This window comes from Apodemus sylvaticus, chromosome 4, assembly GCF_947179515.1.
Source record: "Apodemus sylvaticus chromosome 4, mApoSyl1.1, whole genome shotgun sequence".
NCBI lineage: Eukaryota > Metazoa > Chordata > Mammalia > Rodentia > Muridae > Apodemus > Apodemus sylvaticus.
Window position 1 is genome coordinate 52,200,603 of NC_067475.1, and position 144,179 is coordinate 52,344,781.

Sequence of the window (144,179 nt, forward strand, 5' to 3'; positions counted from 1 at the left end):
TGGAAATTCCTCCAGCAATGGAGGAGTGTTCCCCTTTTTCCACATCCCTGCCAAAATGTATGGTCACCCGAGGTTTTGATCTTAGCCATTCTTATTGGTGTAAGGTAGAATCTCGGGGTCATTTTGATTTTCATTTCTCTGATCATTAAGGACTTAGGAAACTTCTTTAGGTGCTTTTCAGCCTTTTGAGTTTCCTCTGTTCTGAATTCACAGTTGAGTTCTATAACCCATTTTTTTGATTGGGTTGTTTGATTTTGTTTTGAGGTTAGCTTCTTGAGTTCTTTATATATTTTAGATTTTAGCCCTCAATCTGATGTGAGGTTAATGAGCAGTTTTTCCCAACCTGTAGGTTGCTGATTTGTCTTATTGATTATGTCCTTAGTATTACAGATGTTTTCCAGTTTCATGAGGTCCCATTTATTAATTTTTGATCTTTGAGTGTGAGCCACTGTAATTCTGTTTAGGAAATTTCTCCCCTTGCAAATGAGTTCAAATCCCTTTCCCTATTTCTCTTCTATTAGGTCCAGTGTATCTGGTTTTATGATGAGGTCTTTGATCCATTTATACTTGAGCATTGTGCAAGGTGACAAATATGGATCTGTTTTAAATTTCTACATACAGACAGTTAGATCATCACCATGTACTGAAGATGTTTTTTTTCCATTGTTTATGTTTGGCTTCTTTGTCAAATATCAAGTGTGTGGTTTTATTTCTGGGTCTTCAGTTCTATTCCTTTGATAGATGTCTCTGTCTCTGTATCAATATCATGCAGTGTTTATCACTATTTTTCTGTAGTAGAGCTGGAAGTCAGGCATGGTGATTCCCCCAGATGTTCTTTTATTGTTAAGAATTGTTTTTGCTATTCCGGGATTTTTGACTTTCCAGGTAAATTTGAGAATTGCACTTTCCATATCTTTAAAGAACTGTTTTGGGAGTTTGATGGGTCTTGCATTGAATCTGTAGATTGCTTTTGGTAGGATAGTCATTTTTCCTATATTAATTCTGCCAGTCCATGAGCGTGGGAGATGTCCCCATTTTCTTAGATCTTCAATTTCTTCCTTGTGAGAATTGAAGTTATTGTATAGATCTAGAAATGCTTATAACTCTTAGAGGATTGTTGTGATTAAAATGCAATGTTTTTAAACATATATATATATATATATATATATATATATATATAATACATATATTACATACATTTATATAAATGAAAATAATGCTTAAATATCACAGATAACATTAAAAGTGGAGAAAATGGATATTTCTGCATTACCCCCCAAATCACAAAAATAATTAGTACAAATAATTAATAATAATAGAAAATAAAGTTTCAAATCAAGGTCAAAAATGTTTCAATTATTTTAGATATAAAAAAATTAAAGAAGTCTTCACAAAATTCTTTATATTCAACTTTAAGTCTATATTTCCGTATTTCAAATGGGATTCTAAAATCTCCTCATAATGTTGGACAAAGGAATAAGAAATTCCTGAGAGTGTTGCAAACATGCTAACAGATTATTATGAGTATGCCAACATTACACTTTCCTAGAAATTAAAAAAACATTCAACTTTAGGCTAGCACTACTTATTGGAGATTCTAAGGAAAGTTGGTCCTGTCCATGGTATAGCATCTGGCTTTAGATTATCTCCGGTTATGACAGAATAAAAACAAATATCCCAAACTAACATGGTACTTGTCATTCACATTACACTCATACAAAATAGCTCCAGATTTTCTGTGAGTACATAGTATTGAAAATACTCTTACAGGCAGCAAGATATTGATGGTTGAAGCCAACATAATCTGGAGAAAGGAAGGAAGGGAGGAAGGAAAGAAGGAAGAAAGGAAGGAAGGAAGAAAGCAAGGGAGGGAGGAAGGAAAGAAAGAATAGATAAGAGGAAGAGAGGGAGAAAGAGATAAAGAAAAAATGAAACAAAGCAAAAGAAAGAAAGAAGAAACAAAGAAAAAGAAAGAAAGAAAGAAAGAAAGAAAGAAAGAAAGAAAGAAAGAAAGAAAGAAGGAAGGAAGGAAGGAAGGAAGGAAGGAAGAAAGGAAGGAAGGAAGGAAGGAAGGAAGGAAGGAAGGAAGGAAGGAAGGAAAGAAGGGAGGGAGGGAGGGAGGGAGGGAGGGAGGGAGGGAGGGAGAAAGGAAAGAAGAATGGATGAGAGAAAGAGGGAAAAAGAAAGAAAGAAAGAAAAGGTGAAAGAGAATCAAAAAGGAAGGAAGGAAGGAAAGAAGAATAGATGAGAGGAAGAGAGGGAGAAAGAGAGAGTGTGATAGAGAAAATATTAACAAATATTTAAAAAGAGAGAGGAGCAAATATTTTTTTTACAAACCCTTCAATAGCTTGTCGTGAAAAGAAGAAATTCAAATGGTATTATCTTTTATTCTCAAACAGCTGATTATAAGAAACAGTACAGATGAGGAGAATGTAGAAATATGAGTCTCTATCTTCAAAGATGCAAGTACAATTTAGATTATATACTGATTTTTGAAGTTCTAAATTGAAGCAAATGTAAAATATTTCTGAGGAATAGCAGAGGCACATTAGAAAGACAAATCTCTTATCATAGGGATAAGAGGAACAGATTTCTTTTCCTGTTGGTAGCCAACTAATAATCACAGAAAATTAATCTTAATTTATTGTTCAATTCCAAATGAATAGTCATAATATCCACTACTATTTAGTTAAAATGAATAGCATTTTAATATACCTTGCATATTCCCTTTACTATATGCTTATTCATTAATTACTATTTTTATTTGATTATATTTATTTTTAAGTATCACAGACCAGACACAGATACATGGCCAGCATAGTCCAACACTATTACTGAACAGTATCACTACTCTCTTCTATAAAGGCTAAATATATTCTAGATTACTTACAATGCATAATGAAATAAATGTGTAAATCATTTTATGATAATGATAAAATGAATATATTCACACATTGAGTATAGTACATTGTTTTATGTTAGAAGTTTCAATGTATCGTTGAGGGAAGCCATAAATGTGGAAACAGTGATTTAGGGCCAAATGCATATAATATATTTTAAAGATCAGTAATGCTAAGCAATTTAAAAATTCAGACATAAAAATATGAAGTGTATTTCTTGGAATACCTCAAAAATACATTCTGCAATAGACAGTAGTTCATTATTATGTTTGTCAGGGCATCCATTATGTGACTTCAGCTTATCTCTAGTGAATCAATACAATCCATGGTGCTATTCTTCAGTCTTATTGAATGTTTTCCCTTCCTTGACAAAAATATTTCGCTTTTGAGACTTTTACATGTCATTTTATTTACCTGCATTATTCTCTGGAACAATTTTCCAAATCATTATCATATTAAGTGGATTTTATAGGAGTGTGGGGACTTTAAAAGAAAAGAGATACACCCACCCTATTTTCCATAATGTACAATTAAGAGCTACAGAGATTTTGGCTTGTGATTCCACATTGGAAATAAATGTGTAAATAATCTGTCAGTAGCCCCAACAACTTTATCAATAAATTGTGACCTCAGTATTTTCTTCAATATCTGCCATGTTTGTTTTTCCCAGCTGAAATTTCTGTTGTTGTCATTTCCTTCAAGGAGTCACTTTTAAAAAGTTCCTCTTATGCTTATTTACTGATGACTCCTATATAACACCAATGTTTTTGCTGTGTGGTTATCATATATTTTTATCTTTTAAATTTATTTTTATTATTTTTTTTTACTTCTTAATTCTTTTTTTATTTGATATATTCTTTATTTACATTTCAAATGATTTCTCCTTTTCTGGCTCCCCACTCCCCAAAAGTCCCATAAGCCCTCTTCCCTCCCTTTGTTCCTCCATCTACCCCTTCCCACTTCCCTGTTCTGGTATTCCCCTATACTGCTGCACTGAGTCTTTATACAACCAAGGGCCACACCTCCGTTCTTCTTGGACATCACTTAATATGTGGATTATGTCTTGGGTATTCAAAGTTTCTAGGCCAATATCCACTTATCAGTGAGTGCATACTATGATTGATCTTTTGAGACTGGGTTACCTCACTTAGTATGATGTTCTCCAGCCCGATCCATTTGTCTAAGAATTTCATGAATTCGTTGTTTCTAATGGCTGAATAGTACTTCATTGTGTAAATATTTTTATATTTTATGATTGTTTCAAGTATGCATTCATAGATTATAATTTGACAGAAAACAAAGAATTCTAGACAAATTAATTATATAAACACTAAACAAATATTTATTATGTAAAATAGCAAATACATCCAAGATATAATTTGAAAAATATATAAAATGAAAAAAATCATCTCATTTAAAATATAGCTTTTAAATAATACTAAATAAAGTGGGAGAAAATTAAGAATAACAGGATAAAAACATCAATATGTCTAAATGACTCTCCTGAAGCCATAATAGAAGCCTGTTAGATAAAATGTTTCAGTCCATGTTAATAAAGTTTAGAGGTTATTTTGTTTGTACCAAGTGGTCCTTCAGAAGCCTGGGATATTTGCCAACAATGTTATTGATAAACTCATTTATATACACCACACAATTATAATTTTCAATAAAATTTACTGTGATTAAGAGATGGCTCAGAGATGCAGAACAGTGGCTACTTCTCCACTGGACACAGGAATACAAGGTAGCTAACAACCATCTGTAACATTAGTCTCTTGTATCTGATGCCCTCTTTTGGACTCCATGGGCAAGGCTCACATGTGATTCATAAACATTCAGGTATACACTCAAGCACATTAAATAAAATATCACAATGTCTATGCTATTTCTCCTTTTCAGTGAGATTTATGTATACAAACCCTTCCTCGAACTCGATTTCTTGCTTAGCACCTTTGGGTCTTTGTATTGTAGCATAATTATTCTTTACTTAAAGACTAATACCTACTTATAAAGGAGGACATACTATACTTGTCTTTCTCGGTCTGGGTTACTTCACTCAGGTTGATCTTTTATAATTCTATCCATTTGCCTGCCTGAAAATTTCATGTCATCATTGTATTTCATGCCTCCATTGGTTAAATATACATTTTCTTTTGGTTGAAAGATATCAATATCATTTCCAGCTTCTGGTTTGTTTGAGTCAGGGTGCTGTGAACAGATACCATGACTAAGTCAACTCTTATAAGGAAAACATTTCATTTTGACTGGCTTACAGGTTCAGCAGTTCAGTCCAGTATCATCAAGGCAGAAGCATGCCAGACCACAAGCAGGCATGGTGCAGGAGGAGATGAGCGTTCTACATTCCATCTGAAGGCTGCTAGGAAAAGACTGAATTCTAGGAAGCTAGGACTAGGATATTAAAGCCCACACCCATTTGACACAATTACTCCAAGACCAAACCTACTCCAACAAGTCCACATCTCCAAATAGTGCCACTCCCTGGGATAAGCATATACAAACTATCACATGGTTATTATAAATTATGATGAGTACATAATTTGAAAAAAAACTCGAAAAATTTAAAAAATATTTTGACTTCCAAAATTAAATAGCATAAAGATTGCATTTTACATTCATGCATTTATTTCTGGTTTCCAGAGATATTTAATGTTTAAGTACTAATGTTTATGAATGTGTTTAATGTCAGAAAAAGGTTAAACAGTTAATGACACCATAGAGAACATATTTAAATACTCATGTCTTCTTAGTAAATGTAGATAAAATTCAAATGGCAAATTGTAAAGAAGTTGAAAACCCTTACAATGCACTTAAAATCATCTGCATTAGATCACTATGGAGTAAAAGTGGTTTTCAATAGCAACAAAAACAACAGAAAACCCACATACACGTGGAAACTGAACAATATTCTACTCAAAGATACCTTGGTCAAGGAAGAAATAAAGAAAGAAATTAAAGACTTTTTAGAACTTAATAAAAATGAAGAAACAACATACCCAAATCTATGTGACACAATGAAAGCAGTGCTTAAGAGGAAAACTCATAGCCCTGAGTGCCTCCAAAAAGAAAATGGAGAGAGCATACACTAACAGCTTAATGACACACCTGAAAGCCCTGGAACAAAAAGAAGCTATGTCACCCAGGAGGAGTAGAAGGCAGGAAATCATCAAACTCAGGGCCGAAATCAATGAAGTAGAAACAAAGAGAACCATACAAAGAATCAACAAAACCAGGAGCTGGTTCTTTGAGAAAATCAACAAGATAGATAGACCCTTAGCCAGACTGACCAAAGGGCACAGAGACAGTATCCAGATTAACAAACTTAGAAATGAAAAGGGAGATACAACAACAGAAACTGAGGAAATTCAAAAAATCATTAGATCCTACAACAAAAGCCTATACTCAACACAATTGAAGAATCTAGAGGAAATGGACAGTTTCCTAGACAAATATCCAACACCAAAACTAAATCAGGATTGAATAGATCAACTAAACAGTCCCTTACCTCCTGAAGAAATAAAAAGGGTCATATAAAGTATCTTGGGGTGACTCTTACCAAACATGCGAAAGATCTGTATGACAAGAACTTCAAGACTCTGAAGAAGGAAATGGAAGAAGACCTCAAAAAATGGGAAAACCTCCCATGCTCATGGATCGGTAGAATCAATATAGTTAAAATGGCCATTTTGCCTAAAGCACTATACAGATTCAATGCAATACCCATCAAAATCCCAACTCAATTCTTCACAGAGTTAGAAAGAGCAATTATCAAATTCATCTGGAACAACAAAAAACCCAGGATAGCTAAAACTATTCTCAACAACAAAAGAAAATCTGGGGGAATCAGTATCCCTGACCTCAAGCAATACTACAGAGCAATAGTGTTAAAAACTGCATGGTATTGGTACAGTGACAGGCAGGAGGATCAATGGAACAGGATTGAAGATCCAGAAATGAACCCACACACCTATGGCCACTTGATCCTCGACAAAGAGGCTGAAAACATCCAATGGAAAAAAGATAGCCTTTTCAACAAATGGTGCTGGTTCAACTGGAGGTCAGCATGCAGAAGAATGCGAATTGATCCATCCTTGTCTCCTTGTACTAAGCTCAAATCCAAATGGATCAAGGACCTCCACATAAAGCCAGACACTCTGAAGCTAATAGAAAAGAAACTGGGGAAGACCCTTGAGGACATCGGTACAGGGAGAAAGTTTCTGAACAGAACACCAATAGCGTATGCTCTAAGAGCAAGAATTGACAAATGGGACCTCATAAGGTTACAGAGTTTCTGTAAGGCAAAGGACACCATCAAGAGGACAGATCGGCAACCAACAAATTGGGAAAAGATCTTCACCAATCCTACATCAGATAGAGGGCTAATATCCAATATATATAAAGAACTCAAGAAGTTAGACTCCAGAAAACCGAACAACCCTATTAAAAAATGGGGTACAGAGTTAAACAAAGAATTCTCACCTGAAGAACTTCGGATGGCGGAGAAGCATCTTAAAAAATGCTCAACTTCATTAGTCATTAGGGAAATGCAAATCAAAACAACCCTAAGATTTCATCTTACAGCAGTCAGAATGGCTAAGATTAAAAATTCAGGAGACAGCAGGTGTTGGAGAGGGTGCGGAGAAAGAGGAACACTCCTCCACTGCTGGTGGGGTTGCAAATTGGTACAACCACTCTGGAAAGCAGTCTGGCGGTTCCTCTGAAAACTGGGCACCTCACTTCCAGAAGATCCTGCTATACCACTCCTGGGCATATACCCAGAGGATTCCCCACCATGTAATAAGGATACATGCTCTACTATGTTCATAGCAGCCCTATTTATAATTGCCAGATGCTGGAAAGAACCCAGGTATCCCTCAACAGAAGAGTGGATACAAAAAATGTGGTATATCTACACAATGGAGTACTATTCAGCCATTAGAAACAATGAATTCATGAAATTCTTAGGCAAATGGATGGAGCTAGAGAACATCATACTAAGTGAGGTAACCCAGACTCAAAAGGTGAATCATGGTATGCACTCACTAATAAGTGGTTATTAACCTAGAAAACTGGAATACCCAAAACATAATCCACACATCAAATGAGATACAAGAAGAAAGCAGGAGTGGTCCCTGGTTCTGGAAAGACTCAGTGAAACAGTATTTGGCAAAACCAGAACGGGGAACTGGGAAGGGGTGGGAGGGAGGACAGGGGAAGAGAAGGGGGCTTACGGGACTTTCGGGGAGTGGGGGGGGGGCTAGAAAAGGGGAAATCATTTGAAATGTAAATAAATTATATCGAATAAAAAAAAGAATGAAAAAAAAAAAGATAATGACTCCAACATGTGAAACTTGCAGCTACAGCTCAATACATGTGGGAATAACTTTTACAAAAATTAGTATCATTGCTTTGCAGTGATTTTGAATTGATTTGCATATAAAAGGTGTGATATCCTACTTATGTGGCAAGACAAACAAGAGAGAGTCCCACTAATAGGAGACCTGGAACAGCCAGGCAGTTCACAAAGGAGACTACATGTGTGCCATTAAACTTTATCTTCTAAGAAAAAAAAAAAAAGGAAAATGCAGATAAAACAACCCTGAGATTTCACCTTACACCAGTCAGAATGGCTAACGTCAAATACTCAGGAGACAGCAGGTGTTGGCGAGGATGTGGAGAAAGAGGAATACTCCTCCACCTCTGGTGGGGCTGTAAGATGGTACAACCACTTTGGAAATCAGTCTGGCGGTTCCTCAGAAAACTGGACATGACACTTCCGGAGGACCCTGCTATACCCCTCCTGAGCATATACCCAAAGGATTCCCCGGCATGCAATAAAGACACATGCTCCTTTATGTTCATAACAGCCTTATTTATAATAACCAGAAGCTGGAAAGAACCCAGATGCCCTTCAAAGGAGGAATGGATATAGAAAATGTGGTATATTTACATAATGGAATACTACTCAACAATTAGAAACAATGAATTCACAAAAGTTTTAGGCAAATGGTTTGATCTGGAAAATATCATCCTAAGTGAGGTAACCCAATCACAAAAGAATACACATGAAATACAATCTCTGATAAGTGGATATTAATTAGCCCAGAAGCCCTGAATACCCAAGGCACAAATCGCATAACAAAAGACACCCATGAAGAAGTATGGAGAGGGTCCTGATCCTGTAAAGGATTGATCTACCATTGGAGGGGAATATAAGGACAGAGAAAAAGGATGGAGGTTATTGGCAAAGGGATGGAGAGAAGAAGGTTTATGTGACATATGGGGAGGGGGGACCCAGGAAAGGGGAAATCATTTGGAATATAAACAAAGAATATAGAAAATAAAAATATTAAAAAAATCCTCTGCTTTATATTTTTTATACCTATCCAATATAAGCTGCCACATGACTTCTGTTTGTAGTCATGATTACATCCCTTCCATAAAGCTGTATTAGTAAGAATTCTACAGCATATTTAGAACAGAAAATCATTAAATATTATTGTCCACAGAGCACAAAGTGTGACATTAATCACAAGGATCATAGCGTCATTGTAATCTGGCATAAGTCAATCATAACTTCCTAAGCCAAAGAACAAGAAAACATATATAGATTACATTCATAAACACAGAAAGGTGAAGATATATATGAAGTCCCTAAGATTCTCTATACCCATTCTTCTAACAAGCCCATATTTGAAAGTGGAGGAGTTAATTTTATGAGAAGATATTTGCAAACAAATCAGGCATTCATAGAGACCAGGGCCTAGATGTGGGAATACAGCTGCTAGAAATATCCCTGAAATTTAGAATTAAATATTTAAAGACAAAGAACAATGAAATATGTACTTGAGGAAAAAAATCTAAAAAGCCCTGAGAATACAAGCGGTGTCTAAATAAGATGGATTATAGTATTTCAAGAAACAAAAGATTTAAGTTTAAATCTATTTTTGTTTCTACTAACAAAATGAAAAACATTACCCTAAGGATTATACAATGACACTCAGGAGTGAAACTTGATGCAGGTGAAGAATAAGCAAAAGTAACCTAAAATAAGCCAATTTATGAAAAATAAATCTAGTGGATGTTTATTACTTTCCTTCCAAATCCATGTTATCTATTCAATATAGTGCAATTAAGTACATATGACAATATTAAACATATATTACATAATAAGTGTGTATATTTATTTATTACATATTATTTATTTATTTATACTTTTTGGACATATTACCTACATGAGATACAAAGAACATGAAAATTAGTGTTTGGAACATGAATAAGACAGACATTAGTGAGTTACTGAATTAAAATTTCATGAATATTTGCTAAGGAATGACTACATCTTTTGTGGCACAAGAATGCAGTCAATATGTTGTTGATAACATCATTATTAAGATGCTTATTAAGAAAGACAGAATTCAATATTTTCAAATATGTAGATTATACTTTCCTAAACCAAAGAACATGAAAACATTTAGATTATATTCACAAACACAGGAATGTAAAGATGTATGTGAAGTCCCTAAGAATCTTTAGAGCCATTCTCTTAACAAGTCAATATTTTTTTATAAAATTTTTATGGGACAAATAATTACAATTAAGTACATTTTATTGTTCAGAACTAGATATAAAGAGGGTCTCATCATAGGGAAGAAGAGATATGTTAAATTCTCTATTCTTTTGAATCCAAGTGTATGGACTTTAATCTGAATTGTAAGCCAAATAAGCTTTTGCTCCCTCAAAGTTTTATTTTTATTGCTGTTAGAATGAACTATTTCATAAACTGAAATAAAACTAGAATACTAAACTTAGGTTTCATTTTAATATGTCAAGCATTGTATAAATGATACTTTATTGGGGAAAAGGTAATCTATAAACATCCCTAGAGTATTAATCATAGGTATCACTGATTTGACTCAGAGCCACTACAATTTGACATTTACTCAAACCATTTTAAGAAGACTGAAACATGAAAAGTCATTTTGCTTTACAAATGCAGATTAGAAAACAATAATATGAATTACCCTTGCTAAAGAATTCCCAACTTGAGTGTCTCATGGTTTTAAATTTGAGAAAACATACTTATTCTGGATTCTATTCGAAGATCATTGTATACTATGATTTCTAAACTATCTTTCACTTGCCCATTAATAATTCCTTTACCCAATAAGTTGATATTTATTATACATCTGTGATATTTATTGTACATCTTAGTCAAGGTTCAAGTGTTTTATTCCTTGGTAAATCAGTCTCTGTCCTGTACAAGTGTATGATAAATGGAGAGTAGGTGGATATAGATGTGTAAAATTCTTCCACTGAAAAGTTGTTGTCTTCCAATGTACAAAATGAGAAGAACAAAGGATACATTATAAGTTCCCCTTGTGCATATGCTACTTGATTTAGTGAAGGACAACAAACTACAAAAGAATCATTAAATCAGAAGATGCTAGATAGTAGTAGTATGTGATCAAGATTATTTTTGACAAGGACTTGAAACCTGAATCTTAGAGCACGATGGTGTGAGAAAACACAGGGAGAGAAAAATAAAAAGAATGTTTGTGCATACAGCATCTGAATGTCAGGATCTCAAAAGTGGGCAGGGAGTTGAACGTTTTTGACAGCAAGTCTCTGTAGAGACACATGAAGGGAAAAGTGGAAATAAATCAATGTCTTAATTTGGAGATGAACATTATGTGGTTTCTGGATGTTGGTAAAGTAGAATATTTCAGTGCCTATAGCTCTGATTTGCAACTGACTGTGTAATTCTCTTTTCTTAGGAGGTGGCTTTGTTGTGTTTTGATATTACATTTCAAATACAGTATATTGTTTCCTTCTTTCCTCCTTCCAATCTCTCCCATTAATCCCTTCCTAGTCTCTTCCAATTCATTAATTGTTATTGCACGCATATATTTATATACACACAAATAGCATACATTTAATATATCCTATATATAAGCTGTTGAGTCCATATACTATTACTTGTATGTATAATTTTTGCTATAGTTTTGGCAGTGAACAACTGATCAGTGTGCTTCTCCCTGGGGAGAGCGACCTCTATTGCTCCCAGCTTTACAAATATCCTTGTAATTCTTTGTATTACTTTGGAGCCTTCAGAGATTTTCTCATAAAGTTTGGCATGTTTGTTGGTATCCTCGTTATTCAGTTCACATTCCTGTAATGATGTTCTTGAGAATTAACAGATAGCAGTTTTGGGGATACTAGGAGACACAGGTTCACAGCAAACTCCCTGATCCCCTGGCTCTTCCTACGCTTTCATCATGTTCCCTGTGCCTAGGTGTACGGACGTATTGTAAATATATGACACTGAGATACATTTCCTGTATGCAGCAAAATGTTTGGTCCTGATTACATATCCAGTCTGTCATCTATGTCTTTTTATTGGGGAATTGAGTCCATTTATAATAAGAGATATTAAGGAATAGTGATTGTTGCTTCCTGCTAGATTTTTTTTTAATTTTATTTCATATATTTTTTATTTATATTTCAAATGATTTCCCCTTTTCTGGTCCCCCACTCCCCGAAAATCACATAACCCCCTTTCCTCCCACTGTTGTCCCACCCATCCTTTCCCACTTCCCTGTTCTGGTTTTGTCTTATACTGCTACACTGAGCCTTTCCAGAACCAGGGGCCACTCCTCCCTTCTTCTTGTACCTCATTTGATGTGTGGATTATGTTTTGGGTATTCCAGTTTTCCAGGCTAATATCCACTTATTAGTGAGTGCATACCATGATTAATCTTTTGAGACTGGGTTACCTCACTTAGTATGATGTTCTCCAGCTCCATCCATTTGCCTAAGAATTTCATGAATTCATTGTTTCTAATGGCTAAATAGTACTCCATTGTGTATATATATCACATTTTTTGCATCCATTCTTCTGTTGAGGGATATCTGGGTTCTTTCCAACTTCTGGCTATTGTAAATAGGGCTGCTATGAACATAGTGGAACATATATCCTTATTACATGCTAGGGAATCCTCTGGGTATATGCCCAGGAGTGGTATAGCAGGATCTTTTGGAAGTGACATGCCGTTTTCTGAGGAACCACCAGACTGATTTCCAGAGTGGTTGTACTAATTTGCAACCCCACCAGCAGTGGAGGAGTGTTCCTCTTTCTCCACATCCTCACCAACACATGCTGTCTCCTGAGTTTTTAATCTTAGCCATTCTGACTGGTGTAAGATGAAATCTCAGGGTTGTTTTGATTTGCATTTCCCTGATGACTAGTGAAGTTGAGCATTTTTAAAGATGTTTCTCTGCCATCCAAAGTTCTTCAGGTGAAAATTATTTGTTGAACTCTGTACCCCATTTTTAATAGGGTTATTTGGTTTTCTGGGGTCTAACTTCTTGAGTTCTTTGTATACATTGAATATTAGCCCTCTATCTGATGTAGGGTTGGTGAATATCTTTTCCCAATTTGTTGGTTGCCAATTTGTCCATTTGATGGTGTCCTTTGCTTTACAGAAACTTTGTAGTTTTATGAGGTCCCATTTGTCAATTCTTGATCTTAGAGCATAAGCTATTGGTGCTCTGTTAAGGAACTTTCCCCCTGTCCCGATGTCCTCAAGGGTCTTCCCGAGTTACATTTTTATTAGCTTCAGAGTGTCGGGTTTATGTGGAGGTCCATGATCCATTTGGAGTTGAGCTTAGTACAAGGAGACAAGGATGGATCAATTCGCATTCTTCTGCATGCTTACCTCCAGGAGAACCGGCACCATTTGTTGAAAAGGCCATCTTTTTTCCATTGGAAGTTTTTAGCCCCTTTGTCAAAGATCAAGTGGTCATAGGTGTGTGGGTTCATTTCTGGGTCTTCAATCCTGTTCCATTGATCCTCCTGCCTGTCACTGTACCAATACCATGCAGTTTTTAACACTATTGCTCAGTAATATTCCCTGAGGTCAGTGATATTGATTCCCCCAGAATTTCTTTTGTTGTTGAGAATAGTTTTAGCTATTCTGGTTTTTTTGTTATTCCAGATGAATTTGAGAATTGCTCTTTCTAACTCTATGAAGAATTGGGTTGGGATTTTGATGGGTATTGTGTTGAATCTGTATATTGCTTTTGGCAAAATGGCCATTTTAACTATATTAATCCTGCTGATCCATGAGCATGGGAGATTTTTTCCAATTTTGAAGTCTTCCTCTTTTTCCTTCTTCAGAGTCTTGAAGTTCTTGTCATACAGATCTTTCACATGTTTGGTAAGAGTCACCCCAAGATACTTTATACTGTTTATGGCTACTGTGAAGGGTGTCATTTCCCTAATTTCTTTCTCAGCCTGCTTATCCTTTGAGTATAGGAAGGCTACTGATTTGCTTGAGTTGATTTTATAACCTGCCACTTTGCTGAAGTTGTTTATCAACTGTAGGAGTTCTCTAGTGGAGTTTTTGGGTCACTTAGATAGACTATCATATCATCTGCAAATATGATAGTTTGACTTCTTCCATTCCAATTTGTATCCCTTTGACCTCCTTATGTTGTCTACTTGCCCGAGCTAGTACCTCAAGTACAATATAGAAAAGATGAGGAGAAAGTGGGCAGCCCTGTCTAGTCCCTGATTTTAGTGGGATTGCTTCAAGTTTCTCTCCATTAATTTGATGCTGGCTACCAGTTTTCTGTATATTGCTTTTACTATGTTTAGGTATGGGCCTTGAATTCCTGTACTTTCCAAGACTTTAAGCATGAAAGGATGCTGAATTTTGTCAAATGCTTTTTCAGCATCCAATGAAATGACCATGTGGTTTTTTTCTTTGAGTTTGTTTGTGTAATGGATTGCATTGATAGATTTCCGTATATTAAACCAATCCTGCATCCCTGGAATAAAGCCTACTTGATCATGGTGGATGATCATTTTGATGTGTTCTTGGATTCAGTTGGCAAGAATTTTATTGAGTATTTTTGCATCGATATTCATAAGAGAAATTGGTCTGAAGTTCTCTTTCTTTGTTGGATCTTTGTGTGGTTTTGGTATCAGCGTAATTGTGGCTTCGTAGAAGGAATTGGGTAGTGTTCCTTCTGTTTCTATTTTGCGGAATAGTTTGAAGAGTATTGGTGTTAGGTCTTCTTTGAAGGTCTGATAGAATTCTGCACTGAAGCCATCTGGTCCTGTGCTTTTTTTGGTTGGAAAACTTTCTATGACCACTTCTATTTCTTTAGGGGTTATGGGACTGTTTGGATGATCTATTTGGTCCTGATTTAATTTTCGTATTTGGTATCTCTCTACGAAATTGTTCATTTCCTCCAGATTCTCCAGTTGTGTTGAGTATAGGCTTTTGTAATAAGATCTGATGATTTTTTTTTAATTTCCTCAGTTTCTGTTGTTATATCCCCCTTTTCTTTTCTAATTTTGTTAATTTGGATACTTTCTCTCTGCCCTTTGGTCAGTCTGGCTAAGGGTCTATCTATCTTGTTGATTTTCTCAAAAAAAAAAAAAAACAGCTTCTGGATTCATTGATTCTTTGTATGGTTCTCTTGGTTTCTACTTGATTGATTTCAGCCATGAGTTTGACGATTTCCTGTCTTCTACTCCTCCTGGGTGAATTGGCTTCTTTTAGTTCCAGGGCTTTCAGGTGTGTTGTTAAGCTGCTAGTTTGCACTCTTCATTTTCTTTTTGGAGGCACTCAAGGCTATGAGTTTTCCTCTTAGCACTGCTTTCATTGTGTCCCAAAGATTTGGGTATGTTGTGCCTTCATTTTCATTAAATTCTAAAAAGTCTCTGATATCTTTCTTTTTTTTTCCTTTGGCCAAGGTTTCATTGAGCAGAGTATTTTTCAGCCTCCATGTGTATGTGGGCTTTCTGTTGTTTTTGTTGCTATTGAAAACCACTCTTACTCCATAGTGATCTGAGAGAAGGCATGGGATTAGTTTGAACTTTTTATATTTGTTGAGGTCTATCTTGTGACCAATTATATGGTCAATTTTGGAGAAGGTACCATGAGGTGCTGAGAAAAAGGTATATTGTTTTGCTTTAGGGTGAAATGTTCCTGGGACCCCCTGCAGGGCACATGTCTCCTGACAGAGTAGTTGCACAGACAGCTGTGGTACTGCCAGCTCCTGGGTGCAGGTGGATCCCTGGCAGACTGAGTCACAAGCAATCTTACACTTGGGTGATCACCGTTTACAAATCTACCCCTGGTTGCTCAGTCACAGAAACAAAGATCCTTTTTACACTTTCAAGAGAGATGCATACTTCCCTCGTTCCCATAGCCTCATTGTTAATTAGCCTGTCTGGATCTATGGATTACTTAACAGCTAATATCCACTTATAATTGAATATATATCATCTTGCTATTTCTGAGCCTGGATTTCTCAGATGATTTTTTTTTCTAGTTCTATCAATTTTTTTCTAAAAATTCCATGATGTCATTTTGTTTTCTAACAGCCACGTGATACCCCATTGTATAAATGTATCAGTCCATTTATCTGTTGGGGGAGGGATTCCCTAATAGCTTCCGTTTTCTGGCTATTAAGAAGAAAGTTACTGCTCACATAGTTGAACCACAGTTCTTGAATTTCGATAGGGTGTCTTTTGAGTATATGTCCAAAAGTGGTGCAGCTTGTTCTTGAGGTAGATCAATTTCTAATTTTCTGAGAAACTTCCATATTCATTTCATAGTGGCTGTTCACATTTGCACTTCCACCAGAAACAGAGGAATCTTTCTATTGCTCCACATCCTTGCCATCGAGATCTGTAAATTTTGTTATTCATCTTAGCAACTATGAAAGGTAATTTTTAGAAGGATTCTCAATATAGTCTGATTTGCATTTCTTGGTAGCTAAGAATAGTGAACAGTTCTTTAAGCATTTTTCAGCCATTTCAGATTCCTTTATTGAGAATTCTCTGTTTAAGTTTGTACTCTATTTTAATTGTATTGTCTGATGTCTTATTTCTTGATATTTTCTGATAATATCCTTCTTCTAACTGATGCAATTTTTCTTATTCTGTAGGTCTCCATTGTGTCCAATTGATGGTGTCCTCTGCCTTACATAAGCTTATACTGTCATTGATTTGTAATTTTTCTTTATTTTTCTTTTTGTTTTTGCTAGCAATGTTTTTTCTACTCTAGGTCTCTGGGATAACCAGTCTCCAGTTCTGCCCATCCAAGCAATGTCAGGTATGGACTTTGTCTCCTGGCATGGGCTTTAAATTAAACCAAACATGATATGCTTACTCCAACTTGTCCTGGATCCCAGTACAGCTTGCAGGCAGGAACAGCTGTAGGTGGAGGGTTTTGTGGCTGTGTTGGTGTTTAGTTTTCCCTTTTAATACCCTGCAGAATACTTTTATCTGTCCAAATAGAGTAGAATATATGGGAAAAGCCTACAAACTCACACTAGCTTCTGGATTTTCAATGAACTGAGTAGAAGTTGTCCTTCACAATAGAACCCAGCTGTCAGTATTCAGCAAGCAACCTTCTATCCTTGCATCAGCATGGGTGGTTTGGGGAATCTACAGGAATTCTTTGAGCAATAACATAACCAAATATAACAGAGTTCCACCACCAGAATTCTTACATGGCTACAAAAGGTGAGCAGTTCATATTCTGTGTCCTCCATTGGTAAGATTCATCAGTACAACAATTCTTATATATTTCAAGAATTTTCTATTATACTATTATTCATGGGGACATATACTTTTATTGATGATTTTGTTAGTGTTTTGTATTAAAACCTTTAAAAGTTTTGTATTAAAACCTTCAATAATGAGGTTTTAATACAAAAAAGAAACAAGGCAAAAGAGGGACAGTCTACTTTTGAGAGAGAGTAGAGTACAAATGAAGAACAGGTAATTTTTAGTACATAGCTTTACAGTGTATGTTATGGTGTGAATAACAATTCTACTAAATCACAAATTCCATAACAATTGCATAAAGCTTTACATAGAAAGTACCATGATGCATAAGGGAAGTGAGTATTTATCTGCTGAATTTACCATTATTTTTCTAATTTACCCTGGATTTAGAAATATAACATGAAGTGGAAATGAGCAACAGCAACATAAAACTTTGATAAACTATTTATACTTCATAAACTGTCATTTCAATATAAACATTTTTAAAAGTTAATTAAAAAGGAAATGATGTGAAATACTGCCATCATATGTCTTAGATGGGATTTAAGTGACTTGCAGGTATTTCTTGAGAAAATAACAATATAGGCATGACTGATCTTTCCCAATACAAATTAAATATTTTTTTACATATTATAGCTTTCAAATTTTGATGAAATCATAATTATTTCAAAATAGATTAATCCCACATATCAATATGAACATCAACATTTCAGATCAAATTCCCTTAGATTATACTGACAATGTTAAAAATATCAAGATATTTTGAAAAGATTTGTATGTCTAAAATAATGACAAAAAGGCAACTGTGTAGTGGTTAGAGTTGAATAACCACTACTTCTTTGGATGATCATTCCTGCAATTAGAGCTTGAAGAACTCCCTTACTCAGATAGTTTTGCATATAGCTTCTTCATGTAAACTAGTTTTCTCTTATCTGATGGCATGATGTAGAAAGAAGTGTATAAATCTCTGTCACCTGTTTATACTGTGAAAATACTTGAAATACTCAGTCTCCTTTAGTGATGTTCTAGCTATTTGTTTTGTGATATGATGAGATGGATCCACTGGTACAATAATGATTAACTGTATTTTTACTGGATTTGAGGTCTACTTATTGCACAAGAAAAAATGTATGACTGGTACTGTAAATCCTGTATCTAAGATCCATGGATGGAGAGGTCAGAAGCTTTATGGGGGACCTATTATATTTAGTTTGCTAAATAAATTTCCTCTACTGTTGACCTTAGGTAACATAACCTTATTTCACAAAAGGCACTGGTTGAAGCCGAAAGCATAACTGATCAAAGTGCAGAGAAGAAGTGGCTGAGAGTAACCAGTTATAGAGAGGTTTTTATATCCATCTCTTCCAACTTCAGTTTCAGGGAGCATTGTTCATGCAACTTCAGAAACTGTGTAAATGACAGAGATAAAGAAATATGCTGTAAAAAGCAGTCTTCTGACCATGACATGGGTTTGGGTACATAAATTGAAGCATCTTCAGTTACATACATAGGAGCTATGAAAGATAGAGTCAAATACAATTGAGATATTCACAAGGTGATCTTGAAGGCCTTGTGATGGAGGAATCTTTGTATCTTCAAGGCTGCTGGTAAGACAAAATTATTTCCACTGGTATGGTGATAAATGCAGTTGGCCCACACTTAGGAACATAAAAGGAACTCTAATTGGACTTTAGTGGCTTATATAATGAAATAAAGAAATATAAGACAAGAAATTTGTAGGGAAGTGTGTAGGACAACAACTATAGAAAGTTGGATAGGTTAGATATAATCAGGATACATTGAATTCAAATATAAGATTACACAAAAAAATAAAAAAATTAAATAATTTTTACTGTTTTTCTACATATTGAGTTATTCCATAGTTACATGTTTATTATGTATATTCTTTGTATTGTCTTCAGTGTTATGTGACCCTTTCATCAGAGACCAAGAGTTATCCAGCTTCGGGATTTTCATACTACAAACATATGGTTAGAGTAGTTGACTTTCTAATTAGAAGTACATCATTTCTGTTAAGTTTAATTTATTCTTGATTATTTAATTCTCAAGAATTTACTACAAAATATAAGCAATAATTCCCTTGATCTAAACTTAAAAGTCATTTTCAGAGTAGAAAATAAATAGATTAACAACTAATAAAAAGAATAAAACAAAAACAAAAACAAAAAACAAAACAAACAAAACCCTGGGATATGGACAATAGCTCTTATTTCCTAAAGAGAACTGAGCACAACATTTTCAAGTCCTATTTTCTTACTTGTACAGTCTTCAACCAAGTTCTGCAGTTACATTTGATCACACCAATATTTCACTGGATCATCTTTCTTACCAGTTTATAAACTTCTAAAAACATTAGAACTTTGACTCTCACTATATTTGACAGCAGTGAAGCTTGGCAATCAGAGCAATGTTTATTTTTGTTGCAAGCAAATAGAAATGAAAGTTTTAAGATTTGCTATATATATGTAAAGATGACCATTATGATGATAATGACAATGATAATATAACAATAATAATAATATGTATACTTACTGATGGTATCTGTCACATAGAGATCATTCAACTTCACAGACCTCTTTCTTACCATCATATTGACAGCCTTCACAATGCCAGCTGGCTAAGGTCAAGAATATAGATTTTGGAGACAATGTATAATTTGTTTTGTGCTAAACACTCAGAACTTAATATAAAATAAATAATATTTAGGAGCTGTTATGGTTTAAGAAGTCCAATGTACTCTACCCAAAGCTTTGTTCCTTTGTTTAAATTGTTCTAAGATATACTAGTAAAAATCATCTTCAGGTTTGAACACCTATTCCTTTCACAAGGTTCCTTCAGCTATTTCTAAGGAGAATTTATGATTATATACAAGAATTTGTGAAGACATTTAAAACAATATTATAAGTGTGCCTTTCCAGGAAACTAAATATTTGTCTAAATTGGGCATGCCTGTCTGAACAAAGATTGTTCTGCAATCAAAGACAACTTTTTGTTGTATTTTATTTTGTGTTGTGATTGAAGCATTACTTAAACTTTCCATTCCAATAAAATCTATTTCACTGAATGTATAAATTGCAACCACAGGTCTATATATGGTTATAAATAAGAGATTACTAAACTAAGATCTTATAGATACCAAGAATATCCAATATATATAAAGAACTCAAGAAATTAGACTCCAGAAAAACAAATAACCCTATGAAAAAATGGAGTACAGAGTTAAACAAAGAATTTTCACTTGAAGAACTTCGGATGGCGGAGAAGCATCATAAAAAATGCTCAACTTCATTAGTCATTAGGGAAATGCAAATCAAAACAACCCTGAGATTTCACCTTACACCAGTCAGAATGGCTAAGATTAAAAATTCAGGAGACAGCAGGTGTTGGAGAGGATGTGGAGAAAGAGGAACACTCCTCCACTGCTGGTGGGGTTGCAAATTGGTACAACCACTCTGGAAATCAGTCTGGTGGTTCCTCCGAAAACTAGGCACCTCACTTCCAGAAGATCCTGCTATATCACTCCTGGGCATATACCCAGAAGATTCCCCAGCATGTAATAAGGATACATGTTCCACTATGTTCATAGCAGCCCTATTTATAATTGCCAGATGCTGGAAAGAACCCAGGTATCCCTCAACAGAAGAGTGGATGCAAAAAATTTGGTATATATACACAATGGAGTACTATTCAGCCATTAGAAACAATGAATTCATGAAATTCTTAGGCAAATGGATGGAGCTGGAGAACATCATACTAAGTGAGGTAACCCAGACCCAAAAGATAAATCATGGTATGCACTCACTAACAAGTGGGTGTTAACCTAGAAAACTGGAGTACCCAAAACATAATCCACACATCAAATGAGTTACAAGAAGAATGGAGGAGTGGCCCCTTGTTCTGGAAAGACTCAGTGAAGCAGTATAGGGCAAAACCAGAACAGAGAAGTGGGAAGGGTTGGGTGGGAAAACAGGGGGAGGGAAGGGGGCTGATGGGACTTTCGGGTAGTGGGGGTACAGAAAAGGGGAAATCATTTGAAATGTAAATAAAAAATATATCAATAAATTAAAAACAAAGAAACAGTTTCTAGTTTTGTATCACTGCTATTTGGTAAAATTGCATTATGATACATATGTTGCATGACTTAAGAGTCATTTTCTTCATTTCAAAGATTAATGATTACCATGAAGTCTAGATGTGGGGGCAGTGAGCACACTTATAATCCTATTATGTAGGATACACAGGAAGATGCATCTTTGTGAATTTGAACCATTCTGTATTATATAGAAAATTTCAAGCCAATTATAGGACTCTGTCTTTTAAAAAGGTATTTCAACAGCTTGGCAAAAGTGTGAGCATACCAAATGACACTCCTTTTCAAGAAAAAGGTAAATTAGAAACAACTCTGAATTTGAATCTTTATAACAAAATTTATAAGGCATTTAAGGCTCATTATACTGTAGTTGTAGCTTGAGTATATATGGAGATGCTGGACCATATTTCTTTTTTAAGCTATTTGGCTCTGGGCTCTGTTCTCTGGAGGTTTACACCATCTCTACAAAGAAAAAATATATATCCTGATAAGCAACTGTGAAGACTGTCATTAACCATTGAGTTTGAACTTAGTCTCAGTGAAAATAAGATACTATCAAAAGGACAAAACATGAACCAACAGATTGGGAAAGGATTTTCACCAACCCTAAATCCAACAGAGGGCTAATATCTAATATATACAAAGAGCTCAAGAAGGTAGAACCCAGAGAACCAAATAACCCCATTAAAAAGTGGGGTATAGAGTTAAACAAAGAATTTTCACATGAAGAACTTCGGAGAGCTGAGAAACACCTTAAGAAATGTTCAACATCATTAATCATTAGGGAAATGCAAATCAAAACAACTCTGAGATTTCACCTCACACCAGTCAGAACGGCTAAGGTTAAAAACTCAGGAGACAGCAAGTATTGGTGAGGATGTGGAGAAAGAGGAACACTCCTCCACTGCTGGTGGGATTGCAAGATGATGCAACCACATTGGAAATCAGTCTGGCAGTTCCTCAGAAAACTGGGCATGACACTTCCTGAGGACCCTGTTGTACCACTCCTGGGCATATATCCAGAGGATTCTTCAGCATGCAATAAGGACACATGCTCCACTATGTTCATAGCAGCCCTATTTGTAGTAGCCAGAAGCTGGAAAGAACCTAGGTGTCCTTCAACAGAGGAATGGATACAAAAAATGCGGTATATTTATACAATGGAGTCCAAATCAGCCATTAGAAACAATGAATTCATAAAATTCTCAGACAAATGGATGGAGCTGGAGAACACCATACTAAGTGAGGTAACCCAGTCTCAAAAGATCAATCATGGTATGCACTCACTGATAAGTGGATATCAGCCTAGAAACTTTGAATACCCAAGACATAATCCGCATATGAAATGATGTCCAAAAAGAATGGAGGAGTGGCCCCTGGTTCTGGAAAGACTCAGTACAAGAGTATAGGGGAATTCCAGAACAGGAAGCAGAAAGGGGCAGATGGAGGAACAGGGGGAGGGAAGAGGGCTTATGGGACTTGCGGGGAGTGGGAACCCAGAAAAGGGGAAATCACTTGAAATGTAAATAAAAATATACCAATAAAAATAAAATAAAAAAAGATACCTACCTTCAGTTTTGCTCTTGTTTTTAAGAACATTTTGTGAAGTTGTTTTTTCTACTATATGTACTTTAATTTTAAAATATGTCCCACAATGAGAATAGTGAATTTCACTTTTGAAATTAAAGTTTTCTGGAAGTTATTGCAAAAAATACACATAATTGATTTTTTAAGATATAATAATCAAAATACAAATAGGGTATTACAGGAAATAAACTGAGCAAATATGATTTATTGATTGTACTACCTATATAGAAATTCTAGAATTTTATACATTTATATAAATATGAATATGTGAGCATAAATGACAACTTATTTTAATCAAAATCAAGTTTTGAACTCAAATATTAAACAAATATTTTGTTATATTAGTAAATGTAATTTTGAAGGCAAAGAAATTAGTATAAATTCATGTGACCCTACCATTTCCAGAAGACATTTTTTTGGCAGTCATCTTCCCTAACATCTTACTTTTCTAAGCCTTCTAGCCACTATGAAGAAATAGTTACTGAGCGGTGTGGCGATGGAGCTTGTTATATTTGTCTCATTTAATATAAGGAAATCCATAGTTAGTCACCTTCTATAAGTTATCCAGCTGGGGTTTTCAGTATTATGCCACAGACCAGCACCAGCTTGGAAGGGATTCTCAAGAAGGGGTGTTTGGCAGCCTTGAAAAGAACTACTGTAAGTCAATTGTTGGGTACAAGCTAACAGCCTTGTATTCTGCTTCTGCTGGCTCTCTAAACAGCTCTACAGATAGTTCAGCTCTCCCAGAGGGAAGCACAATCTTTTATTTATATATCAATTCAGTCATTTACTCCAGGTTCCCTTCTGATTATTCCATGAATTAGCATTTTATAACCTTAGTTCCTTGATTATTAGGAAAGGACAGCAAGTACATTTTTTTTTATCCCAGTAAATGAGTTCATAGATCTCCCTACCTTTGTAAGCACAAATAATAAGTTGGCTGGGTAGAATCGAACTCTAAGATCACCATTTCCACCATGCCTGAACCAAATTTTCATCTCTTCCAAGCTGACTTGAACTCAGGAATCTTCCTACCTTTGTAAGCACAAACAATGAGCTTAGGTGGGTGGGATCTAGCTCATGATCACTACTCCCCAAATCTCTTCTTCTCTTTTCTTAATATCTTTCTTCTATGCTGGCTTATAGTGCTGCTGCCTCTGTAATTTTAGGACCATTAATTCCCTTTTATTATTCATATTGTATCATTATATTTCCATAGTTGAGAAATCATCTACAATTACATATGTATGTAATTTGTACAAATTACATATACATACACACACATATATTTGAACTCGTTTTTAGTGATCTTTCCCATAGACTTAAGGGCTATTCTAAAGGTCTCAGTGAGACACACCCTCACCTCATGAATTCATGCTGCTTCTAATTATCATAGTCATTAACCTTGGCAGGGAGGACATTTCCCAACAGCCTTATCTAGGAAAATATTTCCTGCAGGAGAATCATTAAGCAAATTGTTTACATTACTATACAAACAAGCACTATGCCCACAGCAACTGTCAACACTTGTGGAGGCCCACATATTGCTGGTTCTGTTCCAGTGTCAGGAATGATGTTATACTGTCCCTTCCATGGCTGTGTATGACTGGGCAGTATTCACTGTCAGTTTTTGCAGCTTGTAGCTTCTTGATGAGTGTTCATAGATTTACTAACTTATGGATACAATGACAAGTATTAAGAAAGTAGTTTTATATTATGTCAATTTGCATTAATGATGATAATAATAGGAGGAGGAAAAAGAAGAGGAGGAGGACAGAGAAGAAGAAAGAAGAAGAAAAAGAAGAACAAGAAGAACAAGAAGAAGAAGAAGAGAGAGAGAGAGAAAGAAAGAAAGAAAGAAAGAAAGAAAAAGAAAGAAAGAAAGAAAGAAAGAAAGAAAGAAAGAAAGAAAGAAAGAAAGAAAGAAAGAAGGAAAGAAAGGGGAAGAAGAAGGAGAAGGAGAAGAATGAGAAGAACAAGAAGAAGAAGGAGGAGGAGGAAGAGGACAAGGAGGTGGTGGTGTTTTTTTCCTGTGGAATAAGATCTTCCCAGTCACAAATCTTGGATAGGTTTACAGCTCAAATACTTGTTTAGACTTATAGCAAAAGATCTATATAAGAGCAAGAGAGTTAAAATTCCAGAACAGATAAAAGAGGGAATAACAAAGATACACCCTTATAGGATTAAATTTGGCAGTTGAATGCTGCTTGGGTAAGGAGAGCTAGCTTGCTTCAGATAAGTAGAATGTATTAGAATGTCCATACACCAACAACTAGCCCTATATCCATGCACTTAAGAATATATTTCCTCAAGAAGAAGGAAGGAGAGGGCCCTGGTCTGTTGTAGGGGAGTACCAGAACAGAGAAATGGGAGGGGGATGATTGGGGAATGGGTGGAGGAAAGAGAGCTTATGAGACTTATAGAAAGGGGGGAATCAGGAAAGGGGAAAGCATTTTTGAATGTAAACAAAGAATATAGAAAATTAAAAAAAAAAAAAAACAAGAATAGTATTTCGGATGTTGAACAGTTTGTCTTCAAAATTAAAGAGTTCCACATGTCTCTGACTCCAGAGTACTAGGATTAGAGGCATTTGCTTTCATAACTCCCAAATCCATACTTCTTGTGAGAGTTGTGTGGTGATGTGTCTCAGTAATAAGAAGAAGGGAAGTGACTCAAATGTTGCTTCCTACTGCCAGGCTTCTTTTGACCTTCTTATTGAAACTCAGAAGTGGAATTGTCTATTTTCAGTGATATTTGATATAGAAGATAGAACATCAGGTTTGACTGAAATGAGAAAAAGCAAATCTCAGTTGAAGGGCTCTGTTGTCCTTGCTGCAGCTCTATTAAAAATATTGCAATTAACTTACTAAAATTCATTTTGAATTTTGAAACTATTAAATTTCTCTCTATATAAAAATGAACCTATCATAATGATTATATACATATATATTTATATAGCTTATGTAAATTTATATATTACCTATCATCTGATAATGAATTATTAATAAATTCATGTAGTATTAACTATATTTAGTAATGATTGCCATAAGAAAATATTTTAAGAAAAGTATTAAAAATATTTTAACTAAAGAGAGAACAATACCAGGATACAAATTTGTAGATCAAAATAAGAATTTGTTATAAACATAAACTGATACAAAAAAATATGTCCTTGTTAGTTGTACTTTACCCAGAAATTATATTGTATTTAGTATAAAAATTAAAATGAAACAGCTGATACAGCCAATAATAGTTGAGATTACCTGAAGTGGGAGTAGAATCTATTTATAAAAACTCCCTGGCATAAAATTTGAATAAAAAGGTGTTCATAAAGAGATTCAGTATTTCTCCACTTCCTTTGATTAGAATTTAAGCTAAGATACTAAAAATAATGTATATTGACAAAAATATTTCCTTTATTATAATGAACTAGTAATTATAAAAATAATGAAAAGTAGATATCTAACCATTAAAGATTTTGTTTTTTTTACATTTCAAATCATTTCCCCTTTTCTGGCCCCTTACTCCCCGAAAGTCCCATAAGCAACCTTCCCTCCCCCTGTTCTCCTACCCACCCCTTCCCACTTTCCTGGTTTTGCCCTATACTGCTACACTGAGTCTTTCCAGAACAAGGTTAAGAAGCATCTATAAATGGAGGAATGATTGCTTTATTTATTGACCTATAAACTAATAAAATGCTTCCTCAGGATTAGTAGATTTTCTGTTATAGTATCAGTGAAGACTCTTGAAAGGGTTATCCAACACCTCTGTGTTGATTCTTTTTAACTCATACTTAGATAAAAATGGATCTTGCATTTTAGTCTTCAATTATCTACGAGGAATGATAGAAAGTAGAGACAAACCTATGGTCACTTGATCTTCGACAAAGGAGCCAAAAACATCTAGTGGAAAAAAGATAGCCTTTTCAACAAATGGTGCTGGTTCAATTGGAGGTCAGCATGCAGAAGAATGCGAATTGAACCATTCTTATCTCCATGTACTAAACTTCACTCCAAGTGGATCAAGGACCTCCATGTAAAACCAGACACACTGAAACTAATACAAAAGAAACTGGGGAAGACCCTTGAGGACATGGGCACAGGGGAAAAGTTCCTGAACAGATCACCAATAGCTTATGCTCTAAGATCAAGAATTGATGGGCTGGTGAGATGGCTCAGCAGTTAAGAACACTGACTGTTCTTCCAAAGGTCCTGAGTTCAAATCCCAGCAACCACATGGTGGCTCACAACCATCTGTAATGAGATCTGACACCCTCTTCTGGTGTGTCTGAAGATAGCGACAGTGTGTTTACATATAATAATAAATAAATCTAAAAAAAAAGAATTGACAAATGGGACCTCATAAAATTACAAAGTTTCTGTAAGGCAAAGGACACTGTTAAAAGGACAAAACAGCAACCATCAGATTGGGAAAGGATATTTACCAATGCTACATCTGATAGAGGGCTAATATCCAACATATACAAAGAACTCAAGAACTTAGACCCCAGGGAACCAAATAACCCTATTAAAAATGGGGTACAGATCTAAACAAAGAATTTTCACCTGAAGAAATTCGGATGGCCAAGAGGCACCTTAAGAAGTGCTCAACATCATTAGTGATTAGGAAAATGCAAATCAAAACAACCCTGAGATTTCACCTTACACCAGTCAGAATGGCTAAGGTCAAAAACTCAGGAGACAGCAGGTGTTGGCGAGAATGTGGAGAAAGGGGAACTCCTCCACTGCTGGTGGGGCTCTAAGATGGTACAACCACTTTGGAAATCAGTCTGGCAGTTCCTCAGAAAACTGGACATGGCACTTCTGGAGGACCCTGCTATACCTCTCCTGGGCATATACCCAAAGGATTCCCCGGCATGCAATAAAGACACATGCTCCATTATGTTCGTAGCAGCCTTATTTATAATAGCCAGAAGCTGGAAAGAACCCAGATGCCCCTCAAGGGTGGAATGGATACAGAAAATGTGGTATATTTACACAATGGAATACTACTCAGCAATTAGAAACAATGAATTCACAAAATTTTTAGGCAAATGGTTTGATCTGGAAAATATCATCCTAAGTGAAGTAAACCAATCACAAAAGAATACACATGGAATACAATCTCTGATAAGTGGATATTAATTAGCCCAGAAGCCCTGAATACCCAAGGCACAAATCACATAACAAATGACTCCCATGAAGAAGTATGGAGAAGGTCCTGATCCTGGAAAGGATTGATATAGCATTGGAAGGGAATATAAAGACAGAGAATAAAAGGAGGGAGGTGATTGGCGAATGGATGGAGAGAAGAAGGTTTATGGGACATATGGGAAGGGGGGGAATCTGGGAAAGGGGAAATCATTTGGAATATAAACAAAGAATATAGAAAATGAAAATATTAAAAAAAGAAGAAGTAGCAGAAAGACCAAGTGAGGATGCTGACATCCTAATTAGTACAGGGAAGAAAATGATTATGATAGGCAGAAGAAGGGAAGAATTTGGGTATTAGGTAGGATGGGGAGAAAAAGAGAGAACAGGATCAGATATAGGAGGAAATAAGAGAGAAGCCCAGAGGGCCAGCAGAATTAATGAAAATCTGCAGCCTCAGAAGTTGGGAGGTGGGGTGATCCTCTAGGAAGTACCAGAGCACTTGGGAGACTCAGGACTCAATGGGAGTGACCGTAAATGAAGTGACCAACAGTGGGGAGAGGGAATTCAAAGAGTCCTCGTCTACGAGATAGACAAGGTCTCAAAAGGATGAATGGTGTTACCAACCCACAGTACAAATTTCCAACCCAGAAGTGTCATTGTCTATAAAGAACTGCAGGGAGAAAATGGAGAAGAGACTGAGGGAAAGGTGGTCTAGTGACCAACCCAACTGGGAATCTACCTCACGGGGAGACACCAAGGCCTGACACTATTACTGATGCTAAAATGTGCTTACAGACAGGAGCATGGCTATCCTCAGAGGGTCCCAACCAGCAACTGACTGAGACAAATGCAGATACTTACTCCCAACAATTAGACTGAAGTCAGAGATTCCTGTTTGAATTATGGAAAAGGTAGAAGTAGGGGAAGTTGAGACAACTCCACAGGAAGACCAACAGTCTTAATGAACCTGGACACTGGGGATCTCTCAGAATCTGAGACACCAACAAGACAACAATAAGAAATGAGTCTGAGCACACACACACCAAACACACTTATATAGCTTAGGACTGACTGGTCTGGTCTCAGTGAAAGAAGATGTACTTAACGGTAGAGAGTCTTGAGGCCCTCAGGAGATGGATGGTGATGAAGCATCCTCTTAGAGATAGAAGGAAGGAGGAATGGGATGAGGAACTATGGCAAGGAGAACAGAAGGTGTGCAATGGCTGAACTATAAATGACAATAAACAAACAAACAAATAAATAAATAAATAAAGCAGAAAACAGTACAATGATTTACATATATGTGTAACAATGTATAAAATCTACTTTAGTAAACAGTAAAGTTTTAACATTGACTCAAGAGGAAAATTTGGGGAAACCATACTGGATAACAATCAAGGACATGCCCCATCCCAAGATATTTTTGTTGGAAAATAATAAATGACTAAGTCTTATCAATAATCATCTTAATGTGTTCACCAGAGAAAGATGAGCACTGCAATTAAGATTCCCAAGTTTTCGTTTTCTAATAGAAAGACGTTGATAGTGTTTTAGTTATGGAAAAAATGTTCAAAGTAACAAGTAACATACTTTTGAATAATATGATATTAAAGTATTCACTAAAAGCATTCCAGATGAAATAAGCTATAAAATATGAGAACTATACTTTATGAATATTAACAATATATAAAAATAAATTGACTTGATTATTGGCTATGGATTATTTTCTGGTGAAAGAAATGTATAGATACAATAATAATAACATTTCTAATTTTCTCACTTAAATTATATCTTATGTTTTTCATTCATTTTCTCATATTTCAAATATTGCAATTTCAAAAAGATTATTGTGAACACCCTACTGAACTATTGAAGAAAATATATTCAAAATATCTTTAAAAGGATAATAGGTTGGTTTGTTTAAGCAACCTATTGTGTAAGCATTTATTCAGGTCATTCTGAATCAAATAGTATAACAAAAGTGTCAAAACATTAAAAAATACCCACAGTTTTTGGTTATGTGAGAAAAATCATATAAGATGTAAGAATTCAAAGAATACACTTTTATATTGTTTGAAAGTTTTATCTAGAATTCCAAGACATTATATATAAATAGAAATGATATAGAAAACAAAAATATACAATTCTGCTTTGCCATGTTTCATTCGTTACTTTTGTCAGGGCTGTGACCAAGTATCCAACAGAAATAACTTAAAGAATAAAACAGTTATTTTGGATTGTGGTTTGAAGGTACCTGTCTCCTACAGCCAAGAGCTAGTTCTGTAAAAGTCCAGGTTACTGCATAGTGCTCAGAAAACTTCACCAGGCTAAAGGAAGATATTGCTCACCATGTACAAGCCTCTAGTGACCTGCTACCTTCAAATGCTAACATCTCCTAATTTCACAACTTCCCATGAGTGTTACCATCTTATAAATCATTCAAAGAGTTCAATAATTATGTCTTAGTTCTCAAATTATAAACACTTTTTAAGAACCCCATCAGCTGCCACCCAGGCCACAAAGCCTGGAACTTCTCATGTCCAATAATTAGCACTGAAAAGGAGATGTATTTATAGTGTTAGTGAACAGTCCATTATTGACATTTAATGTAGAAAGTGAACAAGAACTACACAGAAAGTTCAAGGGCTAATGAGTTTTGTTCTGACTCTGATTTGTAAGATGCAGGACAAAGTAGTGAAGAAAAAATAACATAAGAACAGTGGGCAATAGTTTAACTAGCATTTAATTTTGAAACAAAAGTTCAGGAATATAGGAAATGAAACAGTTGGAAAGTGTTCAGATTTGCTCTTCCATTGTGTCTCTACATAGTACTTTATTTCACTTGTAGACATATTTTCCTCATATGTCACCTCCTCTTAGAGTTGATTCCAGGTATTGGGTGCTGTGACTAGAGCAGTGATAAACAGAAGGGTCACTTTGTATTACAAAAGTCAATTTCATTTATGCTGAAATATGCCTAGTACACTGTGGGTGAATCACATGGTAACATTACTTTTAAGTTTGATGAACCCCTATATTTTAATTAACCATTTACTCATTTACATTCTTAACAATATAGCATTTAACTCATAAAATGCTCCCTGAGCTGTATATCTTTAATAATATTATCTTCTGTCTTTTTCATCAAAGCAACTCTAAAAGTTGTGAGCTGATATTTACTGTGGATTTGATATGCTTTTTTAAAATTAGTAGTAATGCTGACTCTTCATAAATTCTTGTTTAGTTGAACATCTTTTCCAGACAGTTATCTACTTGTTGTTTTTTTTTTATTCTTTCCTCTCTTACCCCAGATGTTATATTTGTTTTCAGCCTTTGAGCTTCAAATGTACTTATAAGATTTGGTTATTAACATCATACCAGATGTTTAGATAATTACAGTTTTTATGTATTTTTGCTGGTCTCTTCACATTGTTAATTAATTCCTCAGATGTAATAATGCCTTTTTGTTTGTGGTAATAACAATTAATGTTTATTCTAAAAAGTGTATGTGAGTGTATGTCTGCGTGTTTGTGTATGTGTGTGTGTGTTTATGATCATATCAAAAGACCGCTTAAGCATTTGTATATTTTTCTCTTCACCTTCTCTTATAAAAATTTTAGTTTCTGGTCTTAGCGTTTAAGGCTTCAAAACATTTTAACAGCTTTGCATAGGTCAGATATAACATCTAATTAGATCTAAAAATGTGTACATATCTATCTTTTCCAATAAAACTTGTTACAGAGAACTTCCTTTTCCAGTACAGTTTTATAATCTTTGTCAAAGTCAGGTATCTCTAAGTGCACGGAGAGCATTATTTTCTGGGTTTTTCTTCTTGTTCCATTGTTCTAAATTTCTTTTTTTCATGCTGTTCATCTTACTTTATCATTATGGTAAAGTTTGAGGAAGTCAGTATAATGTTTTGAACTCTATGACTTTACTCCTAATTTTCTGTGCTTATTAATTCATTAGTAATTCAATATTAATTTTCAGATTATTATAATTTATGTTTATTTGAATAATTTCATGGACATTCAGAAACAAAGAATTAACACTGTGTGCCACTTAGAATATTATTAGGCCCCCTTTTGCCATCCCCCTCACATCTTACTCCCATGTCCCTCCTACCTTCTGCTTCGCATGATTATTTGCTTCCCCCCTTTTATTTTATTCAATTTTGTTTCCCCCCTTCTAAGTGAGATTGAAGCATCCTCATTTGGGCTTTCCTATTTCTTAAATTTCTTATGGTCTCTGTATTGTATCATCACTTTCTATACTTTTGTTTAATTTCATCTTATTCCCTCACTAGGATAATATTTTCTAATTCTATCCATTTGCCTGAAAAACTTCAGTGTCCTTGTTTTCAATAGCTGAATAGTATTTCCACAGTTTCTATATCCATTCTTTGTTTGAGAGACAACTGTATTGTTGCCAACTTCTGGCTACTACAAATAGAACAAGTCTGCTATGTACATAGAGGACCATGTGACTTTGTGATATGGTGGAGCATCTTTTGGGTATATGCCCAGGAGTAGTATAGCTGGGTTGTCAGGTAGAACTATTTTTTAATTTCTGAAAAATGGCCATAACTATTTTTCGACTTCCAGAGTTATTGAATCAGTGTCTAATCTTACTAGCAATGCAGGAATGTTTCTCTTTCACCACATCCTTTGCAGCATGTGCTGTAACTTTAATTTTTGGTCTTAGCCATTCTGGTTGGTATAATGTGAAATCTCACAGTTGTTGTGACTTTCATTTCCCTGATGATTAAGAATATTGAACATTTGTTTAAGTGCTGCTCTGTCATTCAAGAGTTCTCTGTTGAGAATAGTCTGTTTATGACTGTATCCCATTTTTAAATTGGGATAATTGGATTGTTTTGATCTAATATCTTTAGTTCTTTATATATTTTGTATATTAGCCCTCTGATTAGGTATGGGTGGAGAAAGAAGAGAAACCCAGAGGGACAGGAGAATGAAGGAAAATATGCTGGGTGGGAGCAGGCAGACCTTTAGAAAATACCAGAGACCTGGGATGTTAGAGGATCATAGAACACAATTGGGATGACTTTGTTTAAAATGCCCAATGCTGGGTAGATGGAACCTGAGGAGCCTACCTCCAGTAGCCAGATACGGTCCTGAATGGAGGGGATAAAGTCAGCAATCTATCTTCAAAACATTTCACACAGTTATTTCTGTCTAAAAGAAATACAGTCTCAGAGACACACTGAAGCTAATAGAAAAGAAACTGGGGAAGAATCTTGAGGACATTGGTACAGGGGGAAAGTTCCTGAACAGAACACCAATAGCTTATGCTCTAAGAACAAGAATTGACAAATGGGACCTCATAAAATTACAAAGTTTCTGTAAGGCAAAGGACACCATCAAAAGGACAAATCAGCAACCAACAAATTGGGAAAAGATCTTCACCAACCCTACATCAGATAGAGGGCTAATATCCAATATATGCAAAGAACTCAAGAAGTTAGACCCAAGAAAACCAAATAACCCTATTAAAAATGGGGTACAGAGCTAAACAAAGAATTTTCACCCGAAGAACTTCGGATGGCTGAGAAGCATCTTAAAAGATGCTCAACTTCATTAGTCATTAGGGAAATGCAAATCAAAACAACCCTGAGAGTTCACCTTACACCAGTCAGAATCCTTAAGATTAAACATTCAGGAGACAGCAGGTGTTGGCTAGGATGTGGAGAAAGAGGAACACTTCTCCACTGCTGGTGGGATTGCAAATTGGTACAACCACTCTGGAAATCAGTCTGGCGTTTCCTCAGACAACTGGGCACATCACTTCCAGAGGATCCTGCTATACCACTCCTGGGCATATACCCAGAGGATTCCCCAGCAGGTAATAAGGATACGTGCTCCACTATGTTCACAACAGCCCTATTCATAATACCCAGAAGCTGGAAAGAACCCAGGTATCCCTCAACAGAAGAATGGATGCAAAAAATGTGGTATATATACACAATGGAGTACTATTCAGCCATTAGAAACAATGAATTCATGAAATTCTTAGACAAATGGGTGGAGCTAGAGAAAATCATACTAAGTGAGGTAACCCAGTCTCAAAAGATCAATCATGGTATGCACTCACTAATAAGTGGATGTTAGCCTAGAAAATTGGAAAACCCAAAATATTATCCACACATCAAATGAAGTACAAGAAAAACGGAAGAGTTGCCCCTAGTTCTGGAAAGACTCAGTGTAGCAGTATAGGGCAAAACCAGAACAGGGAAGTAGGAAGGGGTAGATGGGAGAAAAGGGGGAAGGGAAGAGGGCTTATGGGACTTTCAGGGAGTGGGGGACTAGAAAAAGGGAAATCATTTGAAACGTTAAAAAAAAAACTACATTAAAAAAATTAATTACTTCAAAAAGAAATCAATTACTTCAAAAAGAAAAAAAAAGAAAGAAAGAAATGCACTCTCTCTGCCATCTTGGCTCCCAGATGCCACACAGGTCTGACAGACAGTGCCAGGTACACAGACATAGCCTGAGTCTAACATGGCTTGGTTCTCAGCCCTTCAGGCTTCTCTCTGCACCCAGGGCCTGGGACCCACCCAGCTCTGTGGGCCTTCTGTGGGCCAGCCCTGTCAGGGGAAGTTGCCCTGTAGAGTGATCAGCACTTGGAAAAGTTCCCGCAACATCTGTCATTTTCACTCCCTGACATAGCAGATGGGCAGCATCAGGTTCACAGAGACAACCCAAGTATAACGTTGCTTGGGGCAAGACACAGCAGGGCTCCAATGGCACCCAAGAGGAGGGCAGCACATCAGCAGTCTGTGCCAGGGGAAAACTAGTCATCCAGTGGTGCGGAAATAGTATTACAGGATCACAGGAGGATCAAGCACCAGGCAGTGACAACAAGACCAACTAAGGACAGAAATAACCAGATGGCAAAAGGCAAAGGTAAGAATGTTACTAACAGAAATCAAGGCAATGTGGCAGCATCTGAACCCAATTCTTCAACAACAGCATATCCTGGATACCCCAACTCACCAGAAAAACAAGATTTAGATTTGTAAATTTGTTTTGTAATTTTTACAAATTGTAAATTTTACTTGTAAGGGTAGAAGCCCTTACAAGGGAAACATAAAAATCATTTAAAGAAATCTAGGGGAATATGGTTCAAAAGATAGAAACCAATAAAGATTAAATGCAAATGTCACTTAAAGAAGTACAGGACAACTTGGGTCAACAGGCAGAAGTCATGAAAGAAGAAACCCAAAAACTCTTAAAGAATTACAGGAAAACACAAAAAAACAAGTGAAGGAACTGAGAAAAACCATCCAGGATCTAAAAACAGAAGTAGAAACAACTAAGAAATCGCAAAGGGAAACAACTTTGGAGTTCAAAAACCTTGGGAAGAAATCAGGGGCCATAGATGCAAATATCAACAACAGAATACAAGAGATAGAAGAAAGAATCTAAGATCCTGAAGATACCATAGAAACCATGGACTAAACAGTCAAACAAAATGCAAAACGCAAAAAGCGTGTAACCAAAAACATCCAGGAAATCGAGGACACAATGCGAAGACCAAACCTAAGGATTATAGGTATAGATGAGAGTGAAGATTTACAACTTAAAAGGTCAGCAAATATCTTCAACAAAATTATGGAAGAAAACTTCCCTAACCAAGAGAGAGAGATGCCCATGAATACACAAGAAGCTTACAGAACTTTAAACAGACTGGACCAGAACAGAAATAACTCCCATCACATCATAATCAAAACCCCAAATATAATAAACAAAGAGAGAATATTAAAGACAGTAAGAGAAAAAGGCCAAGTAACATATAAAGGAAGACGTATCAGAATTAGGTCACACTTCTCATCAGAGACCATGAAAGCTAGAAGATCCTGGATTACATGCAGACTCTAAGAGAAGACAAATGCCAGCCAAGACTAGTATATCCAGCAAAACTCTCAATCACCATAGATGGAGAAAGCAAGATATTCCATGGAACAACCAAATTTGTACAATATCTTTCCACAAACCTAGCCCTATAAAGGATAATAGGTGGAAAATGCCAATACAAGGAGGGAAACTACACTCTGGAAAAAGCAAGATAGTAACTTTCTTTCATCAAACCAAAAGAAGAAGGGTCTTATAAATATAAATATATTTAAATATTAATAAAATATACAAAATACAAAAATATAAAATATATTTAGAACATCACAAAATAACATAAAATATATAAATATAAATATAACACAAAATTACAGGAAGTAATAATCACTATTCCTTAATAACTAATAACATTAATGGACTCAATTCCCAAATAAAATGACAAAGACTAACAGACTGGATACATGAACAAGACCCTTCATTTTTCTGCATACAGGAAACATACCTCAGTGTCAAAGACAAACAATACTTTAGAGTAAAAGGCTGGAAGGTAATTTTACAAACAAATGGTCTCAGGAAACAAGTCGGAGTAGCCATTCTAATATCAGATAAAATGGATTTTTAACCTAAAGTCATCAAAAGAGACACAGAAGGACACTTCTTGCTGGTCAAAGGAAAAAATCCACCTAGAAGAACTATTAGTTATGAACATCTATGCTCCAAATGCAAGGGCACCATCATTTGTAAAAGAAACTTTACTAAAGCTCAAAGCACAAATTGCACCTAATACAATAATTGTGGGTGATTTCAACACTCCACTCTCCTCAATAGACTAATCAGGAAAACAGAAACTAAACGGGGACACAGTGAAACTAATTGAAGCTTTGGACCAATTAGATTTAACAGATATATATAGAACATTTCATCCTAAAGCAAAAGAATATACCTTTTTCTCAGCACCTCATGGTACCTTTTCCAAAATCGACAATATAATTGGTCACAAGACAGACCTCAACAAATACAAGAAGATCGAATTAATCCTGTGCCTCGTATCAGATCACTATGGAGTAAGAGTGGTCTTCAATAGCAACAAAAACAACAGAAAGTCCACATACACATGGAGTCTGAACAATACTCTACTCAATGATACCTTGGCCAAAGAAGAAATAAAGAAAGAAATCAAAGACCTTTTAGAATTTAATGAAAATGAAGTCACAACAAACCCAAATCTATGGGACACAATGAAAGCAGTGCTAAGAGAAAAACTCATAGCCTTGGCTGCCTCCAAAAAGAAACAGGAGAGAGCATAAACTAGCAGCTTAATAGCACACCTGAAAGCCCTGGAGCAAAAAGAAGCTAATTCACCCAGGAGGAGTAGAAGATGGGAAATCATCAAACTCAGGGCTAAATCAATCAAGTACAAACAAAGAGAACCTTACAAAGAATCACCAAAACAAGGAGCTGATTCTTTGAGAAAATCAACAAAATTGATAAACCCTTAGCCAGACTAACTAAAGGGCACAGAGACAGTATCCAAATTAACAAAATTGGAAATGAAAGGGTGATATAACAACAGAAACTGAGGAAATTAAAAAAAATCAACAGATCCTACTACAAAAGCCAATACTCAATGCAACTGGAGAATAGAGAGGAAATGGACAATTTCCTAGACAGATACCAAATACCAAAATTAAATCAGGATCAAATAGATTATCTAAACAGTCCCATAACCCCTAAATAAATAGAAGGGATCAGAAAGTTTTCCAACCAAAAACAGCACAGGACCAGATGGCTTTAGTGCAGAATTTTATCAGACCTTCAAAGAAGACCTAACACCAATACTCTTCAAACTATTCCACAAAATAGAAACAGAAGGAACACTACCCAACTCATTCTACGAAGCCACAATTACACTGATACCAAAACCAACAAAGAAAGAGAACTTCAGACCAATTTCCCGTATGAATATCGATGTAAAAATACTCAAGAAAATTCTTGCCAACCAAATCTAAGAACACATCAAAATGATCATTCGCTGTGATCAAGTAGGCTTCATCCCAGGGATGCATGGATGGTTCAATATATAGAAATCCACCAATGCAACCCAATACATAAACAAACTCAAAGAAAAACAACACATGGCAATTTCATTAGATGCTGAAAAATCATTTGGCAAAATTCAGCATCTTTTCATGCTAAAATTCTTGGAAAGAACAGGAATTCAAGGCCCATACATAAACATAGTAAAAACAATATACAGCAAACCAGTAGCCAACATCAAACTAAAGGGAGAGAAACTTGAAGCAATCCCACTAAAATCAGGGACTAGACAAGGTTGCCAACTCTTTTCCACAATATAGTGATATAGGTACTAGCTAGAGCAATTAGACAACATAAGGAGTTCAAAGGGTTACAAATTGGAAAGGAAGAAGTCAAACTATCACTATTTGCAGATGATATGATAGTATACTTAAGTGACCCAAAAACTCCAGCAGAGAACTTCTACAGCTGATAAGCAACTTCAGCAAAGTGGCTGGTTATAAAATCAACTCAAGCAAATCAGTAGCCTTCCTATACTCAAAGGATAAGCAGACTGAGAAAGAAATTAAGGAAATGACACCCTTCACAATAGCCACAAACAATATAAAGTATCTTGGTGTGACTCTAACCAAACAAGTGAAAGATCTGTATGACAAGAATTGCAAGTCTCTGAAGAACGAAAATGAAGAAGACCTCTGAAAATGGAAAAATCTTACATGCTCGTGGATCAGCAGGATTAATATGTTTAAAATGGCCATCTTGCCAAAAGCAATATACACATTCCATGCAATACTCATCAAAATCCCAGCTCAGTTCTTTATAGAGTTATAAAGAGCAATTCTCAAATACATCTGGAATAACAAAAAACCCTGAATAGCTAAAACTATTCTCAACAGTAATAGAATTTCTGGGGCAATCAGTATCCTGGACCACAAACAGTACTACAGAACAATAGTGTTAAAACCCGCATAGTATTGGTACAATGACAGGCAATTGAATCAATGGAATAGAATTGAGGACCCAGAAATATAACCACAGACCTATGGTCACTTGATCTTCAACAACGGAGCTGAAAACATGCAGTGGAGAAAAGATAGCCTTTTTAACAAATGGTGCTGGTTCAGGTGGAGGTCAGCATGCAGAAGAATGCAAATTGATCCATTCTTATCTCCTTGTACTAAGCTCATCTCCATTCTTATCTCCTTGCACTAAGCTCAACTCTCAAATCCAGACACACTGAAATTAATAGAAAAGAAACTGGGAAAACCCCTTGAGGACATGGGCACAGGGAGAACGTTCCTTAACAGAACACCAATAGCTTATGCTCTAAGAACAAGAATTGACAAATGGGACCTCATAAAATTACAAAGTTTCTGTAAGGCAAAGGACACAGTCAAAAGAACAAAACAGCAACCAACAAATTGGGAAAAGATCTTTACCAACCCTACATCTGACAGAAGGCTAATATCCAATATTTTCAAAGAACTCAAGAAGTTAGACCCCAGAAAACCAAGTAACACTATTAAAAATGGGGTACAGATCCAAACAAAGAATTTTCACCTGAAGAACTTTGGATGGCGGAGAAGCATCTCAAAAAATGCTCAACTTCATTAGTCATCAGGGAACTGCAAATCAAAACAATTCTGAGATTTCACCTCACACCAGTCAAAATGGCTCAGATTGAAACTCAGGAGACATCAGGTATTAGCTGCTGAGGATGTTTAGAAAGAGGAACACTCCTCTACTACTGGTGGGATTGCAAGATGGTACAACAACTCTCGAAATCAGTCTGGCAATTCTTCAGAAAACTGGGCACCACACTTCCGGAGGACCCTGCTATACCACTCCTGGGCATATACCCATAGGATTCCCTGGCATGCAATAAGGACACATGCTCCACTATGTTCATAGCCTTATTTATAATATTCAGAAGCTGGAAAGAACCCAGATGTCCCTCAGTGGAGAAATGGATACAGAAAATGTGGTATATTTACACAATGGAATACTACTCCAAAATTAAAAACAATGAATTCATGAAATTCTTAGGCAAATGGTTGGAATGGGAAAATATCATCCTAAGTGAGGTAACTCATTCACAAAAGAAAGCACATGGAATGCAATCATTGATAAGTGGATATTAGCCCAGAAGCTCTGAATACCCAAGACACAACTCACATATCAAATCATCCCCAAGAAGAAGGAAGGAGAGGTCCCTGGTCCTGGAAAGGATTGATGCAGCATTGTAGGGGATTGTCAGGACACAGAATTGGGAGCAGTTTGATTGGGGAATGGGCAGAGCGAAGAGGGCTTATGCGACTTATGGGAAGGGGAAACCAGGAAAGGGAAATCATTTGGAATGTAAACAAAGAATATAGAAAATAATAAATAATAATAAAAAGACAAAAACAATGAAAGAAATTCAGAGACTATAATGGAGCAGAGATTGAAGGAAAGGCCATTCAGTGACCGACTTGTCTTGTGTTCCATCCCATGGGCAGACAACAAACCCTGAGACTATTACTAATTCCATGTCATGCTTACAGAAATGAGCCTAGCATGGCTATCCTTTGAATGGGTCTACCAGCAATTGGCTGAGACAGATACAGATCCTGAAGAGCCAGCTATTGGACTGAACTCTGAGACCACTATGGAAGAGTTAGGAGGAGTGAAGGACCTGAAGGGAATGGTAATACAATAGGAATACCAACAGTATTAATTAACCTGAACCCCTGTAAGCTCCCAGAGACTAAGCTACTATCAAAGAACATACATGTGGCATTGACACATATGCAACAGAGGACTGCCTTGTCTGGCCTCAGTTGGAGAGGATACACCTAATCCTATAGAGACTTGATGTTCTAGAGATGAGGGTTGCAGGGGGAGAGTGAGATGAGGGTGGGTGGTTGTATTGGGAGGTGAGTGGGGTGTTGTGCTAGTGGGTATGGGTGGGTGAAAAAGTACCCACTCACAGGAAAATGGGTGGGGAATAGGTGAAGAACTCTTGAAGGGGAGGACTGTGAATAGAGGAATCATTTGGAATGTAAATAACTAAAGAAATTTAAAAATAAATAAAAAATATTAATAAGATTTTATCAATATTTGTAATATCAACTACAAGTCTGAGACATCCCAATTAGTTTTGATGTATTCAATTTACTTCTTATAGACTTTAGAAATACTATATAGTTTGGTATGTCTATTTTATTTTCTATATATACTTAATAATCCAAACTGTTTTGTGGACTCTTTATGATTTTTTATGTGCGATCATATTAATTTAATTGTTTCAATGTCTTTCTTTTGAATATTCATCTTTATTTTTCTCTTCTTGCTCAGTTGCTCTGACCTGGTCTTATAATTGTATCTTTCGTAGAAATGAAAATGGTAAGTTGAGCCTCTGCTTTCCTCAGGTAAAATTTAAAGGAACATCTTTGAAATGTTCTGAATTTGTTACATAACTTGCTGCGGACTTACCACATGCACCCTATATTACAGTGTATTGATTTACTTATCAAACTCATTAAGTGATGAAATCTGTTTTAAATATTTATTTTTCCTTCTTCAAGTTAAATTGTGTATGTGTGTATGTGCGTGTGCGTGTGCGTGTGCGTGTGTGTGTGTGTGTGTGTGTGTGTGTGTGTGTGTGTTTGTGTGTGAATATGTGAGTGCATATGAGTATAGATTCCTCTATAACTGGAGTTACAGGTGGGTATGACACACCTGATATAGATGCTGGCAATTATGTTCCTGCCTACACTTCAATGAAATGTGTACATCTGCAGTAAGCTATCTTTCCAGTAATGGTAGGGAATGCTGGCTGTGAAGAATGGTTATTATTTCCAAGGACTTTTCTTATATCTAGCGAAACTAATATTTAGCATAATTTTAGTATCTACCTGTGATACCAGTAAATAAATTAATCAGAGCATATATGATACTGAAAGTGAAAAATGCTTATATTCCTTTTGATAAATGATGTTTATTGCAGTTTTATTCATAATGGCTAGAAACTGAAAACAACCTTAATGTTTCTCAACAGAAGAATTCATAAACGAAATGTGGTTCATTCACAATATGAAGTAATTCTCAGCTTTAAGACATGGAAAGATACATATGATATGTATTTACTTTTAATAGATATTAGTCATTAAGTATATGATAACAAAGCTACAGTCTCTAGAGACAAAGACATTACATAAATAAAAGGTGTTTCAGTGAGGAGAGGATGAGTTTCTCTGAGAATGGGAAATAGAAGAGATTTTAAGATCAGACAGGGAGCCTGCAGTTAGGAGATGGAATTAGGAGGTTTGGGGGACATCTTATGAAAACCTAGTTTTCATGTAGAGGAAAACTGCCTGGAATTTATAGAAGTGTTGTAAATGAGGTCTCATAGTAAAGGGATACATACAGAGTCTCAATTAGCTATCTAGGTGAGGTTCCCAGTGGCAGGACCAGGGTGCATTCATTTGATTTGTTGGAAAACGTGGTCCCATGAAAATCCTCAAAAACACTAGGGTGTTGCTAAGACAAATGTTTGCATTCAACAAAGTGGCAGAGTTGAGGATACAAGTCATTGAACATGGGCAGGTCAAGTTGATGCCTACTTAGAGCTATCACCTTCACCTTCCGGTGTCTTAGGTATGGATAGTTACACTGCATGCTACCAAAACAGAAACATAATCATCAAACCAGCCACAAAACCTTTGACCTACAATCTGTCATCCTGAAAAATATGCTAAGGCAATTATGTCAAAGAATTTATAGGGGTGACCAAAGAACTGGTGTATTTACCCTAAGGCCCACTCCATGAGGAAGAAACCTTAACAGAATGTGCTAGAGTAAGACATAAGCAGACATACATGGTAAAACCAAACAACCAAACACTGCTTGTAATAGTAATTTTAATTTTAATTTAAAAGTATAAAGTTAATTAAAACTGTGACTGTTTTTCTTTATCCTAGTTAGTTCTTCAATAATGACATATATAAACCAAGACAGGTTTAATCAAGCTTTACGGTTACAAATGGGCAGTCACTGATCTATGTTAATATTGATAATGTTAATGCTCTAAGCTAATCTAGCTACCTACCATCCAACATACCCCAGATACTTGCATTTTAGTATTAATGTGGCTCTCTGAACTTCAGATATATTTTCCCATGATCTCTCTTTGGGAAAACTTTCTAGTAAAAAAAAGTTCCAATACTCTTAACTGTCCCCTCCTCCCCTGGCTGATGGAAGTTCTGCCTTATTGCCTCTTATGTCCAGCCATTGGCTGATAAGGGGATGGGACAGGAGATTTTTGACATAAGCATTACAATGCTGTGCCTATATTGAAACAAGATATTAGAAATCAACATTTGAATAGCACAAGGTTAATTTTTTTAAATGCACAAAGCATGCCTACAACTACTGCTTAAAAATATAGTATCGATAAAATGATTCCTACTGATATTTCCTGTACACATAAGTTGCTCTTATCCTGTCAACAGCAAAGAGGTTTCCTCTGGCAGCAAATGGGAGCAGAAGCACAGACCCACAGCCAGACATTACATGCAGAAAGAATCTAAATAGGAGGTATCCATCAAATCTCTCCCTTCCAGCTTAGGGAATCCCATCAAAGAAAAGGCAGAATGATGATAAGAACCAGAGGGGATATAGAAAACTGAAAGAACAAGGCTATCTGAATCAACTAAGAAAGGTGCTTGAGAGCTCCCAGAGACTGGAGGATTGAGCACAGGAATAGCATGGGATTCTACCATGTCATATATATATATATATATATATATATATATATATATATATATATATATATATATATATATATGACTCCTGTGCCAGCCCTTGGGAGTTTTTTCCCTCCTGTCCTATTGCTGTGTACAAATTTGATATAATAGTTTTCCTTCCAGGTTATTATATTTTATCTTGACATATTTCATTGCATCTATTTGAAGCCTATTCTTTGCAAGTAAGAGACGAAAAGTGAGTGGAGTAACTAGAAGTAGAGCACAGTAGAATCCTATATAGTGCATGAGAAAGTAATCTGTTTTCAATAAAAAGAAGAAAAGAGAAAATGTCCATAATAACAAAAGAGAGTTGAAAATGTTTGTGAAGATTAAAATGTCTTCCGCTGCTAATGTCTTGAAACATATGAGAAACCACATCTTAGTCCATTTGTAGAAATATGATAAAAATAAACATAATGGCAAAATACATTTTGACTCATACAAATATAGTCATAATACTATATTTTTCATAAAATACTTTACAAGGAGGGGCTGTTCTGATGCTTAAGTAAATTTTAGTCTAATATCCTTACTGGCTTGAGAATTACTAGCTTGTACTTATTCTTCATTCTCTCAGGCTGTGTTATAAACTGAACCCTAACCTACGATATGATTGTGTTGAAGAATGGATCCAGGAAAGTAATCAATGGGAATATGAAAAGACAGACAAAATTCAAAATACAAGAATGTAAAATGATTGCTTGCGTTTAATTATATAAAATATATTTGTAAAGAAAATCAGAGCTTGATCATTTCAGAACACTTCTGTTCATTCAACAAATATATAAAGTAAGTGCTATGTGGCAGGCATGCAGAGAAGACTAAACAACTAGAGTTGGTTTCAAATTTATAAAAAATTATCACATTTATTCTCACCTTCTTTTGATTTTACTTTAAAAGTTGAAATGCAGCCACGCTTTAAAAACAACCATGCTGAAGGTCTCCTGAGGATGGGCCAGCTGCAGAGGCATCTTTGTCCACAAAGGACTATTAGAACCAAAGCATGCTGAGGCTTTTGTGTCCCTATTATTTTGAGAATGTCCTCAGAGAAATGGAAGAAGACAAGTCATCCAAGGATGATACAGATCTAAATATAAAGCAGTTCTATTATAAAAATGCTCTTTTGGAGACGTGCTAAATATGAAACTGCATATGCTTGAGTTCTAGGATCTATTATATAATTTGTAGCACTGCTCTTATTTTCCCCACAGTGTCATGAACATGCTCCTAACTAACCTTACCTGAAAGTATCTTATTTTTGGGTGATGGGAACCTGTGGCTTGTCAATGACCCAAATTAGTTTTGCATAAAGAAGGATCTGAATAGTCTTAAATGTTGACTCCAAAAGAAGTATAGAGATAACGAGAAAAGGAAGTTGTTGTTTCATCTGGTAAGAATGAAGATTAAAAATTCCCTGACAAACATTGCTTTAAGAAACTTGATTTCTTTGTTTTATTATACATATTTGCTTTATTTACATTTCAAATGTTAACCCCTTTCCATGTTACCCCAACAAAAACCCCTTATCCCATCTCCTCTCTCCCTGATAACCACCCCCCATTTTCCTGATTTGCATTCCCCTATTCTGGGAAATCAAGCTTTCACAAGACCAATGGCCTCTCCTCTCATTGATGTCTGAAATGGTCATCTTCTGCTACATATGTAGCTGGAGCCATGGATCCCTCCATGTGTACTCTTTGGTTGTTGGTTTAGTTCCTGTGTGTTCTGGGGGTACTTGCTGGTACATTTTATTGTTCCTCCTGCAGAGCTGCAAAACTCTTCAGCTCCTTGGGTCCTCTCCCTAGCTGCTCCATTGGGGACCCTATCCTCATTCTATTGGTTGACTTTGAGCCATGGGTGTTTTGATCCACTTTCTAATAAGGATCAAAGTATCCATATTTTGGTCTTCATCTTGAGTGATGTAACACAATTACAAAAAATACACACAGTATGCAATCGCTGATAAATGGATATTAGCCCAAAAGCTAGGAATGCCTAAGATACTACTCACAGACCACATGAAGCTCAAGAAACTTGATTTCTTACTAAAGATTATTAAGCTCTAATAACTTTACTTTCTACATTTAAAAATTTTCAGTCTATACAACAAATTTTTAAATGAGTAATGGTTTTGCACAGAACAAATTTCAAGAGTGGTCCTCTGCAGTATTCACATATTCTCTTATTTCATATGGAGACTTGTTTTAAGATGTTTTGCAAATATGACTCTTACTTGGATGATAAAGCAGTATTCATATGACTACCTAAAAGGATTTGCATTGAAAACATGTAAAAAACATTCAGAATTCAGTATCTGTTTTATATTTTTAGTTAACTTTATATTTTTGAGACTGAAATTATAACATTTCACTTTCCCTTTCCTCCTCCAAGCTCTCCCTTACTCTCTCTCTTCCTTGCCTTCTTTCAAATTTATGACTTCCTTTTTCATTAATTTTTACATGTACATATGTATATATGCATATGTTCCTATATATATCTAGATAGATAAATAGATAGATAGATAGATAGATAGATAGATAGATAGATAGGTAGGTAGGTAGGTAGGTAGATAGATAGATAGATAGATAGATAGATAGATAGATAGATAGATAGATAGATAGATGGATGGATGGACGGATGGACGGACAGACGGACGGACGGAAGGATGGATGGATGGATGGATGGATGGATGGAAGGAAGGATGGATGGATGGATGGATGGATGGATGGATGGATGGATGGATGGATAGATAGGCAGATAGATAGATAGCTGGATAGATCTGTGTGTGTGTATGTGTATAATGTGTTTATGTGTTTGTGTATTAAATTTTCAGAGCAGACCATTTCAATATTTCTTAGTTCTTTGTGTAGGGTGAGGTAGATTCAGGAGTTGTTTTACAGATATAACCATTGGGACTGAGCTCTACAATTCTACATCTTGAATGGTTGTAGTTTTCTCTAAAGATCTCTGTCTGATGCAAATAGAAGTTCCCTTGATGAGAGGTGAGGATCAAATTTATTTTGACTACCTGCTTTTATATGATTATAATTATTTTTGTTTAGAATCATTACTTTTCTTTTCTTCCTACCCTTCGGATTAAAGAGTGAAACTGTAAAACAATTCATGTTTCAAGAGAGAACAGCAAGAACATGGACATGGAAAATGATGAGCTTTCTGTGGCTTCTGAGTTCCTATCATTACCAAGTTTCTTCTTCTCACACATCATCTTTCTCCTCCAGCATTTTACTTCAGGGAATGTGGAAATATGAAGTCAAACATTTCAGATATATTCAAACCACTTTTTAGTAATAAATATATCTCTGTAAACCATGTCTCTCTGTGTTTTGTGACAACAGATATAAATAAGAAATAAGTCAAGACACTTTAGATAATATTTTACATAAAGTAATATGAGAACTTCAGTTGTAGTCATGGACTGCAGTTTTGCAGTAAAATCTGAATTAAAACAAGAAGCCAGGCAGTGATGGCACACACCCTTATTCTCAGCACTTGGGAGGCAGAGGCAGAGGCAGGCAGATTTCTGAGTTCGAGGCCAGCCTGATCTACAAAGTGCGTTCTAGGACAGCCAGGGCTACATAGAGAAATCCTGTCTTGAAAAAGCCAAAAAACAAACAAACAAACAAAACAAAACAAAAAACAAAAAAAGTCAACCAGAGTGGGGAGCATAACATTAAATATATGTATCATTTCCTGGATGGAAATAAACCTATATATATATATATATATAGTATGCGGATTTAAGAAATAGTATTAAATCCTTTTGTAAACAATAGCAAAAATAAATGACATATCTTCTTTTTCTAAATTAATACTTAGTTTGACAGCTTTAGCATCATATTTTAGATAATAAAAAAATTACCGCTAGGTAAGTTGTTAATTGTTTATTGCAAAATTTAGGTATTAAAGAAAAATCAGTAGGAGGGGACAAGTACGGAAAATACTCTACAGGAAATATTTTCTTTTTAGTGAAATGCTATGTTAAATCTAGTCATCTAGTCTTCCACTCAGTTAAGCTAGAAAAATAAATTTTCTGTAATTAGATGGATAGAAATTGTTTAAAGAAATCAGTTGGGCTCCCTTCTTTACAGGAAAAGTATACCATGAATGATTGGTAGTCATTGAAAAGGTAGCTGACCCAGAGTGCTGCCTGACATAACTGGCTTGTGAATGTCATGAGGTACTTTTATGAGGATGAAGGATGAGATCATACTTAAAGACTGGCAAGCTGTTGTATAGGTAAAGTGAGAAACTGAAAGTTTGCAATGTGAACAAGAAATGCTGGTAAAACAGCAAGGCCCTTAAAAAATGCATCTTATGCGTTTAGCTTATGGAGGCACTGCATATTGATCTGCATATATAGCAGTAACTTTTAGGAAATCCAATGTGCAAAGTGTGGTTTCTGCCACAGATCTTGTTGAAAAGAATGAATGAACATTGTAAATCATAAAGTTTAAATCCTCTAGAGTCTAATATTGTCAAAATTGACTTTAAATTATGATAAACCATCACTGTTGGTTCATTTTGTTCCTTTTATTGAACATTTAATATGATCCTTAAATTTCTAGTCCTACTGATAACTCGCTCTCAGAATTGATCCTGCTCTTCAGATCTTAAATGCTAAGCCAATGATTGTCCATATGATGTGTAACAGACAGTGAAAAACCTAAGGGCCATTACCAAGTCTAACACATGCTATAGTCCACATTTTAGAAAGAGGAACTAGAAAATGGAGAGCATTATTTTATCTGATGACCCAGAAGCATGGTGTAAAATGTTGAAGGTATACTTTGGGAATGAGATAAAAAAAAAATGATTCCTCACAACTTCCATGAATTTTCACTTGTCACACAGACCAAGAACAATATTGAGATGTCTGATGACAGAAATAGTAATTGAGATACACATACTCATTAAGGCATTAGAGGACTGTCATTTTCATTTGAAATATAATATGTAACAGATGGGTAAAATAAAGTTGTGATGTGTGTTTGATAAAGTGAAAATTAAAATAAGGTTATAAACTAGATTACACATCTGTATTAACATAAGGCTTTCAGGAGAACATTTTCAGAGTATATGGGTAATAATACATAATAGAAGAAGGAAGAAAAGACAAACTTGCAGGCACTCTTGTTCCCCTTGCTCAGAAGTTCCAGGATGTTCTTTGTATTCACTGGTTTTGTTTGCTTGTGTGCTTCTTTTCTTTTCTTTTCTTTTCTTTTCTTTTCTTTTCTCACCACCTTGAAAATATTAATCTTTTAGCTTTTGTGTTTATGGTTTGAAGTGAGGTCCAATAAGGCAATAGATTATTGCCAAAGGAATAAAGCTTCAATTGACGTGAACTCTTCCCTCCTTTTCTCTTCATGCCTTACGAGGAAATACTTACAACTACCTGCTCTTGCTCCCTATTGTTAACTAGAATCTTCCCAGATATGGAGTCCTCCTCTCTTTCCATGGGTTTCTGCAGCTCAGATTGGTATCTAACTAGCTGTATTCATGGACCCTTTACAACAAACTATATCTGGCAGTGTACTGGACAAGGCTGTAAGGGAGATCAATTAGCAGAGAAAGCTTCATGACATGTCTGGGTGAAGTCGTAGTATAGTCATCTCTCCTATGGCCTGGCAACACCCTACCATGATTGTTACTTGGTAGGGACAGGTCTGTAGTCAAACATAATGAAAATAACAGGAAGAACAGGGTAACATGAGCAGGCAAGCAGTTCCAAGTTTTCCTTCTCTCTCTGCCTTCTCCTTACAAACAAGGATATAAGCCCCCAGCTACTACTTCAGAATTAAACCTTGCCTGCCTTCAGCTGCTATGCTCTCCCACATGATGGATGATGGTTATGCGCCCTCTAAAACTGGAAGCTCTGTGGGGAAAATATGCTAATTAAGGTCAAAGTCTACCATTGACCCCATAACCTTTCCGGGATCCACATGTAATGAAGGACTCCCATCATTGCCAGGACTTCTCCTCTGACCTTGTCTGGGGATTTCTAAGGTCCTATACCTCTACCTGAGCAATGTAACATAACAAAAGTTAGATTAGAGGAAAAAATTCCTTTCTCCTGCTCCTGATAAGAACCTGTTCACCCAAGTATCTGAGAATCATGAAATGCTTCTCCATGCTAACAAGGCATTTCAGGTATCCTAAGCTCACAGTCAATAACTTTACCCATCCTGAATGTTCCTACTGTCATTTCCACCAATCTTTCTAAGTATAGAATCACCCTAAGGAAAGTTGATATCCTGATATCTGGTTCCATTGTTGTCATACCCCATACGTAGTAACATGACTTCAGAACTCCATCCACACTTGACATTTCTGCTTCTACTGCCCTCAGAACCACAAGAGCAGAGAGACCCACAAAACCAAAATAAACTCATTATTTTATCAGTTTCATTGGTCTTGGTGTCTTCAACTTTATCAAAAAGTAAATAAAACCTGAAGCCTTCGTCTAAGCTGTATTATGGTTTACAAAAAAAGAAGAAAAAGCTACTTGCAGATTGATAAACATGACAAACATATTCTCCATTCATTGTTCACACTTGTAGATAATAAAAATATGTGTACTGAATCATTGTCTATGTTAAAAATAATCAATAAAGATTTACTAGAAATTGGCACAAAGGAAAGAACATTTAGGGTTAGTTTAAAGGGTCCATTCTATGTCTGTTGATGATGGTGGTTATTTGACTTTATATTACTAATTATCACATAGTTACACCCTCAACATTAGAAGTCTGGTTTTCTGTAATTTAGAGAATGATTAAATTAATCATGAAATAGCCTCTTGTTTTACAATTTAACTTAATAAAAAATGCCACTATTGACGTTTGTTCCTTCAAATGTGACCATGTTTGTTTTCTTACCTTTCCTAGTTTCAGCCTCAGATGGTCTGCTTTGTTTTTCTGTCACATCATCTCCTGACACTTTTGTTCTCTCTCTTTTCTTTTCTTAGTACCTGTGCTGGCTGCTTATAGCCTATCTCTTTGGTCCTGTCTGGCCTATGTGTCATGATTACTACCCACATGATCACATTTGATCTTCCACTTAATTATTGTTGCTCTTTCAAATCAACCCTGAGAAATGAGACATAATTTTGAAATTCCCATCCCCCCACCCACTTTCACACAAATGACCTGTTGAGGATCCTAACCTCAAATAGTGGTGGGGAGAAATTTGAGTAACAGACTTCTTTTAGAAAAGAGATGCAATGGGAATATTTAAACTATCATGAGGTCCTAAATGTCCATCCAAAGTGACTAAACCTCTCACTATAAACTCTTAACATCATTCTGGATGTTTTATTTCTTAGCCTCCTATGAAACATTTAAATGAAAACCATTCAGACTTAATCTGCTATTATTTCACTGCCCCATAACATTGTTCAATATTAACGTTACTCACATTAACTCAGAGGCATTCTATGTACTAGAATTGAAGGTACACTACTCAAGGGCTTGAGGTACCACAGTAGATATTGGAGTTTTCTTAATAAAGCAAGAAAACACACTGTGTTTCCATGACTTTAACTTTGAGATATAGGCTTGGAACACAGTGTTGTAATCTCAGTTCAGTCCTCAGTAAAATCCCGTAAGAAATGTTCTCTACTAAGTACAGTCAGGCATTCTCTGGAGACAATCCAGTTAGAAAGAAAGAACTGTTATAGAAAAACAGCCATGACAAGACAGAATTTGATTTTTCTTAGGTATCAGATGAAGCACAGTACAGACAGACATTAATAAATCTAGTTGGGAATTGAGAACAGTGATCAGATATGATCAATGTAAATATTTTATCTGTAGACTGCATTTTTCTTCCAAAGCATATTATCACCATTATCCCTTTATTACTACCTCAGTCTCATGGAATTTGCTTGACAGTACCTTTAAATATGTGACTTGGTAACCACAGATAAGGAATTTATCAAGGATTTACTATGCTGTGGCAAGAAATTTTCTAGTATATCTAAAAGTGAGTATATTGTTACTTCATATAAATTACTCAGTGGTTACATAATAGATAATTATAATGTAAATTACTGTAATTGTGTTTTACATTTTAATATAAATTGAAAAGGTAAAATAGTGCCATTGCAAACACAAAAGAATGTATGTTTCCTTCAATAAAGTGGCCTTGAGTATCTCAGAAAACATTAAAAAATAACTTTTTCAGTATTATTTCTTTACTGCTTAAAATTTTTGCTTTACAATAATAAGTATTATATTTTTTTGTTAATTTAAAATTAATGTAAAAGTCACATATTGCTCAGGTGTGGTGATGCATACCTTGAACCTGAGGTCTTGGAAGGCAAAGACTGGCATAGCTTTGTGATATCAAGACTGCAATGTTCAAATAGTTCAAGTTGCAGGCCATCCAAAAGACTCTGAGAACCTTTATTAAATACATCATAGAATCGAGTTTTATAGAAAAATTTTAAACTTCAATAATATTTAGTATTTTTCTCTTAAAATACATATTTATTAGAAAGTTTAATAAATGTACGTCAATATTGATGTTTTAGAAAAACAAAATGTAATTTTTGATAAGTAAAGGCAGAGCATTAAATCATACCAAACTATGTTTGTCACATTCTATGCTAAAATTATTCTTTGGTGTCCCACAAGTATTTAAATTTGCTTTCATGCTATGTAAACATTATAGAGTAAGTAAGGAATATGAGAGATGGAGTTACTAATTTTTTATTAAAAAGAGTTTGCCCAATGTAACAAAAGCATTAATAGAGCTTTGACTGATTGACATTTTACTGACTTTCCAAAGCAGTCTTCCATTGTCTGCCTTGTTGGTCATGAATGGATTATAATGTAATATAATTTAATGTTTAAAATTTATGCACATAGACATACTAGAGTACATACATCAAACATCTATATGGTCATTTTACTTATGTAGATAGTTTCTGTCTGTTTTTGCAAACTTATGTAAGAGTTAATCCTTTCAGCCCAATAACCCAAATAAGAATTCCTTTTTATTTTATTTTATTTTATTTTATTTTATTTTTTTATTTTTTCGAGACAGGGTTTCTCTGTATAGCCCTGGCTGTCCTGGAACTCACTCTGTAGAGCAGGCTGGCCTCGAACTCAGAAATCTGCCTGCCTCTGCCTCCCAGAGTGCTGGGATTACAGGCGTGCGCCACCACCACCCGGCTCCTTTTTATTTTATAGCACATAAATACACAAAATCATATTAACAAGCACATAACACATGTTTGTTCAGTTTGGTACATGGTCCCAATTTTTATTACAATAAAATTATTAATACACGTCAGTTCCTAAGGGATCAGGGAACTTTACCACACACACACACAAAGTCAGATTAAATTCATGAAGTACACTGCATCTCTTGGGGGTCACAGATAGTCATAAATCCTGCTTGTCTTCTTTAATAGTCAATATCTTGGTTCCTGTTATGTGTCCCCTATTTAATCTTAGAACTAAAAGAGATGAAACACATCTGAATACTCAACTGCAATGCAATTCAATTTGCTATATATATTTAGTCATTAAACTGAAAATATACCTTCCACTTATATAAAACACATTCACTTGCATCAGCTACATGCTTTTACTTTGTCATCAAACCAAATTCTAAGGATATTTAGCCAAATATTTAATAGTAAATTTCAAATTTAAGATGCTTTTTAATAAAAATGGCATGTTATAAATTGCTATTGTCTGTTTTGAGTTACAGTGAAAAAATCTGCATTTTGAAGCTTCATTCTTATAGAATTTTGGCATTCATAAACATGGGCATTAAAAAAGTTTCTAAACAGTATATGTGTGTTTATATAGTGTATTCTTTTTTTAATATTTTTATTTTCTATATTCTTTGTTTACATTCTAAATGATTTCCCCTTTCCCGGATCTCCCCTCCCCATATGTCCCATAAACCTTCTTCTCTCCATCCATTCTCCAATCACCTCCCTCCTTTTTCTCTGTACTTATATTCCCCTCCAATGCTAGATCAATCCTTTCCAGGATCGGGACCCTCTCCATACTTCTTCATGGGAGTCATTTGTTATGCAATTTGTGCCTTGGGTATTCAGGGCTTCTGGGCTAATTAATATCCACTTATCAGAGATTACATTCCATGTATATTGTTTTGTGATTGGGTTACCGCACTTAGGATGATATTTTCCAGATCAAACCATTTGCCTAAAAATTTTTTGAGTTCATTGTTTTTAATTGCTGAGTAGTATTCCATTGTGTAAATATACCACATTTTCTGTATCCATTCCTCCTTTGAGGGGCATCTGGGTTCTTTCCAGCTTCTGGCTATTATAAATAAGGCTGCTATGAACATAATGGAGCATGTTTCTTCATTGCATGCTGGGGAATCCTTTGGGTATATGCCCAGGAGGGGTATAGCAGGGTCCTCTGGATGTCTCATGTCCAGTTTTCTGAGGAACCTCCAGACTGATTTTCAAAGTGGTTGTACCATCTTACAGCCCAACCAGCAGTGGAAGAGTGTTCCTCTTTCTCCACATCCTTGCCAACACCTGCTGTCTCCTGAGTTTTTGACCTTAGCCATTCTGACTGGTGTAAGGTGAAATCTCAGGGTTGTTTTGATCTGCATTTCCCTAATGACTAATGATGTCGAGCACTTCTTAAGGTGCCTCTTTGCCATCCGAATTTCTTCAGTTGAAAATTCTTTGTTTAGATCTGTACCCCATTTTTAATAGGGTTATTTGGTTCCCTGGGGACTAACTTCTTGAGTTCTTTGTATATATTGGATATTAGCCCTCTGTCAGATGTGGCGTTGGTGAATATCCTTTCCCAATTTGATGGTTGCCATTTTGTCCTTTTAACAGTGTCCTTTGCCTTACAGAAACTTTGTAATTTTATGAGGTCTTATTTGTCAATTCTTGATCTTAGAGCATAAGCTATTGGTGATCTGTTCAGGAACTTTTCCCCTGTGCCCATGTCCTCAAGGGTCTTCCCCAGTTTCTTTTCTATTAGTTTCAGTGTGTCTGGTTTTACATGGAGGTCCTTGTTCCACTTGGAGTGAAGTTTAGTACATGAAGATAGGAATGGATCAATTCTCATTCTTCTGCATGCTTACCTCCAATTGATATAGCACCATTTGTTGAAAAGGCTATCTTTTTTCCACTGGATGTTTTTGGCTCCTTTGTCGAAGATCAAGTGACCATAGGTGTGTAGATTCATTTTTGGATCTTCAAATCTATTCCATTGGTCCACTTGTTTGTCACTGTGCCAATAGTATGCAGTTTTTAACACTATTGCTCTGTAGTATTGCTTGAAGTCAGGGATACTGATTCCCTCAGAATTTATTTTGTTGTTGAGAATAGATTTAGCTATGCTGTGTTTCTTGTTATTCCAGATGAATTTGAGAATTGAGTTTTCTAACTCTGTGAAGAACTGAGCTGGGATTTTGATGGGGATTGCATTGAATCTGTAGATCGCTTTTGGCAAGATGGCCATTTTAACTATATTAATCCTGCCAATACAAGAGCATGGCAGATTTTTCCATTTTCTGAGGTCTTCTTCGATTGCCTTCTTCAGAGACCTGAAGTTCTTGTCATATAGATCTTTCACTTGTTTAGTTAGAGTCACACCAAGATACTTTATATTGTTTGTGGATATTTTGAAAGGTGTCATTTCCCTAACTTCTTTCTCATCCTGCTTATCCTTTGAGTATAGGAAGGCAACTGATTTGCTTGAGTTGGTTTTATAACCAGCCACTTTGCTGAAGTTGTTTATCAGCTGTAGGAGTTCTCTGGTGGAGGTTTTCAGGTCACTTAAGTAGACTATCATGTCATCTGCAAATAGTGATAATTTGACTTCTTCCTTTCCAATTTGTATCCCCTTGACCTCCGTATGTTGTCTTATTATTCTAGCTAGAACTTCAAGTACTATATTGAAAAGATATGGAGAGAGAGGACAGCCTTGTCTAGTCCCTGATTTTAGTGGGTTTGCTTCAAGTTTCTCTCCATTTAGTTTGATGTTGGCTACCAGTTTGCTGTATATTGCTTTAATGATGTTAAGGTATGGGCCTTGAATTCCTGTTCTTTCCAATATTTTTAGCATGAAAGGATGCTGGATTTTGTCAAATGCTTTTTCTGCATCTAATGAGATGATCATATGGTTTTTTTCTTTGAGTTTGTTTATGTACTGGATAGCATTGATGGATTTCCTTATATTGAACCATCCCACCATCCCTGGGATGAAGCCTACTTGATCATGGTGGATGATCGTTTTGATGTGTTCTTGGATTCGGTTGGCAAGAATTTTATTAAGTATTTTTGCAACAATATTCATAAGAGAAATTGGCCTGAAGTTCTCTTTCTTTGTTGGATCTTTGTGTGGTTTTGGTATCAGCATAATTGTGGCTTCATAGAATGAGTTGGGTAAAGTTCCTTCTGTTTCTATTTTGAGGAATAGTTTGAAGATTATTGGTGTTAGGTCCTCTATGAAGGTCTGATAGAACTCAGCACTGAAGCCATTTGGTCCCTTGCTTTTTTTGGTTGGGAGACTTTCTATGACCCTTTTTATTTCTTCAGGCGTTATGGGACTGTTTAGTTGATTTATTTGATCATGATTTATTTGATCCTTAAGTTTTGGTGTTGAATATCTGTCTAGGAAACTGTCCATTTCCTCCAGATTCTCCAGTTGTGTTGAGTATAGGTTTTTGTAGTAGGATCTAATAATTTTTTGAATTTCCTCAGTTTCTGTTTTTATATCACCCTTTTCTTTTTTTTTCGTTTTTTTTATTCGATATAATTTATTTACATTTCAAATGATTTCCCCTTTTCTAGCCCCCGACTCCCCAAAAGTCCTGTAAGTCCCCTTCTCTTCCCCTGTCCTCCAACCCACCCCTTCCCACTTCCCCGTTCTGGTTTTGCCAAATACCGTTTCACTGAGTCTTTCCAGAACCAGGGGCCACTCCTCCTTTCTTCTTGTATCTCATTTGATGTGTGGATTATGTTTTGGGTATTCCAGTTTTCTAGGTTAATAACCACTTATTAGTGAGTGCATACCATGATTCACCTTTTGAGTCTGGGTTACCTCACTTACTATGATGTTCTCTAGCTCCATCCATTTGCCTAAGAATTTCATGAATTCATTATTTCTAATGGCTGAATAGTACTCCATTGTGTAGATATACCACATTTTTTGCATCCACTCTTCTGTTGAGGGATACCTGGGTTCTTTCCAGCATCTCGCAATTATAAATAGGGCTGCTATGAACATAGTAGAGCATGTATCCTTATTACATGGTAGGGAATCCTCTGTGTATATGCCCAGGAGTGGTATAGCAGGATCTTCTGGAAGTGAGGTGCCCAGTTTTTGGAGGAACCGCCAGACTGATTTCCAGAGTGGTTGTACCAATTTGCAACCCCACCAGCAGTGGAGGAGTGTTCCTCTTTCTCCACACCCTCTCCAACACCTGCTGTCTCCTGAATTTTTAATCTTAGCCATTCTGACTGGTATAAGATGAAATCTTAGGGCTGTTTTGATTTGCATTTCCCTAATGATTAATGAAGTTGAGCATTTTTTAAGATGCTTCTCCGCCATCTGAATTTCTTCAGGTGAGAATTCCTTGTTTAACTCTGTACCCCATTTTTTAATAGGGTTGTTCGGTTTTCTGGAGTCTAACTTCTTGAGTTCTTTATATATATTGGATATTAGCCCTCTATCTGATGTAGGATTTGTGAAGATTTTTTCCCAATTTGTTGGTTGCCGATCTATCCTCTTGATGGTGTCCTTTGCCTTACAGAAACTTTGTAATTTTATGAGGTCCCATTTGTCAATTCTTGCTCTTAAAGCATACGCTATTGGTGTTCTGTCCAGAAACTTTCTCCCTGTACCGATGTCCTCAAGGGTCTTCCCAGGTTTCTTTTCTATTAGCTTCAGAGTGTCTGGCTTTATGTGGAGGTCCTTGATCCATTTGGATTTGAGCTTAGTACAAGGAGACAAGGATGGATCAATTCACATTCTTCTGCATGCTGACCTCCAGTTGAACCAGCACCATTTGTTGAAAAGGCTATCTTTTTTCCATTGGATGTTTTCAGCCTCTTTGTCAAGGATCAAGTGGCCATAGGTGTGTGGGTTCATTTCTGGATCTTCAATCCTGTTCCATTGATCCTCCTGCCTGTCACTGTACAAATACCATGCAGTTTTTAACACTATTGCTCTGTAGTATTGCTTGAGGTCAGGGATACTGATTCCCCCAGATTTTCTTTTGTTGCTGAGAATAGTTTTAGCTATCCTGGGTTTTTTGTTGTTCCAGATGAATTTGATAATTGCTCTTTCTAACTCTGTGAAGAATTGAGTTGGGATTTTGATGGGTATTGCATTGAATCTGTACATTGCTTTTGGCAAAATGGCCATTTTAACTATATTGATTCTACCGATCCATGAGCATGGGAGGTTTTCCCATTTTTTGAGGTCTTCTTCCATTTCCTTCTTCAGAGTCTTGAAGTTCTTGTCATACAGATCTTTCACATGTTTGGTAAGAGTCACCCCAAGATACTTTATACTGTTTGTGGCTATTGTGAAGGGGGTCATTTCCCTAATTTCTTTCTCAGCCTGCTTATCCTTTGAGTATAGGAAGGCCACTGATTTGCTTGAGTTGATTTTTTAACCTGCCACTTTGCTGAAGTTGTTTATCAGCTGTAGGAGCTCTCTAGTGGAGTTTTTTGGGTCACTTAGGTAGACTATCATGTCGTCTGCAAATAATGATAGTTTGACTTCTTTCTTTCCAATTTGTATCCCTTTGACCTCCTTATGTTGTCGAATTGCCCGAGCTAGTACCTCAAGTACAATATTGAAAAGATAAGGAGAAAGGGGGCAGCCTTGTCTGGTCCCTGTATATCTCCCTTTTCATTTCTAAGTTTGTTAATCTGGATACTGTCTCTGTGTCCTTTGGTTAGTCTAGCTAAGGGTTTATCTATCTTGTTGATTTTCTCAAAGGACTAGCTCCTGGTTTTGTTGATTCTTTGTATGGTTCTCTTTATTTCTACTAGATTGATTTCGGTCCTGAGTTTGATGATTTCCAGCCTTCTACTCCTCCTGGGTGAAATAGCTTCTTTTTGGTCCAGGGCTTTCAGGTGTGTCATTAAGCTGTTAGTATATGCTCTCTCCATTTTCTTTTTGGAGGCACTCAGGGCTATGAGTTTTTCTCTTAGTACTGCTTTCATTGTGTCCCATAGATTTGGGTATGTTGTGTCTTCACTTTCATTATGTTCTAAAAAGTCTTTAATTTCTTTCTTTATTTCTTCCTTGACCAAGGTATCATTGAGTAGAATATTGTTCAGTTTCCACGTGTATGTGGGTTTTCTGTTGTTTTTGTTGCTATTGAAGACCACTTTTACCCCATAGTGATCTGATAGGAGGCATGGGATTAGTTCGATCTTATTATATTTGTTGAGGTCTGTCTTGTGAACAATTATATGGTTGATTTTGGAGAAGGCACCATGAGGTGCTGAGAAAAAGGTATATTCTTTTGCTTTAGGATAGAATGTTTTATATATATCTGTTAAATCCAATTGGTCCAAAGCTTCAATTAGTTTTATTGTGTCCCTGTTCTGTTTCTGTTTTCCTGATCGTTCCATTGAGGAAAGTGCAGTGTTGAAGTCAACCACAATTACTGTGTTAGGTGCAATGTGTGCTTTGAGCTTTAATAAAGTTTCTTTTATGAATGAGGGTACCTTTGCATTTGGAGCATAGATGTTCAGGATTGAGAGTTCTTCTTGTTGTATTTTTCTTTGACCAGCAAGAAGTGTCCCTTAGAGCCTCTTTTGATGACTTTGGGTTGAAAGTCAATTTTATCTGATATTAAAATGCCTACTCCAGCTTGTTTCCTGAGACCATTTGCTTGTAAACTTGTCTTCCAGCCTTTTACTCTAAGGTAGTATTTGTCTTTGACTCTGAGGTGTGTTTCCTGTAAGCAGCAAAATGTAGGGTCCTGTTTATATATCCAGTCGGTTAGTCTATGTCTTTTTATTGGGGCATTGAGTCCACTGATGTGAAGAGATATTAAGGAATAGTGATTGTTACTTCAGTCATTTTTGATGTTATTTTTTAAATTTGATTGGTTAACTTCTTTTAAGTTTGATGAAAGGTTACTATCTTGCCTTTTCCAGGTTTCCCTCCTCGTATTGGTGTTTTCCTCCTATTATCCTTTGTAGGGCTGGGTTTGTGGATAGATATTGGGTAAACTTGGTTTTGTCATGGAATATCTCAGTTTCTCCATCTATGGTGATTGAGAGTTTTGCTGGGTATAATAGTTTTGGCTGGTATTTGTGCTCTCTTAGAGTCTGCATGAGATCTGCCCAGGATCTTCTAGCCTTCATAGTCTCAGATAAAAAGTCTGCTGTGATTCTGATAGGTCTTCCTTTATATGTTACTTGGCCTTTTTTCTTGCAACTTTAATATTATTTCTTTGTTTAGTACATTTGGTGTTTTGATTTATTTCTGTTCTTGTCCAGACTGTTTGGTGTTCTGTAGGCTTCTTGTATATTCATGGGCATCTCTCTCGTTAGGTTAAGGAAGTTATCTTCCATAATTTTGTTGAAGATATTTGCTGGCCCTTTAAGTTGTAAATCTTCACTCTCATCTATGCCTATAATTCTTAGGTTTGGTCTTCTAATAATTGTGTTCTGGATTTCCTGGATATTTTGGGTTATAAGCTTTTTGCATTTTGCATTCTCTTTAACTGTTGTGTCCATGGTTTCTATGGTATCTTTAGCATCTGAGATTCTTTCTTCTATCTCTTGTATTCTGTTGTTGATATTTGCATCTCTGTCCCCTGATTTCTTCCCAAGGCTTTCTATCTCCAAAGTTGTCTCCCTTTGAGTTTTCTTAGTTATTTCTACTTCTGATTTTAGATCCTGGATTGTTTTTCTTAGCTCCTTCACTTGCTTGTTTGTGCTTTCCTGTAATTCTTTAAGAGATTTTTGTGTTTCCTCTTTCATGACCTCAGCCTGTTGACCAAAGTTCTCCTGTATTTCTTTAAGTGTTTTTTGCGTTTTCTCCTTATTGGCTTTTGTATTCTCCAGAATTTTTTTCAATGATTTTTGTGTTTCCTTTGTAAGGGCTTCTAACTTTGATCCATTTTTCTCCTGAATGTCTTCAAGTATGTCCTTCGTTTGTTCCTGTACCAGCATCATGACCAGTGATTTTTAAATCCAAATCTTGTTTTTCTGGTGTGATCGGGTATCCAGGACTTGCTGTTAAAGGAGAATTGGGTTCAGATGGTGCCATATTGCCTTGATTTCTGTTAGTGACATTCCTACTTTTGCCTTTTGCCATCTAGTTCTCACTGGTGTTAGTTGGTCTTGTCAATGCTGGACTCACCAGTGCAAGCTGCCTCTTCCCAGGTGGCCTCTGGTGTACAGCTTACCTCCTGCACTGCCTGGAGACAGGGTGCTGTTGCCCAGGCTGTTCAGATCCCAAAGCAGACACCTGAAGGTTCCCGCTGGGGCCTGCTGGATTCACCAGAGCACACTGACTCTTCCCATCCCGCCTCCCGGAAGCCCTTCTTGCCTCTTGCAGGACCTGGAGATGTGGCATTGCCGCCCAGGCTCATCTGGATCCAGAAGCTGAGAGATCTGAGGGCTCCCACCAGAGGCCTCAGGACTGGAACCTAAGCTTCGTGCCACAGGAGCAAGCTGTGGGCTCCCAGTCTGCCTCAGGGTGCACACCAGGTCTCCCGCACTTCCTGGAGACCGAGTGCTGTTGCCCAGGCTGTTCAGATCTGGAAGCAGACACCTGAAGGCTCCTGCTGGGGGCCCGCTGGATTCACCAAAGCACACTGACTCCTCCCAGCCGACCTCCCGGAAACCCCTCTTGCCTCTTGCAGGACCTGGAGATGTGGCATTGCCACCCAGGCTGTTCTGAATCCGGAAGCAAAGAGATCTGAGGACTCCCAACAGAGGCCTCAGGACTGTAACCTAAGCTCTGTCTATATAGTGTATTCTTTACTATACACAATAGAATAATTTCTGAGTCTACTATGATAGCACAGAAAGAAGAAACAGTTTGTTTATTGAGGCCTTTATTATTTAAAAAAAATTATTATACCAGACATTCTCAGGAAAATAAAAAAAAATACCAAAGAAACAAAGAAAAAAGAGAAAAAAAAAGGCAAATGCTTATTTAAATGAATATGTAGAGTTTGAAAAATATTAGCAATTAGTAGTTCTTCAATATACAGCAATTTTTTATTTGAGTTTACTATGATACAAAGAATACAGTGAATTCCCCTTTAAAGTACTGAGTATAACAAGTTCTAAGAAATAGGAATGCAAATTTGATCAGAACCAGGAAAGAGGAGAAGTTTGAGAGGGGAAAATATTTGATCTATAAATCATAGGATACATACATTACATAGTCATTTAAATTGTCAATTGGCCTAAAAATTTTGATATTGCCTAAAAATTTAATTCAATTTAATGGTCATTCAGTAAGTATGCATTTTATCAATGCAATAATTTTGTATTCTAATTGAAAAATAACATAATAGGAAACATCCTTTAGATGAGAATAATCACTCCAGAATTTTCCTCTCTTTGTGATTTCTTTCGTAAAGTAAAGGAGAAAAAATAAGGAAGGCAATAATCATAAACCTTACATGCAATGAGTTCATGAGTGAAGCAGCTATGTCACTATCAGAATGTATTTCAGTGTTATTGACATACAATGAAACCATTTTTAATATTGTAGAAATATAACTTTTACATGCATATATATGAAGATATTGAAGTGTTACAAATCCCCTAAGCTATTTCACAACTTCTTAGTAATCCATTTCTCAACAGTACATCCACAGTCACCAATTATGATTTTTATCACCTGTTTAACATTTTCTCTACATTATGTGTGTGTGTGTGTGTGTGTGTGTGTGTGTGTTATTTTACTGTATATTTTATTCAATCTAGCCACCAAGTTTTCTTTTGCTGCTGTTATTTTGAATCAGGATCTCATATCGGTATGTTAATTTTCAACATATTTCATAATCTACTTTAGCCTTGAACTTCTGACCTTCCAGCAGCCAGTCCCCAAGTGGAGACATTATAGGCATGTATCCAATGCCTAGTTTATACTACATTTTTCATAGGACTGTTATTTTGTACTACAGATTGTGTGAGTTTATATGTCAACCTGACAGGTTGCTGATATAGCTGACAAAATATTGCTCTCAAATAAGAAATATATTTAAAATTTTTCTTTGGTTTAGAATATCTAAAATTTGCCTCTTCATTTATTGAAGATACTCCATGCTAATGAAGTGCTTCTGCATTTTAGTTGAAAATTTATTCAACATATACATCCCTGGGGCTGATGTTATAGAACTTCTGCACCATAATTGGCTATTGCTACTATTATAATTTTGATGACAAATTAAAAGGAAAAAATAATTTGAAGAATGATCATTTAAATACAGCATATTACTTTTAAACTATCATTGATATTATGATAATCTGAATAACTCAGGAGTGTAGTAAGTCACAGTTAATAAAAATGCCCTATATGCAAAATCTATGTATATATGTACATATATATGACAATAAAAACAAAATAGACTCTACACTTAAATGTCTAATGTCTAATTTAATGATAGCTTGCACAGTCTAATCATTGATTTGCAGTTTTTACAGAAGAGAAATAGTTATGCTTTCACTTCTAGGAATACACAGGCTCTGTTGCACTTAAGAGATTTGACCATTTAAGCATGATAACAGCCATAGACATACAAACAATTACATTTTCATTATACTATTTGTTAAGGGAATTTTTAAAGCTCTTGAAATAAAGCATCCTAATTCAAAGGCAGTGGTTGGCAGATCAAATTTTAAAATGAATGAAAGTGTTCTCTACCCTAACTCCAAGAATAATATTTAAAATAGGAAAGATAATAGGTTAAAAGTAATAGCACCAAGAGTCATAATATGAAAAGCATAAGCAAAATATGAAATAACTACATGAATATGAAAATGTCAATTTCACAGCAAATTATAGAAGAAAAAGCAAAAACTTATTTCATGAAGATAAAGAATAATCTCAGTATTAAAACATAGAACAGTCTTTTCTTATTCACAGTAATAAAATATTTCATGAAAAATGATTACTATTAAATTAATTGAGTTATTTTATAAAAACCGGTATTAATAATTTATAGATCAAAAACAGAAAAAGTCTAAAAATAGACAATACCCAATTGACAATAAATATATGAGCAATTTTTTTGGAATTTTAGAATATTGTAATAAACATCAAAACCACACAGTAAGCAGAGATTAAAAATGATTTGGGATAATAAGTGAATAAACTATACATTTTAAATTATAAAATTATTTCTTTGCTACATGATGTGGCTGTTTAAGGATCCATATCTCTGATTATAAGGAATTTTAGCTAGGATCTCCCTCAGGTTTCTGGGAGTTTCCATTGTCCTTGATTTTATAGTTCATCCTAGAGATATGTTCTACCCTCAAATTCCAGTTCTCTCTCTTTCAGTATTCCCCACACTTGATCTCTCCTTTTCTCCTCTCCCATCCACTTTCCTTCCTCAATCTATCTTCCCTGTCTATTTTGTTTCTACTTCTCAGTGAAATTTAAGCCTATTCACTTAGGTAATCCTTGTTACTTAGATTCTTTAAGTCTCAGGATTGTTGAATTGTTATCTTATAGTTTATGGCAAATACTCACTTACAAATGAGGTACCATATATATTATTCTGGGTCAAGATAATTTCCTAGTTTCACCCACTTGTCTGCAAATTTTATGATGTCCCTGTTTTTGATAGCCAATGGACAATAAACAGTGGGGACAATAATCAAGCCACAAAACTTTCAGTAGACAATTTTCCCTATCTACAAGATGAGCAGATATAAAGATAAAGCAAAAGAAAGGCAAACCAATGGCAAACCCAACTTGGAACCCATACCCAGAGAGCACACCCACCACTGACACTATTAAAGATATTTTCCTATACTTGCCGATAGGGGCCTATTATAACTGACTTCTGAGAGGTTTTATCCACCAGCTTATGGAAATAGACACAGATTCACACAGCCAAACATTAGGCAGAGCTCTGGGAATCATTTGGAAAAGAAAGAAGGAATGTAGGAGACAGAAGGGTCAAATACTCCACAAGAAAACCTACATACTAAACTAGCCTGGGCTCATGGGGGCTCGTAGAGACAGAATTACCAACCAAGAGCATGTACAGAAAAACCTAGCCCCCTACATACATGTATGAGATGTGTAGCTTGATCTTCATATGGGACCCTTAATTACTGGAACAATGGCTGTGTCTCTGACTCTTTCATTTATCTTAAAACCCATTTCTCCTAACTGGGCTTCCTTGTCTAGTTTCAATAAGAGAAAGTGTGCCTAGTCCTACTGCAACTGATAGGCCAAGATAGGCTGATATCCATGGGAGGTCTCCCCTTCTCTGAGATAAAAGAGTAAGGGTCAGGAGGAAGGAAGGGAGGAAAAAGAGAAGAACTTGGAAAAAGAGGAGGGAGGGGAAGCTGTGATCATAGGATGTAAAGTAAATAAATAAAATTTTGAAAATATCACATTTTTACTATATATACTGAACAAGAATACATTAACAAAAGACTTAAGAAGTTATCACAAAATATTTAAAATTAGCCTTAGTTACAAAATTGTTCTAAGAAATTTATATATTAAAGAAAAATTCAAGAGAAACTGTAAAGTGTCTTATATTAAGTAACAATGAAAACACAACCTCTTACTGGAAGTTAAATTTTAGGAGAGTGTTATCTCACTAAGCACTAGTGAGGAATTGAGCTTACTAATTGCCTCATCTCATACCATAAAAGAAGAGAAAAGCAATAGAAAATATATAACAAAATTGGTTATGCTGTATAAGACATTTCCAGAGAGAAAAAGCAAATTAATTAAAAGAAAATAAATATTAAATAAAACCAGGAAGCAATTATCTGACAATTACAATAAAATTTATTTTCAAAACCTCTACCATATTTTAAAAGTAAGAAGTAAAGATAAGCTAATAATTTTGGAAATACATTTCTGACATCATTCTGGATCAATACCCCATTAAATCCATGGTTATTAAAAGTTACATGAAAATTACAAAAATGTTCCTATACATTAAATAACTTAGACAAAGAAAAACTTTTCTTTAAAAATATTAACTGTAAATGGATGAAAACAATGAAAAGAATATTGTGATATTTAATAATTGAGCTGATATAGTTTATGAACAAAATTCAGGGCCTGTGGGCCTTTAAAAATGTATGTTAAAAAGCATTTTAAATAAAATGATATTCATTTCTATCATTATGTAAGTTCATAATATTCTAAATCTACTTTATATAATTTTCTTGTATGCTTCAACCTCCCTTCTGAACCACCAACTAAAGGTTGGGGAAAAGAAGGTTAACAGGAAAAAGGGATTGTGGACCTGCTTAGAAATAGTTCTTTAGGGAAAATCCACTCTCCATTGTTAGAATACAAGAAGTCCAGTACAATAACAAACACCAAACCCTAATCAGTATCAGCAACTCTATCCAGCAGAAACTGCAAGGCTGCCTCAGATTAGCAAAAGTCAACTGAAGCAGCAAGAATCAGATGGAGTATCCTGAGAAGTTCATTGGTGCCTTTCTCTCTACAATGTGAAGACCAGCAAAGACCAGGAAGCCCAGACAAAACCAGTGAAGCTTTGTACAAGTGTCTCAATGCAAGAGCATCCTTTCACTGTTTGTGAATTTCCATTTATACTCTTTCTAAACAACACATGCTTTCTCAAGCTTCTGTGCCACGAAAATATAACATACCCTCTCACATGCCTTCTTCAGCAAAACATCCTCTTACAAGACAACCCCCAGAAAAACATCATGTAACTTAACTGATTTTCCAAATAAGCCAGAAATTTCTACTTCATAAAACCATTTCCATTTTTAAAAAAGTCTTTTTTATAACATTAACATTCTACACACAATATAAATAATTTCAAGAACCACAAAACTGCAACTTCATATCATATTTTAAGCTGCTTATGTACAATATGTTATAAAATAGTCAAACAAAACAATCTGAAATTTCTATTATTAAACAATAAAACAATACAAACTTAAATGTCTATCAGTATTCATTATTCCATGTGAAAGTATAATATTTAAGACTAGTAGGTCCTACATTTTTATTAAATATAATTACTTAATTATTTTATTGTTATATTATTCCCTTTTCCCTCTCTTTTCTCATTAGATAAGAGAGAAAGTCAGTGAAAAAAATAAAGGGGGAAATATGCAATTTAAACTTCATTTTTTTAATCCCTGATCATAACCAATTACAATCTACTACCCTAGATGCTAATATCCATAACATATCAAAGAAACAAAATCATCTATCCCGATATAAGGGACTGGGATGACAGTCTTCTGATAATTGGTTTCTGCTGAATTGGAGGAAATAATTCCTGTTTGGGGTCCAAGAATAAAATGGTTAGTCTTTAATAAAAAGCTAGTTTTACTATTTTCTAACATTCATTCAATGTATTCACATTTCATGTACCACAATTATTTCAAATGAATGGTAAATCATTTCAAATTGAACCCCCATGGGACAGAAGAGACAATCATCAATATGAAAGAAACCAGTTAACAAAGACTATAGACCCCTTATGGTTTAGGCTATATGTTACAAACTGCATGCTTGAGAAAAAATTTTTTATACACAAACATTATGAAACTTTGAAGGAGTTAATGTACATAGGCTATAAAAGATCAGAACTCATGTGACACAGAGCTCTTGAGCTTCTGTCTTCTCAGTTCATTAGTCCTCTTCAATCTGAGTCCTTTCTCTTTTCTTAAATTCCCTAATTTTCTTTCATTCTTTTTGAATAGGTGACTATATCATGTCATGTAAAAAATGTTTTATTGGATATTATATTTATTTATGTTTTTTAGATTTTTCAAGCTTCTAACATATTTCCTATTGGTAATGGTCAATTTCCTCATTTCCTTGTCCAATTGGACCGGTTGAACCTGTATGGGACAGAATATGAGTCATATATAATGGAAAGTTTCTATTTCTGATGGCCTGTTTCAATTAGATAAGTAATGAAATTAATTCTGATTTATCATGAACTAATTCAGTAGTCTCTATATGCAAAACTTTTTCTACATATACACAACAAGTAATTAAATTAATATATGTGGACTTTTGATCACCTTGCTTATTTTGTCTGATATATAACCTATCTCTATCAATGACAGGTTACAGGGTATGATATAACTACATTTACAGCTGAACAAGTCAGTACAGTTTTCTGCAAGAACGTGATTACATTAGTAATGAGGTTAGTTTTTTCCTTGGGTTATATGTCAGACAAAATGAGCATGGTAATAAAATCTCTATATACCTCAGTTCAAAAATTAGAATTGTATGCAATCTTTATTGTATTATTAGATAATCAATTAGATGCCAAGCTCTTAAAGCTGCAACATTGCATTGTTTGATTATGACATCATCAGTTTGGAATTGTTCTTATAGGTCAGCATAATATTCTTCACCAAGCAGTTGTTTTTTTTTTCTTTTACATGTAGACATCCAGTTAGACCACCACCATTGGTTAAAGATATTTTCTTTTTTTTCCATTTTATGAATGTAGCTTCTTTTTTAATTTTGTTTATTATTTAATTATATATTTTATTTTCTATATTCTTTTACATTCCAAATGATTTCCCCTTTCCCAGTTCCCCCCTCCCCATATGTCCCATAAACCTTCTCTCCCCTCATTCTCCAATCACCTCTCTCTTTTTCTCTGTCCTGATACTCCCCTCCAATGCTAGATCAAGCCTTTCCAGGATCAGGACCCTCTCCTTACTTCTTCAAGGAAGTTATTTGTTATGCTAATTGTGCCTTGGGTATTCAGAGCTTCTGGGATAATTAATATCCACTTATCAGAGATTACATTACATGTGTATTCTTTTGTGATTTGGTTAACTCACTTAGGATGATATTTTCCAGATCCAAACATTTGCCTAAAATTTTTGTGAATTCATTGTTTTTAATTGCTGAGTAGCATTCCATTGTGTAAATATACCACATTTTCTGTATCCATTCCTCCTTTGAGGGACATCTGGGTTCTTTCCAGCTTCTGTCTATTACAAATAAGGCTGATATGAGCATAATGGAGCATGTGTCTTTACTGTATGCCAGGGAATCCTTTGAGTATATGCCCAGGAGAGGTATAGCAGGGTCCTCTGGAAGTGTCATGTCCAGCTTTCTGAGGAACCGCCAGACTGATTTCCAAAGTGGTTGTACCATCTTACAACCCCACCAGCAGTGGAGGAATGTTCCTCTTTCTCCACATCCTTGCCAACACCTGCTGTCTCCTGAGTTTTTAATCTTAGCCATTGTGACTGGTGTCAGGTGAAATCTCAGGGTTGTTTTGATTTGCATTTCCCTAATGACTAATGATGTTGAGCATTTCTTAAAGTGCTTCCAGTCCAATTGAATTTCTTCAGGTGAAAATTCTTTGTTTAATCTGTACCCCAATTTTAATAGGGTTATTTGGTTCCCTCGGGTCTAACTTCTGGAGTTCTTTGTATATATTGGATATTAGCCCTCTATCAGATGTAGTGTTTGTGAAAATCTTTTCTCAATTTGTTGGTTGCTGATTTGGCCTTTTGACAGTGTCCTTTGCCTTAGAGAAACTTTGGAATTTTATGAGGTCCCATTTGTTAATTCTTGATCTTAGAGCATAAGCTATGTTCTGTTCAGGAACTTTCTCCCTGTGCCCATGTCCTCAAGGGTTTTCCCCAGTTTCCTTTCTATTAGTTTCAGTGTGTCTGGTTTTATGTGGAGGTCCTTGATCCACTTGGAGTTGAGTTCAGTACAAGGAGATAAGAATGGAACAATTAGCATCCTTCTGCATGCTGACCTCCAGTTGAACCAGCACCATTTGTTGAAAAGGCTATCTTTTTTCCACTGAATGTTTTCAGCTCCTTTGTCAAAGACCAAGTGACCATAGGTGTGTGGATTCATTTCTGGGTCTTCCATTCTATTCCATTGGTTCACTTGCCTGTCACTGTGCCAATACCATGCACTTTTTAACATTATTGCTCTGTAGTATTGCTTGAGGTCTGGGATACTGATTTCCCTAGATGTTCTTTTACTGTTGAGAATAGTTTTAGCTATCCTAGGTTTTATGTTATTCCAGAAGAATTTGAGAATTGCCTTTACTAACTCTGTGAAGAACCGAGTTGGGATTTTGATGGGGATTGGTTGAATCTCTAGAGTGCTTTTGGCAAGATGGCCATTTTAACTATATTAATCCTGCCAATCCATGAGCATGGAAGATTTTTCCATTTTCTGAGGTCTTCGATTTCCTTCTTCAGAGACCTGAAATTCTTGTCCTAGAGTTCTTTCACTTGTTTGGTTAGAGTCACACCAAGATACTTTATATTGCTTGTGGCTATTGTGAAGGGTGTCATTTCCCTAACTTCCTTCTCAGCCTGCTTATCCTTTGAGTATAGGAAGGCAACTGATTTGCTTGAGTTAATTTTATAACCAGCCACTTTGATGAAGTTGTTTATCATGTGTAGGAGTTCTCTGGTGGAGTTTTTTGGGTCACTGAATTAGACTATCAAATCATCTGCAAATAGTGATAATTTTACTTCTTCCTTTCCAATTTGTATCCCTTTGATGTCCTTATGTTGTCTAATTGCTCTAGCTAGAACTTCAAGTACTATAATGAAAAGATAAAGAGAGAATAGGGGCTTCCGGGCGGCCAGCGGGGGGAAAAAGTCAGTGTGTGCTCCGGTGAATCCAGCGGGCCCCAGCAGGAGCCTTAGGGTGCCTGCTTTGGGATCTGAATGGCCTGGGCCACAGCACTCAGTCTCCAGGAAGTACAGGAGACCCGGTGTGCACCCAGAGGCAGTCTGGGTGTTCGTAGCGCTTCTTGCTCCTGTGGCACTGAGCTTGGGTTCCAGTCCTGAGGCCTCTGGTAGAAATACTCAGATCTCTCCACTTCCGGATCCAGATCAGCCTTGGCTGCAACACCATATCTTCAGGTCCTACAAGAGGCAAGAGAGGCTTCCAGGCTGCCAGCTGGGAGAAGTCGGTGTGCTCCGGTGAATCCAGCAGGCCCCAGCAGGAGCCTTCAGGTGTCTGCTTCGGGATCTGAACAGCCTGTGCAACAGCACCCTGTCTCCAGGCAGTGCAGGAGGTAAGCTGTGCACCAGAGGCCACCAGGGAAGGGGCAGCTTGCACCGGTGAGTCCAGCATTGACAAGACCAACTAACACCAGTGAGAACTAGATGGCAAAAGGCAAACGCAGGAACGTCACTAACAGAAATCAAGGCAATATGGCAACATCTGAACCCAATTCTCCTTTACCAGCATGTCCTGGATACCCCATCACACCAGTAAAACAACATTTGGATTTAAAATCACTGGTCATAATGCTGGTACAGGAACACATGAAGGACATACTTAAAGAAATTCAGGAGAAATGGATCAAAAGTTAGAAGCCATTGCAAGGGAAACACAAAAAACATTGAAAGAAATCCAGGAGAATACAAAAGCCAATAATGAGGAAACGCAAAAAAAACACTTACAGAAATACAAGAGAACTTTGATCAACAGGCTGAGGTCATGAAAGAGGAAACATAAAAATCTCTTAAAGAATTACAGGAAAGCACAAACAAGCAAGTGAAGGAGCTAAGCAAAACCATCCAGGATCTAAAATCAGAAGTAGAAACAACTAAGAAAACTCAAAGGGAGACAACTTTGGAGATAGAAAGCCTTGGGAAGAAATCAGGGGACATAGATGCAAATATCAACAACAGAATACAAGAGATAGAAGAAAGAATCTCAGATGCTGAAGATTCCATAGAAACCATGGACTCAACAGTTAAAGAAAATGCAAAATGCAAAAAGCTTGTAACCCAAAATGTCCAGGAAATCCAGGACACAATGAGAAGACCAAACCTAAGGATTATAGGCATAGATAAGAGTGAAGATTTACAACTTAAAGGGCCAGCAAATATCTTCAATAAAATTATGGAAGAAAACTTCCCTAACCTAAAGAGAGAGATGCCCATGAATATACAGGAAGCCTACAGAACTCCAAACAGACTGGACCAGAACAGAAATACTTCCCGTCACATAATAATGAAAACACCAAATGTACTAAACAAAGAAAGAATATTAAAGGCAGTAAGAGAAAAAGGCCAAGTAACATATAAAGGAAGACCTATCAGAATCACAGCAGACTTTTCACCTGAGACTATGAAGGCTAGATGGTCCTGGGCAGATCTCATGCAGACTCTAAGAAAACACAAATACCAGCCAAAACTACTATATCCAGCAAAACTCTCAATCACTGTAGATGGAGAAACTAAGATATTCCATGACAAAACCAAGTTTACCCAATATCTATCAACAAACCCAGCCCTACAAAGGATAATAGGAGGAAAACACCAATACAAGGAGGGAAACTTCACCCTGGAAAAAGCAAGATAGTAACCTTTCATCAAACCCAAAAGAAGGTAACCAATCAAATTTTAAAAATAACGTCAAAAATGACAGGAAGTAACAATCACTATTCATTAATATCTCTTAACATCAGTGGACTTAATGCCCCAATAAAAAGACATAGACTAACTGACTGGATATCTAAACAGGACCCTACATTTTGCTGCTTACAGGAAACACACCTCAGGGTCAAAGACAAACACTACCTTAGAGTAAAAGGCTGGAAGACAATTTTACAAACAAATGGTCTCAGGAAACAAGCTGGAATAGCCATTTTAATATCAGATAAAATTGACTTTCAACCCAAAGTCATCAAAAGAGACTCTGAGGGACACTTCTTGCTGGTGAAAAAAAAATACAACAAGAACTCTCAATCCTGAACATCTATGCTCCAAATGCAAGGGCACCCTCTTTCATAAAAGAAACTTAATTAAAGCTCAAAGCACAAATTGCACCTAACACAATAATTGTGGGTAACTTCAACACTGCACTTTCCTCAATGGAATGATCAGGAAAAAAGAAACTAAGCAGGGACACAATGAAATTAATTGAAGCTTTGGACCAATTAGATTTAACACATATATATAGAACATTCTATCCTAAAGCAAAAGAATATACCTTTTTCTCAGCACCTCATGGTACCTTCTCCAAAATCAACAATATAATTGGTCACAAGACAGACCTCAACAAATATAAGAAGATCGACCTAATCTCATGCCTCCTATCAGATCACTATGGAGTAAAAGTGGTCTTCAATAGCAACTAAAACAACAGAAAACCCATATACACGTGGATACTGAACAATATTCTACTCAATGATACCTTGGTCAAGGAAGAAATAAAGAAAGAAATTAAAGACTTTTTAGAACACAATGAAAATGAAGACACAACATACCCAAATATATGGAAAACAATGAAAGCAGTACTAAGAAGAAAACTCATAGCCCTGAGTGCCTCCAAAAAGAAAATGGAGAGAGCAAACATTACCAGTTTAATGACACTCCTGAAAGCCCTGGAACAAAAAGAAGCTATTTAACCCAGGAGGAGTAGAAAGCAGGAAATCATCAAACTCAGGGCTGAAATAAATCAAGTAGAAACAAAGAGAACCATACAAAGAATCAACAAAACCAGGAGCTGGTTCTTTGAGAAAATCAACAAGATAGATAAACCCTTAGCCAGACTGACCAAAGGGCACAGAGAAAGTATCCAAATTAACAAACTTAAAAATGAAAAGGGAGATATGACAACATAAACTGAAGAAATCCAAAAAAATCATCAGATCCTACTACAAGAGCCTGTACTCAACACAACTGGAGAATCTGGAGGAAATGGACAATTTCCTTGACAGATACCAAATACCAAAATTAAATCAGGACCAACTAGACCATCTAAACAGTCCTGTAATGTCTAAAGAAATAGAAGGAGTCATAGAAAGTCTTTCAACCAAAAAAAGCACAGGACCAGATGGTTTCAGTGCAGAATTCTATCAGATCTTCAAAGAAGAGTTAACACCAATACTCTTCAAACTATTCCACAAAATAGAAACAGAAGGAACACTACCCAATTCCTTCTACGAAGCCACAATTACGCTGATACCAAAACCACAGAAAGATCTAACAAAGAAAGAGAACTTCAGACCAATTTACTTTATGAACATGATGCAAAAATACTCAATAAAATTCTTGCCAACCAAATCCAAGAACACATCAAAACGATCATCCACCATGATCAAGTAGGCTTTATCCCGGGAATGCAGGGTTGGTTCAATATACGGAAATCCATCTATGCAATCCACTACATAAACAAACTCAAAGAAAAAAACCACATGGTCATTTCATTGGATGCTTAAAAAGCATTTGACAAAATTCAGCATCCTTTCATGCTTAAAGTCTTGGAAAGAACATGAATTCAAGGCCCATACCTAAACATAGTAAAAGCAATATACAGCAAACCGGTAGCCAGCATCAAACTAAATGGAGAGAAACTTGAAGCAATCCCACTAAAATCAGGGACTAGACAGGGCTGCCCCCTTTCTCCTTATCTTTTCAATATTGTACTTGAGGTACTAGCTCGGGCAATTCGACAACATAAGGAGGTCAAAGGGATACAAATTGGAAAGGAAGAAATCCAACTATCATTATTTGCAGATGACATGATAGTCTACCTAAGTGACCCAAAAAACTCAACTAGAGAGCTCCTCCACGTGAAAAACAACTTCAGCAAAGTGGCAGGTTATAAAATCAACTCAAGCAAATCAGTGGCCTTGCTATACTCAAAGGATAAGCAGGCTGAGAAAGAAATTAGGGAAATGACCCCATTCACAATAGCCACAAACAGTATAAAGTATCTTGGGGTGACTCTTACCAAACATGTGAAAGATCTGTATGACAAGAACTTCAAGACTCTGAAGAAGGAAATGGAAGAAGACCTCAAAAAATGGGAAAACCTCCCATTCTCATGGATCAGAAAATCAATATAGTTAAAATGGCCATTTTGCCAAAAGCAATATACAGATTCAATGCAATACCCATCAAAATCCCAACTCAATTCTTCACAGAGTTAGAAGGAGCAATTATCAAATTCATCTGGAATAACAAAAAACCCAGGAGAGCTAAAACTATTCTCAGCAACAAAAGAAAGTCCGGGGGAATCAGTATCCCTGACCTCAAGCAATACTACAGAGCAATAGTGTTAAAAACTGCATGGTATTGGTACAGTGACAGGCAGGAGGATCAATGGAACAGGATTGAAGACCCAGAAATGAACCCACACACCTATGGCCACTTGATCCTCGACAATGAGGCTGAAAACATCCAATGGAAAAAAGATAGCCTTTTCAACAAATGGTGCTGGTTCAACTGGCGGTCGGCATGCAGAAGAATGCAAATTGATCCATCCTTGTCTCCTTGTACTAAACTCAAATCCAAATGGATCAAGGACCTCCACATAAAGCCAGACACTCTGAAGCTAATAGAAAAGAAACTGGGGAAGGCCCTTGAGGACATCTGTACAGGGAGAAAGTTTCTGAACAGAACACCAATAGCATGTGCTCTAAGATCAAGAATTGACAAATGGGACCTCATAAAATTACAAAGTTTCTGTAAGGCAAAGGACACCATCAAGAGGACAAATCGGCAACCAACAAATTGGGAAAAGATCTTCACAAATCCTACATCAGATAGAGGGCTAATATCCAATATATATAAAGAACTCAAGAAGTTAGACTCCAGAAAACCAAATAACCCTATTAAAAATGGGGTACAGAGTTTAACGAAGAATTCTCACCTGAAGAATTTCGGATGGCGGAGAAACATCTTAAAAAATGCTCAACTTCATTAGTCATTAGGGAAATGCAAATCAAAACAACCCTTAGATTTCACCTTACACTAGTCAGAATGGCTAAGATTAAAAATTCAGGAGACAGCAGGTGTTGGCTAGGATGTGGAGAAAGAGGAACACTCCTCCACTGCTGGTGGGGTTGCAAATTGGTACAACCACTCTGGAAATCAGTCTGGCAGTTCCTCCAAAAACTGGGCACCTCACTTCCAGAAGATCCTGCTATACCACTCCTGGGCATATACCCAAAAGATTCCCCAGCATGTAATAAGGATACATGTTCTACTATGCTCATAGCAGTCCTATTTATAATTGCCAGAAGTTGGAAAGAACCCAGGTATCCCTCAATAGAAGAGTGGATGAAAAAATTTCGTATATCTACACAATGGAGTACTATTCAGCCATTAGAAACAATGAATTCATGAAATTCTAAGGCAAATGGATGGAGCTAGAGAACATCATACTAAGTGAGGAAACCCAGACTCAAAAGATGAAGCATGGTATACACTCACTAATAAGTGGATATTAACCTAGAAAACTGGAATACCCAAAACATAATCCAAACATCAAATGAGGTACAAGAAGAACGGAGGAGTGGCCCCTTGTTCGGGAAAGACTCAGTGAAGCAGTATAGAACAAAATCAGAACAGGGAATTGGGAATGGTTGGGTAGAAAAACAGGGGGAGGGAAGAGGACTGATGGGACTTTCAGGGGTCCAGAAAAGGGGAAATCATTTGAAATGTAAATAAATATATCAATAAATTAAAAAAAATGGGGTACAGAATTCTCACCTGAAGAACTTCGGATGGCGAAGAAGCATCTTAAAAGATGCTCAACTTCATTGGTCATTAGGGAAATGCAAATCAAAACAACCCTGAGATTTCACCTTACTCCAGTCAGAATGGCTAAGATTAAAAATTCAGGAGACAGCAGGTGTTGGAGAGGGTGTGGAGAAAGAGGAACACTCCTCCACTGCTGGTAGGGTTGCAAATTGGTACAACCACTCTGGAAATCAGTCTGGAGGTTCCTCCAAAACCTGGGCACCTCACTTCCAGAAGATCCTGCTATACCATTCCTGGGCATATACCCAGAGGATTCCCCACCATGTAATAAGGATACATGCTCTACTATGTCCATAGCAGCCCTATTTATAATTGCCAGATGCTGGAAAGAACCCAGATATCCCTCAACAGATGAGTGGATGCAAAAAATGTGGTATATCTACACAATGGAGTACTATTCAGCCATTAGAAACAATGAATTCATGAAATTCTTAGGCAAATGGATGGAGCTAGAGAACATCATACTAAGTGAGGTAACCCAGACTCAAAAGGTGAATCATGGTATGCACTCACTAATAAATGGATATTAACCTAGAAAACTGGAATACCCAAAACATAATCCACACATCAAATGAGGTATAAAAAGAAAGGAGGAGTGGCCCCTTGTTCTGGAAAGACTCTGTGAAGCAATATAGGGCAAAAACAAAATGGGGAAGTGGGAAGGTGTGGGTGGGAGGACAGTGGGAGAGAAGGGGTCTTATGAGACTTTCGGGGATGGGGGGGCTAGAAAAGGGGAGATCATTTAAAATATAAATAAAAAATATATCGAATAAAAAAAAAAGAAAAGATAAAGAGATAAAGGGGAGCCTTGTCTAGTCCCTGATTTTAGTGGAATTGCTTCAAGTTTCTCTCCATTTAGTTTGCTGTTAGCTACCTGTTTGCTATATATTGCTTAAAGTATATTTAGGAATGGGCCTTGGATTCTTGTTCTTTCCAAGACTTTTAGCATGAAAGAATGCTGAATTTTGTCAAATGCTTTTTCAGGATCCAATGAAATGACCACGTGGCATTATTTCGATCTTTTTATACTTGTTGATGTCTGTCTTGTGACCTGGAGAAGGTACCATGTGGTGCTGAGATAAAGGTATATTCTTTTGCTTTAGGATAAAATGTTCTATCTATCTATCTATCTATCTATCTATCTATCTATCTATCTATCTATCTATCTCTATCTCCATCTATCTATATCTATATTTATATATCTATATATATCTATATATATTTTTATATCTATATATATCTATATATATCTATATCTATATATCTATATATCTATATATCTATATATATCTATATCTCTATATCTCTATATCTCTATCTCTATCTCTATCTCTATCTCTATCTCTATCTCTATCTCTATCTCTATCTCTATCTCTATCTCTATATCTATATCTATATCTATATCTATATCTATATCTATATCTATATCTATATCTATATCTATCTATAGATAAATATCTATCTATGTCTATATATATATATATAATATATATTATTAAATAGATATATATATTAAATCTAACTGGTCTAAAGCTTCAATTAGTTTCACTGTGTCCCTGTTCAGGCTCAGTTTTCCTGATCGGTCCATTGAGGAAAGTGCAGTGTTGAAGTCACCCACAATTATTGTGATAGGTGCAATGTGTGCTTTGAGCTTTAGTAAATTTTCTTTTATGAAAGAGGGTGCCCTTGCATTTGGAGCATAGATGTTCAGGATTGAGAGTTCTTCTTGTTGTATTTTTCCTTTGACCAGCAAGAAGTGTCCCTCAGAGTCTCCTTTGATGACTTTGGATTGAAAGTCAATTTTATCTGATATTAGATTGGTTACTCCAGCTTGTTTCCTGAGACCATTTGCTTGTAAAATTTTCTTCCATCCTTTTACTCTAAGGTTGTGTTTGTCTTTGATACTGAAGTGTGTTTCCTGTATGCAGCAAAATGTAGGGTCCTGTTTCTTAATCCAGTCTGTTAGTCTTTGTCTTTTTATTGGGGCATTGAACCTATTGATGTTAAGAGATATTAAAGATTAGTGATTATTACTTCTTGTCATTTTTGATGTTATTTATAAAATTTGATTGGTTATCTTCTCTTGAGTTTGATGAAAGAAGGTTACTATCTTGCTTTTTCCAGGGTGAAGTTTCCCTCCTTGTATTGGTGTTTTCCTCCTATTATCCTTTGTAGGTCTGGGTTTGTGAAAAGATATTGGGTAAACGTGGTTTTATCATGGAATATCTTAGTTTCTCCATCTATGGTGATTGAGAGTTTTGCTTGTTATAGTACTTTTAGCTGGCATTTGTGTTCTCTTAGAGTCTGCATGAGATCTTCCCAAGATCTTATAGCTTTCATTGTCTCTAGTGAGAAATCTGGTGTGATTCTGATAGGTCTTCCTTTATATGTTACTTGGCCTTTTTCTCCTACTGCCTTTAATATATTTTCTTTGTTTAGTACATTTGGGGTTTTGATTATGATGTGATGGGGGGTATTTCTGTTCTGGTCCAGTCTGTTTGGAGTTCTGTAGGCTTCTTGTATATTCATGGGCATCTCTCTCTTTAGGTTAGGGAAGTTTTCTTCCGTAATTTTATTGAAGATATTTGCTGGCCCTTTAAGTTGTAAATCTTCACTCTCATCTATAGCTATTATCCTTAGGTTTGGTCTTCTAATTGTGTCCTGGATTTCCTGGATGTTTTGGGTTACAAGCTTTTTGCATTTTGCATTTTATTTGACTGTTGAGTCCATGGTTTCTATGGTATCTTCAGCATCTGAGATTCTTTCTTCTATCTCTTGTATTCTGTTGTTGATATTTGCTTGTATGGCCCCTGGTTTCTTCCCAAGGTTTTCTATCTCCAAAGTTGTCTCCCTTTGAGATTTTGTAGTTGTTTTTACTTCTGATTTTAGATCCTGGATGGTTTTTCTGAGCTCCTTCACTTGCTTGTTTGGGTTTTCCTGTAATTCTTTAAGATATTTTTGTATTTCCTCTTTCCTGACCTCAGCCTGTTGACCAAAGTTCTCCTATATTTCTTTAAGTGATTTTTGCGTTTCCTCCTTATTGGCTTCTGAATTCTCCTGAATTTCTTTCAGTGATTTTTGTGTTTCCTTTGTAAGGGCTTCTAACTTTTGATCCATTTTCTCCTGAATTTCTTTAAGAGATTTATTTATTTCCTTCATGTGATCCTGTAACAGCATCATGGCCAGTGATTTTAAATCCAAATCTTGTTTTACTGGTGTGTTGGGGTATCCAGGACATGCTGCTAATGGAGAATTGGGTTAAGATGCTGCCATATTGCCTTGATTTCTGTTAGTAACATTCCTATGCTTGCCTTTTGCCATTTACTCCTCACTTGTGTTAGTTGGTCTTGTTGTCAATGCTGGACTCACCAGTGCAAGCTTCCTCCAGAGGTCTCTGGGTGCACAGCTGACCTCCTGCATTGCCTGGATACTGGGTGCCTTTGCCCAGGCTGTTCATGATCCTGAAGTGGAGGCCTGAAGGCTCCCACCCGAGGCCTCTGGGCTGGATCCTCTGCTCTGCAGGGCTGGACTCAGCAGAGCACTCTGCTTGCTCCCAGGCGGCCTCCAGGTGTACCGCTGGCCTCTTGCACTTCCTGTAGACCGGGTGCTGTGGCCCAGGCTGTTCCAGATCCCGAAGCAGACAAGTAGTTGGTTTTTACCAACATTTATTCTCCCTTTTTGTAATACATTGCTCTATTTTCTTGGTTTTGTGCTTCCACCATGACCATCATTTTATTTGTTGACTAGCTTCTAGCACAGCTGACACAGTTCCTTTCAATCTTGATGAATAATTCTATGCCATGTAGACCAGTTACTTAACATTTCTGTAATGAATAGAGAATACAAACCATACAATGCAGTAGCCTCTTTAAAATGTTTCAGATCTAGCATTTCTGTCATATGCCATTTCAACTCAATATAAGTATGAGCCATCATTAGCAGACATATGCTACACAAAGACTGTGGCGGCTATAGCCCCAGGCAAATTCTCTGTTACTTTACTTACCTGAACACTAACCCTGTTGTTCATGTACTACCTTATGTTCTTCCAATGCCCTTGTCTCACAGAGTTGCTTTGGGTAGCTAGCAGTGAAAGTTCATGGAACAAGATAGGGTGGAAATTACCTTCCCATCCTAGTTTGGTTTATTCTTTCACCATGCAGTCAATTCCCAGTTTCAGACACCAAGCCTGAAGCCAGTAGTTCTTTGTGCTTTCTGTGTACTTCAACCTCTATCTGCAAAATTTCTAAGAATATAGCCAACTCTGGAATTCATTCAAACACAAGAAAATTGAATTTTCAATTTTCCCTCTAATCTTTTTCAAAATGGTATACATGAAGACTATGAAGCAAAACCAGAAACCCCTTAAATAATATTGCCATCCCATCAAAACCTGCCTTTTCCTTTCCTACGTTAGAATGTAAGTTACCCATTGTGGATAAACCAGGTTGGGCACCACCTGAAGTTTTAAATTTTTCTAAACCTACATCATTTAGGATTCTTGGACACTTCAACCCCCCTTCAAACCCAATGACTTGACATTGGGTAGAAAAAAGGATAATAAAAAATGAATATTTGAACCTGTTTATAAACAGTTCTTTGGGGTCAGTATACTCTTCATTGTCAGGATACCTGCAGTCCATTCCTAATGCTAGCACAAAACATAAATCACTAATTGCAGTCCAGTGCAATAGTAAACTTCAAACATCACATGACCCAATTGAGTTTCCAAAGACACAGATATTTCCACTTTATCATTCACTTCCACATGTTTAATAGCTTGTATAAAATTAATTCTGAATCCATTTACCTCCAAAATTCACAATGTTCTCATTTTTATTAGCTGAACAGTAAGTATTCCATATAAACCACATTTTCTGTACTGATTCTTCGGTTGAGGGGCAAGTATGTTGCTTCTGATTTTGAGTTAGTATGAATAAGGCATCTATGAACATGGTGGAGTATCTGTCCTTGTAGTATAATGGAGAATTATTTGGGTAAATGCCCAGTAGAGGCATAGCTGGCCCTTCACTTATAACTATTTTCAATTTTCTGAGAAACCACTTGATTGATTTCTTACTTATTCCTTATTTGGTTTCTCTTCAACTCTATAAATGAAAATATATTTATACTCCTATTTTTCAGATTGTGAACCAGCAAGCTGAGTGACTGAGAATTTATGGACATCAGAACAGTAGCAAAACCTTTCGACATCTATATTTCTTTTTTGGTTATTTAACTTTTTCATCTTTACTTTATTTACTTATTCACTCTTCATCCCGATCACATATGCCCGCTACCATCTCTCCTCCTTAGTCCCCCTTCACACTCCCTCCTCTAATTCCCCATTTCCTTTTTTGGCTGAGAAGAATGGTTCACCAATAATACCAACTCACCTTGCCACATCAAGTTGTAGCAGGACTAGTGGCATCCTCTCCCACTGAGGCCAGACAAGGCAGCCCAGCTAGAGGTAGGAATCCAAAAGCAGACAACCATCAGAGTCAGCTCCTGCTCTAACTGTTACTGGATCTACATGGAGACCAGAAGGCACATCTACTACATACATGTAGGCAGCATAGATACAACTCATGCATGCATGCTCTCTGGTTGATGGTTCATGTTAGGTTAGTCTCGACTTGTCCTCCACCTTACATGTTTCTACAAATTCTATTTCTCCCTTTCTCTCTAACCTCACCCACTTCAAAATGCTCAGACCAGAAAAGATGCCAAGAAGCCCAAGTCATTTTCCTTCATCTATAATTAATAAAAAACTGTCAAAGTCTGTAACTTTTTCTGTTCTAGTCTCCTGAGACTAGGGAACCCAATGCCCAAATTGCCTTTTTTACTTTTTAACTTAACTCGAATGTCTATTTCTTCAATGGAGAAAAGGTCCAATCTCTGTGCACCCTCATGAGCCCAGGTTATAGATTTTTCTGACTCCTCTGATTCCTCCAATTCTTCCTCTCCTTCTTCCACAACAGTCCTCAGCTTCATGTTTGTCTGTGGGTTTCTGCATCTGTTACCATCAGCTGGAGATTAAGCTACTTAGAGAAAACTTATGTTATGGATACCAGACTATCATTAATAGTGTCAGGAGTTGGCTATATCCCATGGGACGGGTCTCAATTTGGGCCAGTCTTTGGTTGGTCATCCCCTCCATCTCTGCTTCATTTTTTTTATCCCTTCACATCTTGTAGGTAGGATAAATTGTGGGTCAAAGGTTTTGTGGGTGGGTTGGTATCTGGCTCCACAGCTGGAATTTCTGCCTGGATCCATGTGGTGACCAAATCGGCCTCTACATCCCTGCTGCTAGAATTCTCAATTTCTTATAAGTAAAGATGCAGGTGGTCCCACTTTTGTTTTGAAAACATACAGAATCTCTGAACTACTACAGTCTTAACCTGTCTTTGGTAAAGATAATGAGAGAACAGGGAGTTCTCTACTATCATTCTGCTACATTCAGGAAAAGTAGGTAAGTTTGATTGATGCACTATATTTTGATAATGATCTTATAAATGTCAGTGTTATATAGATACCTACCTGGATTTTACAGTTATTTGTTTTATTGATTTTCTATGACACTTTCAATGTGTAAATTTTCTGGTATTTGGCCAATTGTTATGTTTAAACAGTTCATTAAAACAGAAAGTCCCATGATTTTCTAATAACACCAAAAGAGCAAGCAGGTTAATTTAAATCAGTAGAATAAGCGTTACCATAATAATTCAATATGCTGTATCAAATGGCTATGCTAATTAGATAAACTTTTATTTTGCTAACTACTGTCTATTTGGCTGCATCTCTTATTTTTGTAAAGAACAAACATATGGTCAAGTTAAAAGAGATCTTTAAAATTAAAAGAAATATATAATGTATATATATTCTATTAAATATATATTCTATCTCCCATTGTATCTTTTCACTATGCAGCAATTATAATAAAAATAAAAATTTCTACATTAGGCACATCATTGGCCATAAAGTTGTCACAATTACAAAATAAACATATGATAAAATTATGCTTAATAAACAATTATAATGATATCAAATGGTTACAGTGATAAAATTTGGTTGTTGTTGAAAGTGAGTATATTATTTATGTGTCCACAGATAATATGTACACATATGAAAAGGCAGACACACACATACACACAGACACATTCTGGAAGTTGTCTTGAGAGAGGATGTTTTGCTGAAGCAGACACATGAGAGGGTGGTGTTTTGTTGGAGCAGAAGTTTGGGAGGGAAGGTGATATTTGGAGAGTCTCAACAGTGAATGAAAACTCTGCCTTACAATACTTCACTGGTGCTTGCTGGTCTTCCCTGGTCTTCATTTAAATGAGAGAAATGCACCAAAGAATTTCTCATGGTATTACAACTGACTTTAGCTGCTTTCACTGACTCATGCCAATTGGGTGGTGTCTTGTGGTTTCTGCTGGAATATGTTGCAGTTACAATTTGCATTTGGTGTTTGCTATTAGACTGAATTGCTGGTATCCTGACAATTAAGAGTGGAATCACCTCCAAAAACTACTTCAAATTGGTCCACAACCCATGTTTTACTACTACCCTTTCTCTGCTACCTCTGTTTAGTGGGATAGAAAGAAGCTTGAAGCATTTAATACTCCTAATTAGTTTTGAAAAATCTAAGCCTACAGGCTGGAGATTGACCACTTGGCTCCTTTAATAATGACATTATCACACAAAACTAAAGATCTGACTTTCTGATCAAACCCAAACACAAAAATAACACTGTGTGTTTGTTATCCAATCACTGAAAAGGTAGAAATAGCAGTTGTCTTGGCCATTTTGCCACTCTAGTTTAGTAAAATATGTGAATAACTCTGTCTTTTTTTTAGTATAGAGTAGAGTTTATTTAGGGCATAGGGAGGGGAGTTGAGGGGGTAGTAGAAACAGAAAAACACACAGAGAGAGACAGAAAGAGAGGCAGGGAGACAAAGGGGAGAGAGAGAGAGAGAGAGAGAGAGAGAGAGAGAGAGAGAGAGAGAGAGAGAATGGAGGAGTAGAGAGTAGAGGCAGACCATGACCATGAACACCTGGAGGTGGGAAGGAAAGAAGCAGAAAAGGGGGAAGAGCGGAAGAGCGGAAGAGAGGAAGAACAAAAACAAGAGAACTCACAACACCGAACCCAGACACTTTTATGGATGTTAAGAAGTGCATGCTGACATGAGGATGATATAGCTGTTTCCTGAGAACCTCTGCTAGAGCCTGATAAATACAGAGGTGATACTCGGAGCTAACCATTGGACTGAGAACAGGGTCCCCAATGGAAGAGGTAGAGAAAGGACTGAAGGAGCTGAAGGGGTTTGCAACCCCACAGTAAGAACAACAATATCAACCAAGCAGACCTTCCAGAGAGCCCAGGGACTAACAATATCACATATGGAGGGACCCATGGCTCCAGCTACATATGTAGCAGACTATGGCCTTGTCTGGCATCTGTGAGAGAAGAGGGACTTGGTCCTGTGAAGGGTTGATGCTTTGTGTTTTTATGGAGTTTAGCTATGCTTGCTGCCCTCATGTCCCTCTAGATCTACAAATTGCTTGAGAACTCTAAGGGGGTTCCATCTGGCACTCACAATAATAGTGGCCTCTTTAAGGCTTTGCTGCTAGAACAGATGAATGATTCAGTCACCACCATCCTAGGAAAGAACATAGAGATGTAAATTGTAGATTGTCAGCAATGACCACAACCCTTAGAAAACATTTAGAAAAATAAAGTAGTTAGTGAACCTAGTTTGAGAAGTTTTTGCTACTGGCTTCCATGTAGAAAATCTTAGGGAACAATTTGAACTTCAGAAAGGCACACATTTCTTAGTTAAGCTGGAGACCTTTTATGCTCAAGGAACTAGAACAAAGGCAGCACTGGTTGATATGACTCTCACTGAGGCTGGACTTGTGAAGATTGATTTCTTATACTCTGTTTTTGCCCTCAGTTTCCTAATATGATTTACTAAGAATTGCTGCTGAGTGGATATACATTCTGAGTATTTAAAGTAGCTATGTCTCATTTTTATGTAAAATTTCAGATTTGTAATTCATTTAATATACTTAAATGATTAATTTAAAGATGATAATTTAAAAAGTCAATCCTTTCTTTGTAATCCCAAATTACTGCCTGTCAGTAAGAGAAACTGGCTAAGAAAATGACCTTGCTTTCTCACACTGTTAATCTATAACAAGTTGCTTAGTTACGAATGTACGTGGGTTCTTGGGAACGATTGGTTTTCTTTACCTGAACTACATAGCGTTATTTCCTGGGAAGTTATTGGGGAACATATTGTTTTTTTCCTAGTCATTCACTAGAAGAAAACTAAAACATAATGACATTGTAATTTTATACTGCTTGAATGATTTTTCTGGGATATATAAGCTATGGAAGAAAAAATAAAATATGGGGTTTGAATATTGTTTCTTCTATCTGTCAACTATGTGTGTGTATGTATATATGTATATTTTGTATGAGAGTATCTTAGGACTTTTTTCCTTTTATCCTCCAAGTATATGCATAAGAACATTTTTGTGAAGTGCAATGAAGCACACTTGATGGAGCTTTGCTCCATCCACTCTGTGTGTAAATGTGTATGTGTTTGTATACATGTATGTACATATGTAGGTAGGCATGTATTTGTGTATGTATGTATGTATGCATGTATATGTGTTTGTATGTATGAAGTTATCTGCCTTTTGTTTCACTCATTCAGATGTGCTCTCTCTCTCTCTCTCTCTCTCTGTGTGTGTGTGTGTGTGTGTGTGTGTGTGTATCTGTGTCTGTGTGAATGTTCTCCTGTCCTCTTTCTCACTGGCCCATAGGAATTAAAATACTTCAAAGATTTCTGCTGACCACAGAGATTGACATCCCCAGTAAATTAAGCATTGTTCCCTCAGAGAAAAGTCTGCAGAATAACTTCTTTAATTGCTGGCTGCCATTGTCAGCAGCTCCTGTCAGTATCTGGACAAACCAGTTAGTGGCTCTAAGCACTGACCCCTACCCAACAGCTTCCTGTCTCAGTGTATTCAACTCATGGATGCCAGAGCTGGGTGCCATTCTTTAAAGCAAAACTGTACATGAAAGATTTGATAAAGGCTCTCACTTGGCAGATATTCAGTGTTGGCTATGGGCATGGATGGAGGAAAGACAGGCAGCACATTGGGTGTGGTTCTCCTGTTGGTGGTCTAAAATGTTGAAAGTGGTTTGTCACCCACAGCACTAACATTCGTTAAAGATGTCTAACACACCAAAATATCCCAAGTGAATTTATTGACTAAAACCAGTTCCACAGAACCAATTAGTATCTTACACAGGCTGCCCTGCAAAGCTTATGAGGCCATCCATCACTTGTCCATTTAACTATTTAGCATTTGTTGCAGCCATTTGTCACTGTGTCAGAATGCTAGCATTCCAGAATGGGTGTTTTTGGTTGAAAGAAATCTAACTCAGATGCTGCAGATGTTTCTTCTTTAATAAGACTTGAGAAGATTTATGTTTCTATTATATTTAACCTTAAACATCTTAATCAAAGGGTGGCCTTAATTTCTTATTCTGCAGATATTTCAAACTTAAACTATTGGCTCACAAGGATTGAAATTTATCATGGCAAATAGAAATATTTAAAATTTTAACATTTGAAGAGTGCTTCCTTCCCAGTGTTCCTTGTCTTACAGCTTCAATGATCACAATTTTATTACTTTGCCAAATTTGTCCATTTGCGTTATTAATCTCACAGTATTTCAAGATTTGTTTTTAGAGTCACCAAGGAATTAAAGAAAAGAATTACCTATATTTCCTTTCAGGGTAAGCATGCTAACTTGTTTTGGGATTTAAGACAAATTACTTAAGATTCATTTTATTTTAATGTGTATATGTGAGTGTGTCTGTGTCAGTAAATGTAGTATATGTATATATAGGCAGCCACAGAAATAAGAAAAATATGTCAGATGACTTTGTGCTATAGTTAACGATATTTATGAACCAAGCTCATTGGTGCCTTGAACCAAACTGTTCTGGAAAAATAACAAGAACTCTTAAACTAATTTAGCCATTATTTCAATCCCCAAATCATATATAATAATAAAAATATTATTATAGCATTTCAATTAAACCACATGCAATTTATACCAAAATATCCACCATTTCTACAACGGAGATTAATTCTACATTTAGTTGCTGTTGATTATTGATAATAGTCAATTATTAATAATTTTAAACTGCCAAAGAAATATAACAATAGTGTAATTTGAAGCATGGTAGCTATTTGGTGGAGAGAAAACTGAGAAGAGTTATGGATCAAAAGTCTGAAGCAAAATGTAACTAATAAAATAAGTCTAACAGTATAACAATTGTAGGAAATTATAAGTTCCATGCATTTCTAACACAGACATAGCTATTTTCTTACTTTAGATATGTCAATCAAATGAAAATTATTCCACTGTCTAACATTTACATTTGATCCAAAAATAAGATATGTCTTACTAGTGAACACTGATATGTAAGTAGGTTCTTTTCAAACTATCCTATGGGTCACCTGATTAAGATTTCTAATACATAAGAGGCAATCACAATATTGTGTCCTCAAATATCACTCCACATCTGAATGCAGCTAAGCAGCTCCTGTGGCATTTCCCAGAGTCTTTCAATGCGTACTTGTCACCAAACTCAATCCCAGAGAGAAAACAGAAAATGTGAACTCCTGGTGGGGGGAGAGAATAGAAAGAAAACCTTTCCTAAATTCCTTAGAGTAATATATTCTACAATCCATACTGCAGACAGAAACATATCCTCCTTACATTATAGAACACAGTATTCAGCACAGATGGACATTAAGTTGGACTGTGAGTTAGCAAAAGAAATGTGTATGTTTCTCTGCAAATGTGAATAGCCACAACAAATCTATAAGACTAAGATATTCTGAATCACATCACCTGCTTGAATTCTTCATAATTCATATTGGTACTCAGAAAACATACTTAAATAGTGAAGTTGTCAGTAAAAAATAGAAAAAAGATGGTTTTAAAAATTGTAATTACAAAAATAAATGTCTATAGTGGGCCTACATAGTACATTCATGTAGTACTTCCTAAAGTAATCTAAACGATGTATTTCAGAAAATAAATTTCAGGATCAAAATAATGGTGATATTGGCATAATCTTTTATTGTCTTGCTGAATAAAAGAGAAGATACGTGGTGAACTTGCCAAGGTCCTTGCTGAAAGCAGATAACCTGATAGGTAGGCCAAGATAACTAACTCAAGATGGAAATAATGCTTGAAAAATGCATTGAGAGTGATGCATGTCTTTAATGTTAGCACTTGGGGAGATAAAACAGATGGATCCTTTTGAGTTCAAGGTTAGCCTGGTCTACAGGAGCCAGTACTATGACAGGTAGGGCTACAGAGAAATGCTGTCATGAATCACAAAACAAAATCTAAACAAAGCATCATTGAAAATGTATCACTTGGTGGGCAATCAGGTTGGTGTAATATAGAGAGCAGATGGAGATAATGAGCTGTTAATAAAACAAAGGAAGATAAATTACAAAATCTTAAACACTTTCAGAAAACACAGAACTGAGAAAACATTCTGGGAAGATGATGGTAGGAAGTTGAGGCTGGTTTGCTGGTTTAACTTTGATTTTATTTTGCTATGTCAAAATTAAGTTATTGGGCAGATAAAAGGTAATTCATCTCTATGAGTTTCATAAGTCAAGGTATTTTCTTAACATGAATGAACTCATGTTAAACATAGGAACTGAAAATATCTCATTATAATTAACTTACTAGATTTACCAATACAATAGCTATGCAGAAGTTTGTTTTGAGTAGAAAGAGCTACTTTCATTCATTGCAAAAATAATAATAATCAAAGTCCCTGATCTTGTTTTAACAAAGTTCACTTTGTAAATCATCTTTTAAATATTTCATATCTGTAAAATGTAATGAAGATGCCAACTTCACAATGGTATAACTTGGATTAAGACCCAGAATGTGTCCCATTGAATAAACTGTTCTCCATAAAGTACAAATTAAAGAAAGGGTAAAAGAAACTCCCATTCATTAACTTTCAATGTTAAAATTGCAGTTAATTTATATGTAAAATATACTTTGATACTTTTCAAGATTCTTTCGTTATTATCATCCACATGTAATAAAAATGCAACATTTTGATGTTATAACAGCAGTAAATGACAAAGGATCATTTGACTATCAAGCAAGCTCATTTTGCAAACTTTTTTGTAGAGAACAGGCTAGAAATAGAGAAGTAGAGAAATATTTAAGATTATTTCTATTCTCCAAGCAATGATCATACTTGATCCTGAATCTAGAAATCTCATGACCTGTCACACTTGCATATTTGTAGTGACACATTATTAATTCTAATTATGTAGGAGAACCTGTTTTGTATTAAGTAAGAGAACTAATTTTTGAGAGGAAGCAGCAAAAATAGTGCTAGATATACACTGTGTATGTGTGTTTGTGAGAGAGAAAGATCAGACAAACACAGAGACCAAGACACAAAGAGAGACAGAGAAAGACAGAGACACAGAGACAAAGACAGAGATACAGAGAGATAGAGACACAGAGACACAGGAACATTGACAGAGACAGGAAAACAGCAACAGATACAAAGCGATGACACATATAGGTGAGAAGATGCTAAATACCAATGTTTTCCCTGTCCCCTATAAGTAACATTTGACTAAAGCCAGAACTAATATTGTCAAATGAGCAAACATTCATGAATAAATGCCTCACATCTGGCAAAGTAGAGTTTGCTGACATTTACTTGGTACAAAGGATCAGGGATTAAATCAGGCAGAATTTCACAGGATCTAATATTGGTAGATTTTTTTTTCCATTTCATTTTGAGTTGTTTACCAAGAAATGTTGGGAGAGTCATCATTGACTATGAAATAAAATGTAAATTATATATTATTTACATTTTGTTTATTATTCATATCTGATGTTAAATATCTATTGGAAAACAATTAAATAAAAATATAGATAATTTTGAGAGTACATGGATACATAAGCAAGAAAAATAATTCATAACTAATGAAAGAATGACTTTAAAATATTAAAGTATATCCAAACACATTATCAGCACCTGTATAGGCAGATGATATGCATTTGGAACATTGCAAAAATGGAAATAAATATGTCATAAATATTTTGACAGTTAATTTACATCTAAATTATTTCTAATAATCATATAATTATATTCATATTTTAAAATTATTCTTAAATATATTCTTAAAAATAAAACTAATAAAACTTTTAGTTACTGGCTAGTTGTATATATATTCTGTTTTATAATAGCAAAAGCTATTAGAAAGCACAAGAAACATCACATGTGCACTTTTGAGAGAACACCTAAATTATACTTAAGAATATTATTTCCTAAACGTGAAATATCACTGAAAAGAAAATCTCCTAGTAATGTAGATAGATTAATTTTGTTAGTGTCAGGAGATTAAATATGGAGAAATATGGAAAGGCTGAGAAGAATGAAGATACTCAAAGGTGACTAGATAGGTGATGGTATTTTCTTTTTACTAACAGATGGAAGTTATATGAACACTTTTCTTACATAAAGTGAAGTATTTAATGAAGAATGAAAAAGGAAAAAAAACCTGTACTATATGTAAAGCATGGGTTAAACTAAGAGTACTACAGTATATTGGGAGTTGTTGTACTCACATGAGGGCTGACTGAGGAGTAAGGAACCTAGGAAATATTGTATTTTAATTCAAGTACAAAGGATATAAAACCTAACCAAGAAGCTATTTGCAATATATACCGACTGGCAAAAAGAAAAGGAGTTTTTAGCAATGAAGTCATACTGGGCATATCAACCTCACACAGGGATCCAAAGCAGGGGAAGAGCCTACCAAAAAAAATGAATGTAATAGTATTGTTGTGGACTTTTTTTCCACTTGGATTTCTTTTAAAAAAATTTTATCATCTTATTTTATTTATTTATTTATTTCTGTTTTTCTTTTTCTTTTGGAAAATAGAGCACAAAGCTGGGTGGTTAGTGAGGTAGAAATGACTGGGGACAAGTTAGAAGAGGAGAAATAGCATCAAACTACATAATGTAGAAAAAGTTTCTGTCAAGAAAATGTTTCTACTGTAATATAAAGCCTTCAGATAAAGAAACATGAAGGAATAGATTTCAGTATCTCATGGGAAATAATCTTGATTATCAATTACTATATAATTCTTGGTAAAGGATGTAAGTTTAATAATGATGAAGAAACAAGATAAAATATATATTCAATTTTCAATAGACAATAGGAGGAACTATGTTGAAAAGCAAAAGGATCCACAAGATACAGATTCACTGTTTTTACAGGGAAATTGGGGTTCAATAGATGTGTAATGCTAGGTGAAAATCACTAATATGGAAAAGAGAATAGGGCTGTTAGTATTGCATGTTTATATATAATTACAGAAATATTACTAGTGCTTTGTTCTCATATTTCTACATGATTAAAACCCACCGCCAAAAATTACTGTTAATTGTAATTTCTCATTTTGGAGTCTTAAATTGTCTTTCAGAATGTTTGAATTTTTGTTTCATTTCTTATTTATTTGGTTAAGAAATTGTAAGTTTTAACAGTATTTTGTTTCTTTTATTCATGTGAAAGTAGAAAAATGAGATTCTTGGGACACTGGTTTCTCAGGAACTACATGGATGGAAATGGCAATATCAACAAAATCTATTACAGGTCAGTGGTCTAAAGTCCTCTATTTACATTACAAAGGAGACTGATAGAGCATTATATTTTATTAATTTTTGGATATTTTTGTTTATCTTTTCTTATTGAAACATACTCCTTTATGTTTTAGTAAAATTATGGCTCTGCATCAAAAACGTTAAAAGGTCATCCTAACTTACATAGACATTGGCATGTACCTCTTTTTTTTCCCCCTTTGTATATGACCTTTATTAAGGGCATTCTTTTTTTTTAATTTTTTTTATTCGATATAATTTATTTATATTTCAAATGATTTTCCCTTTTCTAGCCCCCCCCACTCCCCGAAAGTCCCGTAAGCCCCCTTCTCTTCCCCTGTCCTCCCACCCACCCCTTCCCACTTCCCCGTTCTGGTTTTGCCGAATACTGATTCACTGAGTCTTTCCAGAACCAGGGGCCACTCCTCCTTTCTTCTTGTACCTCATTTGATGTGTGGATTATGTTTTGGGTATTCCAGTTTTCTAGGTTAATAACCACTTATTAGTGAATGCATACCATGATTCACCTTTTGAGTCTGGGTTACCTGACTTAGTATGATGTTCTCTAGCTCCATCCATTTGCCTAAGAATTTCATGAATTCATTGTTTCTAATGGCTGAATAGTACTCCATTGTGTAGATATACCACATTTTTTACATCCACTCTTCTGTTGAGGGATACCTGGGTTCTTTCCAGCATCTGGCAATTATAAATAGGGCTGCTATGAACATAGTAGAGCATGTATCCTTATTACATGGTGGGGAATCCTCTGGGTATATGCCCAGGAGTGGTAGAGCAGGATCTTCTGGAAGTGAGGTGCCCAGTTTTCGGAGGGACCGCCAGACTGATTTCCAGAGTGGTTGTACCAATTTGCAACCCCACCAGCAGTGGAGGAGTGTTCCTCTTTCTCCACACCCTCTCCAACACCTGCTGTCTCCTGAATTTTTAATCTTAGCCATTCTGACTGGTGTAAGATGAAATCTTAGGGTTGTTTTGATTTGCATTTCCCTAATGACTAATGAAGTTGAGCATTTTTTAAGATGCTTCTCCGCCATCCGAAGTTCTTCAGGTGAGAATTCTTTGTTTAACTCTGTACCCCATTTTTAATAGGGTTGTTTGGTTTTCTGGAGTCTAACTTCTTGAGTTCTTTATATATATTGGATATTAGTCCTCTATCTGATGTAGGATTGGTGAAGATCTTTTCCCAATTTGTTGGTTGCCGATCTGTCCTCTTGATGGTGTCCTTTGCCTTACAGAAATTCTGTAACCTTATGAGGTCCCATTTGTTAATTCTTGCTCTTAGAGCATACGCTATTGGTGTTCTGTTCAGAAACTTTCTCCCTGTACCGATGTCCTCAAGGGTCTTCCCCAGTTTCTTTTCTATTAGCTTCAGAGTGTCTGGCTTTATGTGGAGGTCCTTGATCCATTTGGATTTGAGCTTAGTACAAGGAGACAAGGATGGATCAATTCACATTCTTCTGCATGCTGACCTCCAGTTGAACCAGCACCATTTGTTGAAAAGGCTATCTTTTTTCCATTGGATGTTTTCAGCCTCTTTGTCGAGGATCAAGTGGCCATAGGTGTGTGGGTTCATTTCTGGATCTTCAATCCTGTTCCATTGATCCTCCTGCCTGTCACTGTACCAATACCATGCAGTTTTTAACACTATTGCTCTGTAGTATTGCTTGAGGTCAGGGATACTGATTCCCCCAGATTTTCTTTTGTTGCTGAGAATAGTTTTAGCTCTCCTGGGTTTTTTGTTGTTCCAGATGAATTTGATAATTACTCTTTCTAACTCTGTGAAGAATTGATTTGGGATTTTGATGGGTATTGCATTGAATCTGTATATTGCTTTTGGCAAAATGGCCATTTTAACTGTATTGATTCTACCGATCCATAAGCATGGGAGGTTTTCCCATTTTTTGAGGTCTTCTTCCATTTCCTTCTTCAGAGTCTTGAAGTTCTTGTCATACAGATCTTTCACATGTTTGGTAGAGTCACCCCAAGATACTTTATACTGTTTGTGGCTATTGTGAAGGGGGTCATTTCCCTAATTTCTTTCTCAGCCTGCTTATCCTTTGAGTATAGCAAGGCCACTGATTTGCTTGAGTTGATTTTATAACCTGCCACTTTGCTGAAGTTGTTTATCAGCTGTAGGAGCTCTCTAGTGGAGTTTTTTGGGTCACTTAGGTAGACTATCATGTCGTCTGCAAATAATGATAGTTTGACTTCTTCCTTTCCAATTTGTATCCCTTTGACCTCCTTATGTTGTCGAATTGCCCGAGCTAGTACCTCAAGTACAATATTGAAAAGATAAGGAGAAAGGGGGCAGCCTTGTCTGGTCCCTGATTTCAGTGGGATTGCTTCAAGTTTCTCTCCATTTAGTTTGATGCTGGCTACCAGTTTGCTGTATATTGCTTTTACTATGTTTAGGTATGGGCCTTGAATTCCTTGACAGATACCAAATACCAAAATTAAATCAGGACGAACTAGACCATCTAAACAGTCCCATAATGCCTAAAGAAATAGAAGGAGTCATATAAAGTCTTCCAACCAAAAAAAGCACAGGACCAGATGGTTTCAGTGTAGAATTCTACCAGACCTTCAAAGAAGAGTTAACACCAATACTCTTCAAACTATTCCACAAAATAGAAACAGAAGGAACACTACCCAATTACTTCTACAAAGCCACAATTACGCTGATACCAATGCCACACAAAGATCCAACAAAGAAAGAGAACTTCAGACCAATTTCCCTTATGAACATCGATGCAAAAATACTCAATAAAATTCTTGCCAACCGAATCCAAGAACACATCAAAACGATCATCCACCATGATCAAGTAGGCTTTATCCTGGGAATGCAGGGTTGGTTCAATATACGGAAATCAATCAATACAATCCACTACATAAACAAACTCAAAGAACAAAACCACATGGTCATTTCATTGGATGCTGAAAAAGCATTTGACAAAATTCAGCATCCTTTCATGCTTAAAGTCTTGGCATGTACCTCTTAATACATCTGGATCCTTGTTGAATCCTTTCAATCTGTAGGAATGATACATTATTTGATTTTTTTCCTGTGTTTTTTCCCCACTGCTTCCATTCCATCGTGCTCTGAGGACTCTCTAGGAGCTCCAATTATCTCTAACTTCACTCCATTCTTTACGATCCATGTGCACATTCTATGCTTGTGTGTTTCCTACCTTTGCCCTATCCACTCTGGGTTGGCTGTTATTATTCCTTTACATCATTCTTCCAATATATATTGTTCCTTTTCCTAAATCATAAGAGGTTCTTGATAATGAATTTAAATCAATTGGAATATTTCCCCTAACCCATTTATATCTACTACACTTCAGTGTGACTCTTGGCCAAGAATTTGTCATACATCTTTTTTCTTATCAGTCTACATTTCATCTCCTGTTACAGCTGATCTACATTATATTGAGTTATTTTGAAAACACAGACATAGATATCTGAACATTTATTATTTTTTCTTATAGCAGGGATTTTTCAAGCTTTTCTTTCTTATCCATCACTGGCATAACTATCATTTTGTCATTTTTGAATCTTCCCTAGGTTGAAAATATAGACTTTTTACCTCTGTGTGAGCATATTAATAATGGAAATATCTAGTTACAGGTGTAATTTGAAGCAACAGAAAAATATCATGTGATTCTTCCCATCCTTTGTTATATTGCAGCAGCAAACCCCTCACAGGCAAGGCAATATAGAGCACTGTTTGCAACTCTCTCTTAAGACCTGTAGTTTCATCAAATTACTTAGTAACAAAAGAAAAATTGGCTTATAAATAATTCTAGAATGCTGTAGAATAAATTAGAAGTATAATTTGGGTTCTATCTTATTTTCTGAATAAGATATATGTATTCATATATGAAATTATATATGGATACATAGTTACTTTTCTATACATTTATGAATGTATTTTACTGTTGCTTTGGAACTGTAGTTTTGTTTGTCTTTCTAATCCAATCTTGAATATGTGTGCCTAAAGACCCTCCAGTCTCAGTCTCTCCAGTAGCTATGGATACCAACATGAAATACTACAAATATTTTATGTATGTGTATTTCATAAACACTAGCAATTAATAGAAAAATAGGGAATGGATTTGAATTAAAGTGAAGAGAAATACATGGGAGAATTGGAAGGGGGAGGGAAGACAGACATGTTGTAATAATATAATGGAATAATGCAATAATTGTCACAAAAATTAGAAGAATATGAAACGTTACTTTGACCAGTTACCTCCATATCAGTGTACATAATATATACTTTTATGCATTTATTTTATTATTTCATCCAAGAAATTGCCAGTCTGGAAACCCCAAATTGATAATCACTCAACAGCTTCCATGTTTTCTCATTGTCCAGACAATGTTACTGAGTTCATGTTTTCATCCAAATTCTCTATTACACTCATTCGAATTTCTTTGGAACCTTTCCCATTTCTTAACTCTACAATGTTCCTCTGAAGCCTGAACTAATTTCTTTATATGATTAAGACATTTCAAAAACTACATAGAAATGTTAAACTACTAAGCTTGGTCCACCTAAAGGATCTCTAACTCTGTATGCACTGTACTGCAACCATACTGCTGTTCTCTTCCTATTAATCTCACATATTGTGAAATTAAGTATTAGAATCTCTCTTCTATTATTTTTTTCTGATCTGCCATATTTTCCTATATTTTCTGCTACTTACAGAAAATTTTGGTAAATACCTGTTGAGAACACTTTGACTGACTTCAGTATTTTTCTAATTGTTTGCATGAAAGCAGAAACAAACAAACAACAAAGCAAAATTTTCCTCTATTCTTTGGGTTTTTTCAAACATTCTACACTCATTTCTGCAATGAGTCTTGAGCCTTAGGTGATGGTGTTTTCTTGTAAATATATCCTTTGGGATTTGGATCCATAGAATTTTGTCTGGTTGAGTTTTTCTACAGTGGAGGTGTGTGAGGTTAAAGAGTTTGCAGTTAGAACAGGGAAAGGAAAAATGTCCTTTATAATCTCAAAAAATAAGAGACTGGGGCAAAAGCACAGAGTTTTATTCCAGGAAAACTCCAAACAATTTTAGTCATGCAGTACATGGAATTACTGCTCCTGGAATTCATTGTTTTATAAAATAAAATAAATAGGTCTGTGTGTCTGTGTGTATAGATGAACATGTCTGTAGACAAATCATTGTTCGGCATATAAATATACAGAAAGAGATGGGTATTTTGGCTATATATGAATATTCTTCATATTTAGTATCTATCTCCAACTTGTTTTTAAAATGCGGTAACATGAACTGTTGATGCGTAAGGACTTGAATTGGAAGCCACAACTTGACTTGTGTGTTTCATAGTTTTTATATTGCATAAATATAGAATTGTTTCCTAATGCTATTAAAGCTTTTTAAGCTCTAAAATGCCTTATATTTGGATATCAATTATGGTAATTATTATTAAAATAATGGAGTATATCTGTACTCAATATAATAAACCTAATGTTTAGAAATCACAGGATTGATATTTAATCAAAACTATTGAATTAAAGCATAAATCTAGAATGCATAAATAACAGGAGGTAGATTCTCTCTCCTTGCTACTGTGACTATTGAAGCAATCATTGTCGATATGCTGGTATGTTTGGTAACTAAAAGTTTACTATACTTCAACATATACTTTGTTTTTCAGGAAATGTTAATTGTCCTTATTGGTAAGTTAGGACCTGTGTGAAAATATTAAATGCTTCCATAAGAGCAAATATTTGCATATTAATCATTAATGTATAGAAATGTTTTGGAAAAGTAAAAGTAATAAGTAAATAGTTAATAAGTGGAGTAATTTATGTACAATTTTAACTTTAACAATTAAAAAATATAGCTGTCTTTAGAGAAAACTATACAAAATACAGACCTCAGACTGGGAAAGTAAGAAGATAGAGATGCAATAATGAGAGAGTTAAATTTGCTTGAAAGCTATAACAAATTGGAGTTAAGTTATTAGTAGGAGAGAAATAACTCAGAACCATTATTGTGGAATAAAGCAGAGACAATGTCACCTTTCTTGTATTATCTAAACACCATTTCTTCTATAGAGTTCTTCATGGAAAATGGAAATAACACAGAAACAATATCATAAGGTGTAAGACTAAGATCAGCAACTGAGAAATTAAGTGAATATATCTCTATTTTTGATCTTGCAGCTATTCAGAATAATTGTGTGTGAGAAAGTGCAACTTAACAATGCATTGTTAAAATACTGATAAAATCCATAACTTGTCTAGCTATATTAAGAGTTCTAAAACCTCACAGGGCAAAAACCTTGCAAAATTATGAGGCAAAGAACTCCTTTTTGTGTAAGAAAACATGGTAACCCTGAATCACATTACATGTTTCCTCTTAGGTTTCCTGAATTACTCTCTATTAGTTTCTAATCATAGAATATATTATAGCTTTGGATTTTCTGTCATTTTATCCACAACCATTCTTTATTTAGACAACATTTAGAGAACAGTCCATACCTGCTGTTACTCCAAGTTTTGGCCCTTTGTAACTAACACAGGTTTTAAGAAAACTTTAATTTCCATCCTCACTTTATAGCCGAAGACCTGAGAAAAGGAATTCATATTTTGCCATCATAATGATCAGGGGTAAATGTACAAGTGTCAAGAATACAAAATTCATGTTAATGTTACTATCAACCAGGTTTAAAGCTTGGATACATATGACCCTCATTCCTTTCCTAAGGTATTGCCTGAGAATTTCAAACAAAGCTGTCAACATCTTTAATTATAAATGCATCCTGCATGTCTTTGTTTCAGTTCCATGTCTGTGAAGAAACACCAAGAAAACTTATATAAAGTACAAGATTTAATTGGGGCTGGGTTTCAGTTTCAGAGTTTCAGTCCATTATCATCATGATGGGAAGCATGACCAGGCAGCGGTGGCGCACGCCTTTAATCTCAGCACTTAAGAGGCAGAGGCTGGCAGATTTCTGAGTTTGAGGGTAGCCTTGTCTGCAAAGTAAGTTTCAGGACAGCCAGAACAACACAGAGAGACCCTGTCTCAGAAAAAAAAAAGTAAGTAAGTAAGTAAATAAATAAATAAATAAATAAACAATGGAAAACATGGCAGCATGCAGGCAGACGGTTGGCTGAAGGAGCTGCTGTGTACTTCGTTTTAAACAGAAGGCAGCCAGAGGTGACTCGTAAAATCCACCCCCCCAACAGTGACACACTCTCTCCAACATAGTCCCACCTGTTTAACAAGGCAACGTCTCCTGGTAGTGCCACTCTCTGGTCTAAGCACATTCAAATTACCACACTACCTTTCTGCAGCCATGACAACCTACCTGTACATTATTCTTGCAGTCTGGTAAGATGTACTTCAGAAACCATGCATGTAAAATCACATACATGTCTGTTGTAAAGGAAATAAAGTGAGACTGTTTGTATCCTGAAAAAAAAAAATACAAAACTTCCTATCAGTTTAAAACCGGGAACACGATGGGTATTGTATTTAAAATCTGATTCCAAACAGCTTATACTCCTCCTTATACTCAAGACATAGTATACATAACTTTGTGATCATGTATAATTACAATCTACCAGTTATGAAGTATCGTGCTGATATTTTATGTGTATCATCCAATGTCATGCTGCTTCAATCACATCAAAATATTAAGTTGGGTTAATTTGCAATCTTTTCTTCTCAAAATAGTAGAAAAATTTCTAGCTGTTAGTCATAAACTCAGTATCCAAAATAATTGTTCTTCCTGAAAAAATGGGGGGAAATCAAAGATTTTTTTTTAAAAATTGGAAATATTTTTAGTAAATGTTTTATCTAGTTCTGTTACATTCTAAAGAAATATAATGGTTTTGATATCGAGGCTTTATGCTCTCACTTATGTGTTTGTATGTGTGTATGTGTGTGTCTATGTAATTCCTTTAAAGTTCTGAAATTTACACAACAGAATGATAAACAGATAGGCAGAAAGGCAGAAGATAAATATAATAATATATAAGTAAGATAATATACAGTAGTGACCATTGATGTGAAAGACTCTGGGTTAGATAAATGTATGAATATATTTTAAAATACAAAAATAAACAATTTCAACAAATTCAAAATCCTCCTTTCAGAATAAAAAATATATGTTAAGACACTGTGCTTAATTTATTTTGGTGTATCCTGAGAAAAATTTATTATTTATTAAAATGGGGTTCAAGGGTCAACGCTAACAAAACATTCCTGACAGCCATGATTGTTATGTCTTGCTCTTTCATGTTTTTATACCACTTTTTCTTTCATATCTTAGTCTTCTCTATATCTGTCACTTTTATTAGATTTTCTTTGCTTGAGGAAGTTTGTTCACTGATATTTCTATTCATCGTTGTGTCCTGGAGATCACATTTAATACAGTGTAATTAATTAGGGTTCTTTTTTCCTTTCTTTTACCTTTTGGGGTTATAACATAACTACATCATTTGCCCTTCCCGTTGGTACCTCCAAAATCTTCAGACAACCCTCCTTTCTCTCTTTCAATTTCATTAACTGTTGTTACATATATGTATGTGGATCTACATATATATTCCAAGATAGAAAAATACAAACTTCTCAGTGTTTATATGGGTTTTATATGGGTTTTATTTGGGGTTTCACAACATACCATTTACTCTTAGGTTAAGGAACCAATCATTATGTTTTATATTGGGAAAGACTATTTCTCTTGCTTGGAGCATTCCTTTATTGCTTGCAATCCTTTTGCATGCTTGAGGTCTCCTGTGTGGATTTGAAACATCAAAAGCTACACCCATGATGTCTCATCAACTGTCTACACAGGAGCTGAACAAGGCAACTGTGGACATACTAATGAGTATTACTAGTTTAAAGAGAATTGAAAGAAATCATCTGTTATGAATATATGTCAAATATATACTTTCTCACCCATTCTGTCTCTTTTTGTACTGATAACTATAGTGTATGCCATCTATGTTTTGTTTTTAACATCTCAGGATACATATAATCTTCATTGTCATCATTATTACAATCACATGCAAAATCCTTTCATTTAAGTATTCACATTGCGGAGGTTAAACCTTATATTTCATCTCTTGCTATTTTTTCCTGTGTCATCTAATTAATTCATTTTTACAAGATTCTTTAACCTACATCATTCTGTAGCCAGCCTTCCATCTTCACATCTCAAAATAATTTAAGATTGTCTTCTATTCATTTCTGCCCTTTTTTGTGTTACATTACACGAAATGCAGCTGCACAATTAACTTTCCATCCCTAGGCTCATGTTATTTCGGTTACTTAAAGAACAGTTTCCTGCTCACAGGAGAATTAGACTAAAAGTGTTATTTTTTTGCATTTTTGAACTTCAATTGAATGGCTCCCTCACATCTAGTTAACAATCTGTGTCTGTGCTCTAAACGGAGAACGGCAACCTTTCGATGAATCCATCTGGGCCGTGTTCCATTTTTAAATCTAGGGCATTTTCCCATTTGACTCCATCCTGATAAAATGCTCCAAAATGTGAAGTTTAAACATCAGAATTGTTTGACTGCTTTAAGACACAAAGCAAAGAACCAGATAGTGAGCTGTGGCACAAGTGCACCATGGACAGAGCCTTCCTGTAGGTACTGAGTTTGAATCTACTGAGATTTAAAAAGAGTATGAGAAAAAAGAGTAACTGAAATGGAGACATAATAAAAACTCATCCTGAAATATTGCCACTCGTCTGTCTTGTAATTACTATAACAGCACTGAAGTGATAGATGAAGGAAGGCCTATAGTTATTCATCACAGAACCTCAAAGACAGAAATTGTATGATTTATTGTCTCACTGAACACATACAAATACATTGTTACCATTCTTTTATAATAACGACTGGGCAGAGTCTAGACATGAAGTTAGGATATTATAACCTAATAACAGTTATACATGAAAGTCCTATAACTAACATTACACTAAATGTAGAATAACTCAGATTTCCCTCTAAGGTCATTAACAAGGTAAGAGTATCTATCTCTTTACTCCACCCCTTCTAAATATAGCTATTGAAATCTTAGAAGAGATAGGACAAGAGAAGGTATTAAGTCATATAAACGTGAAAAGAACCACTTAAGGTTTTCCTATTTGTAGATGATATGTTTCTGTACATAAGAAACCCTAAGGAATCCACTCAAAATATCAGGGCTCACAACTGTACACAAACGGGAGGAAGAAAAATTAACCAAAGGTGAATTATCTATGTGTACACCAAAGACAAGCTGACTAGAGAAGAAAGGAATTCCTAATCACAATAGCCTCAAATGAAAAATATTTGGGAGTGAACTTTTGCATACCAGATAAAATGTCCCTACTGTGATAATACTGACATGACTATTATGGGTAACTAAAGCATTTCTGATTAGATTTGAATCTGGCCTCAATTAAATTTCAAGCCTGGTAATATGATCCTGATCAAAAGCCAATGCTGGGCAGTTTATAGGATCTAAGGAAGAATCTGGTGTTGGTGTTTTGGTACCAATCATACCATAGAACTGTATTCTCAATATTTATAAATGTATCCATGAATGTACACTACTCTAATCTTGGTCCAGAGAAGCTTCTTTGTGCAGTTAGAAGCACTCAATGAAGAGATACATAATCTATCAAAATGCTGAAAATAAGAGACGGAATCCTCAGCCTTACTTGAGGTATTTACATTAGCCACCCCTGCACATTCTACCAATACTGAAGATGTTGGAAACAGAGAAACTGAGCAACACAGGGTAGAGGGCAGTGCTGAAAATGGATGTCTTCTGAACATATCCTGCCTATCATTTTCATGAACTCACGATAACTTTGGTTACCTACATGAAATCTACATACACAAGATCAAGCATACCAAAATCCTAATATAGAAATCATACTTGTTTTGTAGGCTCCTTCAGTTGTTACTTGGGGCACGAAAATCATTCCTTATTGAGTTTCTTTTTCATTGCCCATAATCCAGTGGATAATTCCAGACCACACACAAATGGACAGAACTAACTGGACTTAATGAGTTATCATACAGATTAAAAACACATGAAGTTTGAAAGAAGAATTATTGGGATGGATGTGAATTAGTGTATACATATTAAATAGTTCAGTATAAAGAAACAAGCCAATATCAAAAATATGGACTTCCATATTAGTACAGGCTGATCTTTCTGTGTTCTAAATTATAATCTCAATCTGAGCTTAACGTCTAAAGTCTTTAAATTAAATAATGCAGCTCTAAGAATATTTTTTCAAGACTAATGGGATGTTTAGAAGCTAAAGTTAACTATCAGAAGAGGTTCTCATTTCCTAGGAAGGGGCCTCCCTACTACATGCTTTTTTTTTTCTCCTCAAAACAGCACATGTAAGGTTTGTTATCTCAGTAGAATCATGGTGGTACTTTTTACAGTGCAGAAACTGAAGTTATGCATTAAGTATTCTTCCACAGTCTGGATGGGTTTTATGACTGCTACATCATGTTTTGTTCTGGCCAGTATCACTTGTCCTCTGTTGGATTTTTCCATTAACACAGAGAACACTTTTTCCCAGGTGCCTTTACAATTCCTTCTTAGTTTTTTTTTTTTTCTGCTGAATATAGGTCTTCAAAAGTTAGAAGTGGGAAGAATGAAGAAGAAATATTTCTTTCTGACTGTGATTCCTTGAAGTTTCATCTTGTGTGTGATCTGGCCTTAGTTATATACCAGACTTTAGAAACAGCTCATTACATTTTGAAGCTAGTTTTTATAAATTATCACTTTCCATTTGGGGTCTGATCATTTTCAGAGAAACTGGATTTTATAACAGTAAATTATTTTTATTACTTGTATGTTTATTTCAGCCTTTTGATAATCCTGTAACTATAAAGCAAGTTCTCAACTACTGATCTGTACAAATAGCCCTAACTTCCCTTTTCTATTTTCCTCTTTAACTTCCTTTTGTTCCTACTATGTAGAAGCCCTCATTATCATCTTCCTGATTTTTAGCAATTTTTTAATTTATGAATCAATTTCAAATGTTAATGTAAATTTGGTTGATCTTTTAAATTTATTATATAGATAATTTTAAGGAAGGAGTAGTGAGTTTTAATATTTTAGGCTAATAGCTAGTTTAGTAGTTGGTAGTCAAATGTTTGATACTATTTAGAAATCCTGGATAAAAGCTGCAGTCTTGAAAAATCTTAAAAGGAGGTATGTCAAAAGCTATTCTAAATGACTAAGTAAATGAGATGAATTAGAATTAAGCAAAGAAAATTGAGAGGAGGGTGAATAAGGAGGAACCTTCACTTCTGACAACATCCACTTCCAGTAAAAATTTACTGAGACTGAATTCAAAGTCATGCCCCAATAACACAGAGATTGGACTTGAATGTGGGACTTAAATATTGGCAGAATATTCGAGATAAATTTCTATTATCAAAAACTTTTTCAAACAGTTTACTACAGTAGATAACAAAGGCTTACTCCAACTGGGAAATGAGGAAGACATTGTAAGCTTTTCCTATCCTGAGGAAAGGTTAAAATGATCTGTGGTATTGATTTACCACTCCGAATTTGTTATTGGAATGCCCATCCCAGTTACTCTCAAAGTGATTTCATTGCTTTTAGCCTTAAGTCTCTCTGATGTCTCTTTAAAAAGCTACATCAGCCCAAAAGCTGAAAGGCAGGCCTAGATAATTTGGAGAGTGAATACAGAGCCAGAATCAAAACCCAAGGAGGCTTCTTTTTCTGCTCTTCATGTAGGCTTGTTTCTGTGGTACGTTATCTAGATCTTGGGATTTCGAACAAAAATATCATTAATTAAGATTTGCTTGGAAGGAAAACTCAATGTTGCTTACAATTAAATAGAGAAAGCACTGCATTCCCTGGAGATGAGGGACAGATAACAAACAGGCAAAACTAATTTAATACTGAGGATTCAGACACTCTCTTCTGCTTCTCTCAGGGACTCTGCTTTCTACTTTGCTTTGTGCCTAATAACCAATGTACCTTCATGTAATCAGTCACAAAGGAAAAGAGTTCAGTTCCTATGTGTTTGAAAGGGCAGGGATTTTTCTCTACTCAACTGTCAATGTTTCACAGTGTGCAGTTTATTTGGACACTATCTAGACTGAGCTCTGTCCTGAACTGTCACTTGTGAACATGCCCAACACTTTCTTGAACAAGTCATGCTCAGTTATAGATATTTTCTGTTTGAATATTTTAAGACTAGAAATCAACCTCAATTCTATAAACAAACTAATAGAATTTAAGTCTTCACTGTGGTTTTATGAGAAAACATCTTGGTAGCTGTATTGGACAAAATTACTGTTAACATGATGAAACACAATGACCAAGCAATACCTGGAGGAAAGGCTTTATCAGACTTACAGTTACATGTCCCTGAAGAAAGTTAGAACTGGAACTTAGGCAGGGCAGAATCAAATGTGAGGAGAGCTGCTTGCTGGCTTTCTTCTCGTAGCTTACTCAACCTGCTTTCTTATAGAACTCAGTACCACTATCCCAGGGGGTCATACCCCCCAAAATATAGTGGACCATGACTCATCAATCATTAAATCCCTACAGGCTTGCCTCTATCCAGATCTTATGGAGGCATTTTCTAAATTGAGGTTCCTCACAGATGGCATTAGCTTGTATTAAACTGACATGTAACTATCTACCACAGAAAATAATATTAGATTTATAGAATAAGGATGCTGGATTCAGTTATCCAGCATGTGAATGTATAAGAGAGAGAGAAAGAAAAACAAGTGAAGTTTTAATATGAGGAGATAGAAATATTTTGTTCAAAACTATGTTTTAATAGATAAATTGGAAAATCTTGATGTTGATTACCTCAATGACATCCATGGCTAACTTCCTATGCTTATTATTGACTCTGTACATGTGTGTGTGATGTGGTGGGGGAGGCATGCATATGCCATGGAGTGTATATAGAGGAAAAGGTTAGTTCTGATTGGGTTCTTTCCTTTGACCTTTATGTAGTTCAATTTCAATGAGATGTCCAGACTTCCCAGAAAACACTTTTTGCCCCTAAGTAGTCTTATATATCCAAGAAAAAAATAACATGAAAAAAGTGAATCATGTTGAAGTTTTCTGTATTTTATATTCTTTTGTGTATAAAAACACAGAGGCTCAGTTTTATTTTTAGTTGAGAATTCTCTTTCATCATTGATCATTTTTATAAACTAATCCTATAATGTAATGGCAAATTCAAGCATTTAGCAACACAGGATGTATGGCTGTTTGCAGATAGACTTCCAAACAAATTATAGCACTCAGCTATTTACATATATTTATCCGTTCTTATGTAAAATGATGTTATTGATTCTTATATCCATTAATAAATCAGTTTTATAGTTATGCAATCAAAGTCTTGTGGGAGTTTCTAATTCAGACTAGCAAATTTTAAGACATGAAATATCATTAAATTTAAACAAAGAACCCTGATCTCAAAATCATACATTGCTTCTTCCTGCCTTTCAAGACAGAAAGTTGTCCCTGCTACTATAAATCATAACCTGCTTCTGACCACTACAATTCAATAATAAGATAATTCAGTTTAAGATTTCTATTTTATTGCAAAGAAAAAAAAAGATTTTCTGTTTTCTGTGATATTTATCCTCTCCAACCTTTCCTTTCTGACTGTTAATTTTCTACCTGTTTTCAATTTTTTTGTTTGTGCATTTCCCACGAGCTTAGTTATGGGAAGCCCTGCCAAGGACTGCTGTGATCAGTTGCTTCCAGACCGTGTAAATAACTGCTTATGCAAGCCCACAGACAGCTGATCTTTATAGAGCACTGAAGCTACTGTGTGCATGGGGTGCTTAGTCATTGTTATGTAACTACTGAAAAGTATTCCAAGATAATTCTGAGAGCATAGTATACTGTATCTAGGGTCCACAAAGGAAAATTTATAATCTGACTCAATACTCCATACAAATTGATAGAGTGGCAATGTAAAATTCTGTGGGTAAAAGAAACCCTTTACTAAGTCCCAATGCCCTCTTCCAAATCTCAAGGAGGGAGGACTTCCCTCTCAACAAGCCTAGTACATCTCTATTTAGGAAATGAAAAAAATTAGAATTAATAAATACTGCTAACCCCAGCCTGATACAATACACTGTCTTCACTAGGAAATAATTGGTTTCTTCATCAATGACTTTCAAATAAGTTTGTTGTCGACAATCTTTTTTTTCTGATAAATGATAATTCAGTGAAAAGTTATCAAATGACTAGATTAGAAACTATCACATGTAAAAGGCACTGAACTCAAGGGATTAATCTATCACCCCTTTCTCAACATTTTGGTGTGTGTGTGCATGCACATATGCATGTGTGTGTGTGTGTGTGTGTGTGTGTGTGTATGTGTGTGTGTATGTGTGTATCCTTATTTAACTATATAATTGTCACATATCTGTTTGGGAATACCATCATATTTGTGAGGATACATACATAGTACAAAACCAATAACTTTTCAAGACAAGAACTTTTGCTGCCATAAAACTTATGATATTGGCACAGGGACAGGCAAGTGGACCAATGGAATAGAATTGAAGACCCAGAAATGAATCCATACACCTATGGTCACTTGATCTTCGACAAAGGAGCCAAAAACATCCAGTGGAAAAAAGATAGCCTTCTCAACAAATGGTGTTGGCTCAAGTGGAGGTCAGCATGCAGGAGAATGCGAATTGATCCATTCTTATCTCCTTGTACTAAGCTCAACTCCAAGTGGATCAAGTACCTCCACATAAAACCAGACACACTGAAACTAATAGAAAAGAAACTGGGGAAAACCCTTGAGGACATAGGCACAGGGGAAAAGTTAGTGAACAGAACACCAATAGATTATGCTCTAAGATCAAGAATTGACAAATGGGATCTCATAAAATTACAGTTTCTGTAAGGCAAAGGACACCGTCAAAAGGACAAAACAGCACCCAACAAATTGGGAAAAGGTCTTTACCAACCCTACATCCATCTGATAGAGGGCTAATATCGAATATATACAAAGAACTCAAGAAGTTAGACCCCAGAGAACCAAATAACCCTATTAAAAATGGGGTACAGACCTAAACAAAGAATTTTCACCTGAAGAAATTCGGATGGCCGAGAAACATCTTAAGAAATGCTCAACATCATTAGCCATTAGGGAAATGCAGATCAAAAAAACCCTGAGATTTCACCTCACACCAGTCAGAATGGCTAAGGTTAAAAACTCAGGAGACAGCAGGTGTTGGTGAGGATGTGGAGAAAGAGGAACACTCCTTCACTGCTGGTGGGATTGTAAGATGGTACAAACACTATGAAAATCAGTCTTGCAGTTCCTAAGAAAATTGGGCATGACACTTCCAGAGGACCTTGCTATACCTCTCCTGGGCATATATGCAGAGGATTCCCCAGCATGCAACAAGGACACATGCTTCACTATGTTCATAGCAGCCTTATTTATAATAGCCAGAAGCTGGAACGAACCCAGATATCCCTCAATGGAGGAATGGATACAGAAAATGTGGTATATATACACAATGGAGTACTATCCAGCAATTAAAAACAATGAATTCATGAAGTTTTTAGGCAAATGGATGGAACTGGAAAATATCATCCTAAGCGAGGTAACACAATCACAAAAGAATACACATGGAATGCAGTTTTTGATAAGTGGATATTAATCAGCCCTGAAGCTCTGAATACTGAAGATACAATTAGCATATCAAATGATTCCCAGGAAGAAGGAAGATGAGGGCCCTAATCCTGGAAAGGCTTGATCCAGCATAGTAGGGGAATATCAGGACAGAGAAAAGGGAGGGGGGAAGACAGGAGAATGGATGGAGAGAAGAGGACTTATAGAACATATGGGGGGGGGTGACTGGGAAAGGAGAAGGCTTCTAGAATGTAAACAAAGAATAAAGAAAATAAAAAAAAAACTCTCACTGCATAGAGCAATCCGGCTGGCCAGCAATTTGCATAATTCCATTACCTCTAACTCTAAAGCACTGAGATTGTGAACAAATATAAACAGTATATGGATTTTCAGGTTTTTGTTTTGTTTATTTTATTTTTTAGATGCATTCTGGAGATTGTCCCAGGCAAGCCATTTATTTACTGACTGAGCCATCTCCCTAACCACCCCCGCCCCAAAATTTCCTATAATTAATCAGTTCTCACTTGAATTAGGCATTTTACTAATAGCTTTTTGTGTACATTATTTATGACTTTTTATAAGAGCAAAAAATCTGTTAATTTTTTTGTTTTATATGTCTTAGTGCTTAGGATAATTTTTTAGATGTGTTGAGTAAATACAAAAGTGACAGTTAAGATTGAGAGAGTCTCTATGTACTTATTTTGAGCACAAAATTCAAAGCTGCATTTTGAGTCTACCCAAGGCAAATGTGAATGTAGGTTTATGCAGACTAGTTGCAAAACCAACTTAGGTGCATAAGAGGCATTTTTAGAACAGTTTCCATATTGTGAAAGGTAAGTGGACATGAACACATGATGATGGGCATTCCCTGAGATTGCCCAAATGGTGACTGATTGCAGATGCTGAAGTGTGAAGAAAGTGCTCCTCTTCAAATTTGGTATGCTCTAAGTAAGAGGCAAGAAGACCAATGTGTGAACTTGGAAGTCAGGGAGAGAAAAATATATGTGTCTGCTCTTTGTTGCCATCATAGAAATTAATTCCCATAAGGGTAAAGTTAGATTCACTGGGAAGGTGGGTATTGGAAGAGTACGGGAAAAGAATTGCTAAAAGAAAAGGGAAAATTCACCTCTGAGATGCTACTCCTGGAGATAAGGAAAATGTTCATGATTGACATAAAAACAAAGGAACAAGAAAGCAAAGGGGGCAACAAGGTGACATTGCTATAATTGAACACAAATAAGATATATATCAAAAGAAGGCATTAATCAAAAGTCTCCAATGCTTCCTAGAAAAATTCAGACACACACACACTCACACACACATACACACGCATCAGACTTGAAAAGATGGAAGATAACAACTATAACTAAAAAATTCTAAGTAAATTAAAAAGATAAAACATGGCACAAAGGACTTTCTACCTTATAACAGAGATACTCTTACAACAGTATACTAGTAACAAGTCCCAGGAAATGGAATCAATCTAATGTACATACCTGAAGAGTGGAAAATGCTCATTTGTGATGTATGACAAAACCTGCTCCATCCTAGGACCGACCTTAATCTTAAAAGGAAAAAAAAAGAAGATAAATGTTCTTGAACTAGGCCTTCGTCTGAACTCAAGCTGCACCAAAATACCAGGAAGGTTTGTTGTTTTCTATGGTTACATCCTAGCTACTTCTTAGCAGCAGTTAATCAAAGATAAACTGTTTGTTTAAGATGTACTTTCAGATCATTTGTGATTGTGTAAGATTTTGCTTCAGAACACCTAACTATTGGCTTACAATAGTCCTTCTTTTTGATGCTTTCTTTCTGATGACAGAATGGATACCCCCCCTTACATTCTGCCATTTTCTATAAAAACTTGTCCTGATAAAAATTCTGGGCTGCAAACCAAACCGTGAGTAAGACAAACTTGTTTATAATAAAAAAGATCCTGGTTGGAGATCTTTTGGGCTTGTGGACAAGTCACAGCATATGTACAATAGAGTTTGATTCTGCTATACATAAAATGAAATTATAAAATAATTGGTAAGTAGATGAACTGTATGATATAGCGACTAGTATAATCCATACTTAGAAAGATAAATAGTACAATGACTTTCTCATACATAGATTCATGGTTTGAAACATTTGTATATAAAACATGTAGGAAAAAAGAGAATCTAGAAATAAAGCAGTCATTTTGGGGGGAGTTGTATTAAGGCAGGTCAGTAGTAGAATATAGGAAAAATGTTAGTAGTAAATGCAGAATAATGGAGTCAGAAAGGCTTAAGAAGGAGTAGGGATGAAAGACACACGAGTGTTGGGATAAAGTATTAACAAAAATAAGAGTATATAAAAAAAGCCATATAGAAACCTACAATTGCTTAGCCCTGTTAAAAACCTATAAATAGAGGTGATAATATGTATCATATGAAAGAAGATGGCTAGCAATTTAAATGGGGACAAAAGTAGGAGAATTTGGCAGAGGAAAAATTAATATAAAATTTCCAGAACAAAGAGTACATAAAAACATTATGTAAATCAATTCATTTTTAAACTAAGTACAATATATACAAATGCACACACCCTACATACACACTGCACACAGAAAGATGGAGAAAGAAAGATAGAGAGACAGAGTGTTCAAGAGATTGAGCTGGGAAACAGTCTGCATGGATGGACTTCACTGTTTCCAGAAGACATGGGTGTTTTAAGCAAAAATAACAGTAACAGGAATGGTCTTTTCCTATGAGTCAGTAATTAGCCATGATCTAAAGATGTGCAAATCAACAAAGGCTTCTTCTAAGACTTTTGGTTGCCCACTATCAACATATGTTGACACACTGTGGAAGAGAAATGAGTGTGAAAAACACAAGGAATTTTATTATCTTATTATCTATGGAATCAGAAGCAAATTCTCAGATAAATCTTTCAACATGCGCAATGAATGGTAATAAATAAATACAAGAGCAGTGCCAAAGTGCTCCTGAAGTAGATTGTCGGGGCAATAATATGGGGCTATTTTTAACTTTTGATTAGGTGTTTTAAAAAAAGCTGAATTCCTTGATGACCCCAATATTCATTGAATCCAGAGGCTATTTGAAGAATGAAATGACTTGAGTTGTCCGCAAGAACCTTCAGTGATGATAAAATGAGGTAGAAAGTGATATCCATTTATGAGCTTAGTATTTTGAAATAAATGTTTTCTCTTTTTAAACATTAAATAGGAAGTAGAGATATCAACTAGACTGAGAGAAATGACTTCTGAACAAATGCTGTAAAACACTGATATTTTGAAGCAGCTGACTTATCAGATAGGATCTATACACGGAGACATTTATAAGACTAAATTTACACTGTGAGTGATCCAAATGTTCCTCACAATACTCAGCACCCCTCTATGAGGCCCATTTTAATGGTTATTTTTTTTGTCAGAGCTGCTGCTTTCCCATTCAAATATTACACAAATGGCAAAGGACTTTATCAGATGCCTAATATTTCTATTGAAATGATGAGATGTGGAATGTCCATTAGGTAATGAAACATCTGATAATATAGGATTCTTAAAATTACATCATGGATTAGGTTGAGGAGTTAGGTTTTTTTCTCTGGTGTCCAATAATTGCTGGGTTATGCACAATAATCTAAACAAGTAACTAAGGAGGAAAAGATAAGAGTGAGATATAACTCAGGCTTTTGAATGTAACTCTGGTACTGGAGAGCAATTCAGTCCTCATGACTAAAAATGATGGGTAGAAATGTTAAAACCAGAGCATAGTTACTGAATCTTTTAAAAATATTAATAAAAATTAATGCTCACAGGAGTTCCAAATGGTACCTAAAAGATGACAATAACATAAGCTACAGATTCACTAATTTTAGAAGATGAAAAAGTTTAAGCACTATCAGTCATCTTTAGGACACTGTCAATCTTCTACAACTAATATGATATTAGTAACTTAACAGAGAAGAATAATAGATTTAAAAAATATCTGGAATAACATATATTTATGATATTTATGATATTAACCACCTCCTATTTAAATACAATAGCCAAAGGAGTTAAGAAATCGAGATATAAATATCTGTTTGTAACTGATAATATTATTTAAGGGATATTCATATTTTGATAATTCATTGATAAATTTTAAGGATGAAGAATATGATTTACAAAGTATCTTTCAATCATTTTTTTCTTGAGTACATCGACATTTCCTTGCTAGGTGCTCAAAATTCTATCTTAAATAAGTAGTTATGAGAATTAGATTTTTTTCCCTTCCCATCCCTCTACATCTCTCAAAGACTGTGAATGGACCAGAAGTATCAAATAAAAAGGTCTGTCATTATTGAATACCATTCGTTTAATATCTGATGAACTATTTAGTATACATAGCAGTATATTTTTCTGAAGCATGCAAAATTACAATAAATACCTTAATTTTTGTGTTTTCCTATCTTGCAATTAAAATTCTGTTTATATAGGTAAGTATATTTTTAAAAAGTAAAAAAAAAATGTAATAAACTGTAGAGGAAGACAACTAAAAACTCATATATTTGGAACCATTTGCCTGATTTTGTACTCATTCTTCCCCTAGTGGTTAATTTTTGTTTGCTTGCTTGCTTTTTCTGTGATAGATAGATTTCCCTTTAGATGCTCATTAAAATAAAATAGCAACAAAATGATAGAGTCACTAAAATATCCAATAACTTTTGGAGAAAGGTAACCTCCTTATGCTAAACTGTTAACAGATATCTTAGAATCAGTAGGACTCTGCAAGAACTAATCTGGCAAGCTGAATTGCTTGACTTATGCCTCAAGGAGAGAATGGGTTTATTCAACAAGTCCAGTAATGAACTGATGCTCTCATATGCAAAATGTTGGAGGGCAGCTACATTATCCCAGCTCTATTTCCTACAGTTTCTTATTCTGTTCTATACCAAACATATCAAATGATGGATCACGTTCTCAGTAATGATTACATCTAGGTAACATATTAATCACTAGAATTGATATTGCTGTGTGTGCATATTCTGATTCTTCCTTTATTCTTTGCTTTCTTAGCCATCCTCCTTCCCACCCTCATCACATAGCACATTAAAGGATTGTTGTGATCTTGAACTTCACGCAGTTTCAGAAGGACCACACCAGGCCAAACAGTTCTACTTGAGGTTTATTGAGAGGGGAAAGGGCAAGGTGACAACACAGAGAAGAGGGGGAAGAAAGAGAGAGGGGCGGCATTCCTTTTATGCATGGATGGTAATAGTGGTCACAGGTAAAGCTGGGAGGTGAGCTAAATGGATTCTGGGAATATAGCTGTTGTTGCCTTGGCAACAGGTATACAGGTTGTGCTGTCGCCTATGTGAGGTCACAGGTTTCAGGTACTAATAAGCATGATCTCTATTCTTTCTCCATTTCCACTGATAAACTAAACATACTCAGCGAGGGGAAAACCCAAGTCCAATTCTTTCTTGCATAGGATTTCACACATAAGATAAAATGCAGTCCTGTCATTCAAACAAAAATGTTTTAACTTTTCGCCATTAATTCATTTAAAACATTATATTAGTAAATTTGCTCTAGCAAAACTGGGGAAGGTTTACTTTTTTGTATATTATTCCACATAATGTGTGACACTGGATAAATAAAAAACTTACTTTTAAATTTACAACCCATTAGCAATAATATGGCATTAATGTTCAATAACTGTTGAAAGAAAACTGGTAGGTGGTTTGTCTTAGAAACAATAATCACAAAACTGTAGACTTTATGGGGAAAACAAAGCATCAGGTAGTTATAAAGTTTCTCCCTAGAGCATTTAAATAGAGTAATTAGAGCATGCATAGAGAGTAAATGTTTTGGGATTTAGAGAGAAAGAACTTATCAAATATCACCAGTGTTATTCGAGGCAGAATGGTCTACATAATTCTCAGGGTCCAGTGCATAATAAAAGAATAGAATGTTTCCTGTTGGCTGTGGTCACAAGGGAAGGACATTTGATTGAAAAAAAAAGCTGGAGAATAATGCAGATGGAAACATCCAGCCAGCCAATTCTGGCTTTCAGAGTCTCATTTTAAATGCCAGCTGCTATTCTCATGAGTCACTCTTTATATGTGAATCCATCTTTTCCCTCTACACCTTTTAATATCCAGTCTCTGTTCTGCACATTTATGGTTTTAGTTATTAAGTGTTACACAGGTGTTTTATTTCTTGTCCATTTATATGCCATTTGTACTTGGTAGCCATTGCTTTCTTTAACTTCTGAAATTTTTTTCTATGATTTTGTTGAACAATTTCCTATATCTTGGAACAATGTTTCTTCTTTTCCTTTAACAATTATTCTTGGGTTTGAAAATCTAGTGTCCTAGATTTTCTGGATGGTTCATGTCTTATTTTCTTTTTAATTTACTTTGAGAGAAATATCCATTTATTCTACCTTGTCTTCAAAACATGAAATCCCTTCCTCCATGTCTTTTAATCTTTTGGTAAGGCTTACCATATGCTTTTTTTGTTTGATAACTTGAGTTTTTAATATCCAATTTCATTTTAGTTTAGGATTTATTTAGTGATGCTATCTCTTAGTTAAATTATAATCTCATGCTTTAAATTGTTATAATTATCTTATTCAACAGTATGCATTTTCAGTGTAATATTAAGACATTGCAAATGCTGCTTAAGGTCTTTGACCATATTAATAATTGCCTTGAAAACTTGTGTTTCAGCTGAATTGCATTTATCTTGGTCTAACATAATAGAGTTTCTGATTTCTTGAAAATTCACGTGGTCTTTATTGTTCATGTTTGCATTTTTTGCTGGAATTTATTAATCTGTAATTATAATATTTGAAATATTTCTTGGTGTAGATATTTGGTCTTCTTTCATTGGGTGTTATTTCCTGATTGCTATTGTCAATTCTTGGACCTAATAAAGTCTTGTGGCTCTGGGTACCCTAAGACTCAATCAAGTGTGGTGGGAGTAGGGTCTTTCAAAGAGAGCAGTTCTGAAGGTTATTGGCTAGTACAAAAGAATGGAAATAATGTATAGAATGAATGGCCGAAAGGGTCCACCATTAAGAACAAGGAAAACTTCAATCTTCTACACAAAAATAGCCAAGTTCCAAGGGTACTTGGGAGGGATGTGGACTAGCAGCAGTGTACAGGAAGATGAAGGCCACCCCCCTGCATCTCAGCCTAGTATTTAAGCTATGCTCGCTGGTAGAGAGAAGCTGTTAATTGGCAAAGTCACCAAAAGCTGGTGATTAGCTAAAATAAAAGCTAGTGGGACCCTGGGTACACACCAGGAGGCTAGGGTCCTAAGAGAGCCAGAGTCATATGCATTATTAAAATGAATGCCAAACATACACGTACAGGTTGGTTTTTCAATTTCATAACTTATTATTCTTTGTTTTTTTTCTGATAAGATGTCTAAATTTGAGACTCTAAATTACAGCCTCTACACTGTTTCACACAGGAGATAACCTGAAAACTTTCATGAAATCTAAAGACCAAAGATTGATATATTCCAGAATTCTAGTCAGGTAAAGCAGGATAATTAGAAAATGTAAAGTAAAAGCAGTTAGGAGTTCCCTCTAAATCAAGTACTAACCTCAGTAGGATATTTCCCTTGTGTCTTTACTGAGAGATGTTTATATAATCTGAACTATGTAAATAAGAAACAATCTGCCTAACAGTGTACATGTTTAGAACTGCATAAGTAACGTAGTTGTGAGTCACTATTTTAAATCTACTGTGGCAAGGAAATAAAGTATAGTATATAAAGTTTTAGTCAGCTTACAATGCATTGCAATTGACATTTCTAAATTACAGACAGATTTGTTCGTTTTTAATATATAAGTAGCTTCCATTGGGACTAAGCTGCAGTAACAATATCATCTATTTTCAATTAGACATGGGATTCAACAAAATACACCTTATTTGAGGTTATCTCACCTGCTCAATGTGCCAATAACTTTTGTTCTTGATGTTCTTTGCATAAATGAGTCATATATTACAATTTCTATACAAATTTATCTCCATCTCATTCATTATTTATGGTTAATTTATATTTTCATTGCTATAAATATTTGCAGTTACTTTTATCAATAAAACACTTCTTCAATTCCTATATACTTCAAAGTTATATCAGTAGATAGCCTCATTGCTCATGATATAGAATAGCTTATGAAAAGAACTGGCTTCTGTACAAAGCAGTAAAATCATGATCACAAAGTGTTAAAATAAACTAGATTACATATAAATTGTCATCCTTAAAACAAGCTTAATAGCTAATTTTCTGACATGAAAAATAAAAGGATGGCACTGTAAGACTCAGAACATGGCAATTTTTAATATAAGCATATGATAATCCATGTATACATATACTACATTAAAACCCAAAGTTTACCATTAAACTGAGTACGAGGACTCCAGTGGAGGACTTAGGGAAAGACTGAAGGAGATAACAGGGTTTTCAACCATATAGGAAGAAAAATAATATCAACCAACCAGAATCTCAGAACCCCCAGGGACTAAAACACCAACCAAAGAGTTGGTAAGACCTGTGGCTCCAGCTGCATATGCAACAGAGGATGGACTTATCCTGTATCAATAGAAGTGGAGGCCCTTAGTCCTGTGAAGACTTAATTCCCCAAGTGAAATAATTCACTTAATTCACCCTAGGTGAATGCTAGGGTAGTGAGGCTAGAATGGGTAGGTGGGTGGATGGGGGAGCACTCTCATAGAAACAGAGTGGAAGGGAAATGGGAGAGGGGGGTTGCTAAGGGGAAACCCAGAAGGGGGATAACATTTGGAATTAAATAAATAAAATATCCAAAAGAAAAAAAAACAAAAGTTTTCAAAAATAAAACATACCTGAGGGAAAACACCATTAAACTGCTATCTTTATGTGGTAATATTGACAGGGATCTCTGTTTTCATTTGAGGATCAGGAAACAAAAGGTTACATTATGTGAGTGATAGAAGGAAGTACAGTCAAGCATTTCAAACCTATGTAAATTGCTGCTTGGTCACAAGTTCTCTAAAGTTTAATCAGTGGTATTTTCTGTAGCAATCTCTGTTATAAACAGGCATTTCTTTGATGGTGCATGAGTCATATATGTAATGACAACATATATGCTGCATATAAGGCTCAGGAATCATGGCATAGGAGCAATGGAAATGTAAAAGCCAGAAGAACAGGAATATTTTTCTTCTCCAAATGTCAGAGAAGCTAAAATCATGAGTCTCATCAGTATGGCTGTCTAAACATGACCTGTATAAGAAAGAAGGCCTAATACCAATACTCTTCAAACTATTCTACAAAATAGAAAGAGAAGGAACATACACAATTTGTGCTTTGAAGCCACAATTACCCTGATACCTAAACAACACAAAGACCCAACAAAGGCAGAGAACTTCAGAACAAGTTTCCTGATGAATATCAATGCAAAAATTCTCAAGAAAATTCTAACAAACTGAATCCAAGAACACATAATATAATCAAGTAGGCTTCATCCCAGGGGGGTGCAGGGATGGTTCAAAATACAGAAATCCATTAATGTAATCCATTGTATAAACAAACTCAAAGAACAAAAAACATATGATCATTTTATTAGATGCTGAGCAAGCATTTGACAAAATTCAACATCTCTTCATGGTAAAAGTCTTGGAAAGATCAGGACTTCAAGGCTAATATGAAAACATAGTAAACCAGTAGCTAACATCAAATTTAATGAAGAGAAACTTGAAGCAATCCCACTAAAATCAGGGACTAGATCAAGGCTGCCCATTCTCTCCCTATCTCTTCAATAGAGTACTTGAATTTTTAGCTAGAGAAATTAGACAACAAAAAGAGGTCAAATGTATACAAACTGAAAGGAAGAAGTCAAAATATCACTATTTGCAGATGATATGATAGTATACTTAAGTGATCCCAAAAATTTTACCAGAGACTCAGAAACCTCATAAACAACTTCAACAACGTGGCCAAATATAAAATTGCTCAAACAAATCAGTAGCCTTCCTATATTCAAAGAATAAACAGGCTTAGAAAGAAATTAGGAAAATGAAACCCTTCAAAATAGTCACAAACAGTATAAAATATCTCAGTGTGACTTTAACCAAACTACTGAAAGATCTGTACAACAAGAACTTTAAGTCTCTGAAGAAAGAAATCGAAGAAGACCTCAGAAGATGGAAAGACTTGCCATGCTCACAGATTGGCAGGATTAATGTAGTAAAAATGGTCATATTGCCAAAAGCAATCTAAAGATTTAATGCAATCCCCCATCAAAATTCCAATTTGGTTCTTCATAGAGTTCAAAAGAGCAATTCTCAAATTCATTTGTTATAACAAAAATCCCAGTATATCAAAATTATTCTCATAAATAAAAGAACTTCTGCAGGACTTATTATCCCAGACCTCAAATTATACTACAGAGCAATAGTGACAAAAACTGGATGACATTGGTATATTGATAGGTAGATAGATCAATAGAATAGAATTGAAAACCCAGAAATGAAACCACATACCTATGGTCACCTGATATTTGACAAAGTGGCTAAAGCCATTCAGTGGAATAAAGGCAGTATTTTCAACAAATGGTGCTGCTTCAACTGTAGTGAACATGTAGAAGAATGCAAATTGATCCATTCTTTTCTCCCTCTACAAATCACAAGTCCAAGTAGATCAAGGACTGCCATGTAAAACCAGATTGCCTGAATCTAACAGAAGATAAAGTGGGGAAAAGCCTTGAACACACGGGTAAAGGGGGAAATTCCCTGAACATAACACCAATGGTTACTGCTCTGAGATCAAAAGTAGACAAATGGGACCTCATAAAATTGCAAAACTTCTGTAAGGCAAAGGACAAATGTCAATAGGACAAAATGGCAACCAACAGACTGGGAAAAGATCTTTACCAATCCTATATCCAAAAGAGAGTTGATATCCAATATATACAAAGAACTCAAGATGTTAAACTCCAGAGAATAAAATAATCCTATTAAAATGGGGTACAGAGTTAAACAGAGAATTCTCAACTGGGGAAACTCAAATAGCTGAGAAACACCTAAAGAAATGTTTAACATCCTTAGTTATCAGGGAAATGCAAACCAAAACGACCCTGAGATTCCACTTCACAGCAGTCACAATACCTGAGATAAAAAACAAGGATATAGAAAAAGAGGAACACTCCTTCATTGTTAGTGGGATTGCAAGCTGGTACAACTACTCTGGAAATCAGTCTGATAGTTCCTTAGAAAACCAGACATAGTGCTACATGAGGACCCAGTTACAATTTGTGGGCATATACCCAGAAGATGCTCTAATATGTAATAAGGACACATGCTCCTCTATGCTCATATCAGGCATATTTATAGTAGGCAGAAGTTGAAAACAACCCAGATGATGTCCATCAGCATTGGAATGGATACAGAAAATGTGGTACATTTACATGATGGATTAGTACTCAGTTTAATAGTACTGGATTAGTATTATTAAAAACAATGACTTCTTGAATTTCGTAGGCAAATGATTGGAACTTGAAAATATCATCCTGAATTGGGTAACCCAATCACAAAAGAACATACACAGTATGGAGTCACTGATAAGTGGATATTACCCCCAAATTTCAGAATACCCAAGATTCAATTCACAGACTATATGAAGCCTAAGAAGAAGGGAGACCAAATTGTGGTTGCTTCAGTGCTTCTTAGAAGGGGGAACAAAATGCTCACAGGAGGAAATACGGAGACAAATATGGAGCAGAGACTGAAGGAAAGGCCATCCAAAGACTGCCGCACCTGGTAACCCATTCTATATACAGTCACCAAACCAGGATGCTAATGTGGATTCAGGGAAGTGCTTGCTGACAGGGAGCCTGATATGGTTGTCTCCTGAGAGGCTCTGGCAAAGCCAGACAAATACAGAGGTGATACTTGCAGCCAAACTTTGGACTGAACATGTTGTCCTATTGGAGGAGTTGGAGAAGGGAGTGAAGGGGCTGAGGGAGTTTGCAGTCCCATGGGGGAGCAATAGTGTCAACCGCCAGTCTCCCTGGAGCTCCCAGGACATGGACCACCCACCAAAGGACCCATGAAAGGACCCATGGCACTGGCCACATATTGGTGGACATCACTGGCCTTGTTGGACATCAGTGGGAGGAGGGACCCTTGGGCCTGATGTTGTTTGATGCTACAATGTAGGGGAATGCCAGGGCAGGAAGGCAGGAGTGGGGTGGGGATGGGGGAGCATCCTCATAGAGGCAGGATGAGGGGGAAATGAATGGTACACTGAATTTCTGAAGGGAAGACCTGGAAAGGGGAAAACATTTGAAATATAAATAAAATATAAAAAAAATAAAAATAAAAGTGTATTTTCCACTCAAAAAAGAAAAAGAAAAAAAAAGATATCAGTAGGAGGATTTTCATGGGTCTTTAATCCTAATTGAGATACTATGGGAAAATAGGACTTCCTGCAAGGTCTAGCATCAGGAAAGGACCCATAAATTAGTTACCCAATACCAGGTAGTTATCTGAGAAATCATGTATCTACTAATACCATTATATGGACAAAGTAGGATTCTCTCTCTCTCTCTCTCTCTCTCTCTCTCTCTCTCTCTCTCTCTCTCTCTCACACACACACACACACACACACACACACACACACACACACACACAGACACTTGCACACACATATTTAAATAAAGGCCATGAATATGAGAGAGAGCAGGAGGCTCCTTGTGTAAAAAATATTAGAAGAAGGAAATATGGAAGAAAAATGATTATTTAAACAATGTGAAAGGTTTTTATTCCTCACTAGAGTTCGCTGCATTCTCATTACCCATACACAAAAATAGAAAATCCATAAAGCAACCAAATACTAATATTTGACTCACATTTCCAAATATTTAATGTGACAGTTCCCATAGGCATTAGTATATATTGAGAAATTGTGTGTTTAAAACAAACGTTATAGTTTTAGTATCTGTAGAAATATTACTTATTGTTTATATGTTTTTGGAAAAATTTAGAAGATAATGCAGAATTCAATGAATTCAGTCATATGAATTTGCTAGCCTTGGATTGCACACTCAGCTAAATGACTTTATGACATTACTTATTTTCCCAGCATGAGTTTTTACATTTCAATCTACAATGCATTCATATTATTTTTGTTACAATTTGCAAGAAAAAGTTCAATTGCATAAAAAGATTTAATTCCAACAAAGTCTGTCAATGTAATGAATAGCTTCTGTGTTATACAGACTACTCAAAGTTTTTAGGATTATCGCAATTACCAGATAATGCCTGATCAAAGATCTTCAGTGAAGTTCCTTATAGCTAGTCCTTCTTATCTAACCTACTGTACTTACAGCACACCCACAGAGCAGTTCAGTCAGTATCCAAATACAGGGATAACACTAAGAAAACCTGTAAATTTTTTAAATTTTTCTTTTTTTCTCTCTTGCTTATTTGTTTTTTAGCATTTAATTTTTTTCATTTTATTATTATTTTTTATTTTTTTATTCGATATATTTTTTATTTACATTTCAAATGATTTCCCCTTTTCTGGCCCCCCACTCCCCGACAGTCCCATAAGCCCCCTTCCCTCCCCCTTTTCTCCCATCCACCACTTCCCACTTCCCTGTTCTGGTTTTGGCCTATACTGCTACACTGAGTCTTTCCAGAACAAGGGGCCCGAACAAGGCTCTAAGATCAAGAATTGACAAATAGCATTTAATTTTTAAAATTTTGTTGGACAGTTTTATGCTGTTATATAATTGATTTTAGTCATGTTTACAGCTTCTCTATCCATTGCTCCTTCCTCAATTTTGCATCATTAATAGGGAATGGTCCATCATCCCCTCCTCCACCCCTGATTACTAACTGGCAATCGATGGAAAAGGTGCCATTTTCTCCAGCAGTATAAAACTGGTAAGTTTTCCTTACCATAGTAAGTAACCTCCACTCATATACTGGCAACAAACTATTGTCAACCTTTTCCATTTTGCAGTAGTAAGTAATAAAAATGGTTTGTCACTTTGGAACATTAGTCTAAATTCTGACGAAGGTCACAACTATTTTGACAACAGTATCAGAAATAAGATATTTATATTAAAACAATAAATGATATTAAAACCTTATAAACTATAATGAGTTTTCAACATTATGTATATCATATCATGTGTTAAAGCCAGCATACAGATGTCTCTGGCTCATCTAAAGTGGATATGAAAAGGCACCAAGATCTGTAGGATGAGCTGGCACAGGGATACAAAAGAGAACTGATAATTCTGTCCCCTTATGAGTCTAAAAGTTTATATGTCATGAGATCTGGAAGCAAAATTCCCTGTGATGTCAGCAGGTAATGACCTAGGAAGCCTTTCGTGCTTCAATCCAAAGTTAGGATACAAAGCTGCTATTCTAAAGTGAAGATGTGAGGTAAGACAAAATTCTTGTTTTTCTGTCTTGGTTTTAAGCTAATTTTATAAAGTTGAATACAGCTGACCACACTGAAGAAAATCTATTTTACCCAGTTTATCATTAAATAATCATTTTATGCAAACTCACATAAAACAATGAACAAACTTTTTATCCCAAATGATTTTTAAATTAATACCTAGGATTACAGAGGCTCAATCAGTTTGTCATACAAAAGAAAACTCCACAAACATATCTTCCTGTGTTGTATGTTAATATTTATGTCCTCTCACTCTTTCCCCAACCTGCTGACAAGCATCAATCTATCATTACTATGATAGAGCAAGGGAACCATGCTGGCTTTCTCTTTCTAAGAAGGAGTGTACTATCGAGGTGCATCAAGACTGCCGCAGGGATCAGTAGCTCAATTGTCCCTATTGCTGGATAGTGTCCTATCTATAATACACTATTAGGCAGGAGAAGGTTAACTGCCTGCTATCAAGTGTATTTACTAGTTCCTAGTCTTCATTATTATAATGTCAGCTAGCTTTAATATATGACTGCATGGTTTTCATCTAATTAGCTTGTCAATTTCTGAGTTTAATTAGCAAGCATGAATATTGAACATTATTAGCCATACAGATTGAATTCTATATATTACAAAAAAACCCCAAATAATTACATATCTTTACTTGGGGATTTGGCCTGCAATGTACCAGAGGTGTGGATCAGTGAAGAACATTTGGGAGTTAGACCTCTCCTTCCATCATGCAGATTTCAGGATGAAATCTGACCCAATACAGGAGGAGAACTGTAGATTGTAGTCTCTACAAGATTCTAGCACCTTTCAAATGAATAACTAATATTAACAACAATAAAATCACTTTCACTTGAGCAATGTGTAAATTTTTTAAGTAATCTAATTCTTACATGATGGTTCAAATACTTTGTATCATATATTAAAATGTCTTACCGTTCCTCAGCCAAAAATATCTCTTATATTTTCATACAATTTTAAATTATTTATCAGTTTCTCTCTATAAATGTTTTCTATACATGCTACAAGGAAATATTCAGATTTAAATACTTGATATAATCAGATTGAGTCATAAATTGAGATCTATCAAGAATGTCCAACACATAGTATATTTTAATATAAAAGCACATTATTTCTTTAAATGAGATACTTCTTCATAGTGAACCATTTAGACAAATAGATAAAGAATGTTAAAGGAAAATAGTTTTAATAAGAAAAATATTGCTAAGTGCATCATGGGCAAAACCAGGGAAATAGTATCTATCTACTTCAGCACATAATGCTATCAAGAAACAAACTGCTTAATTTTTACATCAATTTCTATTCCACATATCTAAGAATTTTATAATAATTTGCTAAAATTATTCTAAAAACAAGCCTCCTTTTTAAATAGTGTCTTTTGAAAGGAAAATAGTGTTACAAGAAAATGTATAATAAACAAAATCAGTGCTTTAAGAACTGAAGTTATATATATATATATATATATATATATATATATATATATATATATATAAGCTGCAAGCTCAAGTTAAAAAGCACGAGAAGGTACAGAGCATTCATTATTTATTAGTAGGAATTCAACTAGATGGTGAAGAGACATTTTTCATTACCAGTGAAATTTCAAAAGGCTTAATTACATAGATTTTCCATCATTGCCATCAAATGAAAATAGAACAATATTTCAAAATGTAACCTTACCAATAAGCAGAAAAAAACATTGATACTTTAAAAAGCTAGTTCTCTATGTGGCTAATGGAATATTAGTTATATAGATTTCTGCTATGATAACTTCATATGCACCCAAAGAAGTATAATAATCAGTAATTACATCATTTTGTTAATTCTTCACAAATTACCTTGTGAAGCTAATCTTGTTTCTGGGGAAAGCTATGAGATAGGTAATTAAAGTTGGGGCTCGGAAAAACATGAAGGTGCCAGAGTTCTTTAACCATTGTGCTCTCTCCTATTTCACACATAATGGTGCATTCAGGCAGGTGAAGGAGGTGCTTGCTGCAAAACCTGACAGCTTACATCTGAGACACACACACAATGGAACAAGAAACCAGAAATCGGTAGGCCTTTGACCCCTACTATTTACCATGAAAACACACATTATTCCACTCTACTAGGTAAATAAATATAATTTTTAAAATATGATAAGAAAAAAGTGATAAGGAAGAAGGAAACTTTAAGATGAAAAGTCTTGAGTATTTTGTTTGTTTTAACTTTTCTCTTTTTTTATTTTTTATAGAATATATTCTTCATTTACATTTCAAATGTTATACCCCTTCCCAGTTTCCCCCCTCCAAGAAAACCCCAACCCACTCTCCCAACCCCTGCCTCTGAGAAGATACCCAATCCACTCCCACCTACCACCTACCCCCCTCAATTTCCCCACGCTGGGTTATCTATCGAGTCTTCATAGGATCAAGAACCTCTCCTCCCACTGATGCCTGACAAGGCATTCCTATGCCACACTTTTGGCTGGAACCATGTGTGCCTGTTGGTTGATGACTTAGTCCCTGGGAGCCTGGAGAGTCTGGTTGGCGTACATCATCATTCTTCCCATGGGACTGCAAACTCTTTCAGCTCCTCTAGTCCTCCCTCCAACTCCTCCATTGGCAACCCCCGCATTCAGTCCAATGGTTGGCTGCTAGCATCTGCCTATGTATCTGTAAGGTTCTGTCAAGGCTCCAGTTCCCGGAGATCTATCATCCTTTTCTGGTTTTTGAAAGTACCTGAATACACGTGGTATGTATTCATATAGACATACATACTCATAAAAAGAAATAAAAAAAATCTTTAAAAATATACACACTTTGAGAATCAGTAGGCCAGAGAGGAATGGTATAAGACTTGCAATATTAGAAATTAAAGAATCAGTATACATGAAAATAATTGAAAGCTATTATTTGGGAAACCATATTGACTTTTTATAGTATTGTTACACACACATCACATTTTATAATGGATGATTAGCATTAAGAGAAATTAGCTAGAAATGTGGGGGAAAAGAAACCATATGTAGCAAGGTCATATACAGAACAATAAATGTCACAAGAGACTTGGCAGGGAGGGACCTGAGTGAGGAAGGCAGCAGAGAGGTGAAGAGGGGAACATGATCAGGTTTTTGGAGGCAGATGGAACAGGATTGAAGCCCTGAGGGCCAGCAAAAAGAATGAAAACAGGCAACCTCAGAACATAGGAGATGAGGGGACTCTCTAGAATGTACCAAAGATCTGGAAAGTGAAAGACTCTCAGGACTCAAAGCGAGGGACCTTAGATGAAATGCCCTACACCGGGGAGAGAAAACTGGTAGAGTCCACCTCCAATTTAATCAGCAGCAGCAACAACAACAATAACAACAACAACAATAACAGCAACAACAACAACAGGTCATCAAGTAGAGGGATGGGGCTGTTATTCTATAATCAAAACCCCTGACTCAGAATTGTTCCTGCCTGAAAGAACTGCAGGGACAAAATTGGAGAAAAGCCTGAGGAAAAGGAGGACCAGTGATAGGTCCGATCCAGTTCAGAGGTAATCCCCAAAGCCTGACACTATTACTGATGTTATGCTGTGCTTACAAACAGGGGCTATCAAAACTGCCCTCTGAAAGGCCCAATAAGCAGCTAAGAGTCAGATGCAAATATTTATACCCAACCAATGGACAGAAACTGGTAACCCCTGTGGTTGAATTAGGAAAACGCTGGAAGAAGCTGAGGAGGAGGGCAGCCCCATAGGAAAACCAGCAGACTCAACTATCCTGGACCCCTGGAATCTTTCAGACAATGATGCACCAGCCAGGCAGCATATACCAGCTGAAATGAGGCCCCCAAAACATATACAGTAGAAGATTGGGGAGTCTAGACTCAGTCAGATAAAGATGCATCTAACTCTAGAGAGAGTTGGGACACCAGAGAGTGGGAAGGTTTGTTAGGGTGGGGGGGGGGTACATCCTCTTGGAGACAGGGAGAGAAGGTGTGGGAGGTGGAACAGTCAGAGGGTGAACAAGAAGGAGGATAAAGTCTAGACTGTAAAATTAAATTAATAGGAAAAAAGATTGTTTCAAAAGGTAAAGAATAAAATAATATTCAAATTAAAACTGAAATAAATATATTAGACCATTTCCTAATTCTTAATAGCTGAATAGTATTCCATTGTGAAAATTAACCACATTTTCTGTAACCATTCTTCTGTTGTGGAACATCTAGGTTGTTTTCCAGCTTCTGGCTATCACAGATAAGGCCACTATGGACACAATGGAGCACATGCTTATGTAGTATGGTGGGGGCATCATTTGGGTATTTGTACAAGAGTGGTATAGCTGGGTTTTCAGGTAGATCTATTTCCAATTTTCTGAATAATATCCAGATTGATTTCCAGAGTAGTTGTACTGTTTTGCAATCTCATCAGGAATTGGGAGTGTTCCTCTTTCTCTACATCCTTGCCAACATTTTCTGTCACCTGAGGTTTTGATTTAAGCCCTTCTGATTGGTGTAGGGTCCAATCTAAGGGTCAATTTGATTTTCATTTCCCTGATCATTAAGGACTATGATTATTTCTTTAGGAGCTTCTCAGCCATTTGAGATTTCTCTGTTGTTCATTCTCTGTTTAGCTCTATACCCCATTTTTTTAATTGGGTTGTTTGGTTTTCTGGGTGTTAGCTTCTTGAGATCTTTATATCTTTTGGATATTAGCCCTCTATCAGATGTGGGGTTAGTGGAGATGTTTTCCCAATTTTTAGGTTGCTGATTTCTCCTGTTCACTATGTCCTTTGCCTTACAGAGCTTTCCAGTTTTATGAGGTTCCATTTATCAGTTCTTAATCTTAGAGCCTGAGCCATTAGAGTTCTGTGTAGGAAATTTTCCCCAGTACCAATGAGTTTGAGGCTATTTCCCATTTCTTTTCTAATAGATTCTGTGGATCTGGTTTTATATTGAGATCCTTGATCCACTTGGACTTGAGTTTAATGCAAGGTGACAAATATGCATCTATCTTCCCTTTTCTACATACAGAAAGCCAGCTAGACCTGCACCATTTATTAAAAATGCTTTCTTTTTTCCATTGTATATTTTTGGCTTCTTTCTCAAAGATCCAGTTTCCATCGTTCTGTGGGTTTATGTCTGTGTCTTTGATTCTATTCCACTGATTGGACTTGTTTGTCACTGTACCAATACCATGCAGTTTTTATCACTATTGATCTGTGTACAGCTTGAGGTCATGGATGGTGATTCCTGCAGAAGTTCTTTTATTTTTAAGAAATTATTTTGCCATCCTGTGATTTTGTTTTTCCATATGAAATTGAGAATTGCTCTTTCCCTCTCTATGAGGCCCTGACATCATCTTGAAGACAGAGGGAAAAGGAATGTAATGGGGAAATGTGGGAAGGTAGCCGGGGAGGCCTATGACTGCACTGTAAAAAAGTAAAAGTAATAACAATAATTATATATATATATATATATATATATACATATATATATATATATATATATATACCCATTTTATACCCATTTCTATAGTTTGTCTATTAGTTGTTGTACTGGCTAGTTTTGTGTGTCAACTTGACACAGGCTGGAGTTATCACAGAGAAAGGAGCTTCAGTTGGGGAAGTGCCTCCATAAGATCCAGCTGTGGGGCATTTTCTCAATTAGTGATCAAGTGGGGAGGGCCCCTTGTGGGTGGTACCACCTTTGTGCTGGTGCCCTTGGGTTCTATAAGAGAGCAAGTTGATCAAGCCAGGGGAAGCAAGCCAGTAAGAAACATCCCACCATGGCCTCTGCATCAGTTCCTGCTTCTTGAACTGCTTGAGTTCCAGTCCTGACTTCCTTTAGTGATGAACTGCAATGTGGAAGTGTAAGCTCAATAAACCCTTTCCTCCCCAACTTGCTTCTTGGTCATGATGTTTGTGCAGGAATAGAAACCCTGACTAAGACAGTTGTCTTCCAATTTCCCCCATGCTAAAGGTTTGATTACAAGTTCATGACTCCACTGGAGATATATTGGAAACTTTTCTATTTGATACTAGTGGAAGAAGATGGGATTTCAGAAGTGCGCCTCAGAAGGGAGTATTATGATGCTGTTTTCATCTTGTTTGGGTATTTACTTCTAGGCAGTCCTGGGGTAAATAGCCTCATTTACTACCTTCTCCCACCTACATGCAATATACTGTCACAGACTTCAAATCTGTGAAGTCAAAAAGAAAATCAAGAGAATCTCCTAAAACTGAGAATCAATCAAAATAAGCCTTTCCTTCTTCAGATTGTCTGAAGCACTTTGTCACAGTAATGGGAATTACTACTATATAATTGGTAGTAGGATGTTGAATCACTATGACTGTGCCTGATGACATGTTCTAAAAGGCTAGAACATGTTTATTTGAAGGAATGTGAGGACATTTGAAGAGATTGGATTAAAGAATCCTGAACTTCCCCCAAAAGAAGGTAAGTGGGTTGACCCTTTTAAAGTTACAGAGGACTGGATGCTGATAAAGTAGTTAGGCTTAGTTCATGAGGTTACAAACCAAAAGGAGGATTCATTCTAAGTTGGCTCAGTCAAGCAACATTCTGGAACAGTACTCAACCTCATTCTGTTTGTGCCCTAATATTTATGAAAGCAATGTTTAAAACCGACAGTCTAGTTAAGCCAGACCAATAAATTTCATGACAGAACATTCTGATAGCAGCCTGTATCATACTGGCTGCTTTTAAACAGATTTCAAGAAAGAAACAGAAGAAGGCCAAAGAAGAAATGTGCAATATTTCAGACATGGAAGTTCTACATGCTGAGGAAATCAGCACTGTTTAAAACAAAACAAAACAAAACAAAGCAAAACAAAACAAAACAAAAAACAATGAAAAAATTCAAGTGCTTTGAAAAGGGACAACAGGAAAGACTTCTAGAGTGAATCTCAAGAATAAGAAAAATTCCTCCATCACAAGCAAAAATATATGAAGGTAAAATCTGCTTTTGCAGAGTTGCATTTGAGAAAGTGCTCAGGGATAGCCTGCTCTAAAGGGCTTTCTTGAAGAGTTATTTCATCAGGATGTTTCTGCACTATTTATCCCCTTGGCACTTAAAGACTGCTAAACAATGGATTAAATAGGGTTTGCAATAGCTGAAGACATTGAAATCAACTATATTATACTGACTGTGTAGTGAACATCAGACAAGAGTTAGGGATCATAGAAGCTTACATTAAAAATGTGAAGGAAACCTTAGAAACTGAGCCCTGTATAGACAGATTGCTGTAGCTAGACACAGTGCTTGCAAAGGCAAGGGGAGGAAGTTGTGATAGCTAAGTCATAAAAATCTGACCCAGAGAGCCTAGGTAAAGTCCCCCTTCTGAGGATGTTTCTAGCACAGTCCCAATGGGAGCTGCTTGCTAGAATGAAGTTTGCTGTGGTTATTCTGTGACTGGTGTGCCCCTCAGTCTCTCTGTTTCATCTCCCATTCATGGCTACTCCCACATTCCTACAGAGGCAGCCAAGTGTCTTTACCTGTCACTCTCATTCTTTTCTCCAAATTTTCTCTCTAGAATGTACAATTTTGTATCTATCCCACAAAACAAACTTATTCATACCCAAGACACACACTCCCCCTCTATGTCACTTATAACAATGTGGAGACAGACTGAGTGCATTTTTTACTGGAATCGTGTGTACATTATTCTGGTTTGAATATTATTCAACTGCTCATTATAAATGCTTGATGAAAGACTAAAATATAGGATATTTCGGAAGTGATTGAATGATATTATTGTCCTCATAAATGGTCTATTGTTATTTATAATCTGTTAAGTATCAAAAGAAAATATTATTATGCACTGATATTATTTTACAATACAGAATTCTTCACACATTTTAATACCATCCTAACAGATTCCATGCTACACTTCTCTGTAATACTCAAAAATCATTATGTGTACTGCTGAGCAAGTAAGATTGCTCATGTAACATCTTCCCTGCCATATCATAAGAGCTCTTCCCACTGTCAACCCTCCAGCACTATAATGTTTTGCCTTGTTTGTAATAAAAGCAAAAGCAATTGGACTATCCAAGGACTGAAACCTCAAACTCATGAATCACTCTTTCTTTCAGTTGATGTGACATGCTTTGAGTGTATAATGTGCATTTAAGGCTCTCATGTGGCACTATTGGGGATAGGAAAACTTCAGAATATGGGATATGATGAGGGTTCATATCCCATTGCTTCATATGGATATGAAGAGATTCATTGGGAGTATGTGATTGAAGAGAAATAGTTTCTACACTAGTCTCTCTCTCTCTCTCTCTCTCTCTCTCTCTCTCTCTCTCTCTCTCTCTCTGTCTCTCTGTCTCTGTCTCTGTCTCTGTCTCTCTCTCTCTTTTCCCTGACAACTGTGAGTTATGCAACTATATCACATGTTCCACCACAACTATATTGTAGTGCCACAAAGCAAAAAAGGAACACAAGTATAAGGTAAAACATCAGCCACTATGAACACACACACACACACACACACACACACACACACACACAATTTCAAGACCTTAAGACCTTATGTGGAGATGGGAATTTGAGGAAATCTTATTGCATTGCTCTTTGTTAATGCCTTTTACTTCAAAACACATAATTATAAAACTATTCAATATGTATTTGGCTTGCCAAAGTTCCATTTAGTTCCATTTTACTTATTTATATGTCAAACATTCAAGTATAAATAGCATTATTGTGAAGTACCCACTGGATATAGAGCAATGAAAGAAACTGCAAAAATCCATCAGCACTCTATACTAGCATGTTTCGGGGAACAACAACAACAAAAATTTTTAAATGGATGCTTAATGAATTGAACATGAGAGTTGCTTTAAAGAGTAATAAGGAAGTGTTAATAGAACTACAGAACTATATTCTAATAAGATATTGCTGTAAATATCTCTGCAAAAGTGACAACTGGGAGCAGTGAGATTGCTCAGGATTAAAATTGGTCACCAAATGAATCTGAAGACTTGACTTTGATCCCTAGAAGCCCTGTAAAGTGGAGGGAGAGAACCAGCACACTCCCCAGAGATCATCTCCAGAGAATTTTCAAGGGAATACCTCATGTAGAAATTGAACCTCCAAGTTTAGAATTCTCTAAATGATAAAGGGTCATTTTAATATTCTCAACAAAATAGTTGAACACTCTTATCTGAGATTTAAAATAATTGAAAAACACTAACAAGAATCTGACAATGATATTAAGAAGAAAACGTTTGTAGGGCCACTGTGAGGTTCCAAGTAATGTTACCCGAATGTTCAGACTACAATGATAGCATCTGATGGTAGAGGAAGGAGGACAGTGCAAGATGAGGATAAAAATTCAGAAGGATTGCACGGAAATTTTGGTCAATTTAGGAAATGAGGATGAAAATGAACCATTGACTAACGTGAGCATGGAAACATGCAAATTACAGATTAATAAGAAAATCTGTGGTCTGCCTCTGTTAAATAAAAAACTGGGATGGGGGATGAGGGTGGGGATGAGTCACCAGTAAGATCACTTGCTGCTCAAACAAAAGTGAACTGATTTCAGATCTCCAGAACATATGTAAAAGTACATTCTTGGATTTGTGCACTGTAACCCTGGTGTCATGCAGCAGAAGGAGGACGATTGATCAAGATTTGTGCCCACCACCCTGGATCCAGATTCAGTGAGAGACTCAGTATCAAAGGAAGAGGGAAGGGAGAGAGAAAGCATGACACTAGATGTCTATACATGCTGGAATGTGCTCACTTGCACACAAGCATGGATAGACATGCGCATTTGTGATACATCCACACATAATAAAATGTAAATTAAAGTTAGTTAAAATAAAATAAGGAGCCAGCAGTGGTGGCACACGCCTTTAATCCCAGAAATTGGGAGGCAGAGGCAGGTGGACTTCTGAGTTCGAGGCCAGCCTGGTCTACAGAGTGAGTTCTAGGACAGCCAGGGCTACACAGAAAAACCCTGTCTCAAAAAATAAAATAATAAAATAAAATAAAATAAAATAAAATAAAATAAAATAAAATAAAATAAAATAAAGAAAATGTTAATACAATCACCAAATGAAATAGCAAATCTGGAACAGTAAAGATACAAGACTCAGTGGCCATAATTGCAGAAGGGATATATTTGAGTGGATAGGCAGGTTCAAACAGAGGGGCTTGCTCAGGCTGAAGTCAGGATGGTTCAGGCCAGACACATTACATGGCTTTAGACAGTATTTGAATATACTACACAGTCACAAAAGATTTCACCATCTATTATTGGCAATTGTTTGGCTAAGCATCATTATAGAATTATTAATAAAATTAAAGTAGCTCAAAAAGAAATTTAAGCAAATATTTTTCTATAGTTCATAAAATATAATTAAGAGTAAAAGAATCTGTAATGTTACATTTAAAACATGGCCTGTGGGTTCAAATTATTTCTCTTTTTCAAGTAAGAACTGATAAATTAGCCATTTTTCTACACTGTATTTTCCTCTTTGGCCAAAAACATTCAAATAGCCACTGTAATCCATGTGCCTAATTCTAAAAGAAGATACATTTTAACATTTTAATTATATATTTGCAAAATATATATTTTGCAAGCGTATATATTTGCAAAATAGTGTATATTGGTCAAAATAAAACTATGAAAAAAGAAGGAAAAAAATCCATCAAACAGAACCAAAACAATCACAGGCAAGCAGGGAACAAGTGTCAACCAGCCATGGAGGATCCTATTTTCTCCTTCCAAAAGGTCCCCATCCTGCCTTCTGGTATGTATGCAGCAGGATGCGTGTGCTTATTTTTGCTGCTTTCCCCTTGTGAGTTGTATGTTATATTTGAGCAAGACAGACTGAGGTCAGCTGCAGCCCTTCCTGCACATTCTAATGACTCCAGATTCAAACACCTGGCATTTATTTTTGGTTGTAATTGGGAGATTATATAACTTACTAGCAATATAATTGGTGACACTACAATTCGAGGTGTTATGCAGCTAAGGTTAAGATGTAATTGAAATGTAAATATAGGACCAAATCTGGTAGGAGACAATAAGTTTTTATAGTTTTCTCTGGTAAAGAAACAAAAATAGAAGAGAAAATTTAAAGTAATTTATTTAATAATGCACAGTAATACTACAGGGCTGTTCACTGGAGGTTATTGAACACAACAGTTATGTTACTGTGCTTATTATTTTGCTCCAATACTGCAGTAGCATTTATTTCAAAACAATGGGTTAATTCATTTCTTTAAGGTTCACTGACTGGAATTAAACACTCTGATTAGGTCAGGCTGACCAGAGACCCACCTGCCTCCACGTCAGTGTTGGATTACAATCAGCTGCCACTTCTCCTGACATTTTTGTTACCCCAGATTCTCAGGATTAACTCCTGTGCTCAGACACACAATCCAAGAGCTTCACTAACTAAGCTTTCTTGGCACGTCATTGTTAGGTTTCTCTAAGTCTTTTTTTTTTTTTTATACATTTACGCATATATTAGTTGAATGAATTATGTGCTAGGCACCACATTTTTCCTTTTTCTTTTTTCCTTTTTAAAACATTTTTTTGTGGTGCCATTGTCCCCTTCTATTTCCTTCAATCCTTCCTCCCCATTTTCCACAATATTCCCCGAGATCTGCCTAGTGTTTGGCTGTGTGTGTCTGTGTCTGTTTCCCATCAGCTCCTTCCTTTGGGCCAGTGAACTTGCTCACCTGAAAGGTGTTTTCTAATAAACCTGCATTTATATATATTTTCTTCTTATATATATTATATATATATATATTGACTTGAATTGGCCCATTTCACCAGCAGAGAAATAACCTGTCAGCTCCTATCTGCAAGTTTAGGAGAATATCATTTATATTGTCAGGGGTGTGTTCTTAGATGGCATTTGTCTTTAGGTGGGCTACGCATTGAATGATTATTCCCTCAAATCCAGGACAAATTGTGGCTCTAAGGTTTTGTAGCTAGATTAGAGGTCCCATTCTTTCTTTGGAGGAAGTCATGCCTGTTTACAGGAGGTGGCCATTTCAAGTAACATATATCCTATTGCTAGGAGTCTTAGAGTCACCCTCATAAATTCCTAGGAGTTTCTGTTGTCCTAGATTTTGTCCCAGAGATGCACCCCTGTCCCCACCAATCCTAATTCTCTCTCCCTCTGTCCTCCTTACACTTGATCCCTCTTGTTCTCCTCTCTAACCCTCTCCTACCCAGCTCCCTCCCTCCATTGCAACCCCCCATGTCTATTTTATTTCCCTTTCTCAGTGATATTCAAGTATTTTCTTTTGGCTCCTCCTTACTTAGCCTCTTTGGTTTTGTGGATTGTAGCATGGTTATCCTGTACATTATGGCTAATATCCCCCTTCAATAAGTTCACAACATGTTTCTCTTTCTGAGTCTGGATTATCTTACTTAGAATGACATTTTCTAGTTCCAGCTATTTCAACTAACATGGGCCCTTAGAAGCTCTCCAGAACACCAACCAAAGAGCCAGCATGTATATATATATATATATATATATATATAATGTGTATGTGTGTGTGTGGTTCTACTCTATTAGATTTTCACATGATATGAAAATCAAAGGATAACGGGCATGAGCTGCTTTTTTCTCTCTATCATGTGAGTCCTGGGGATGACCACAGGTCATCAGACTAGTCAGTATGTGCCTCTACCCATGGAGCAATCTCATAAGCCCCAAGGTTACTTCCTGATTTCATTGAAAAGAATATAACTGCTGCTTTAAGCACAGGGCAAGACCAGAACAGGGAAGTGGGAAGGGGTGGATGGGGAATAGGGGGAGGGAAGAGGGCTTATGGGACTTTCAGAGAGTGGGAAGCCAGTAAAGGGGAAATCATTTGAAATGTAAATAAAAAATATATCAAATTAAAAAAAAAAGCACAGGGTGCATGTGCAGATACTTTATTTTCACAGTTACAAAAAATTTCCCCACATTGCGGTTTTTCTTTAAGTGGTATTTTCTTTCACAGATACATTTAGACAACATTTTAAAATGTTATTTATTTAGCAGCATAAATATATACAAATGTTTCTAATTCCAGGATAACTGAGTGAAATCAGGAACAAGAGAATTCTGTTTTCTCGGGAGTGATCCTCCTGGAGCAGGGAACAGACACTTTCACCTACACAGGCCTTTACCAGTTTTCCTATACTGATGGGCAGTTCTGAACTGATGTGCTTCAGTGTGTAATTTTATTGCCAGGATTTTGCTGTGAGCCCTTTCAGAAGCACAACCCATAACCTGTGCTATTTTCTACATCTTTATTTTTCAATAGCAGCCAAAATTCTATAAAGAAAGGAGAGAGAATTTAGGAAGGCACATGTCAATCATCCCTAGGAACATGTTTTCTGATACATCAAAGGAAAAGCCACAAAAATTAAGTAGTGAAATCAGCATAAATATATGAATGTTTTATAGACCAATACAAGTTATTGTCTGGCCTAATTTACTTGATATAATTTGTAGAATTATTGATGTATTTCTAATAAGTCAAAGAGCATGGGAAACGAATAGAGTAATAATAACAAACAACACATGCATGAAAATTAAATCATTCATTTCAGAAACATGACAGAATTTTAAATATATATTTGTACAAGTAAAAAGGTATACTACTAAGCTACTATAAAAGATAATATTTTGCATTGTGAATAAGATAACAAATTCATTGTTGAAAGTCTTATATAAACACCATTTTCCTATAATCACATAGTATTTTTAAAATTATATGCCAATTAGAAATTCATTTTAAATGGTTTATCTCTCCATTATAGGCTTGTAGGCTTGACTTTTCCAAATCTATTTTAATAAGGGTTAGCTTCTTCTTTTTTTTTAATTTTCTATATTCTTTGTTTACATTTCAAATGCTTTCTCCTTTCCTGATCCAGATCCCCATAAATCCCACAAGCTCACTTCCTGCTGCCCATTCCCCAATCACCTCCCTCCCATTTCTCTGTTCAAGTACTCCCTTACAATGCTGGATCAAGCCTTTCCAGGATCAGGGCCCTCTCCTTCCCTCTTCTTGGGAACCATTTGATATGTTAATTGTGTCTTGAGTATTCAGAGCTTCTGGGTTAATTAATATCCACTTATCAGTGACTGCATTCTATGTATATTCTTTTATGATTGGGTTACCTCACATAGGATGATATTTTCCAGTTCCAACCATTTGCCTAAGAATTTCATGAATTCATTGTTTTTAATTGCTGAGTAGTATTCCATTGTGTAAATATACCACATTTTCTGTATCCATTCCTCCATTGAGGAACATCTGGGTTCTTTCTAGCTTCTGGCTATTATAAATAAGTCTGCTATGAACATAAAGGAGCATGTGTCTTTATTGCATGCCAGGGAATCCTTTGGGTATATGCCCAGGAGAGGTATAGCAGGATCCTCTGGAAGTGACGTGCCCAGTTTTCTGAGAAACCACCAGACTGATTTCCAGAGTGGTTGTACCAGCTAACAATCGCACCAGCAGTGGAGAAGTATTCCTCTTTCTCCACATCCTTGCCAATACCTCCTGTCTCCTGAGGTTTTTTTTTTTCTTTATTTTCTATATTTTTTGTTTACAATCCGAATTCTTTCCCCTTTCCTGGTTCCCCCCTCCCCATTGGTCTCATAAGCCTTCCTCTCTCCACCCACTTCCCGATAACCCCCTCCCCTTTCTATGTCCTGGTACTCCCCTACAATTCTGGATACAGTCTTTTCAGAACCAGGAACCTCTCCTTCCTTCTTCTTGGGTATCATTTGATATGCTAATTGTGTCTTGAGAATTCAGAGCTTCTAGGCTAATTAATATCCACTTATAAGTGACTGCTTTCCATGTGTATTCTTTTGTGATTGGGTTACCTCACTTACGATGATATTTTCCAGTTCCAACCATTTGCCTAAGAATTTCATGAATTTATTGTTTCTAATTGCTGAGAAGTATCCCATGGTGTAAATATATCACATTTTCTGTATCCATTCCTCTATTGAGGGACAACTGGGTTCTTTCCAGCTTCTGGCTATTATAAATAAGGCTGCTATGAACATAGTGGAACATGTGTCCTTATTGCATGCCAGGAAATCCGCTGGGTATATGCCCAGGAGAGATATAGCAGGGTCCTCCAGAAATGTCATGTCCAGTTTTCTGAGGAACTGCCAGACTGATCTCCATTGTGGTTGAACCACCTTGCATTCCCACCAGCAGTGGAGGAGTGTTCCTCTTTCTCCACATCCTCGCCAATACCTGCTGTCTCCTGAGTTTTTAAGCCTAGCCTTTCTGACTGGTGTGAGGTGAAATCTCAGGGTTGTTTTGATTTGCATTTCCCTAATGATTAATGATTTTAAGCATTTCTTAAGGTGCTTCACAGCTATCCGAAGTTCTTCAGGTGAAAATTCTTTGTTTAGCTCTTTACTCCATTTTAATAGGGTTATTTGGTTCACTGTGGTCTAACTTCTTGAGTTTTTTTATATATTAGATATTAGCCCTCTGTCGGATTTAGGGTTGCTGAAGATCCTTTCCCAACTTGTTGGTTGCCATTTTGACTTTTTGACAGTGTCCTTTGCCTTACAGAAACTTTATAATTTTATGAAGTCCCATTTGTCAATTCTTGATCGTAGAGCGTAAGCTATTGGAACTTTAGGAACTTTCAGGAACTTTTCCCCGGTGCCCATGTCCTCAAGGGTCTTCCCCAGTTTCTTTTCTATTAGTTTCAGCGTGTCCGGTTTTATGTTGAACATTTCTTAAGGTGCTTCTCAGCCATTCAAAATTCTTCAGATGAAAATTCATTGTTTAGCTCTATACCCCATGTCTCTATGACAAGAACTTCAGGGCTCTGAAGAAGGAAATCGAAGAAGACCTCAGAAAATGGAAAAATCTTCCATGTTCATGGATTGGCAGGATTAATATATTTAAAATTGCAATCTTGACTGAAGCAATATACAGATTCAATGCAATCCCCATCAAAATCCCAACTCAGTTCTTTATAGAGTTAGAAAGAGCAATTCTCAAATTCATCTGGAATAACAAAAAACCCAGGATAGCTAAAACTATTCTCAACAGTAAAAGAACTTCTAGGGGAATCAGTATCCAGGACCTCAAGCAGGACTACAGAGCAATAGTGTTAAAAACTGCATGGTATTGGTACAGTGACAGGCAGGTAGATCAATGGAATAGAATTGAAGACCCAGAAATGAACCAACACACCTATGGTCACTTGATCTTCAACAAACGAGCTGAAACCATCCAGTGGAAAAAAGATAGCCTTCTCAAATTTTTCTAACACCCTCATAGCACATTGTCCAAAGGTAGGGGAGGAAAGAGAGTAAATTGAACAAGGGGAGGTGGCCCTGTTTAGAAATAGTTCTTTGAGTTGATTCCAGTGTCTGTTGTCAGGATACCATCAGTCCAGTTTAGTGGTAGCAAAAGTCCAGTTTAAAATGGGCCACCAAACACAAATCAGTAGCAGAAGCCCAATCCATTAGAAACAACCAGACCTCCATCTAATCAGCACAAGTCAGATGGAGCAATCAGAAATAGCAAGAATACCAGATGCTCTCAGCGATACCTCAGTCAAGGAAGTGGACATCAGTGAAGTCACGAGTCCAATGAAGCATTGCACGGCTAGCAATTCCAGCATGCCATGACTGTCTGTTGGGTCGTACTTAGAGTCTCCTCAAACATCTCATTTCTTCACATGGGTCTGCTTCAGGAAGACATCACATGAGCCTGCTACAAGAGAGCATCATATGTCACAACCAAAGATTTCCACTCCATGTTTTGGAGAGATATGAGCTCAGAGGTTAAGAAAAAAATAGTCTACAAAGGGGAAAAGTTTTATAAGTCTCTGAACTATTGTATATAAATTTTCTTGTGATCTGAGGCAAATGCTAAATAAAACATTTTGTTTTATATTATTGAAACCTTCAAAGTGAGAAATGAATTAATGAACATACATAAAACAATACAGCCCATGAATATAAATTTTTACACCCCAATTTATATCATGTTATTATTGTATTTTCTTCAGACCTCCCTAGAGAAGTGCAATCACAAGGCACATCAACATAACAAGCACCCCCCATTAGCTCTCCAAGGTTTTTTCAAATTCCCGAGCAATTTCAATGTATTTCTTTTTCCATGGATTTCAAATGTCTAAAATCCTAATGATTCCTCTAAACACACTTTTAACTCTGACCAAAAATTATTGTATTATAAGGAACAGGAAAGTTGGCACAGGCAGTTTACTCTGCTATGGGGGTGATCTCCAAGGCATCAGCTGTCACCATGGTGTCGCCTCTTGACAGTTCAATACCTGCTCATCCTGTGCTCCTGACTATGCTGAGCTCTGAGTAGGAAGAGCCTGACATATCATTAGTACTGACCTCCAGGATGGCAGTCCCAATGTGAAACCAAACAGTACAGCTAATTTTCATTAGAGTTAAATTAATCTTCACACCTTGCCACTTAGCATTGGACAGCAAAAGTCCCAAACAGAAAGCATTTTATGAACTCTGTGATCAACTCAACAAAATCCTAAAGCTGAGAACTCCACAAAGAAGGCTGAATTTTACAGGGCTCAATATGAACCTTTTATTAACAGGTAAAACACTGCCTTCATAAGCACAGTGGAATTAAAATGTTCTGTGGCATTTATGGCAAGGAATTTACGTGGACACACCTCAGCAGCCTGGCTGCTTTAATGCCTTCCCAGTCCCAACAAACACCAACCAAAACAAACACCAACCAAGACAAACACCAACCACCACCAGAGGCACAGGGACTGCCTGGCTTGCCAAGCTCTCTGATATTGCTTTGCCTAGCTTCTTGTGACATCACTTGAGCTCAGAGTGTGTGGGAGAAATGCACAACATGTGAACTCTACCTTGTGCACTCCTGCGAGCAACAAGATGAGCAAGTGTCTACAGAAACTGAGGAGTGAGGTAAATGAACCAATTTTCTGGCATTCACTTCTTAGAATTCAAAAGTCCGTTTGATAAGTAATTCGGTGGGTGGCAATCATCTTCCAACTTCCCATGCTATCTCAGTGACACATGCGCTCTCCTATCACCTGTGAGAATCAAAGGGATGACCACACCACATGTAATCACTTGAAGTTAACAGCACAAAGAGCACCAAATTGTTACACCATATGTATAGTATATGTTATGCTCTGTTTTTAATTTTTTTTCAAATAAATTTTAGAGAAAATATATTTTTAAAATTAAAAGATCAATTTAAATACTTAAAGCACTTATATCTGTCCTTTATATCTTAATACCTGAACTGATTTCTTTCAGAAGCAGACAATTCTTTTCAGCAAATGGTATAAGACACCTTTTGGAAGTATTAAATCAGTGAATGGCCTTGATACTGCCTCCTGAAATTGCTGCACACCTGGATCACACAGTGTCTGTTTCATAGCCCTGAGCATGCAAATCAGATATGCCTCCAGTGCATACTGGAAACTAACCTCAAGTGCTGAAGCGTTGAGGTCAACCAGGGACCCTGAAAGGCAGGAGCAGCCAACTCACTAGGGAACTGAGCTATCAGTTATGGGAGAGCTCATTTTTGTGCAAAGGCTCTGGACAGCTGGCTGAGAAAAGTGGCAGAGCTGCACATGGTGACAGGCTCTGGAGACAGTGACTACATTAGCAGCATGATATGTATACAGTGACTCATATTTTTCTCCTTTCAGCCATCCTCCCATAAATAGCAAGAGCATCAGCTATAATAACTGAGCAGAGATGTGAAGTATCAATGATATATTTTTAATTTTCTCAGCATCTGGAAATTTATTGTAATTTAGTGGAAGTCATGTGACACAAGAGAAGACAGCAAAAGGCTTTAAAAGCATGTAAGCCATGGTGTAAATCCTGGTTCAACCATTACAGGTTTAGTGACCTTCAGAGTGTTAAGTCTTTAAGGTCCCAGTTTCTCTGCTATAATACTACTATGAAATTTTTTACTATGGGAAAATTCAGAAATAACATTTTAAATTTAAAAGGCACTGTCACTGGAGTATCAAAGACTAATTATGATTTGATTGTGTGAATCTGAAATTCCTGAGATCATTCCATTGTTCTTGATGCTCGAGCAAACCTTAAATCAAATCTTGCTAATAGTTAAGACAACATGGGTTGACTTTCAATTGCACAATTTCAACTTAGGCAACCCATAGTTTCCTAAAAATACAGTTATGTAACTTGCAGATAATTTAAACTATGCATTTGCTTAATGTCCCTTTTGTTCTAAGCTTGAAGAAGATGCTTCAGTGGCTGAAGCCTACCACCAGGAGGAGCTCTATAGTTCTTGATGAGTTTTTCTCAGGATCTGTTTAATCCAAGGCCAATGCATAACAGGCATGACAGATGGAAGGCATGAGTTTTTCTTAGTCGCTTAGATGTCTTAGTTTTCCCACTTCAAATTCTTAGCATACATTGCTCTGGGGCTTCAGGTAGCCATGGAATTAGCACAGAAAGAAGGCCTTGTGAATATAAACATGTTATTCTATGAAAAGGCTTAGGATGTGTGCACACATTTATTTCTACTCTGGATTGATGTGGGGGAGGGAATTGCATCTTTTTCAGATTTACTTAACCTTCCTTCCTTCCTTCTCCCTTACCTCCTTACTTTCTTACCTCCATTCCTTCCTTCTCCCCTACCTCCTTACTTTCTTACCCCCTGCCCTTCCTTCCTTTTTTTTTTTTTTTTTTTTTTTTTTTTTTTTTTTTTTTTTGGTGATAATCTTGTTTTCTTGTTGGAATAGTGATACTTTGAGTTGAAGTCATATGACAATTCCAGATATTATCTGGCAAGTTTCAAGAACTGAGGACCCAATTACAGAGAAGAAGCTCTAAGAATTAAACACAGAATTCAGAGCATTAGATAAATGTGCTAACAGATACCTTGAGTCTTGAGTCTTGTTACTTCAGTAGAATGTATGTTTAAGGGTTGTGTTTTAAAATTCTGTAGGTCAGGCTGAAAAATACTCTATGACAATTTCCCTTTCAGAGAGAGCTATCACATGTATTGGCTATTTGAATGGATCTTCCATTTGCTAATTTTACAATTTTTGATATTCCTATGCTTTTTTGTTATATAAAATTGAGATAATAAAAATATATTCTCCATATGACTATAACTTTTTATAATAATCAAGTCCTTGTTACTAGACAGAGACTATTTTAACTCTAAAATATATTACTGAACAATAAACTCCAGTTTTCATAAACTATATTTTAAAACTATATTTATAATTATCATAAAAAACGCACACTTACAGAGACAGACAGACAAACAGACAGACAGGCAGGCAGGCAGACAGACAGAGAGGTAAGGCAATATAAGCAAATAAGTTCCAAATGTTAGCTACATTTTCAAACATGACTTTTCTTATAGGACACAGAATAAGTAGCTAGTGGTAATTTTGTTTCAGATTACAGGAAAGTAAGATATAAAGTTAAAATCCTGCTGTTTAAAAATATGATTAATTTTGAATCAAATACAA